Here is a 144,179-nt window from a genome sequence, read left to right on the forward strand (position 1 = left end):
GAGCACTCCAGTTGGCTCAAAAGCTAGTTTGGGATGCCTAAAAAAAAAAAAAAAAATGATAAAAATGATAATAACAATAATAATAATAATAATAAGTCATCATCATCATCATCATAAGAAGACCAACAGAAATAGTGAATAGCCCAGGAAGAGCATAACGCAGCACTGGACAAGACAAGACAGCAGAGCTCACCTGGCACATCAGCCGTGAACAGGACATCTGGATCCGGATCCGTAGTCTCCAATGAAAATAGCTCTAGGGATGCCAATGTCATTCTGTCAGTTGGACCATCACTATGGTGGAGACTGAAATATCTCAGTAACTATTGGATGGATTGTCATGAAATGTTGTACAGACTTTTTTTTAGTCCCCAGAGGATTAATCCTACTAACTCTGGTGGATCACCAAACCATCACTGATCCATCACCATTGATGGCTGACGTTTTGTTAGCATTGTCATTGCTAGCATGCTCACATTAGTATGCAGCTCAAAGCACACCGGCGCCTCTTAAATCTCATAGATGTGATAGTATGGACTTAGCCTTTGAACATTTTTGGTAAAAATTTCCATCCAAGTCACAACGACACTCAATACAAATCACAATAACTGCTCTGATTAGTTCTCACAATCTCCGTTTTATACCTATGGCACAGATATAAAATTCGGGACTACTGCTGAAGAGTAAGTGGAACCACAAACACTAAAACAGATTTAACTTTTGTGCTTTTATACTGAAGTCCTTAACATGAGACAAAGACTAGCAATCCTTGTTGCAAAAGATGCCGTTCAGCTGTACAAATTATATACACCAAGTACTTAGTTGTCGTGGTGAACACAAAAACTACCACTGCTGTTTGCTGGAAACAGATCTGTCTGTAAATGTAAGTGTTTGGCTTATGAACAAGGTCCATGGGCCTTTGGGTCATGAAACACAAATCTTTCCCAAGCAGCTTCCTGTAAATAAGCAGGTAGAATTTTAGTGTTTTGCTCAAGGGTATTTGGGGTTTAGCAGTTGGGAATATACACAATGCCAGCTGCAGAAATTGTACCTCTGATTTTATGCTTATGGAAAAAGGCGTGGGTTTATACTTTGTTTAGTCAACACGTCAACCGAGTCATCAAAGGAATATTTCACAGCATCCAAGAGAGACTGCAAATATACTACAAAAAAAAAAAAATCCAAAAATTCACAAGAACAGACTCAGAATTTTACACATTTTCATCTGACATGCGTGTGTGTGCGCAGGGCACACCTTCCTTCCATAAATGATGTGATTTGTCCTTTCACTTTGCCTTCAGCATTATCGATTGTTCCTCTCCAACAAGAACGGATTCACTGGTGCAGCTGACTGTTTCTTTCTTAGCTCTCATGTATTTTTGAAGGTTGGACATCAGGTGGATTGTTGCAGGTGTTCACAGAGGGGAATTTGGTCCACTTTGCTCTAATATATATCTCATTCTCTCTTATTCACTCTCATACTCTCCTTCACAGCCTCCCTACTGGTATTTGCCTCCTATCAAATTCTATTCTTTAGGGAGAAGGAGCGTTTCAGAGGAGACGTACAGAACAAACTGTGCTAAAATATTCTTAGAAATACGTTTTCTGACAAAACGTTTTATGTAAGTATCATATAAAATGTTGGAAATCAGGAAAAAACTTCTGTAGCAACAAACAGTTGTGCCTGACGTTTTTAATCTGAAAAACCGATCACTCCTCAAGCTCAGCAGGTCACCCTCATCCTCCAAAAGCACAACCACCAATCTACACATTTGCAAAACATTCCTTTATTATAAATAAATCTCCTTTTTGTATAAAAACTGGCATGCTTCAACCATGGCATTTTACAGGTTCACGACCCAAGGCTACAACCCGGTTAGCCAAGACAGCAGGAGGAAACACACTCATCTCATTATGCAAGGGCGATCCATCAGACAACGGTGAGACAAGAATGAAAAAATCGTCACAACCACAAAAATACTTACAAGTAGAGAATAACAACAAACATGTTTGAGTCTCATAGATTTTCTCTTACATTTCTCTTTTTAAATATCTTTTAAAATGTAATCTGTTAAATCTCTTTCCCGGCCCCACCATTGCCCTTTTAGATATAATGTCTACATGGTTTCTGAGTTTTTTTTTCTTGATATTTTTTTTTTCATTTTTATGTTTTTTTTTTTTTTTGGTAATTTTTGTAGTTTTTAATAGTTACACTGTCCACCACAGTGTCCTATGGTATGTCACTTTTTTCATGTCGTCTTTTTTTTTTTTTTTTTTTTTTAAAACAGGTAAGTTCATGGTAGGACCAATGAGCTGTGAGCAGCGGGAAAGCAGGCACACTGACTGGCTGTTTATGTGGTCCCAACTCTCTGTGGTTTGATGCGGAACAATACAAAATGTCTCATGCTTGGATTCCATTGGGGGCTCAGTCTGTCCGCCAGTTCTCCAGCCAATAGGCTTTGAATGACGGCTTCTTCTTTTGCTTGGCCCTGCCCCAAGACACGCCCCCTCTCCTGTCCAATCCCCTTCTCCGTCTTCAGTGGTCCCTTCAGATGGCATGATTGCTGTAGCTGACATATGTCGTCTTAGTTGATGAAGCTGTGTGAAGGGTGGAAAGGGTGGAAGATGGAGGGAGGAGTGGAGGTAGAAAAAAAGTATAAATGGGAGGAGTATTGATGAAGGAGGATGAAGATGATAAAAAGAGCATGAATGAGTGATAAAGTGAGGATAAGAAATGAGGAGTGGAGAGGAAATGAGTAAAAATGGATGAGATTGAAAAGATACAGTGAAAGAGAGAGATTGGAGGGATGAAGAGGGAAAAAAAGGGAAAGAAACAGAGAAGAAAGCAGTTGAGAGCAGATTTTTCTACAGACGGTCACGTAACAGTGTCACATCCATAGTCCACCTGAGTTGTCGGGGCTTTTTGTCAAACCCATTATGTCTTGTGTCCCCTCAAGCATTCCATGGTAAATGTCAATGTTTTTGCAGCAACTGCAGGCCTCTAACTGCGCTACTGTTATACCCTGATGCTTTCATACAACACTTTTATTATTATTTTTTATGTCTTTCACTTCTGTTTCACCATCACACTGCTGGAATAATGGAAAATCGGTACATGATGAAAAAAATATCTAAATATCAAAGAAATGAGTCTTAGTGCATGCAATTCTTTTCCATTTACTTCAGAAAAAAATGTTTATTGATATTTTCTGAAGAGCACTCTTAAGCAAAATGTCAGGGGATAAAAAAGTAGAGACTCTTAACCTTGCATTCTGTCCATCGCCACTGTATAAATAAACTGTTGCCTGGACCATATGGAACTTCTCATTTGCAAACTTCTTGCAAAGTATGTGAGGAGATGACTAAGCTGTTTAACTGTTGACTCAATAAAATAACTGCGACCTTCTTCCTTCACTGATCCTAATAAAGTGCCCCACAGATAAGCATGGTTTGTCTTCACAGGTCTGAAATCGATCATGCAACTGCATACAGTATCCACAGACTGCACAGAAGCACGTGTTAAGAATGGCTTAGACTGTAAGCATGCACATTTGATCACAGACGAGGATCGACTGGCACACATATTGTGCACACGCAACCAATGACAGAAACCGACACATGCACATCAAAGGACTAGACTGATATAGATTTATGGAGACGCGTAGAAAAGCAAGCATATGCACACACAGACACACACACACCCCTACACACACCCAGCTCATCACGCATGCACACACTGAGGCGCACATGCACATGCAGACACACAATGCTGTCATTTCATCTGCAGATTGCTGACACAGGAGAACAGGCTCAACATAAAATAGAGCTTTGAAGTGGATGTACCAGCGCTTCACTGTCAGAGCTCAGAGAAAACACACCATGCTATCCAAAAACTGTCACTGTGGCAGCTCTTTTGCCATGCTAAAAAAAGTCAGGCGTGAAATTAATTTTCACATTTAAACCAAACTTTTCCAAAATTAAAGCAAAACAAAAACTTTATGTGCAATGCGTATGTAAGCGTAAATGTACACAAGGGAAATTATTTGTTTGTTTTGTGTGTTTTTTGTGTGTGTGTTTGCATGGATCTATTTCAATGACAAGCAATTAAATTGAAAATATAAATGTATTACACACAGGAGGGATGAGAAAAATGATTTGACTGTGAGACTAAATAACCTCATTTGAACAGCTGCATCATAATCAAACCCACACAAATGCATCAGGAAGATGGCCCCCCGGGATCAACTGCTAACAGTGTGCCTCAGGCAGCAGAAGACAGAGGGAGGTGAGGGGGGGAGAGAAAATATCGTGGAAGACCAATGGGATGTATCATCAGCACACAGAAGAAGTGGCTGACATCAAGAAATCCTGCCAGTGGATTATAAAGGCCCGCCTGAAGGACAGCACAGAGGCTTTGATCGTGGCAGCACAAGAACATGACCCTGAGCACCAGATCCATAGAGGAAGGGGTCTCTCTCACAGCAGACAGGGCCCAAGGTGCAGGCTGTGCAAAGATGCCCCTGAGACAGCCCTGTACATAGATGCAAGCTGGGAAAGAGTAAATTAAGAGGCATAACCAAGTGGCTGGGATAGTGTACAGGAGCATCTGTGTATGTATTAGAGGTCCCCAAGTCCTGATGTGACACACCACTGCAAGTAGTTGAGAACAACAGAGCTAAGAACCTGTGCGACTTCAAATTCCAGACTGACAAACAGCAGCTGACCAACGAACCAGACATAGTGGTGGCTGACAAGGAGCAGAAGAGGGCAGTTGTGATAGATGTTGAAATCCCAGCTGACAGGAACATCCGAAAGAAGGAGCACAAGAGGATCAAGAATTACCAGGGGATGAAGGAACAGGAATTACCAGCTGTGACACCCAAAATGGCTCCAGCAGATTCCAGGTGCAACATCTGAGGTCTCTGTCCAGCACCAGGAAGAGCTAAGGTGCTGTGCAGAACCCTTAAACTCCCAGGAGTCTGGTAGAGGACCCGAGCTCCTGTTACATGCACATGCAGTTCAACTCTTTGAGTGATTATGAAGAAAGTTTGAAGTCACTAACTTTTGTGATATTGCTTTTTTTGGGTAATTGACAATTGCAAGTCATCACTGTCAGAGAAAATGGACAACATCAGCCTTTGAGCAGTCATCCACTACCTCGGCCTCAAGGGCTTCTCACCCAAGGTCTGATTTGGTCTGATCTGACACCCTCAGACTACTACATATTATATTTATATATGTGTATATATTTTCTATATGTGTGTGTGTGTGTGTGTCTGTGTCTGTGTATGTGTGTAAAAGCTAGTTAGTGAACCCTTGGGCCTAGATTGCTTTGTCACATTTCTGATGATTTTATTAGTTTATTATATGTATAATTATAAAACTTTGGTGTTCTCTTACTCACTGTTGGTCTCCATGCTCTCACACAGCTCAGTCTTCACCTCTCCGTTGGGCCGGTCTCCTCCTTTCTGGGTCAGTTTTCCCGACATGGTGGCAGCTGTCACGATTGCCTGTATAAAATATAATTCACAATGAGATGTCCATTTATTGTAAATGAAGACTATTAGTATGGTGGAGGTCCACACAAGTTCTGGCTTCCTTCTTAGTCTAATGTAGATCCATGCAACGTGTTTGTCAGATTTCTTCTTCACTAATTTCTTCAGTATAAATCATATTAAACATCAGCCAAAATATCAAATCAAACCAATTAAGATATGGAAAAGTTTATGGAAACTTAAGATATGAGATTAAAGTATTTTACTGTGCACACTGAGGCCTTCCTCACCTTGAAGCTGCGTTTTCGTTTGGGTACGTTCTGCTCAGGGTGGAAGAGGATGATGTAGACCTTGGGCATGTAGAGCATCCCCAGAGACACAGAGGCAGACAGGCTGAGGGAGATAGTCAGGGTGGTGGTTTGGATGTACATCTAGAATTAGAGAGAGAGAGAGACATGCACACAGAAAGAAAGAGAGACAGAGAGAGAAAGAGAGAGTCATTTATCACATTTCGAGTTGTCAGAGATAGTCTGTGTAATCGTCCAACTACAGGTTATGTCTGATGAGGGAAAGAGGAGGAGGACAGATGGGACGAGGGGGAAGAGAGGAAGTAAAGGATGGTCTAACAAGAGCGAAATTAGCAGAAAATTTGTGTAGTGACAGCTACAGTGACACACAGGCAGGTTGATCAAATGGTATATGAAATGATTGCAGCAATGAAGTTGCTTAATTGCCCGTGTGGCGCAGAGCTCATCTCTTTGTCTAAGAATGTGAAATTATTCTTAGAATTTTTTTGGCAGGCTGAAACAGGGTGTGGTTTGTTACAAGTAAGTTGATAATGACAAAAACTACAGCAAATTTACTTTCAGACCTGTTTGTCTGAAAGTTTGAGCATCTAGCAGATGAGGCTTGGTCGATATGAGACCCTACAGGGATAGAAAACTTGATTTTTTTGAGCTGTTGCTGAACTAGTTTTCCCCTAAAACTCAGTGTAGTTCTGTACTGCACTGTCAACCAGACAGACAGATGCTGTCCTGTATGGTGGACTATGTGGCAGGCACTAGTGAAAGGGAATAGTAAGTTGACTGAGGGACTGATACAATAGCATGTACTGTAGGTAGACAGTCAATGTTGTTATGTACACCCTACTGAATTAGACTATTTCATAGGACCCCATCGATTCTGCCAAGTAAGCTGGAACACAGTTATAATAAAACAAGAAGACAGTCGAGCAGACACACACACATAGATACGCACACTGCAGTGGACTGTGCACTATAGTCCTCAGGTCCTTAGTGAGTTTCAGAGAGTAGTTTGGAGGAGGACAGATGTAATGACAGGCTTCACCCACACCCCTGACAGAGCTGACAAGCTCTCAAGACATGGGGCTTATCAGGCGAGCACTGTCTACGGCATACGGAGAGAGAAAGGCAGAGGAAGGAGGGGTACAGGGAAAGTATGGTAAAAATGGAAGGAGAAAGCCAGGGAGGGAAAGTAATAAAGAGGTACGGGAAGAGAAGGTGGGGGGGAGAAGAAACATGAAATAAAAAATGAAGTTATGGGATGGGGGCAAGTGAGGAGAAGAGTAGAGGTAAATGACTCGTGGAGACACTGATCAAGTGAGGAGGAGACAGTGGAACAGATACTGGCCAACTCTACATTGTCAAGAAGTGCACAGGCACACTGACTGAGGCAGTGTTACAGCCTGACGAGAAGCAGAAAGTAGAACAGAGAGAAACTTCAGCTCCACTGATAACTCTGCAGTGGCTGCACACCTTTTCAGAAAACCACACTGTGGTGCAGTGTGATCGTCTAATCTGCCCACTGCTGACTTCACTTTCATTTATGTACAAGAACAGTTTCTGTACACTTCCATGGTACACGTGTGACATACAAGAAAGATAACTGACAAAGTAATAATGTATAGAAGCCCTGCTTCACATTAGTCTTGTTAAAACAAGAAGAACTAACTCCCTTTATATGAAGCTGCTCATGAGAAAGTTACCGAACCATGACATGAATCCTTTCATTAATAAAGAAACATACATGTGGTATCAACATATGCATACACATACATGAGATACCAACTGGATATCTGATACTAAGGAAACATCAGGAACTTTATTATACTAAGACTCAGACATTCAGTAAGGTAATGCAGGGAGCAGAGTCTTGGGCAGGATATGCTCAGTTTTTTCTTTTTTCTTTCATTTGGTAATTTAATTCAGAATTCATTGTAGGCTGTAAATGCTGTAAATATGCCTCTAGAAGGAGTTTCATTTTGAGAAGACATTTGGCCATTGGTGAAAAAAAATGGAATTCGGAAATGAACATTACAAAACAAATAAAGAGGATATGACTTCAGGATTCTCAATAATTAGCAACAGCCCTAAGCTGCCTTGTTATGAATGTGTTTAACCAGACTGAAAATGAATAGTTTTATGTTCTTCAAACGAAGAAAGGTCTGTCTGCAGTAATACGTCTTTTAGTGAACGGTGTCCAATTTCTCAACAAAAGCCTGACCAGACCCCATAACTCCTGCCTCGAAAAGAGCTCACCGGCAAATTGGATTTAGCATTCAACAGAGACAGAATAAAACTAACAAACTAATACTTTAAATAGATGAAAATACCTGAATTGCCCCTCTTGACTGTGTGATGGTGGGTAAGGTGGTGGTTGAAACATTTGTATTTCTGTACTTATGACGACCATCACTGACTTTAATCAAATCTAATCCCAATCTGCTTCACCTAAACCCAATCCTAAACCCAAAACCCAAAAACTCAACCTTCAAACAGATTTTTAAAGAATCCAAAGTGGCGTCACTTTCCCAAAACATCCTTGGTCTCAAAGTCTCAAACTCAAATTGGTCCTCTTATATATAGTGGAAAAAGAAAACACACACCTGCCTGAAGGTGTAAGTTGATAACACTGACAGTAGCCAAAGGCAAAGCAGAGTGCACAGCCAATAAACTGGATACGAATGGACACACACACACACATTTCAGCATGTGGGTGTGTTGCATTTATTAAATACAGGCCTTGCAATTAAATGCACAGAAGTGAATGCAGGGAGACCTGAATTCACATAAAAAGAATCTAATAATAACATGGAAAATCACACACACAGTCTCTTTTTTTATGGATGACATTCCTGTGGCAGAATCACAGAGTTTGTTGGCCAGAGGTAAAGAGCCCTGCCTGCAGCTTCCCTACAGGCTCTGATAGCAGTTTACACGCCACTCCCATCTGCTGACTTCCACCTCAGCCACAAGATAACACACACGCACACAACACAAAGCTCTAACACGGAACTGAACTTTACAGCTGTGCAAGACAGATCACCAATTAGGCAAAGGGGGGAAAATATAAGGGGTAATCTGCGGATTCATTGTGGATTTGTTTGTACTTGCCATATTGCTTGTCTTTCATATTTCCTGCCAACAATTTGCACTCAATTGAATTGTACTGATACAGGAGATCAGTGAGTGTCTATATCAGAGAGGAACAGATGGAGACACAAAAACATGTTTTCAGTGGAAGACGGGGGAATGAAACTGAGATAGAGAAAAAAGACAGAGAGAGAGTCAATGAAGAAAAGATTGAAAATGGAATAACCTACGGAAAAAAAAGGCAGAATGACAGTGAAAATGAGAGGAAAAGAGAGATTCCCCCAAGCAGTGAACTTGCTCTTATCAAAACAGCAGCGAGTCTGCTGATAGCCGCTTCCATTACATCTAGCCTTTGGTCCAAAGTTGTGGCTTCCAGCTGTTATTTACACAAAGACACACACACACACACACACACACACACACACACACACACACACACACACACACACACACATACATACATACACATGCACATACAAACTGAAGACTGTCCTCCTCTACCTTTCTGTCCTCAGCTGATAATAGCGAAAGCTGTGTGCATCGGAAGAGCGCTCTATTATCCCAAAAGTCACACTCAGAAAGTAGACGATCAGCTACGGATGGCTGCATACAATGTGTTCCCCTAAGATTTAAAACATTTACAGAAGCAGACTCTCTGGTCCGTGATAGGAAGAGATTCAGAGAAGAGGAACAGAGGGATGGAGTGATGGCTGATGTGCTTTTAACACCTGGGGAGAGGGGAGAGAGAATAAAAGGGGGGGGGGGCACACTAGTGTTGCTCTTACTTTCAGCCCTAAAGTTAAAGGAAGTGATGCCTTTGGTGAACTGCTGGTCAGTGTCAGTGAGTGATAATCATATTAAACACATTTGCAAAAGTAATGTTTCCCAGATTTTTTAAATTATTTTTTTTAAACAAACTGTATTGAAATGATTGCAAATATTGTTGCTCCTCTCACAATATTTGTGATCCCCCAAAAACGGCTGACTCTTCTCTGTCAAATTGTTTTTAATACAGATCGAGATTGAGCCACAGTGCAAAATTGCACAGTTGAAGCCACTTTGATGATTCCACACCACTCAGACAGAGGAGGCTGTTTTGGTCGGTTGCCAGGGTAATGGCAGCACATGGAGGATGAAAGCGAGCCATAGCCATGGTTCAGTTCATGCTTAGACAGGAGAGGAAGAGAGAAACTCAGTCTGTTACATCGGACTACATCTGGTTTGTTGGCCAGATGTATTCAGGTGTCAGTGAAGTGCTCTGAGCTACAGAGCGCTGAAACCAGTCACACATTTGGGTGAGTTTTGGACCATTGTCTTGACACAAAGCCTGAGGATACACCGCTATTATTAGATGATATCTATCACATTTTGACATTAAATACATGATTTATTTATATAATTATTTTCCCAAAAACAATCATAACTTGTGCTGCTTTTCAACATTAAACATATCAAGAACTGAGTGATAGGATGAGGCAGAAGAAATTCTAACAAATAAAATCACATTCATATCACAAATACATTTCCTGAGAGGAGAGGGAAAGAGTGTGTATCTGACCAGATACACACCAGACTAGGTGGAGCAGCAAAGAGATTAGCAGCAGCAGCTTTGACATACAGCTCAAGGAGGCAGTTAAGGTACTTCAAAACCCTTATGTCTGTGAAGATTCTCAGTTGTCCAGGTCATGCTTATCCAAGAAAAGTTGAATTGAGGGCAAGATACTTGAAAGTATCTACAACCAAGTCCAGCGGAGGGCCGGTGGGCCATCAAAAAATCCATAAAGTTTTTACCGGCCGTGTCTGTCTTTTAAATCCAAGAAGAGTTGAATCGAGGACAACTGGACTTGGTTGCAGATACTTTCAAGTCCACTTGCCCTCGATTCAACTCTCCTCTTTAAAATCATTAGTGTCCAATTGCTTCAATTTGTGCCAAAAATCAGACTCAATCTCTGAGTCATAACTCAGTTAATCCTGAGTTTACTTAATCACATTTGTTTGTCCTGTTTCAAACTCAAACTCACAGGCTGCCGTTAGTTTTTCTCCACAGCAATGAGGTGGTTGTTAGAAATCAGCTTTCTGGATGAAGCAGCATGGAAACACCAGGACCAATAAGCCTAAAGGCAAACACACTTCTCACGGGGCAATATGAACATCATCCATGCAGTGCAGTGAACATTACCACTGAATGTAAGTCGCTAATGCTGAACAGCTGTCCTAATCCTGATACTGAGAGACAGGCAGCTTGATGGTTAGGCCACCCATCAATTGGTTAAGTATATATATATATATAGAGAGAGAGAGAGACGCCTTCTTTTCACAGGACACCCATTTGATAGCTGAGGCATGACAGCTAATGTTGATAGATATTCTGGGTTGGCTTGGCTGCACCATAAATGACACTGAACTACAACGTACAGCTTATAAAGACTACATCAGAAACCAGTCAACTAAATTAGGCCTATCTTCTGCATACAGTGAAATTCGCTGGCCTTGATACATGCAGAGCGGTGACACAGGTGACATGTACAAATTAACTTAATCCCTTAAACACGTTGTGCAAAACGAAGACAGGTTTTGTCATGGAGTTTTTCCTCTACACATTCTGTGGACTGTCCCTCAACAACACCACTTGGCTTTCAGGGGCTCTGCTTTCAACGCCACTCACGGTGAGGTCATTCATACTAACATGTAGATTAATCACTGCTCTTGAAAGCAGGAGTGCTTGTGTCAGACTGAGGTATGATGCAGCAATATCTCCTACACGAGGTCTGAAGGGGTGTGTGCACACAGAAAAGCATGTATTCATACTAACATGACGCAGAACATACAATACATGGGTTATAAGAGAACACACAAACACAAATCTCAGCTTCTCATGCTTGATGAACCAAGACATCAAACATGCTGAGTCATTGCACTGCTTCTATGATTATTGCAACTCCTTTCATACGTACTACAGAGCGAGTAAAGGGTGGTGTAATCAAAGAGCTCTAGCCAGCAACATGGCAAACTTTGCCAAAAGCAGAGAGAGGGGGAGTTAGAAAGATACAGAAAAAGAGAGAGACACAGATGGTGTGAATATGAAAGACAGTACGAGTAAGTGGGAGAGAGACGAGAGGGAGGGAGTAAGAAAGGACGCAGGAGAACGACAAACGAGAAAAGAGGCATTTGGGAGAACAAGCAGCGGCTGACAGGAAGTGGAAGAAGATGGCGAAGAGAAAGAGAGGTGGAGAAATAAAGAGGAAAAAGTGTTGAAGAGAAAGATGGAGTGATGACAAATCAACTGAACTGAGGAACAAAGTACTGAAGCACTTTTAGCCATGGGCATGTTGTTTGTGGTAGAAAGAAACTGTTGCCCACAGGACACTCGCGCCAGGGTTTTGTTGCGTTGCCAAACAGTCAACTAGTTGCCCGATGTCCCTTGCTGGCATTGTTAAAAGCCTTCATTCACTGCAGATCATTTCACTGATCAAAATCATGTACATTGCAGTAACCCTCACTAGGAATCCCTGCAAGCTCTGAAAACCTTTTACTGATGTCCCTGAAGACAGACAGGACACGTCTTCGACCACAGAGAAAGACACTTCTGAAATCATATTTACCAACAGATTGCAATTGATTGGTGGAAACTGATAGTCAGTGGCAGAACATCTGTCCTTCACTTGGGCACCGTTGCACCAAATTGCTGCTCATTTGCATTAAGCTGAACTCGTGTTCAACTCTCTGTTGCCGAGGAGTCACTGAGATCTCTTGCCAAACGTCACTCCTCTCCCTTTTTGTCTCCCAGCTCTCGTTTGAAAAGAAATGGCTAGCGGTCGCTTTGCTTCATGTCCCGAGTCAGCTAATGGGCAGAGAGAAAGAGAGATTGGGAAAATAAAAACAGAGGGCCGAGAAAGCATTGTGCATGACATCTTTAATTCCCGACAATGTCTTGTATCTTTCCATCTCTCCTTTCTTTCCTTTTCACTCGCTCACTTCGGCCCACACTATCTCTCATGATTGACTGGTGCACTGCACTGCACCTCAAACTACTGTGAATCTTCCTCTGGAATGTTTTCCTCTGTCCTCACCTCTTAGTCTCTCCTCCTTCATCTTTCTGCCTTCTCAAACTCCATCCTGTGTTCTGTTTGTCTCGCGTATCTCCTCACCATCTTTATTTCTCTCCATCTCAGCTCTGCATCATTGAACATGCGGCTGTCTGCGCACCTTGATAATGAGTTTAGCGATGTCCTTGATAGGTCCCTGTCCTAACAAAACCTTTTTATGAGCAGAGTAACATTTCAGATCACCTGAGGGCCCCGTAACGAACTTCACACTGCCATTTAGTGTCAAACCCTCCCGGGTGTGTATTTGTGTGAGTGTCTCTCTGTGTGTCTAATTGACACCGCCTGTTTTTCTCCACTCACACCATGGGACCACTCATCATTTTAATCACCTGAGCCGCGGGAGGGTGAAGGGATTTTATTTTTATTTATTTATCCAAAAAAAACAAACAAACAGAGGCAGTCAGGACCGACTGTTTTTTCACTTGGCGAGCTTACTTCCCTCTTCAGTAAAACTCTTTCCTGAATGAAATGGATGATCCTGAGAATAAATGGACAGAACAGAGAAAATAAAAATAAAAACACATGAAGAGGTATTGTGACTGACTAGCACCTGCATGTTCCCTGTCAGCTGGCATCATAGCAGCTAATTTACCAGCTCCTTTGGCTCACCAAGTCGCCCTGTTAGCAGTCACTATGTTACCAAACTATGTTTCTCTCGGTGAGTCTGTTTATGTCTTCAAAGCTAGGTGGAGTTGTGTTTGATCATGTGCTCAGACCAGTCCACAAAGAAGGCTGCAGAGGTTTCAAACATAGCCCCAAGTTTTTGATCTGCAGCTCCTCACTCAAAATTAAATCAAACTTCAGAGGAAACTCTAAAAAGAAATACTTCCACTGCACTGAGAGAAAAAAAGCATCTAAGATTTCCAAATTTTGTATTTTATTTATTTATCTGCCTGCTGTGACCTAAGTTTCATTTTACGTTTCATTTACCTGATGCTCTTCTTCTGAGAAACTTTCAACAGGTAGTAAAATGCATTGCCCCTCATGGATCACCACAATTTTAAGCTTCTTAGCAATACAGCCATGTGGAGGACAACAAAAGACTGCAAAGAGCTGGCAATCTTTGCTTTTAGTCACGCCCGTTTCACAATCTCTTAATGTCTTAGTGATTACTCTCCCCTGAAAATAGTGAGATAAGACACTGTTTTTGTTTGGCAATTAAAAAAAAGCAAATACATCAAATGACAATTAATCAGGAGAGGACGACTCACAATTAAGGATCATTATAGTATTTAATTACAACTTTTTTTAATCCTTTGAAATATAGAAGTATTAAACTATCAGAGTTCTACTTTCAACATCACTGAAGGAAATGTATTAGCTTCAAAAACCAAGTTCAGTTCATATCGCACTGCAATTATGTAATCTATTCAACTCATATAATACAAATAAAGTTTCTTTTTACTGAATCCAGCAGGCTAAATAGATTTTTTTCCCAACAACACAAAAAAGCTGTCAGTGTAGGCTGTCTTAAAATAACCTCAAAACCATCAGTTCATAGCCACAGAGGAAACAACTAGATAGTTGTTACATCAATTACAGTGAAGTGTTCAATTCAAACCACCAGCCATATCAATTCAGAAGGATATTATTTAGGAACCCATTCTTTCTCAATAAAAAAAAATACTTAGAAGGTGAGAGGAGTGTTTTTTAAATTCTTGTGCGTGAAAGAGTTAAATCTGTAGCTTTTTTTTAGTCTCTCTTTCTCAAGATGCTTTTTTTATTCTGAGCTTGTTAAATCCCCAAGTTGCACTTCTCCACATACCCATCACACACATTTTTCAAACATGGTGCTTTGATGAAAAACTCTTTAAAAAAAAAAAAATAAAAAAAAAAAAAGCACTGACACAGGATTCTCCAACATAATATTTTAACTTTGTGTCAGTGCAGCTTAATTGGGCCCAAGCGTGGTCACTATTGTCCACAAGTGCCTCATTATCTTCTACAAAACAGCACTTAGGAGACATTTTTTCCTCCATCTAATCTATACTGGTCTAAGGTCTGTGTGAGTGTCATGAAAGAGAGCACAGGCTACTTCTTGAAATAATGTTACATCTGTGTTTGCTCTGCCACAGCTTGTTAGTGTAGCTCTTATTGACTTGCAGATCTGTACGAGGTTCGGCCAGTAGTCTCAAGTCAAACAGATTCTGAGTGCACAGAGGTTTCATTGTAATGCACACTGTGAGGGTGGCCCTGCTGTGAAACTCCCTCTCTCTCTCTCTCCTAACTGACATGATTGTGGCCCCACTGTGCACAGCTCCAGCCAATTAAACTACCCAGCGAGGACTTGCATGGAGCGTCATCAGTCAGCAGACTGCTGTCCAAATTGTAGGGGGAAAAAAAAAACTGTGTCACACCTTGAGCATATAAAAAGGGAGCAACTGTGTGTCTGCTCTTCTGTCACGGATGTTAAATGTGCCTGGTTCTGCAGATGAATGCAGCTGCAATCGTGACAGAAACTGAGCTGCAAAACAGTTTCCCACTGTAATACTGAGCCGCACTACACAGTCCCAACCCTCTTTTGTAATTCTAATGAACTTATTGCGAGAAAGAGAAGCCAAGGTAATAAAATCACTGCATTTCTGTAACTTTATTTAAGGGGACACACCTGTGGACTCACACTATTCTGCTTGTGTTAATTATGTTTTTGTTCAGAACAGTCCACTGACACCTCTAATTCAACCCTGCTTTGAAATTCTAACTCCTGATGAAGGAAATGTCACGAGTCCCCAATGCCTCACAAAGTTATCAAGATACTGTTGCCTTAATAGTTTCCTTAATGTTTTAATGATGTTGTGGCCATGTTGCCTAATTATTTCTAACTGTAGAGAAGAATGCTGTGGTAGTTTTAGCTGAGACAACTGATGTTAAGACTTAATCTGCAGCCAGCTAAGAAAAGCAAGTAAACAGTGGTCAATTGTTCTCTGACTCAAGAGATGCCTTAAGTGCTTGCTCTGGGGTCAGGCTCTGGGTCTCTGTAAAGCGCTTTGAGACAATTTTGATTGTGGAAGGCGCTATATAAATAAAATTGAATTGAATTGAATGTAATGGAGTTTCAGGTTTTATGAGTTGCTTGTGGTTTAGTAAAGTTTTGTTATGTGGATAAAGTTTATGAAATTACCATCTGAAATCAAATGTGCAGGCAACACTTTAACTGTGCTCTGCAGTGAAACTCAAAGATCTCTGACAAGTTGGGCTGGTAAATTAAATGCAAATTCCAACATATAACTAATTGCAAACTTCTCAGGTGTTTAACTTTTTCTACTAAGTTGTACTAATGCTAATCTCTTTCAGAACACACACAGTGTTGAAGCTGCTACTGTTATACACACACACATACACACAAATTACAAAAAGTTCTCCTTTCTAGTGGTCCACACTAAAAGGTGCACAACACTTAATAAGAGGGAACACGTTAAAACCCCAGCAGCATATATAATATACCTCACTTCATCTGGAAGCTCAGACCGGAATAAAAAAATTCAAACTTCACAACTCTCTGCTGACCAGACTTTTTATCCCTGATTCAGACCTGAATGCTGCCTGAAGCCTTGAGTCTGACAGAGCACCAAAATCCTAAAGCCAAGTATTTCCTATCTATCGCCAGCAACTGGATGCCAGGTTATTGCATCTGCACAGCAACAGCTTGAAAGGCAACAAAATTTGAATTTCTCTCGGGATCAATAGTACAGCACTAATTAAACTGGGGCATCAGAAATAGCTTAATTTAGCAATTTTTCAATGTTTGTAATTTTGCTTTAATTATCATCCTCATGGTTAATTAATGTGGTACGATTTACATAAAATAGAATGCATTTGCATTCACGTTTTACAGTTTGTTCTGTTAATTGGCTGTAAAAAATAATCAGAATTTATAAGAAGAAAAAGATTGTCAGCACAACTCGTTAATCAGCTACAGTGTCTGTGTCAAGGCTTTTTTGCTTTGTCATGCAGTCTGTTTTGACACAGTTCGACATACAGTGGCTTAACAATGTGTTCAGACCCCTTCACTTTTTAAACTTTATTGTGTTAATATATTGTTTTGTTGTATATTTAATTTTAAATGGAAAGAATTTTTGCCCTTTAATCTTCGCTCAATGTCCCATAATGGCAAAGTGGGAAGATCAAAAATTGAAATCTCTCATCTACAAAGGTATTCAGACTCTTTGCTGCAGCACTCCAAACTATGTTCAGGTGCATCATTTTTGCTTTAATCATCCTCAAGATGTGTCTAGAACTCAAATGGAGTCCACTTGTGGCAAACTGAATTGACTGGAACTCTCTGTAGACCTCCGCAATAAAACTGTGGCGAGGCATAGATCAGGGCAATCATTAAAAATAATTTCTAAAGTATTGAGTGTTCCCATGAGCGCAGTGGCCTCAATAATTGTGAAATGGAGTTTGGAACCAGGAGGACTCTTCCTGCGGTTGTCCTTGTGGGCAAGAAGGGCCTCGGTCAAGGAGGTGACCAAGAACCTCAAACAGAGATTCAGGAGTCCTTTGCAGAAATGAAAGAACCTGATGGAAGGTCGACCATAGAACATCTGTGGAGAGACCTGAAAATTACAGTTTGCAGACACTTCTCATCCAATCTGATGGAGCTTCTGAGGATCTGCCAGAATAAAATCGGATAAACTGCCCAAATCCAGGTGACGCAGCCAAGAAGACTCAAAGCTGTAACTACTGCCAAAGGGGCTTCAACAAAGTAAAGAATTAAGGGTCTGAATACTTTTGTAAATGAGAGATTTCAGTTTTTGACTTTTAATAGATTGGCAAAAATTTCTAAAAACATGTTTTCACTTTGCTGTTTGTTGTTGTTATTGAGTGTAGATTGATTTGCACATTTTTTCCATTTAAAATTTAATCTACAACAGAGAAGTGTGCAAAAAGTGAATGGGGTCTGAATACTCTCACTGTATGTAGAGATGAAATAACAACAGCTACAGTGGAGGTGTAAAACAACAGGATAAACAAGAGAACATCTGACATTTGGTATTTGAGCATTGTTACACAGATGTAAATGTGATGGAAATGACTGTTGCATTGGGATTAAAGGGGAATTTTGCTGGATTTATAGTGTTCCTTTCCTATCCCATTGCTCCCCAGAGGATAGCTTCTCTGTGTGTGTGTGTGCATGTTAGTGTACTTAGATGTATGTCTTTGTGAACGTGGAGCATGCACGTGTGTATGCATACAGTGCAGTGTGTCTGCGAGCGCAAGCATCACTGTGTGAGGTCCCCCTTGGGCGTCCCCCCCATCCTTCAACATCTCCCTGTTTGATGTCAGGATCTGACACTTGCTGTCTGTCTCTCCCCATTTCCAGCCAAACAACCAAATCCCACCAGAATCCTGCAAAAGATTGCAAAACCCATTCCTTCAAAAATGAATGAAAGGTTTTTTCTTTTTTTTTCCTTCTTTCCTCCACACAGCCTGTTGAAGATAATCACCCCAAGGATTGATAAAATTCTGTCAGAATAAAGACGACATGACGTATAAATCCAGCAAAGGAAAGAAACATTGTCTCAGAAGTGATCTGCACTCTGTACGTGTTCTGTTGATCCCCGTGCAGTGTCACTGTAGGAGTTATAAGCTTATGTGTCGGAATATCAGAATGTTTCCTAATATATTACCTTGCCTGTCAATATAAAGGTCTATACATGCTTTAAATTCCAATCCATACCAAGAAAGTTTGCATTTTTTATCCATAGTCTTAATATTGAGCGAGATTTTTATTGGTATAATCTAACACATGCTGGAGAAGAATTTCTCTGCCGTTTGCCATGTTAAAATCTTCACATAATCTTAACCACAGTGCAGGAGTATTGACATAACTTCTGTTCACTACATATTCATTACTGCTCGTATATACCTACTTTTCCCTCAAGCACCCGGCATACATACATGTTCCTATTTAAATGCTCACACTGCTTTCAGTGATGCTGTATATGGGGTTGATGCGTACTAGCTTTCAACTTGTGAATTTAATTGGAGGCTTAATGCAGTCCCTCCAAGAACTCACAATCTTGTGATCATAATAATTACAGTAACGCAAATTCACCTTTGGGTATCTGATTCTTGAAGGATTCAGACATTTCTCTGTTTCTCCTTTTCCTTTTCATCCTGCTTTCTGTCTCTTTGCATCTCTCTGTGTTTCAATATTACTCTTCTTTGATCACTCTCTCTTACTCTTTCTCTCTAATATTGGCTTGCCTCTCTTCCTCTCATCTTTAGCGTCTGATGGTTGTGTAAATCTCACCCTCCTTTGACTCGCTCTGTCTGCTATTAGTTGTTAATGTCGCTCTCACTCTGCCCTCCCACGCTCTCTGATTCACTCTTTCTTTGCTGCATTTTGCCAACTCCTTCTCCTTCCTTCATCCTCCATCTTCCTCTTTTTCAACATCGTTCTCACCCTCTCTCTCATTGTGCTGCTTTCATTCTGCCTCCCTGTCTCTCTCAACCCTCTTCAGATTACTGTAGATTGATTACCGACAGTTACTCCTCAGTAAGGATCTGGGCAGTCACTGGTTCTCCACCGGGACCACAGTCGCAGCCATAAATCTGTGTGAGGACAGTGAGGCGTGACACTGTGTGTATACATGTATGTGTGTGTGCGTGTGTCGTGAGGGGCAGAGATAGATTTGTGAGGCAGGTGGATAGATTGTGTGTGCTCTTTATATACCTCTGAAGACCAAACGCAATTGCAAAAGGGAGAGAGAAAAAAAATGAAGAATGTTAGTTAAAGTGAGGCCATTTGCCATTCTTCACTTTTTAAAGGGGCCATTTTGAGGTTAAGACTCGTGGGTCTTATTTTAGTAGGCAGCAGCATGTGTATGTGTGTGAGTGTGTGTGGGTGGATGGGTGTGTGTATGAGAGAGATAATGTGAATGGGAGGCCTTGAGAGACGGAGAGTGCAGAGGTGTGTATGAATAGCAGCTCCAGTGACTGAACAAGCAGATTCATACTGTTCAGAACCTGTGGCTGTGTCCCTCTATTACAACACTGCAGAATTCAGTCCGCTCCCAAGCTGGGTTTACGCTCTACTGCAAACCTGGTGTAAACCAAGGTGGCCATGTTCATTTGTAAGAACAGACGTCGGATTTTAGCAGAGAGTTTCCTCTGGATGGAGAGGACAGCTGATCCTCTATTTGCACAAAAGGCATTTTAACAGAGCATGATATAAAAAAATCTCTGTCCCTCAACAGTTCCAGCATCAATTTACAACTCAAATATTCCTCTGTCTGTGCAAGCAACTGGTGCACATACAATAATGACACAAGCACAAACATAGCAAAAACACGCATGCTGTGAAAAAAAGACACACGCCTGCACACACGCCTGCACACACGCCTGCACACACGCACACTCAGTCAGTGGGTTTGAGGGTAGCAGCAGGGTGGTTGCTTCTTCCTCTGTTGGAGGCAGGAGATAACAAGTTGACCATATTTAAGACATCTGGAGAACAGGTGAGGTGGCTCACAGGGAGGAAGAAAGAGAGATACAGATACAGAGAAAGAGAGAGAGGAGAGAAGATAAACAAGAGAGAAAGAAACAAAGAAAGAAAAAAGAAAGATGGTCTTCTGTCCGAGGAGTCAGGCAAAGGTATGATGAGGCAGACACAGAGAGACATAGCTGGGGAGAGGATGTACCCTGTGGTTACTGCTTTACAACAAGCAGAGAGAGGCAGAGGGAAGCACACATGCACACACACAACCTTCCCTGTTTCTGCAGGGTGCGGCAAAAGCTGTTGGAGCCAGCAGCCTCTGCATGGTAGCATGACCTATTTCAAAACAATACTTCCTGGCTGGTGATGGTTAAGAATCCCTCTCTCCCTCCCTTTCTTGATTTATCTCTCTCATTCTTATTCTGTGTCTCACTGTCCCCCTGCATGTCCCCATCTCTCGCTGTAACTTTCCCTTTCAATTTTTATCTCTCCCTCTTTGCGTTTCTCCTCCTCTGTCTTTTTTATTTTCCTCCTCTCTTTCTCTAGCCGCTGTGAGTCAGAGCCATGTTGAGTATTCAGAGGGGAGGAGTGCGAGGGGACAGGACACGAGCAACAGAGACGGATGAAAGGAGGGACGTTAAGTCAGGGGGAGAAGGCAGAAATACGAGATTAGATTAACATAAGAGAGCAGGTTGTGGTAGGTGCATGAGAGCGAACGAGAAGCATGTGACAGTGACTGGGTGAACAGAGAAGATGAGGACATGGCATAATCTCCATTTGTCAGCAAATGAACCACGTAAATTAATTCTAAGAGAGTACAGAAAGACAATTAGGTCTTACATACTGTATGCAGACCTTTTTATTAAACCCTGGAGCCAAGAGGGAATACTGTATTTCTTCAGAGCGATTGTAACCCTTGTTGTTTGAGCACAGACTGTACCCTCTCCTGGGCTCTATAGGCTTCACCACTCTTTTCTTCTCCACTGTGACTATACTGCTGATCTCACTGTACCACACAGAGAGATGCAGCCTTTCTCCTAGTCAGCACAGGCTTCTTTAACTTTTCAAACACTGACCTGGGGGACAGGAAAGTTGCTGTTCTTCCAATGACTCAAAAGCTAAAACCCCCCCCCCCACAAATAATGGTCTCATGAATATGGATGCTGCATGGCCCATGGGCAGGAGAAAGGAACGTGGCCCATCTACCAGAGCACGGACCTGGAGATGGATCCCAAAACATTGAACAGTTAGAAGCTGATAATGAGATGAAGAGAAGGAGAGGAACAAAGTTTATTCTTGACCTTGTAAACGATAGTTTGACAAAAAGCAAATCTTAACTGTAGGTCAACTTACTAGCTTTTTTCAGAGCTAAAGATTGAACCTCCCAAGAAGGAAAACCAGCTGCATATGACATTACATGCAACAACAGTAGGGACCACTACAATGGGGAAAGGGCCCTGGCTAAGACACTGAATGAACACCAGAAACAAGTGCTCAAGACGAGACCAAAACTGCTGAATTCTGCTTGTCTTGTGGGACCAGGAGTCAGGTGAAGGCTGGAGAAAGATGGACATTGAAGACATTCACATCTGAACCCAGAGATTACCTTTAAACTGAGACAGGGACTGGAAGTTCCTTCACCTATCTCCAAAAGCACTTTACAATCTGCCATTGACTCACGCATTCACACACATACACACACACACACACACACACACACACACAAACCATGCTAGCCATAACAGAAACTTAGTGTCTTGGTCACTGACAATACATAGACGCGTGGATGGGAGACGCAGAGGAACAGCAAGCCCTGCAATTAATGGAAGAGACATTCTACCTGCTGAGCGTCAGCCACCTCAATGACAGTAAGTAAGTGGACCTTGAAGTAAGAATTTTCCTTTGTCAAGGCAAAAGATTAAAATGCTCCCACAGAGATGTGTTCCATCACAGCTAGCCCGAAAAGACGCCTCGTCACAACCTCGCATCCATTAACAAATGAACAGTTGCTGCGAGTGGCCCCATCCTTTCACCCCGCCCCCCGCTTTCTCAAACCAAACCTATGCCCTTGATGTAGCTCTCCTCATTAAAGCCCCATCAGCGAGTCACATCATTACCTGTTTATTCCTTTCACTCCTCTCTCTCCTCCTTCTCTTCTTCCCTCTCTGCCAGCAAGCCAGCTGCCACACACTCCAGAGGATATTCCAATTAGAAACAACATACACAGACACACAAATGTGCACTTGTGGATATTCCAATTAAATACAACACACCAGACAAACACACTCAAATGCAAATACACATTAAGTCGCTGGTGGACAAATTAGCTGAACAAACACGGCACGGATGCTGCTCAGCCCATCCACTAAGACGGGACGCTTCAGCACATCAGAACACATTCACACACGCATGCATGCACACACAGACGCATCGACACACCCTAAAGGTGCCACCACACATCAGCATCTATGAATGGTCACAAGCACAGTACAAGGTCATGGACTCGCACAACATAAGCAGTTTCTCTATCCTACGTACACAGGAGCTAAAAGGTTAGAGAAGATGCCAGCAGTCCTAGGATAACCTGTGTGAAACCCACCGCTGGATTAGAGCTTCTGTCTGAGGAAAGCGATATAAAACTAACATTTGCCTTATGATTGTAATTATGCCAGCCATATCCTGTTGCTGGAATGGTGAAATGAAAAAGGTCAAGAAAGAACAAAAAAAAAAAAAAAAACCTCACTGACTCATTTAAAAGCTTCTAGCCTTGATAGCTAAAAGCTCCGCGACTTCTTCGAGGTAAAATAAAATGACAGCGAGCAAAAGAAATACACTATAAAACATCCAGCTAGAGTATGATTTTCCTGATGTGTGATTAGACTGTATCGCTTTGAAGCCAGCTTTTTGCCATGCGACAGAGGCGGGCACCCACCTTGAAAGGAAAAGGGGACAGAGACGCAGGGAAAGTGGGAAAATTATAAGAGCTGTTTCTTTTACTGAGGGGAGAGGAAAGGAAGACTTGAACCCTCAATGAACACATAGATATACAGTATGTATGTAGAAGGGGACGACACAGTGAGACAGGATATTGACATTTGAGATCGTGCTGATGACTATCTCAAGGACACTTTTTGTTTCCCCCTCAAATACTCACACAAAAAAGGCACACATACTATAGTATCAAGTCATCTATAGTAGCAAGTCATTTGGAGCTGTACATTAAATTGATTAATAACCTATGTTTTCTGAACAGCTTAAGGTTTATGATTTGTATCTCTATAGTGTTTTGTGCACACTATGCTATATTTGACAATATACCTGTGAAATACAAAGTCCTATCTATCTGTTCACAGTCATGCATATATGTCTGTTTACTGCTTATCTGCCTACTATGTGCACATTTACAGTATACAAAGGTACACGTGTGTAGCACTGTGGTGCACAGCCTGTGAAATCTACAATCAATCAACCTGCCCCGAATTCCAAAGAGGTTATGAAGTGTTTTATTGTTAAAAGCAGAATAGTCACACTATCAAGAAATGGAATCAATAAGCCACTGCTGCATTAGCTCCAGTAAATACAGTGGTTTACTATGTGTGTGTGTGTTATGAGTTAGAGTGTGTGGGTGTGCCCATGCTTGCTAAACCCTCTGTTTCTAAAGTGATAAGGTGAAAGGACACCTTCTATTAACGTGTCACACCATCACTCAATTGCTAACATACGTGTTTGTTGTTGCCATGAGAAATTAAAGTATGTTTGTCTTTCTATCATCGCCTCTGCATGTGCCCATTGGGACGTACACTCAACTTAAAATATTCAAATGACACAGTATATGTGCAACAGATGTGTTGCACATCCTTGGATGCACAGTAAAGACTGCTCATGAACATCCAGACACATGCCAGCACCAGTGAAAGTTCCATCTTATTCACATCGTATAGACATCAATAATTGACTAAAGGTAGGAGGAATAAGCTCTAAAAGCCTGGACCAGGGCATGGATCCAGTCAATCAGCCAGACAGAAAATCCTCTTGTACTCACAGGAAATTGTCAGGAGATTTTGGACTTCAAGCCAGCTACAGCTGTAAAACATATCTATCTCTCAATGCCACGAGACATTGTTTTGATCTCCAGAAAGTTTTCGGAGAGCGAGAGAAAGCGTAGCTATTGCCATAGCAATACATGCAAATTTATGAATTTATGAAAAAAAAAGTAATTCTAAAACTCAAAAATGCTGCAAAACGGGCTCAAGAGAGTTTAGTCATGCTCACGGAAAGCCCATAAAAACATACCATCACAGCCCACCTGTCAGGGAATCATGATCCTGTACAAGATTCTTCACAAACATATACATATTGTCACGCAAAAATCATCTAAATCCATTGCCTCTCTCTATGGAGTCAAATCATCCACACACACGGAGCAACACATTCAGCAATCATCTTTCCTGTAGACTGCAATGTCCCACAGAAAATTGCTTTAAATCCCAAACAGGTCATATACAGAGTAATCCAACAGTGAGATGAGTAGACTAGCAAACACACACCATGGTCTCATCCTCTTTGCAGACACAGAAATCCTAAAGACGATGGGGATGAAGTACAGACATCGACTATATACTCACGCTCTCTGTAGACTGTAGTTCACAAAGAAAATGTTAAAAACAGAAGTTTAAGTATGCAGGTTAGGTTGACATAAAAATCACACAAATCTGCACACACTCACCCTCTCTGCAGACTGCGACGTGCCAAAGAAGATGGGAATGAACGCCAGCCAGATGATACAAGTGGTGTACATGGTAAACCCGATGGGCTTGGCCTCGTTGAAGGTTTCGGGAACACCTCGCGTCTTGATGGCGTAAACTGTGCACGTCACCATCAGCAGGATGGAATAACCCAGGGAGCAGATAAGCGACAGGTCCGAGATGTCACACTTGAGGACGCCGCGCGCCGACATGGGGTCCTGGGTCCGCTGCTCGCCGTAGTCCACGACAGTGTGGGGAGGGTCCACCGCGAACCAGACGAAGACGCCCAGGAGCTGAACTGAGATCAGGGAGAAGGTGATGACGAGCTGGGAGGCAGGAGAGATGAACCTGGGAAGGAGAACATCACTAATATGAGGAGGTGGCGCAGCAAGGGAATAAGGCTGCTGGGGTTTCAATTCAAGTGGGGCAACCTACACTAGAAAGTTTGCTCTCACAGAAATATTATGGGATTTGAAACCATCACTGCATGAAAATTATCCTAATTTCAGTCATTTTATGTATAATTTTTATGTAAATTTCCAATTGTCAATAGTCTTGTACAAATACATTAAATATAACTCAAAAATCCAGATAATGAGGCTGCTTTTCATAGTACTTCAAAAGTCGATACAAGCCTTGCACTTGACAACAGCAATATATTATATTCCTTTACATGCAGCAATACACACCCACAAACCTACATTAAAAGGTGGAGGGAGATCAGGGAAAAGGTAAGGATGACATTTGAGGCAAGAAGAAAAAAGAAAACGAGGGCAGTGAGAGGCAGTCGCAGTAAAATACAGCAAGCAATAGATGGAAGAAATGTGATGATCACCTAGGGTGTCAGAGAGATAAAAAAAAAAATGGAGGCAAATAATATCCAATAATAAAAGCTCTGTTTTCACCCCCAACCTTAGTGAAGAAACAAACTGCTTCTTCAAACTCTCAGGCTCAAAGGATGCTCAATGTCTGACAACCTGGAGGCAAAACACACACTGGAACCTGAAAAAGAGCCTCAAGATCTTTTCTGTAGAAAGTCACTGATCTTAACTGCTTCATTTTGCATCTTACATCAACTGTGTTGCAGGTTTTATTCAATGTATATTTCAGTTATATGCTTGTTTACCTTCATACATAACGGTAAGAGTCACAACTAAAAAACACCTAAATAATTAGTCCTGGTTTTCCTGAAAAGCTGGCAAGAAATTTAAAAAAGAAATCTTTATATGTACGAGTTATAGCTGTACAATAACACTACCTCTTACAGCTGGGTGGCACTGAGGGAAAAACAGATGACCATCTGGGCATCAGGGACACGAACCTGAGCACTATTAAATCCTGCATTAACATTTTAGCCACTTAGTTGAGTACAAACAGTACAATAGGTGAGTGTGGGTTCATGACCGTCATACATAATGTATGAAACAAAAAAAAGATGAATAATGATTGTAAGCAGCTTAGTAAGGAAGACATAGAGGTTAAATCATCATGTGTATACACACACCTGAGTGCACAAAAATACCCAAGCCAAAAAAAACACACGTAGAGCGACCTTCTGTGCCACTTCACCCATCAAAATCTATGTGTACTGAGCACACATCCACACAGAGGGCAAACAGAGAGTGTGTATAATGACAGACAGGTGTTATCTTTACCTGGGTGCTGTTACAGACTTCTTCCCTTGTTCAAAGATGCGGTGTATCCTGTTGGTCTTGGTGAGCAGGGCCGCATAGCTGAAACACATGCCCAAGCCCAAGAAAATCCTCCTGAACGAACACACCCCCACGTCCGGCGTCGCAATCATCAGGAACGTGATGGCGTAACACAGAAAGATTCCCGTCAGCAGCACGTAGCTCATCTCCCGGCCTGACGCTCGTACGATGGGGGTGTCGTTGTAACGGACAAAGGTGACGATGACGAAAGAGGTGGCGATAATCCCCAGCATGGAGATGAAGACAGGGACGATGGCCCAAGGTGAGTGCCACTCCAGCTTGATGATCGGGATGGGAACACAGCCAGTGCGGTTGGCGTCAGGTCGCATCTCATATGGACACAGCTCACAGGTGAACTCTGAAGCCTGAGGGAGACAGGGTTTTGTTAATGTACATTAAATACTGTTTCTTTGAAACGATGTTAAACTGTGTTCTAATGTGTCAGTTAATCAAAATTTGTTTTTTAAATGATAGATAAGAGTTTTAACTTCTCCTTCCCTCTCAAAAAATCAATTAGAGCATGAACCATGAACCTGATACTGCAGTTCATTTTTAGCCGATAGAAGTTTCCAGTTTTCCTGATAAGTGCTTCTGAACTAAGGCTTTTCCAATAGGAATATACTGATTAGTAGTTATGGTTTTGATAACTCTGGATTCTAGGAAATGTCTGAACATTTTGAGACAGACTGATGAGCAGAAAAGGAAAAGAAGATATTGAAAACACATCAAATCAAATTTAGCTTAGGGCCAGCTATAGGTAAATCTGAGGGGAACCAAATTCAACCTTCTTTTAGTTCACAATAACTACCACCAAAGTACAGCTGAGTAAGGTTTTGAAACCAGTCTTAAAAAACCTGAGGTAAATCTGTGCATAACTCCCACATATGTAAATATACTGTAAATCCCTTATGCTGTCATCAAAAAAACATTTCAACAGCTGATTCATTTACCAAGTAGCTGAGGCTGAGCAACTGTGTTTTACCTACATCTGTAAAGTGACTCATTAATAAGAGAGAAAAGCAAACATTTTACACATTTTTGTACACTTGCTCTATAATTCCCTTACTTGTTTATGTCATGCTGCTGTACTATTTTCTACTATTTTCCATTCTGCTAAAATCCCAAATCTATAGTAAATGTGTCAACAGATTATTGATTTTACAGCAAATGCATGTATCTGCAAAATGAGTATTGATTGCTCACCCTGACAAGCATCGCCTGCTGTTCTTATGGCTGGTATTTTCTTTTTCCCTTATTGGTTCCTGAATGAGGAAATTCTTTGCACATATACTGGCTCGCTCATGGATTTTTCTAACTCAATAAGAAGGATGATGGGCTGCCAAATTGTCCCTGACCGTAATATAATTAACATGGGGGATGTATCTGTATAATGTGTGATCAGAGCCATTTCCCTCACCTCAAATTACATACTTTCATTTGCTATAATAGCATCTGTGGGGTTTTTCCAGCATATGTAAATCTAAAATGGGTTACCTTTTTTTTTTTGGTTACCTGAAATGAGTTGGGAAAAAAAAAAATCCTAATCACCACACAGGGGAACAGAAATGTACTGAAGAGCAAGACTGGCATGTTTATAATGGCAAAGTGATGTTACAACAAACACAGCTTGAAGCTGATTTATTGGAAAGTATGACTGATTGGCTTTAATCGCAAAGCAGAGGAAGGAGGTTCAACCAAGGTCAGACCCTTGGTCAAAATCTACATTTTTACCACATCTTTATTGACAGATGATTTTTCCACATATGAACTAGTTAGGCTGAGAGCTTCTGAAGGCCTTCCCAACTTTTACAACACAAACAGCCGAGGTAATATACAAGTCAGGGAAATAGCTTTTCTTGCTGTGACTTTGCACAAACAATATTAAGAGCTACAGCGAAGTCACTATCAGTTTATTTTCTACACAATCACCCTGCCGGCTTATCCCACTGTTTTGGATCAAATCCACAAGTCCTGACAGCTACTTCTCCAGAGGTTTACCTGATAGTGGTATCCCTCACAGCGCTCACAGTGCCAGCAACAGGGCACACCTTTCACCACTTTCTTCCTTTCGCCCGCACGGCACGGGATGCTGCACACAGATGCCGGGAGGGATGGGTCACCTGTTCTCCAACGCATGGCCTCCACCTAAACATGAAGACAATATGCATGAGATTTGTCCACATGGCAAACTGTTCGTTTTTGTCTGCAGTGCAACAGAATTAACCTGAAATTATATGTGTGTTCAGGTGGCAAAACAAAACCTCCCACTTTCTTGATGGATATTATACACAGCTCCAAGAGTGGCAGCCATCTGCTCAAGCTGACATTACTGTGTGTCAACAGTCCTTTCACACTCAAGTTTCCCCTGTACCTGCAGAAAGTGTGTCTTCAGGGCAACTTGGAGAGCAATTAGCACAAGCAGATCCTCTGATCGTTTTCTGGAGCGCTGCCGGGCACAAAACTAACACCAACTAGTGTGGAAGCCAGCAATCAGACCATAATCAGATCTGGCACAAAAAGGCCATCTGTATTTCCTTCTGTGTGTGTGTGTGTGTGTGTGCGTGCGTGCGTGCATATGTTCTTCCGTGTGTGGATTTTGTTTGTTTGTGCTTGTGTCATGCTGGCATTAAAATGAATCCCTGAGCTTTCCGTACGTCTGGTATGTGTGAGACTGTGCGTGCACGTGTGCGTTTTAATTTGTCGTTATGTGTGCAAGTGTTCGTAATAAACTCTGTCATTACACTGAGTCCCTGAGGTTCATCCGTTTGCAGAGGGTGCTGAGAAAAATGGAGCATTACTGTTTTAAGGCACACAATGTACCAGTCCAACAAAAACTAGTTAGGAGGAAAAACTCATCAGGGACAGAGGAAATGGACTTGATTTGATCATTGACACACATAGAAAGACACACACACCGCATTATTGGGTTACTGTGCTGCAAATACATCTGTCAGGAGAAATACACTAATGATAAAAAATGTGTGTGTGTGTGTGTGTGTGTGTGTGTGTGTGTGTGTGTGTGTGTGTGTGTGTGTGTGTGTGTGTGTGTGTGTGTGTGTGTGTGTGTGCAAGAGCACAAATTAGCATTGTTTGAAACTTTTAAAGTGTTTCTGTTGGATGCTGTTTTTCCCCTATTTATTGAGTATTTTTGTTCATTGTTTATTCATAGCCTTAGCAGAATCCTTACATACACACAGATACAGACACCTAATTTTGTTACGATTACCATGAATAATGCACCAACCAAAACTCCATAGGCCCAGTCATGAACCTCTCTTCTATTAATTACCTAGGTGACAAAATAATGGCACATAATAGGATTCTGCTTTAATTATAAACATCAACCTATCTGTATCTGTATCAGTGTCCAAATACTGTAAGGTCCAAGCTAACATTTACCACCGGCTTTACTTGCACTTGGCTGTCCTCTCTTCATACTGATGCACATTCAAACAGTTTGTTGATCATGAAAACTTTCACCTGCTGCCATCACTAACTCTGCTGGACTGGATTTTTAAACAGATCAAATACATCTGTTAATTTGTCAACTGTCCAAGTGTCCAATTGTGTGTGCTTTAACTATGTGTTGTCTGTTGTGTTACTGCAGTGTCTCTCTGTCTCCCCCTCTCTCTATCAGCCAGGTCATCCATCAACCAGAAAGTATTTCGTGCCTATTAGTCTTCTCATCTGTCATCTGGCCTTTCTAATGAAGTCCTAGGTGCATTTATAACACCAAGCGCTCCAGCATTGCTTGAGGAGTTTGTGTGCATTAAAAATATAAATGTCAGCGATTGCATTAAGTAATAAAGTTATAAAACATAATCACAGAGGAGTCATTATGGGCATGTACTGATCCTCTAATAAAATAAGAAGACAGGGCATTTTTAAACAAGGGGAAAGATGATCTAGGCCAAATATATATTCATATAATTGTATTGTTCTTCACAATATAATTAACATGGCATTTAAATGAGAGTTCACAGTCAAAGCCATAGTCAGGCCATGAGACCAGTATCTAGTCAAGCAGAGACTGATATGTAGGTGTAGCACCATTTGGCACATGTATTAACTGATTCTAAACCGGTGCAGTTTTCCAATTTTTTTTTTTTACTTTACTAGAAGATTTATCAATCCAATTCTTACTGAAGTCACAGCATTTATTAATTTAATTTCTGTAAGTAATAGAATTTATCGTAGAAATCATGCAGTTAAAGGACTCGGCAGGTGCAGAGGGAGATCTATAAATGTTTCCAAGAGATATGTACCTGTTCTCATGCAGGGTTACCTTTACAAAAATACCCTCAAAATGTAAAGGCTCCGCATCAGGGATAGTTCAGAAACCAGATTAGAGGCTACACCACCACCCCCCAGTGCCTCTGTCGACTCTGTATAAGACACAGTTTGTGAGTTTTCACTGTTTGATATTCTGTTGGTGAGCCAAGTTTCTGATAAAGTAATAGCATTAGGCTTGTGCTGCTCAACCCATACTAGAAATAAATCAGTTTTTGGTGGAAGACCTCTGATAATGAAATGAATTATTTTGAGTCCTCTAACACCATCCAGTTTGGCACTTTTTTTTAGAAGGATACCAGAGAAATAAGTTATGAGGTAAAAAAAAAAACAAACAAAAAAAAAAACAAATACTCACAGCGAGACACACAGACAGGACGAACAGACAAAATAAATCCAGCCCAGTCACTGGGGATTTTGAATTCACGGCAGCTGGTTACAGTGATGTTGAACTTTCACTTTGCAGGGGTATTTGGTCTATAATCCCTCAGAAGCTTCAATAAACCACTCAAATCAAAATGCATTTTGGACTGTTACCAACATTAAATGAGCTGGCAACACATCTACAACAATTTTTTTTCTTTGGCTATAATTTGGAAACATCTTAATCAGTGAAATAACTTTATATAATTACATTTTTTTTTGGCAAGCTCTTTAGATAATGCTTCAATTGCAATGATCCCTTTTAGTTGGCTCTCTCTAGATTTTGCTTTTACTCTTGTTCATTTTATCATAACTGTTTTGTCTTCATTGCACACACTTGGTAGTCATACTTGTTTCTATGATGCAGGTGTCAGATGTCCTCTGTGTGCCAATGCAATGTTTACATTTGTGTGTAAAAATCTTACTTTAAGGTGTAGTTTATTGGTCCAGGAGCCGATGACTCTGTACTCTGCGGTTGATCTGTTGGTGATCTGGTACTGGAAGATATCGTATCTTCCTGGAGCATCTCCATTCTCATTGAAAACCACTGGTGTACCGGCACTTCCTGGAACAAAGACAGTAGATTTTGGAGAGAGGGTCAACTTGGTCATTTAATATGATACTGTTACATTTTGATTTGTGCTCAAATGGCTCTGTTTGTTATCGATCGCTACAGGAACGACCACAACTCCTGTAAAGTTAAAAAGGACAAAAGTTAAATGATATTTGGTCAAATCTTTGATAAATTATGGGGAGATGTGTCCTCTTAGAGCTGCATTTCCTTCAAAGAAATAAAGACACAAAAATCAGACTGATCACCATGTTAACATGGTACCAATATATCAGTGGCCCTGATGATAACATTATGCCTCTGCAGAAACACCAACATATATGAGTTGGTGTTTACATATAAATTTAATGAAGTAATATTTTCTCAGGCAGTGTATTTAGTGGCTGTGATAACAAAGCCCCTGTCACCTTTATTCTTCAGTCTAGGCTGTTTTCTCTTGTACCTGCATATGCATGTGTGTGTGTATGGGTGAGAGCAGAAACGTAATGTGATTGAATATGCACACGCATGGATAAGTTTATGTGTCCTCTAAGGTTTAGTTTTCTCACCACCAATAAGGCTTAACACAAACTTTTTATCCCTCTCCCTCCCTGTCTTATTGGTCGTCTTTCTTTTGATGTAGCGATACAATCAAATCAAATCGCTGAATCTGGCGTAGCATAAAGGAAATCCAATTACAGAGCACATGTGGAGAAAGCACCGCATTATGGAAATTCTACCTGTGTACTATAAGTCATTGATATTGTGGGATGACGCTGAGGATATATATAAAAACGGTTACCAGTTTGAGGCAAGGCAAGAGGGAAACAGTGTGAAGACGAAGATTAGAAACCGATGAAGTGAATGAAAACAGACAGACAACAGAGAGCATGAGAGATACAAAGGAAGAAAGAATGCACTTAAGCTAAAAGGAGAAAACATCAACAGAAAGAAATTCAAAGCAACCGAAAGAACGTGTGAGATAAAAACAAAAAGCTAACTTGAGAAGGACACAAGTGGAGGGAAAAAAAAGAGTAAGAACATATATATATAGCACAGAAAGATGTCTCACAGTTAATATGTATGGTTGCTGTGTAGTAAACACACAGAATGATGCCACTGAAGTTTTCACACAATATACTCTAGCAACCACATTCACCCAACTGTCTCATATACCTCAGAAAACACTTGGTTATTACCATACAACAAAAACAAGAGACTCACCAAAGCAACCTTCCAAAATGCACTGTAAAGTTCTTGGCAACACCCTAGCAACTAGCTAGCCTCAAGGACAGCAGTGAAACCACCTCGTAACACGCTAACAACCTAACTGAACACCAAAACATCTAAAAGCAGCTTAGCAGCCACATAGCAACACGTTAACAACTAGCCTTGCATTGTCAGTCCTTCACAAACCACCTCCATCGACTCCCAGTGTCTCCATTCCCGTGTCACTTCCTCTCTCCCTAATTTTCTCCCTCTTGTCTCAGACCTAATTTTCTCTCCATTGTCTCCTCTGCCTCTTTCCCACCCTCTGTGCTAAATGAGTGCACATAAAACACGAATGGATTTTTCTGTTTACCTTATCCCAGTAAGAGGGAATTAGTCAGAGGAAATGTTCATGCCCATCAGACTGAGAACCACAACCACCAAATACGCTTTTCTTTCTCATTATCATTTTTCTCTTCTGTTTTCTTTCACCCATAGTGTCCATTTTCTTTTGGTGCTTTGGCCTACTTTATATCATCATCTCTTTCTTCATCTTTTTCCCTTTAATAATTGATAATAACTTTATTAATATAGCACTTTTCAAAGCCTGGCAATTATGCAGTGAAGATAACAGCTCATTCAGATGGTTTGCAGGATAAATACAGCTGAGCATAGAAATGAAATGAAATATTGTGCTGTTTGGTCCTACCGCCCTTCTTTCCTTACATCTACCACCCCTCACATGTTATTTGGTCCCACATGAATTGACTCCTTTCTTCCTTGTTTTATCAATCTATCTCAGTCTGCTTCTTTCTTCTCTTCTCCCTCCACCCCAAACCTCTTGCCTTCAATTTCCATCCATTAGTGTTTCATAAAATAAAATGAAATGAAATAAACAAATAAATATGGTTAAAAACATAAACAGGGCCAAATAAAAAGGGGGGCAATCAAGCAATTTACCAAATTCATCACAGAGTGTACAATGCAGGACTCACCAACAAGGCCCTGCCTGGGCTGACTGGTTTATTTGAGCTGCTTGATTGGCCATTCTGTAGCCAACATCGATAAATGAGTAAAAGAGAAAACAGTTTATTTCTCACCCAGTGATTGGCATGTCATCTTTTCCTCAGCGCTCTATTGGCTAGCTTTCCTCTAATTTTCCCTTTACATCATGCCTCTTTAGAGCTAGTTAGGGATGCAGCAACTAAAACAGTTGTCTGGAGCAGAGACATGCTGGCAGGTACTTTAAATTATGCAGAGAAAAAGCACACTGTTTGCTCTGAAAGCAGTAGTTATCTTGAGTAGAAAATGATTATTCAATCTCATAGTGTTTGTATCATTTGCTGGAAATTTCTGAGTAAGACGGATAAAAACGGCAACGTTTTAAAAGCAGCAGCAATTACTACAAACACACACACAATAGGCATGACAGGAACCGGCATTAACCAGCCACTGTGTTGTAAAAACAGGTAACTGACAACCCCTCATCAGTTCTGATTGTTTTGGTTTAAGAGATGCATGGACAGGCTTACTGGCCTAATGAATTTCCATTTGAGTTTTGCTTTGTTTATTCGTCATAAAATTTCTAGAAAAGTTGGCTCAGTGAATGTACGTGCAACAGGGGCCTATGGAAATTTAACGAGTTATTAAAAATGCATCTCAAATTATCTAACATAAAATAATAATGGACTGGTTTCATTTTAAGAACATTTAATCACAGTGAACTTATTTGTCTGCTGGGGGAGAAAAAGATAAACTAAATTAGTCCAACCAGGAAAGAGGAAAAACCCGTAAACATTAAACCTGTGAAAGTCTTAATGTGCTCTGGCTGCACTGTGAGTCATCAGTGTGGGAGCAGTGACATATCAACATGTAGATTTTCACAACTTCCGCTTTAGTTAGCATGACCCTGAAAAAATAAATGATCTACCTGTTGCCCTGGCAACACTCCTCCACCTCACCCTGTAGTGATAGCTATTATGTTCAGTTATTCAAAGGAAGATGCTGCACTGCAGAAAATTTTTTTGCCACAACCTGAAAGTTGGTTCTTAGTGTTTCACCATTAATTAACAAACAGCAGCAACATTGTCTTATACTTCAAAGTTCCTATTCTGTGGGGACAAAGCAAATTCTTGTGATGCTAATTTCTTCTTGGCCTTATCTGCATTCATTTTGCATAACCTAGAGCAAGCCGACAAGCTCCTGAATGACACAGAAAATGCTGGAAAGGCCAGAGGGCAGATGCATGTTAACAAAGTGCATTGTTTCACCTGCTCTGATTTATGGAAATAACAATGAAATCTCCGAGTTTGAGTTTCTTATTAGGCGGCGGTTGGATGCTGGGATTGGGCGGCTTGAGCGTGGTGAGAATGACTAATACTTCTACTTGAAGGTATGGGGAGTATGTGTCTGTGTACATGTCACAGAGTAAGGAAGCGTTTTCCTGGACTTATTTTATTAACTCTCCAGGTTTTCTCAAAGCAGCATCAGCAAGGCATCATAGGCTCTGCTGAAGTGTCCTCGAGCAAGATACAAGTTTCCCTGCCTGCCGGAGGCACCGCTCTGTAGCTTCCCTGCAGAGTCTGTGAATTTCCTTTTGGGGATCAACAATAGAATATCATAAGAAACCTATAGCTCTAGCAACTTTCCGCAAGATTTGCTAAGCAAGCTCACAGGTCATGACCTTTTGTTTCAATAATGTAAAAGGATATCCAATAATGAATGAACGTTTTCATGCAATGAAACCGAAGTGAATTTAAATTTAGCTGAAATTGACTTGCAGACAGAGACAAACTGACAGAAGGAGATTAAGGCTGACATGAAAGTGATACAGTAATAATAGTAGATGAAGAATTGATTTGCTTTGCCACTAAGTTCAACTATATTCAATGGCAGTCACACCCATTTGAATCATACTAACCCAGGAGAGAGATGAGCAGAAGAAAAGAGAAATTAGGGTGAAGAATATGACCGAAAAAAAAAGCAAGCAAGGCAGCAGAAACGATTCAACCCTTAGCTTGCTTAACAGCCACAGAAAGGAAGAAGAGGAGAGGGGGAAGAAAAGATGGAGGAAAAATGAGTGACAGAGGAAGACAGGAGTAAAATAGGACAGGGAGCAGGTCTGCAGGAAAGTATCAAACCCTGTCTTTCTGACAGACAGACGCAGAGACACATGGATCGACTTAAAAGCAAAAGAAGAGAGGGAAAATGGGGATGAACAAGGGAGAGCATGTGTGAATATCACATAACAAAACAGCTGAAAAGACTCCAAAGTTTCTTAGTTTGAAAGAGAAAGGGAGGAAAGAGAGATGGAGGGAAGGGGGGCGGGGGGGCATGGAGAGCAAAAAAAAAAAAAAAAAAAAGAACTACAGACTGTGTGAAAATATCAATTAGCATATGCCTCAAAACCTCCCCGGAAGACAGAGATAGAAACAGGCAGATGGAAGGAGAGGGGTATATGAATAGCCTTAGACCTCTCCCTGTTACTGGAACTACAGATACAGTGAGAGAAAAGAAGAGGAAAAAACAGAAGGATGGCTAGAGAAAGGAAAGAGATAGAGAGGAAGAAGCAGAAAGAGTTGTTAGAAAAGCCCTGAGCCTCACCTGGTTCGCTGTAGAAACACAACACTGAGGATGAACAGGAAGCTTTCATACCAGAAACTAAAAGTTTATAACAGGGAGATGTAAATACTATACTGCAGCATGCATTAATAAAACATTGGTCTGTATGTGTCTGCGTGTCTGTGTGTGTGTGTGGTCTGAGTTTTTGCGAACAGGCTCCCATCTTTGTGCGATGTATTGATATATAGCACTAATAGGGGAGAACAACAGACAAAGGCACAAACGGACAGTGAAACAAACACAAAGAGAGAATAAGAAATGACAGGAGGAAAGTAATAATGAAGCCTGAACTCATCCCACAAAAACGCTGTCACTGTGGTCTCCAGTGGAGGAGGTAACTCAAACTGAGCAGCTGGCTAACTCTAATCCTCATTTCTGTACTCTTTTCTCCTCCTTTCGGAATTTTCTGTCACATAAATAGACTCGCTCTGCAGTCTGTTCACAGCCTTTTCCCAGCCAGTTTTGACTGCTTGCTGTAAAACTATCCTCACGGCCAACCCTCCCTCCTTCCACAGCAGCTGTTCCTCCTTCCTCCCCTCTCCCGTTCAAAGCATATTTTGCCTCTCTGTCCCCTCCTCTGCCTCTTTACCTCCAAGCCTTGCTTCATCCTACTGCTCTCTATCTTTAAAACTACCCATTTTCTCCCTTCCTCTCCTCAGTGTATTTCTAAAGCACTCTAACTTTCTCTCTTTTCCCCCGTCTATCCATCTCTCCCTCTAACATCATCCCCTCTCCTCTCAGCAGCTCTGTTATCACTATGCCTTGTCTGAGCAGCTAAAAAAAAAAATGGGCAAGGAGATAGTTTGTCTGAGAGAAACAGAGCAGATAATGGAACAGGCAAAAGAAACAATACATGTTTGAAGAGGATCCAGATCTAAATGGTCCTCAGTGTGTGTAAGAATGAAACACTTTGGCTAAATACTGAAAGTGAGATAAAGACAGAGGGAGGGAGGGCCAGAACAAAGGAAAGATGGTCGTGAAAGGGTAAAAAGAGAGGATATTTAGTGAAAAGACACACACATGCATAGCACAAGACAGCTTTGTATGGCAATCTCCAGTAATTACAGAAAACTAACATTTGTATCATGATCTGCATTCGCCGCAGTCTCAGAAAAATGGGAAAGAGAGAGGAGTAAAAAAAAAGAAAGAAAGGCCATAAAAACAGAGGGAGAGGGCCTCTATTAAGTTGATCAAAGGAGACAAAACAGCCTGAACGGGGGATAGAAATACAATTTAGAGAGAATGAAAGCAAGAGAGAGGAGAAATAAACAAGACGAGAAACAAGGATTTACATTACCAAACTTGGCAGAGGAAAAGGGGGAGAATGAGGGTGAAAGAAAAAGGCAGAGTAGGACTGATAATGATATTACACTGGTTTCAGTCTCATGAAGAAGTCCACGAGCCAAAGTCCTATATGATAGTAACTATACAGTTACTGAATATAAGTGTATTTTTTCACTGTTTATGTGTGCAGAAAGCATGTCCTGGCTTTTTAAACTTATTTCTGCGTATTGATTGTCCTCTGAAAGGCAGTGGATGCAAACTAAATATCATGCATGTATGTGCAAACACACACACACACATTAAACACACAACAAGAGCAGCACCTATAGAAGTCGATACATCCATATTCTTACACTGTTTACTATTCATCCATCACTGCTAAGTCCTTCCGTCCCATTTCATTTGTCTTTGCATCCATCCTGAACATACAGTATGTTGTAGCAAAGCATAAACATAGAATCAGAATTACAAATGCGGAAGATATAGTATATGTGTGTGTTTGCCTGCACGCTGCTGTCTGTCACAAGATTTGGTGTGTTTGTATTTTTCTGTCTCTATAGCTGACAGACTCACATTGTATCCGGTCATATCTAATCTCCATCAACAGCACATTCTTGACAAAAAATATATATATTAGGTGTCAAAAAAAAAACAAAAAAACTGAACAGATGTGAGATTTAGTGGTGTCTTAGGATATGCAATAACAAATTATCATTCCTGTCTCTCATTTCCTCGAACTCAATTCACCTCCAGTTCGGGGTTTTGTTTCTGTGTGGACACATGTCTGCCTGTCTACTGCATTCATTTCAGCTTTCTGTCTGATTGCTTTTCTATCTGCCTATTCCTATTCTGTTTTCTTATCTAAAATTATATTCAGCAAATGATCCTGTGGCAGAAAATATCCTAGTGCAGTGGCAAAAGGTAATATGTAAAACTGAGAGCGTAATGGCAAAAAGAAAAGAGTAACAGCAGCTTTCTATACACTCAAAAAAAAATGAGCTGTCAGTTTACTGACAATATATGTGCTGACTTTCTACTATTATAATACGACTGTCTGTCTGTCTGTCACCACACTGAAATTATTCACCAGCCAACCAAGTATAGAGCTCCAGGTTTACGTGGAAATAAATTGCTTCATGTGAGGCATTCACTGTGAGGAAGCACTACCAGGGCAGACAAGATGATATCACCTGTGCAAGGTTGGACATTGTGTCAATAACCTTCCACTTAATACCTGCTGCTCACTTACAAGCAGTAGGTAGTAAGTAGGAAATTGTATGTGAGGAGTTGTGATCATGTTTGCTAAGTGCTAGAGGGGCAGATTTCTGACTTTCCACCTACTTTCAGTCTTTATGCTAAGCTAAGCTCATCACCTCCTCTCTCTAGCGCCGTACATAATGTACCCTGGAAAGAAAGAATATTCCTCAAATGCATGCAAATTTGTGTTTTCCTATTCTAAAATGCATTACAGTTTAGTAACCACATTTTCAAAGCTTATTTGACTGCTCCAGTCTGCAGCTGCAGTCCTAAGCTCATTGTCTTGGTTTGGTTGAGTCACTCAGACACCCCTCTTTCTACAGCCAAGGACTGTTCTTTTCACACAGGTGCTGTCACTAAGGGGGCTTTGTTTCTGTTCTGCTGTGCCTGCTGTCAGACAAGTGCACAACAATCGCAGAATGGTTTAATTGAGGGTTTTAAATGTTATATTCTAACCAAAACAATTATTTTTGAGCTGCTAAACTGAGACCTGCTAAACTGATCAAATAACTGTTTCATACCTGTGCTGTGTGATTGGCTCTACTGAGCACAAATTAAGAGAGAGAGAGACTTGGAAGCAACAAAAAACTGGCAAGTGACAGGACACCAGCCGCTATTGTGTGATTGTGCGTTTATTACATGACAATTGCAGCAAAAAAAACTTCTGACATCCAAACCACAGCATGAGACTTGCTATTTCCAAAATACTCCACTTCGTTCATCGACAACGACTACTTACAAAGGACTAAAGTCAAATAAATAAAAAAAAAACATATAAATATATATGTTTTCAAACATCCTGGCCTTCCTAATGTTGCCCTGACCCAGGAAAGTTTAGCATCTCAGAGTTCCCACTGTTTCACCATTTATTCCTCTATTTGCCTGTCTCCTCTGCTGTTTTTCTCTCACCATGGATACGCTCTGCCATCTCTTTCTTTCTAAGTCATACACTGCATAATATAAAATTCATCCTTTTCATTGTTTTCTTGTAGTTTCTTGCTTCTCAAGGTCATCGTGCTCTTGTAAAGTTTGATATATCCCCGTCAGCGCATCCTTTCTGTCTCTATCCATTTCTTTTCCTTCTTTTAAAGGTCATTTTACTCAGCTTGTCCTGAAGTATTACATCGCTCAATTTTTTACTCTTACCAAGCACCAAGTTTCCATTTCTCTGTCCTTGCCAAATGGATAGACACTGCAGATGACTCTTCCTTCTAATAAAGTTTCCTTCTAGCCAGCGCTGTTATTGGCCAAGCGAAGTTCATCTTTCTTTTATCTCTCTTCCCCCACATGCCGTTTCTCATTGTCTATAGCACTTGCTTTGTCTCTCTAGCCAACAAACTCTCTCTCCAAAGTCATAATGGTAAAAGAGAGTGTTTCCTGACCCTGCCTTCCATCTTTTTTCCCCATCTATGACCTCTGATTCCCTCTCAATTCCAACTGTATCCCTCCATTTTCTTTTCTCCATATGTTCATCCCTCAATCTTCCTCCAAGGTCATTTTGCCCAGGTAGATTGTCTACTCCCATAACCCTCTGTGTCTCCTTTGCTCCGTCCTCCTCTCTCTAAGATCATTAATGCCTGGTCAGGTTCATGTTCTCCAAAGAAGTTAAGGTCCTCTCTCCTTCTCTCTGAGGTCATTATGAGCAAGTGAGCTTAATCTTTCCCCAGGTTAGTCCTGCCTTCTCCTTCTCCCTTCACCGCAGTGCCTCCCCAGTGCCTCTCTTTCTCCCTGCGGTTGTTCAGCCAGGTATAGAGTTCATCATCTCAAAGTCAAGCTGCTCTAATTAGTGCAAGTCGGTTCCCATGGCGATGTCCATCTTGTCTGCTGGCAGGAGATATAACCTGGCAGTGCTAAGATGACAACGGGAGTTTTCTTGCATGACAAACACACACGCAAAAATGGGCTCCTGCCACCACTTTTTTTTTTCTTTCTTATTTTGCTTAGCAAAGTTTTCAAATCTAAACTGCTCAGTCTGAGGGAGGCCATTCAATATTATACCAGCAGAATCACACACTGTGTTATTACATGATACACAATACACATGGAAGTCTCTTCCTGTATTGGCCCTTAGAGGCATCTTAAACACAATCTGTATGCCTGTTGTTACTGTATTAGTAACTCAGAGCTGAACTAGCAAAGTGGCACAAAGATGGCAGCATGTGGCAAGGTCTTACTTCCAAAATAACTTAATCTTCTCATAAATTTAAAATCTAAACATGACACTTCACTCAAATCCTAAGAGGGTATAAAAAATGGAAAGGGCTTAAGAGAACAGGTGAAAACTGTAGTCTTCAGTTGATGAGTCAATGCCATTAGGGAGTAGGAGTGAGAACACAAGAGCAACTCAGAGTCTGACAGAAAGCTGAGGGGTGAGAAAGAGAAAGAGCAGGGAGAGGGTGAAAGGGAGACAATAGAGAAAGCAAGGGAGAAAAGGGAGGAGACAAGTGAAGGACAGAGACATGACAGGGGAAAAAAGAAACGTAAGCGAGAGAAGGAGAGATGAAGCAAGAAACATTAGCAAGGTGTACATTTGAAAAGCCACTGTGGGACTTACTTACAAACAATAAAGCCAAGAGATTTGGTAAGGTCCCAAAGTGTCTGTGTTATTTTAGTGTATTTTTTCAAATGGCCTCTCCTCTGCACTGTACTTTCAGGGTTTCTCTTTATTTTCGGTTCAGTTCCAGCTCAGTTTTCTGGGCTGTTCACTTTTTTTGTTTTGGGTCAAGAATGTCCTCATATCTTTGGAAGGCGGCTGTTAATCAAGCAGCTGATTCAACAGATAGAATCACATCATTCCATCTTTTTATGTACTTTGATTGCTGATTGCTCTGCCCACTGCAGCATGACGTTACACTCTGTCGGTTAGATCTCCTCCTCTCTCTCTTTCTCTCCCTCTTTAGTGACAATCCTACATAGACATGGATGGCTCAGACTTTTTCATTTGGTTAAAACTAATGTACAATGTCTTCAAATTTTCCACGTCAATACTCAGATGTTAATTTGCTGGTGACACATTCTAAATGAGCGAAATAAAGCAATTGTAAGCTTTGGAGAAAGCTTGAAAGTAGACCTTGAGTCAAGATTATGATGTCAAAAAATGAAATTACGTTTTTCATTTTTTCGTTTTCATTTCATTTTAGATACAACAACTCGTAATAACCTTGCTCTGTGAGTGTGTGCATGTGTGTAGCAGTAGCCTCTAAGTATTTCTGCATGCTTTTTATATGCAAGAATGCATGCGTTTGCCTGGATAAGCCAATAAACTTACCAACAAATAAAAGCTGGACAGCATGGTGTGTCAGTGCTGCTCCAGGGTTTGTTTCCTTATTGTTTGTCTTACTTGCTCTGCACTGCACCAGCCGCTGTTTGTGTGTGTGTGTGTCTGTGTGTGTGTGTGTCTATGTGTCTGTACAGTACTTCTGGGGTAATTCCAGTCGGTGGTTTTAAGGTAAGCTATTTATTTTTGAATATTTTCTCTGGATAATCTAAATATAAGACATTTGTTGAAACATCAATAAATATTTAAATATGATTTCAAACCACTGCTTGAATACATTATTTAATGCTAAATGATTTTCCTGTAGGGCAGAAGACTTTTTTATTGTCATGGGGGAATATTATTATTATTATTGTTGTTGTTATTATTTAACCTCTCTAAACAGGAGGGCAGCCTTCCAGTTGTGAAAAATTATATTTCAATGATTAATCAAAGTATTTGAGCTCAGTCAGAACATGGGGAAAAGTAAGTCTTGGGGATAACCATCTTATTTGAGGGGGTGTCCCCCACGAGGTCCAACAAGAGGACACTTCCTAATTAGCTTGTTGTCTCTTACTATGCTTTCTCATCTTGACGTTCTGCACCTCTCTTTCTTCTTCTGTCAGTCTTGCTTGTTAGTCTTCACTTTGTAAGTTAACTTGGCTTCCAACAGGAGAACAGTGCCCTACCAATCTGGAATGACCCCTTCCCTCTCACTCTGTCTTGTTGTCTTGTGTAGCTGCTCGAAAGGTGATTTGGTATGGATCCAGATAGAGCAGAGAGAAAAAGAATCCATGCTCCAACAACTTTAACTTATTCTCTCCCTCTCCATTTAAGTGCCACAAACACAGAGAGAGAGAAATAGAGCTAGCCTTTTTGCTGCTTTTCTTCTTTAGTGATCTCAATGTCCTGTCAAGTCTAAACAGATCAATAACAAAACTACTTTTAATTGGAAAACACAAATATAACCAGGCATTTACACATAAACACGCACAAAGTATCTAGCTTAAAAGCTTTAAATCTTGCAGGCTTCTTTCGATGTAAACAACCCAGCAAACCCCATCACTCTACTTTTGCCCTTCAGACAAATCCCGCAGAGACTCAGGCCTTTGAAACATTTAACAACAAAGACACAAAGTGTCCAAGAGAAGGTTTCTTATAAGATATTTCATCTGTCTTTGATAACTGCCATTAGAAAGATGACATATAGATGCCAATAATCGAGAAGCTTTTTGATGACATGGCCTAAATTTAAAAAGCCACTAAGGTTCATTTTTAGAAATTAATATAAATCATCACGTCAAAACTCTGCAGTGGAAAATAAAAATGATGAAGGTATTGAAGACCCATCTCTGTGACTTAAAAAATTACTGATAGGTATGAACACAGGATTCTGGAAAAATCAAGATAACGGGTACATATATTAGACTTTTCAAGATTTACTGTAAGTGCTGTTTAACTAGTATGAACCAGTGAACCTGCATCACAAACTGCATTTTTCAGTGACACATAAGTGAAAGAAATATGGTGATATGGTGATATATCAGTGATGAAGCAGTACACTCTCTGAATACTTTGTCAAATCACCACTCTCTGGGATGATTCATGGCCTCCACCTTCTCATTAATTCCTTAACTGTATATCAATGTTCAAGGCACAAGCCAGGGCTTCCCCATGTTTTAGCCAATTATTCTATCTTTATTCTCACGGATGATTGTGTGTGGAGTGTGCTATTATTTATTCATACCATATCTATTTTAAGACTTCATGTCTCTGATCAGTAAATTATACATTTAAGAGATCTGAAATTTGTGGATACGATGTAGACAGACACTGTGAAAGGCAAACAGCTACATAGGCAGTATGATACAGTTCAGGTCTTTACTGTTGGTGATGCTTTTATCAGGAACTTTACGCAGAGTAAATCTGAGGCAGGTGCCTGCTCAATAACTTACATGTCAGATAGGTATTCCCATATCATTTTAGCTTTATATAATCTAGTTTTCCATGTTCTTTCAAAATAGTCCCAGAGACGGCTGCAGCACATTTTGTGCAGTGCAACTTTCAGTAAGTGAGAAGGCTTTCATCTGGGTTTAAAGTTTGTGACCTTGTAGTTATGGGATGATTTCTCTACCCTCTAGGCCAGCAATAACAGAGAACCACACCTGAGCACAAACCTGCTGCTGCACTATGAAAGAGCAATCAGTGCCTGCCCGTGAATTGGTTTTCGACACTTCTTGCGATGGCAGAGAGAGATAGCGTGAGAAACAACAAACACTGACACAGATTTTTGAACACATTCCCGCACAGGCACATTGAAGCAATTACAGTGTTACCTCTGAAACTAAATCAGACAAGCATTTCTGTAATCCTCACAATACGACTCCCTTTTCTGTATTTCTTGCTTTTCTGCTCTCTAAGCCATCAGGCATTATGCATTCCACACAATACTTGACAGAGGAACACAGGAAATGAAAAGTCAGACTAGGAAGCAGGTACAGGAGCATCAAGGGGAAAAAACGATTAATGAGAGAATATTAAAATGAGGTGTCTGATTTTATTTAGGAGGAAATGAGTAAATGTTTTTCGCCCACTTAAATTTGTCAGCATTCGAGGAAGTGGTGGAGAGAGAGAGAGAGAGAGAGAGAGAGAGAGTGAGAGAGAGAGCGAGAGGGGAAATGAAAGACTGAGCACTGCAGGTTCAGAGTGATGAATGACCAAATCGCCATCTGCAATAAGCAAATACGACATCAGATGTTTGGGGGAAGCAGCGAGTTTAGCTGTTTGGGATTCGCCAAATTAGAGGAGGAGCTGGGTTTAGCATTGTTTAAGTAACTTACAATGGTTTTATTTCTTTCAGCCCTTTGCTCGGTCTAGACAGACTGATATCAATGGAAAGAAGGTGTGTGTCTGTGTAAGTCTGAATGCGTCCACAGTATCTTTCTATACATGATTGTCATGATTGTGCCAATATATCAACATTTGTATGTATTTACATACAAGATGTTCACAGCAAAACCAAATATGCTGCATTTCTATATCAAAAAGCAGCTCTTTTATACATCGAGGATGCATGGATAAAGAATCACTACAGAGTGAAATCAATATGTTGGCATCTAGTAAGTGCAGTGCAAGTCTCACCATTGAAGTTGACAGCACGGATGTGGCTGAGCAGCTCTTTGCCATCGATGTTATTGGCCATGCGTGGGCAGAGGCCCGGGTAGCCGTAGCAGAGTTCCCGGTGCATGCGGTGCAAAGCGTGGGCCATGGCGTACACAGCATCCATCACAAACTGAACCTTCCCCTCTTGTTCGTAACTGGAATCACGACCAACTTTTTCCAAACCTGAGAGAGGAAAAAAGAGGAAGCGGTTACAGGGGGGAAGGAAGGAAATATGAAAACCAAAATACATAGGACATTATTCCCACTGAAGCCATTTTGAATTCAAGTCACAATCAATGTAGGAGACTCCCATCCAGAGAGTCCAAACACAACCCAGTTATGTTTTAGTGCTGTGTACCATATGCATTATATAAGGGTCTGGAATCATGGAATGGAAATCATGCAGCAGAAATAAACGGATGAGTATAATAAAGAGAATAGAGAGGAAGGGACAATTCAGGTCGAGACCAATGAAACTCTAAGAAAGTAGGTAGAGTTTGGCTCAGGGTGAAGTGAGAAAAAGAAATAAAAGCAGTTCAACGAGAAAAAAATAAAATAGAAAAATTGGGCTTTAGCAAATAAAAGAAGAGGGAAAGAGTTAGCTGGCAATGCTGAAAAAGAACTTTGTGCGAGACAGGATGACCATCAGACAGGTGGCAGAGCACTCAGTCTGACAATGACAAATAACTCCTCCCAATCCATTCTCGCCCTGGTAGCAAAGTTACAGAAGAAAGAACAACATGTTCCTTCTCTACATCTTCTGAAGCACTGATAATGGCATTTTCTTGTATGAGGGAAAGGTAAGAAAGTGTTCAGAGCAGACAAAATAGATTTATCCTCCTCCTGACTCATGTCACACGGCTGTGTGTTGAGGGCTATTGGTCTTATGCAGTTATCCTCTGTAATTTGACCACATAGTACAATGTTAATTTTGTCACTTGTCATAGAAAAAAATTTAGATGCTCTCTGGTGTGTCTCTCTCATCTCTATGTGGCTTATCTTATAACTGCAGCGTAATTAATTGCTGCAGAGCAATATTTAAGTTCGGCAAGTGGCGATGAAACAAAAACGGGTGGTGTATTTGCACTTGCCCTTCATGTGTGTGCGTGGTACACATACATGCATACACACACGAAGTCCTGCTCCCTGTCTTCCTCTAACACGCACATGCACCCCAAAACAGACACAAGCACGCAAATAACTTCCCAAATGCAATTTATTGAGAGGGTAACGACTCATTAGCATAATGACCTAATGAAAAAAGAACAGAGTGAAACTAAAGCCTCCTTGATGCATTAAGATGGAAATCAGCAATTGATTACGACATTCATTTTCTCTGTTTTTCATCAAAAAGTTCAAGGAGTGGAACCACATAAGAAGTCTTAACATCCTAAATTCATTACCTTTCTTTCCCCTCCCTATATTTCTTTAACTACCTCCTTCCTTTTGTAATATATTCTATGTTTTAGTGGTATCCTTATCTTTTATGTTTTCCCCTCCATGTGTTTCCCTCTCGTTCACCATCTCCTCTCCTCTCTTCATCTTCTCTTTATCCCTCATTCTCTCATGTGCCCACTCTCTGTCTCGTTCCCCTCCCTGCTGCTGCTCCCTTGGCTTTATTCACCCATTTCTTACAAGTAACAGTCACCTTCAGGCAACACAAACTGAATCAAAACCCATCTGGGCTGAGTTGAATTAACAAGACCAGAGGCCTCCTCAATCAATATGAGCATCCATAAGGAATTAATGGGATCCTGAGAATGAAACCCAATCCACGGTTATAGAAGGCTCTTAGGTGCTTTGTATGCATGCCTGTATTTGTGTGTTTGTTGGTGATATGTGTGTGTGTGTCTGTGTGTCTGTGAGCCCCAGCAGGAGGTGAGTCAGCATTGTCTTCATGCCATAAGGTCCAAACAAGCAGCTGATCACTATGTTGGACTAATAATGGAACTCATCTCCTTTCAATCCCTGGATAACAGAGCAGTACCTATATTTACGTGTGTGAATGAGGGGACAGAAAACAGAGACAGACAATGTTATGTGTGTGTATGTGTGGCAGAGAGAGAAAGAGGGACAGAGAAGAAGTACAACTCTCTCAATGGTGGACTCTTATTCAACCTCACGCCACGGTATGGTAGGATTTCTCTGTCCGTGTGTGTGTGTGTTTTCCCCGACTATGTGTTTTGAGCCTAACACAGCAATTCAACAATTCTGCTGCAGCGCAGTGTTTCTCAATCCTGTTTGCACACTCTCCTCCTTACTGATGCCCAGTACAAGCCACATTCTTCAGTGCCAAAGGGCAGCTCTTCCCAGCCCGTCAAGATGTATATGGGAAAAACTTAATGCATATGGGAAAAAGTTACCTGCTTGCTAAGGCAACAGGCAGAGGGTCTACAATCTATTGAGTTGTTTCCTAGCAACAAGCATGAAAATTACAACTTGTTGCTCATCAGAGTTGGCCAACATGCTGTTTGGTGTATCACTGCTTTTAATTTGACATTTCATTAGCAAACCAGGTGCACAAATGACAGTAACCTTTATCTATCCAGAGAGGCATGCACCTTTTGGCCAACAACCTGCTCAACATTCATAAACACACACACACTCACACTTCAGCAGTCACTGAGAGAGGATAGTGCTTTTCTCATTAGCTTCTGAAAAACTGGCAACAAGCCCAGTTTTCTAACCTCACAGCCAAATCTATATTTAATTGTCTTTATTTCCTGCCAGTTACCAACAAACTGCATAATGTAAAATAACCTTTACTTTTTTTTTTTTTAGGTGAACATGAATCTTCTTTTTTTAATCTAATTTTGAAATGAAGTGTGCTACTGTTTTCTTGTTTCGCTCGTATTTTAAGTATCAGGCTAATACGTGTCTAACAATACTACTGAGGCCTAAAAGTTTTTCAGAGGTTTAAAAGTCTTATCATGCCCTGGGGTTACTCTGGTAGCAGCCTCAGTAATGTGATTGATGCTACTAAGCCCCGTCAAAACCCTGTGTGCAGCAGGGTGAAGTGCACACTCTACTGGACCAACCGCTGTGTCGGGTGGAAACAGAAACCAATACAAAAGTGCAGCAAGGTGAAGCTAATGCAACTAACTGACTGGCTAACTGCCTTGATGGATCCAATTGGGAGTCAATTTACTGCTCTTGCCACTAATCTTTAAGCAACCGACACCCAATACAATGAACGTAGATTTAACATTAAACAAAGAGACACTCTGACGTGTTCCAGTACTTTAATCTATGTGGAGCACCAATTAAAATAGTAACAGATCAACCATTTAAGCTATAGGCTGAAATAACTGAGTGCTTCATGTGGATTAAAGCTCTTAAACATACTTTTATCCCTCTCAGTGTGAAATTCCTTTATTCACTGCAAGCAAGTTGTAAGACGAAAGTATTTTTGGGAATTTAACAATAGCCTCTTTTAACTCTGTCTCTTGTGTGATGTCCGATCTCTGCGGCATGTTATGTTGCAGACGCAGTTTTCAAGTTTATCTCCTTGTAATATACAGAAGATTTTAGCTCAGGGCTATGGTTTCGTTTGGCTTTGTAGCTCAAAGAACCAACCTGGGCAACATTCACAGAGCAACAAAAAGAGTACTATCTTTGGAAAGAAGCTGCTTGATGCATAACCTCCACTGGCTCCACTGGAGCGGCTTCACAGGAGCCATTCCAGGTTTACGGGTGCCTCAGTGGTAGTCTAAAAAGTTAAAACTGGACCACGCAAATTTTCATTACTGTTCAGACTTTACTGTGCAGATTTAAAAGGTTTACATTTATCCTCAGCTTTAGAATAAATCCTTGTCCTGTTTGTGCCTTGTGTTCACCTTATCTTTGTTGACCTTCAGTGGTCAAAATTCTGACCTTGCTGCTGTGATGTCACTGTTGGGGGCGTTGCTACAGGTGCATCGGGGTCCGTGGGTGAAACCAGAGGGAACAGTCAAACTCTGCTATTCAGTCGTTAAGTGTCTATTTAAATGTTTGAATTTACTCATTGAATTTATTCAAGAAGGGCAAACAAAGAAAACAGAAAACTAAGAATTTTAATGTACAGTACCACTTGTTCTCTGCTCATACAGCAATAAGACACTTGACCTTTGAGTGGTTATATTTGCACTGAGATTTAAATGAATATGCTTGGTGTGCTCAACCAGGTAGAAACTTTATCTATCTATCTCATAAACACCTCTTTGCACAGTATCAGTTGTTTTGCCAGAAGTCAGATCACATGTGCTCTGCCTTCTCCAGTGGGACTCTTCATCTTCTAATGAGAACACTCACACAGAGACCAAGTGACTTTCCAGTGAACATGGCAAACATGCAAGTACATAAACACAGACATCTATGTATGCATGCTCACTCACATCCACACTGGCTGATTAAGTGTGTCATCTACTGCATTGATCCCAGTGCATCAGAGGACAGTGCAGCCTGTGGTTAATACTTATATCGCACTGCATCAGAGGAATGTAGCAGAGCAAAGTGAAAAACAGGAATTTAAGTACCAGAGAACTGGTTGTTTGTGCCACACAAGCCATAAACCAATACATATTAGTGTATGAGAACAGAGCATTCTGAAATATCTCTATACAGACTGACTCATCAACAAAAGGCCCTTGAGCTGACTGCCTAATGTCCTACCATAATCACAGACCTAATTATGCTAATAGTCCATAAATAAAGCTAAACAAGACATTAATTAGTAAATGCTTTCACAGCAACGTACCTTTACACAACACATGGGTGGCATTAATGTGATGCTGCACCCTGAATAAATCTGTTTTAGATTAAATAGATCTTTTAAGGCTGTTACACATAGCTATATTTGCAGACATTTATTGCATTACACAGCAGTAGACAGACGTCACAAAGCTGTGTATTTAGCCTTATTTAGTAATAAAATGTAAAATGAATATTTGGAGCATAATGATCAAGTAAATGGACAAAGGTGAAGCTGATACAGGAGGGGCTTAATACATTTCTATTCTTAATATCTTGACCCAGTGCCAGTTAAGTGTTGCTTTAAAATGGTACTTGAGTTAGCTAGGAAATGCTGAGTTAATGAAGGTAACAAGCTGCTGAGGTTTCAATGCACTCAACTTGCATATTCAACTTAGAAAAACACACCACAACTGAGGTGTTAAATTAAGGAAAACTCATAACTGAACTGAAACACAAAGAATTCTCTTTTTGTAGGGAGAAACCTGAAGAGGGAAAATATGCTTTCCAAATGGATAGAATGAGGACATCAATAGAAGAATATTGATAGAAGTATTTGTCTTGACCTTTTAAAACTGACCTATAAATATCAGAGTACTGATTGCAGTCATTACGTGAGACCAGATTTGTGATTACGCAGAGCAGAAGTGTACTGCTTGTGTTTCCGCACAATCTTTTTTTTCCTCCGATGCATACATATGGGTGCACACTAGTCTGCATTCAGCACGAGCCCCACGTTTCCATTCAGAGAAAAAGTACAACAAAGCGCTATACTTTGAGCCATAGATCAACATGTCATGAGATAATGAGAATTTCTCTCTGCTGTTCTTATGAGATGTGAAACGACATGATGCATCATTAATCAGCATATCGCAAGAAAATGCAATCCTGCCTTGAGACAGTTAAACGACCGGTGCTGTTATGAGTGGTGCTAACTGGGAAAACACTACTGTCTCTGTTTCCCGGGATTGCGTCAGGTGTTGTAACCAGAGCAAGGGGTGTGTGTGTGTGTGTGAGTCTGAGTGTGTGAGGAGTACAATACAGCTTTTATTGGATCTGTCAGCCCATTGTCTGCAGCCAGTAACAGCTTGTTACATCAATGAAGGGGTCGCAAATCCATTCAATTCATCTCTGCACATAATGTGAGCAGGTGCAAAATAAAAGTCTTTAACCGAGTCTTTAATACCTGAAGATAATATTCACTGTTCATTACAACACAGTCTTGATTTTGTGTATGTGTGTGTGTGTGTGTCTGAGTGAAAACGGGAGAAAAGTGGAAACAATAAAAAGGATAAAGGTGAAGATGGAGGCAGAGACGGAGACACAGAGATGCGCAGAGACGGAGACACAGAGATGCACAGAGGTGGATGGACAAAATGTTTGCGTATTAATATGCACCCTGTCTGTGTTATATGTATTACACTCTATCCCATTTTCCAGCCAGCAGCTCCTAAATTAAATTCAGCCTTTCTGCTCACTGTTAATGATCCTAAAGACCACAGGCAGCTTGGTTGGTTGGCTGCTTGGTAAGGGACAATTTGCAGTGAAAAAGATTTGAAAAACTCTGAGAGGCAGAAGTACAGATAAAAAGTAACTTTCATGTCTCATAAAAGATCAGCAAACCGAAAACTGCATGAGGTTGCAATCATCTCCCTATCTGCCTCCAAGTCATTTTCATATTTTTTTGGTTGATTATTTGGTCTTTTTGCACAGGCGTGCAGGCCGGGCGCTGTGATCGGTTTCTAGATCCGTACAAATGAGTTACTCATCTCGGCTCAGTTTAATAAAAGCAACAGGCATAGCAGAAACTTTGTTCAAAAACGATTTCATGATGAAAGTTTTGTTTGAAATTGAGATAATCTGCTGTTTGTAGGTCCTGACACCTGCTATTACAAACTTAATGCAGGCAGGAAATGTCAGCTTTAAAGCCTTTGGTTAACAAAAGGTAAGGGTGTTACAGCCGGGGCCCAGTCCTTTAAAGAGGCCTTTGAAGATTAAGACATGGGGGTATTTTTCATCAGTATCATTATTCAAAACTGATACTGCATTTTGTAATAGACCTCTTCAAATATCTCTTTAACGACATGACAGCCCACTTGAATCGTCTAACCTGGCACTTCAACATCAATGCAGGGGTGGTGGTACAGTACTGTGACTCACACTACTAAGAACATCAGGATTAGAGGAGACAGCAGCAATCCAAATATAACCTGAAGAGAAGAAGTGAAGAGCTGAAATGTAACTTTGCCTAACAAGCTAAAGTCTGGGAGAAAAACTTGAATTCTTTTGACCTTTTGATACATGAAACTATATTAAATGGCCATTCTTTGTCATTGTTTGGTTTCTGAAGCAAACAATGCGTGGTACTGATTTGAAGAATTGTTGCAAATATACACAATACAGTATGTAGCAGTAACAATGTGATTAACTTGGACTGCAAATTTCTGCAATTTGCCTTTTCAGCTCTAAGTATAACAACTTTATATTACCCAGTTACTTCCCATTATGTATTAATATAAAATCCTAAGGTTTCCAAAATGGTCGGCTGTAACGTTCAGAATTGTAATTACTATGTAAAACCACCATTAGGGTCCTATTACAACCAGTCTGCTGGTGTGAGCCACTGTAAGTTAAGTGCCTTGCTCAAGGGTAGTGCAGTCAAATTTCTGCAGTGTTACAGACTTCATTAAACATGCCACATATCCAGTAAGTTCTGCTTTACTCTGATTGAGAAATACTGTTCCATTACAGGGGGATGTGTCTTCGATCTTCCCACCATTGTGATATTAGGTCAAACTAACATTTGTTAAGCCCCAACACCGTCATGCCCCATGTATCATCTATCATTTGCCAAGAGGCTCTGCAATGAGATTAAGGGCAGAGCACCCACTACAACAAATGCGTCACTGCCTTGCTAGTGAAGCCAAAGCTGTGTCTAATACAGAAACACAAACCCATACATTAAGGCAGTGAGGTGAGGCTAATGCAAGAATGCTGACTGGCTAAGTGCCTTGATTGATGCCTTCATGGACCAGTGTGCCAGCCAGGTTTTACACAGAGAGTGATTGATGGTACCACGGATGACAGACAGACTAATGATTTGGACAAGCTCCTTAATTAAACATCAATTAGGAACACATATTCAGTTCCCTCCTTCTCCACTCCTGTCGCCTAAAAGGAGATTTTTTTCTTTTTTTTTTTGTAGACGGGCGCATACATTCATACACCAATCAGCCCTAACATTAAGACCAGTTAATGGGTTTGTGATGAAAGGTATGATACCTATATGTATATTTATATGTACATATATGCATATTTATTTTTCTTTTTAAGATGCAGATGAGACAAATTGAGGAATAATTAAATCAGGAAATTCTTTTTTTTAATCTCAGAATAATGCAAACTCAATTCAGATAGAGATGAATACATTTACATAAAGGTTGTGTAATTAGCTTTTATCTCATTTATCAGACATGTCTGAAAGGCGTCAGGGAGATGACAGAATAGGAAGATGCTGCCCACATACACATCATAAGTCATATACATTATAAATCATTGCCGTAATAATACAGACAAATGCACCTATTTTGCTTAAATGTGTTTTTTGCTTTACATGTCATAACATGAAACATGGAAAGGGAAAACACTACCCACAAGGACCCACACATAGACAAAACACACACAGATCTCTTGTTATAACCATACTTGTCTGACTCTGCACTAGCTTCAGGGCTAATCTGCCAAGAAAGAAATGAATAATCAATAGGAAAGAATAGGAAATGAGCATCAGACAGAGATTCTGCTCTACATGATTTGACAAGAGAGCACTGAAGCCAAGGGTTATGTCAATACACTGCTGCACAAATACCAACCATTAGATTAAAGTGTGTGTGTGTGTAAGTATGGGTCTGTGTTTATATAATTGGTGCCTAAATTTGTGTGTATGTGTGTAGAATCAGAGATCAATGTCAAATATCATTTTAATATCATTCAACTGGAGAGTATGTATATGTGTGTGTGGAGCCAACAGTCAGGTCAATAAAATAAAAGCCTGGGAAAAAAAAAATCTGACAAGAAGTCAAGCGTCAATTCTTCAAAATGTTGCTGCAATAAATCAGATTCCAGTTTTTGACAAGAAAATATAGAAACACTGGGTGAAAGGAGTTGGTTAATAGGCTGGTTTGATGACAGAACAACTGATTGGACAAGTTTCCAAAAAAGGAAATCCCAGTTCATAACAGCTTGGGTCATATTTTTGTAGATGCAACTATGATTTTTATCATAATAACATTACCATTTCTGAGATATGGGAAAAAAATCATACTGGGATTAGTTATCGTGTTTTAGATTATGTAAGCACTGAATTAGGATTTTGCTCTGTAACAGCTAGATGTGTAAAGTCTTAGCTTTAGTTATTGCAGGTTTAAAGACCAACTTAACACCACCTTGTTTGGGCCAACGTCCTGTTGTAGTGGTGATGTAGAAGTGTACTTTGGGGTGTGTAAGTGCACCTTGACATCACTGTTGTGAATGAGTGCAGTGGCACCCCACTTTTCAGCCCGGTGTTAAGTTACTCTCTAAAACCTTTATGATCATCCAATTGCCCCATTTAGGAATGCTGTTGTGTCCAAAGAGCTCAGTGATCACCTTGATGGTAACACTGTTACTATTACTGATAGAAAATGCAGGTAAAACTACAAAAATAAGCCCAAAGTTCTATTGAACCAGAATTTCATTTTAATGGCAGGAGTGCTATCTAACTCTCTTGCTGACGGCCTGTTGGGGTTATTTACTGACGGAACAGATCTCTCTTTGAGCCGGCTTCTGCCTTCTTTTCTTCCTCTTTTATCTACGTTCCCTTCTCTCCTCAGACCTCCCATCAGACTGCAGCGAGACTGTTTTTGCTTCATAAAGAGCAATTTGCCACAGAACACCACTTTTCATGACTAATGTGATGCCACTGACATATGTGGCTAATATATATTACATCTCTACATTATTATGGGTATATATTTCTACTGATAGTACACACAGTTGATATAAATTATTCATTAGTCATTATTCATATTATGCTGAATCACTGTCCCGGCACAACTTGGTTATGCTCACTAGCGCTCTCTCTCGCTGCCTTCATCTTTTTTAATTTCCTTTTGTCACTCCGTTCTTCTCGTAATCTCTCTCCTGCACAGCTTTCATATGAACAAACAGACAAGAAATCTCATTTGTGTCACTGAAGGAATGTGTGTTTTATGTCAGCAGGCCTCCTGTCTTCCCACTCTCGAACGAGCACATATACCTACACACCCTGACGCACACAAAAAGGAGGGAGAGAGGGGGAACGGAAAGAGACACGAGTGAAGGTAGAGAAAGTGCACGATAACAATAGTCAGAGGAGAGGGGGAGAAAATTGGATCAAACAAGACAGAAGGATGGAAAAAAAAGAAACCTCAATAGAAGTAGGAATGAAAGATGATAAAGAGAAGGTAGTTTCATGGAAGGAAGGTTGAGAAAAATAAGAGAAACAAAAGAAGCGACAGAATCAGAGAGAAACGACAAGAAGAAAACAGGTATTGTTACAGAGAGGCTGAACCGTAAAATCACATTAGTAGAGCAGCATTTGTTCTCTCTAACCTGCAACAAGCCCTCGCAGTCGTGTGTGTATTTGCACGTCCACTCACAGAGGCATGTGGTAACAGAAATGCACAAATATGCACACACGCCTGCTGTCGTGTTACACATTATTATTTGAATATTCATACGTTTTATTCTTGCACGACCGGGGACAAGAAAGATGGAAGTAAGCACGGTAATAAATTTGGATCTGATCATAATACTGTCAACTGCATGGGATTTTTTAAAAAGTCATTAGGCCAGAAAGCCATCATCCCTTCAATCACCCTTTATGTAATGTTAAAAATACTCTACATCTAAGAAATTAAATGTGAAAAAACAAAGCAGCGTTTAAAACCTTGGTCACAATTCGTAGTTTGGGCAACCATTCATATCAGTTGTGGTAGCATTTTACTCCCTCGGTTCTCCTTCTGACACTGACTGTTATGGAATTCCTTACAACACGCCAAACAATTCCAGCGGGTGTGGCCACTCAGATACCGATCTCCTACACCAAAGAGACAATGCTGTCACTCCACTCCCCTGGATTTACTCCCATCACAGACTGGCCCGAAGCTGTGGAAGTGCAGCCTAAACAATGCAGGAGTCAGCAGAAAAAAGGCAGATGGTTTATTGGGGAGCTAAGACAGCACCTCAGACGACGGACAAACAGACCTCCATGGCCCTCCATGATATTGTGCAATATAAGGTCACACAGTAGCAAAATGGGGGATCTCTGCATCAATTGTGATGTTCCTTATAGGACACCTGGCTCAACTAAGATATTTCCAACTCCCAGGTTGACGTTGTGAGTTTCTCTCTCATCTGTGCGGCCATAAAAGAATCGTCAGGAAAGGACAGAGGTGGAGGCTTTTGTGCATTTGTGAGTAACAACTGATGTAAACAATGCACAGTTAGAGGAACCATCTGTAACCCTGACATTGAACTTGTTTGTCTAAGTACAAGACCGTTTCTTCCCCCCCATGGGAGTTTGGGAATATTATCATCTGTGCGGTCTATGTTCCACCCAATGGGAATGCAGCGACAGCTGCAGCTCGCACAGCAGACTGTGTTCACCATCAGCTGCAGCGTGCACATCTGGGGCCCACATTTTCATTCACTACTGCAAACTCGATATGTAACACGTGACAACAAGATCTTAAACAAATGTTATGGCAAACTCTGAGCACAACACAGTGCAGATAATACAAACATACAAGACTCTGTGCTTAAACACAGCAAATGACAAGTGAAAACAGTGACTGTGGAGTCCGATGATAAACAGACGATGAAAGGATGCTTCCTGTGAAATGACTGGAATATTTTCCCTACACAAATGTAGATGAGGCTGCTCACCAAAAAGTCCAAAAGTTGTTGTAACCCATGCGGATGTAAACAGGTTAGTAACAGGAAATAAACCTTAACACACAATAGTCTGAGTGCATAACCTCAAATACATGTACATCCAAATAATTACTGTGTATGATCTGCCTATTGACTTGTATGTGTTTATTTACATTTGTGTGCTGCAGTGGTTTTCTGTCTGTATCCATTTCCAGGTGCAGGCTGTGGGTGTGTATCCGCGACAAAGCAGTGTGTGTGACAGCGGTGGTGTGAGCAGAGGGTTCCCTAGAGCTGCTGAAGATGAATTACCCTATGTGTGGGTCTGTGAGTTTACAGTGACAGATGGGCAGTGAGATGCATTCAACTACACAGGGCTGCCTATGATGGCAACAGGCAGCCTCACATGCATATCCACACACAGACGAAAGTTTCTATGTGTAAGAACACCAGTACATTAAATACATCTCAGCAATCAGTCATACACACACACACACATTTACACAAAGAGTCATCCATGAGAACCGTTAGATAACCGCAAGAAGATGAAAAAGGATCATTTCACTGCAGCTAAATGCCAATTCATCTCACCTACTGAAAACTTATGCTGCACAGAGTCATAAAATACTGCCGACCTGTTGCTGACTGTGTCTCACAGTCTGCAATCTGTCTGTCTGGGCCTGTCTGTCTCTAATTGTCCATCAAGCTCTCCATCTATGTTTGTCTCCATCTTTTAGTCTGTTCTGCCCTGAAGCCTTTTCACAGGGGAGGGAACAGTTTATCCAACCTGCAAGCCTAATAACTCTCCTTCCCCATCGACCTCGTTAGGATATGGTCTATTTGCAGCCAGTGAACATGTGTTTGTGCACAAGGGTAAATGTGTGTATGCTGGGCTAAGTCGGGATCTAATTAACTCCTGGAATGGCATCTCACACTGAGAGATCCATGCACACATTGCTAGTGTTGGATGAAGACTTTGCATCTTCAAAAGCACAATTTCTTTTTTTTTTTTACTAAGTAAGAAAAGCATCCTTGTGTTCAGAAAGCAAGGGCATCAAACTGTTGCCTAGTATATACCCTTTAGAAGATAATTTTCTCATTAATAACACTCTGTAAAGTATTAATTATTTATGTTGAACTTGGGAAATGTAAAGCTTCATGTGGGCGCGTGTGTGTAAGCATTTGATAATCTTCTATGTTTACCAATTAAGGCGGAAGTTACAACCTTCTGTAGGCAGCTGCAAAAGGAACTACAGGCTCATCCTAATCTAATCAGGGAAAGTAGACCAGAGAGCTAAAACTATTATGGGAGGATTTTCACTCACAGAGTTTACTGCTCTTTACACAAGTATCCCTCATACTTTTCTTAAAGGTCTGACCTCAAGTTAAACAAAAAGTATGGTCATTTGCTGAAGCATCACAATGTTTGTGAACCAATACCAATTTTTAACTGAGCACATATTGTGTAATAGTGTACTGTGTATCATATCTACACCAACATGCCCCTTTCAGCGTTACACCCTCTATTAATTTGGTTTGCTATTCACTGCCTGTGTCTGCACCATGTGCTTCCCCTCATTCAGTAGTTAGGGAAGGAGTGTTACTGGACCCATTAATCCCAGAATGCAACACTAGATTCATCCCTAATAAGTAATGCAAGTGCAAACCACACAGCTGCATGAAATATACATTATTACAAATAGCTTTGCAAATAGCTCTTCTAAGAGAGCTCGCCCATCATGTCTATTTGAATGTAAACACCGATGTAAGTCTACCTCGTTTATAGAGCTAACTTACTTTTATTTGCCACATTTTTGGAGAAATATAACAAAATGTTAGAGCACATTAGTTTCTGTGACCATGTGAACAATCTGAGCTTTGACTAAGAACAAACAGTGGAAGACTGAGAACTAGTATCTGTAAGAATATCAATACAATCAATACAATTATGCCAATAAAGGCCTTAAAAGTGGAATCTGACTAAAACAAAAAAGCAGACAGGTAAAGAATCAAGAGAGAAGTTGAGAAAATGCTAGGCAGAGTTGACTAAAATTGACAGCCAACAAAGAAATGAAAGATCACCAAACCAAGAAAAAGAGGGATAAAATACTGGTTTCATTTCTTTGACACACAACCCACACATGAGAAAAGACAAAGAAAAACACAACAGCCAACAGTGTAACAACCTTCTTTCCTGCTCGCACTGCACTTCAGTTCCTCTGTGTGTACCCGAGCCTTATAGCTCCTGTCACAACCAATGCTATTCACTGCAGGAATGGATACATCGATGAGCCCACGTGGAAAAGCGTGAGTGGATGCGCTTGCATGTCTGTTTTGCCCCTTGTTTCTGTACTGTATATTTCAGCCAATCATTGTACTACAGAAGTAAAACCCTGAAGTCCAGTTTAATAAAACAGAATTAATATTTTATTCCACTGACAATTCTGTGTTGTAGCTCAGGTTAGTGGGTCTATTTAACAAAGCTCGTGAGGAGTAGATAAACCTGTATCTTTATTTTAAAAAAAAAGCTAGAGAGACGTGAGGATCGGATGTCAAAGTACCACATTAATTAACACACAGCTTGTGCACTCATTCATGATTTTATCTGGAGCCACTGCAGGGCTTGTCAGTGTTTGCGAGCATGTAAGTGCGTATGTAGGCTTATCTGCAATCTGGTGTCTGCTTCAGTCAGCTTCTCCTCTGGCATCAGTTTTACCTGACTGCACACTTTCAACAGAGCAGAGTTTTATTCTGGTGTCTGAGTTGTCCTGGCTGATGTGCTTACGAGCATATCAGCCTGAAAAAGGGGGCTTTTTACTTCAGTCAGAAGCCTGAGTGCCTTGGATTTCCCTTTTCTTTTGTGCTTAGTATTCTCTTGATGAAAGATGAAATGATGAGAGATGAAAGTTATGGCAATGTACTCTAAATAAATCATTAAAATGAATTTACTGGACTAGAAAACAGATGTCTGGCACCGATGGTAGTAGCTGTACTAAGCTTAAAAAAAAACACAAATACACCACCGAAAGATATCATGCAACAACCACATTACTGTATCTGAATACTGGGCACATTTCTATGAAATATGTATTAGCTTCATGTAACTCATTCTGCATTCACACAAGAATCAGTTTAAAAGAATATCTTGCAGGTAGGAATGAAAGACAGAAGCAAAAGAGTTTTGTTTTTGTTTTTGTTAAGACGGTGATGCATCAGTCGTGGTGAAAGAAAACTGATGATGAAACACTGGTTTCCTCTGATGCAGCATCAGAGGAAGCCAAACAATTGTTTGGAACTGAAAAACAGGATTCAAAACAAGTCTGAAGTTTTCCCAGACATTCAGGAAACCGTTTTCTTTGTCTTTTAATGGTCACCTATTAGAGTTAAACTAATTTAAGCAACACATTTTTGCACTGCATGCAAGAGTGCCACCGGTGTGCTAACAATGTCTGAGCAGAAATACGTGTTCAGTGTATGATGAATATATAATGTTACTCTATGTTATTCTTTTTCAAACTGTGCAACACGACAGGAGACATCTATAATGAGAGAAGAGTTGTTTTGGACTGTACATTTAGTCAAGTACTTCACTCATTTACAAATCTGAGATACTTACACAATACTTTACATGAGTATCTCCATATCATGCTAGTATATACTTATACTCCATCATGGTTCAGAGGGAAATATTGCACTTTTTTCTCTGCTGCATCCACTTGACAGCTTGAATCACTAGTTACTTTACAGATACTACATTAAATAAAGATCAGCTTATAAAATATGACACATTGTGATAGAATAAACTACCCAGTGGAATATAAAATAGCTAAAACTATCTCCATCATGGCCAACTGCAGCAGTAAAATGCTACTTACACCTTAACCCTACTATTATGTTAAAAAAATTACATCCATTATGTCATGGGTCAAACTGACCTGCAACATAATAGGAGGGTTAAAGCAGCGTATATAATAATGTAACACTGATGGGACATTCTTCTGAATAATGAACACTTTTATTTTTGACACTTGAAGTAGGTTTTTCTAATAATACTTGATACTGAATGCAATGTTTTCATGTTGCAGTATAGTCTTGACTATTTTTATTTAAGAGGCTTTTCCACAGCTCTGGTATCAATGACAGACTCCTGCTGTTCATATTTGTTGTTGGTAGTGACGCGTTTAAAGATGACAGAGCGTGGCGTCTTGCACAAACACGCCGAGAGACTGGGCTAAGGTTATGTTTGGGCCAAGTTTACTCACACTCGGAAGGAACTGACTTTACTCTTATTTCCTTCTCCTGGTCTCAATCATACTGCGACTTGTTGGTTTATCCTGTCTCATTTGCTGCTTTTCCTCCATTATTCATGTATTTTATTATTATTTTTGTGTGTCTGTTTCTAATTTGTGCATCCACACGTTATTTTGCGATCTTTCTTGCTGTTAATTTTCTTATTTTCACTTGTTAACGCCATCTCACTTTCTATTTGTCTCTTCCTCTCATTCCAATCACATGCAATAATCACACCCATTTCCACATCCTCCCATCAGCTGTGTCACCACAGCGACCTTGAGCAGCGGGCTGCTGATTGGCTTTTGTGTTGATGATTTAGAGGTCGCGAACCTCAGCACTTGGAATTAATGGACTCTGTCGCACGACTACAAGGCCCTCGACACAAACACGCCCACATGCACAGATGCCACGGCTAGTAATAGACGGTCAATGGGAGTCACAGCCTTTACAAACCTAATTATGTGAACTAATGGCGGTCATCAGCCAGGGAATACTCACAGTGTCACACACACACACACACACACACATAAACATACAGACTCAATCACAGCAGCATAAGGTCGCACAGAACCTAAAATTGGAAGGGTTTTATAACTTGTGATCAAGGACGTGAATACGGGTAATATCCAATGGCATCACTAACTCTGCTGTAAGTGTGACACCTTTTGTGTTTCCAGTGACAAGTATCGGTACTGTAAAAGTGCACACACAGCCCTGTCTAGATCATGTACGCACACAAAGCACAAAGCACAAGGCGCACACAGGTTACACATCAGTTGCGGTGTTTGTGTAACAAGCTGTAGACATTTTGATGCGACAGCAAAAATGAGGCTCCAACCAAATATCATGCGCACACAGTGACACACACAAGCAGGAGACTCAATTACCGTATTCACGAGCACAGACTCAACAGCAATTATTTCATTTCTCTTTTAGTTCTGACTACACAAACAGCTGCTCTTGGTGAGTTGAATTGCTCCTTGCTGCCTAACAGTTAGTGTGATCTGTGCTTTAATGGTACTTATTGAAGGCAGCAGTGCACTCTACAATATATACACTAATTAAACCTCTGGGCTTGTCCCTGTTGACAAATTTTCAGAGCCAGGATGCTCCAGTGAAGCCTTAAGACAATCCCCAATGATGTGGTATATCTGTACAGATCTTTGTGGGCTGGACTAATTGGAAAAGCCCAGAAACACAGGTGGCTTTTAGGGTGAACTAGTTTCACTGGTGACTGCAACTGTGAGGAAAGCTGAGGCTGTTGAGAAATCTCAGAGAGAGATGAAAGAACCCAGACAGTTCTTGGATTTCTCAAGCTGGAGTCTGGGCATTGTTAAGCATTTTAGCTAATCCTTGTTTTGAAATTAAAAAGAAAAAAAAAAAAAAGATGAATGACACTGCACAAAGAAGCAAGAATCTTGTTGATGTGGTGCAGGGATGAGAGGCGACCAATTATAACTGACCACCTGCCGCATTTCTTGGAAGGTAAAACTTACAAACACCTGTAGAACATCTGTGGAATTAAAACACCTCCTCTGAAATTGGCAAAGTGATTTGTTACAGCCTCTGTTACAAGAATAAAACCCCACTCTAACTAGGAGGATTTCTATCGCTTTTTGTACGATGGAGCAATCCAAACAAAATCCACCTAATTACAGACTGCATGTTGTTTGCCAAATCCAAAGAGAAGGTGCAGCCTGTTTTGTCTATCGTCCTTTGTGAGGTTCTTTGTTTTTCCAAATGGTGGAAGCCCTATGGTTGACAGAAAATCATTATATAAGAAGTCAAGGTGTAAAGTGTCTTACCTGTGCATTTTTTCAGGCTACCGGGTCGTTTACCGTGCATCCCCAGCTTACAGTTAAAGTTTTCCTCCCAGAATTCAGCAAACCAAACATTTCTTCTGTTGTTGGACAGCGAGCGGCTACGGAAATACCGGTCGAATGCTGTAAATGAAGACAGAGAGGGCACAGGATAAAAAACACTGGGTGAAAAGAGATTTCTATTTTCCCTTTTCAAAACAGAGCTGAAAAAAATTGACCTGCAGTCAAATTGACCTGCAAAGTGATGCAGCATCTTTTTTTTTTTTTTTTTTAATGTCCTGCAGAAGTCACCAGCTTCCTTTCCACAGATGCTGTCTGTACTAAAAAAAAAAAAATTGGGTGTTGTTTTTGGTTTGGAATTAATTTTGCCTATATCATGAAAAGTCTATCGATCCAAAGTATGACTGAAAAGCCATTTCTATGGAGCCAACCAGTATTAGCAGCTCCTATCAAGTACTGAAACAAGCACAGCAAACATTTTAAACTGAGCTTTCACAATATGTTGGCTACTTGTCCGGTTTAATAAATAGAGATGAGAAGAGAAGCAGGGAAAAACACATTCCTCCACTCAAAGGAATGGAAGTAGCCTACCAGATGCTGGCAGGCTAAGATGAAGAAAGAAAAAGAGAAACAAGACAGACAAAAACATGCCTTGTACTTATTTGTTTCTTATCAGAATTAATTGGGAAAACAGCTTTTTGCTTTGTTGTCTACGAGAAAAAATGGCAAAAGACTTCTTCTATGGCCACATTGCTAAATTCCCCACCTTAAAATCATGAGTGGTGTGTTTGCGACTTGAAAACGAGGGAGAGCTATTTATTGTTCCTGTGGACCTCAGGTATACCCTGAGAAGACTGAAAAAAAAAAAAAAAAAGCATTTACACTTCACTATTAAAAAGAAGGTGTCATTTCCAATACTGCTGGGACTGTAGTTCACGAGAACATAGTGCATGTGAAACAGTGGAGAGTGGGGAAATCAGTGGGGACTATCAGACTGACTTGGACAGTCTGAGCCGTGCCTGACTTGCTGTAAAAGCCGACAGCAGCTGCCTTGATTAATCTCCTCTGCTGTCAGGGAAATTGGTGCTGTGTGCACCTGTGTAGCTCAATTGATAGTTAGACTGCTGGGAACAGTGGGTTTACTCCCTGTGTAGCTCCGCGTGTAGCATGTGTCATCTGGGATCACATATTTCCCATTGTGATCACAGATGTGATGCTTATAAAAATAAAAATATAAGCAAGTGTCTCACATTAGGTAAGAAAATTTGTACCAAGTGGGCAATTATGTGGAGACACTGGGCCCTCAGCGGCACCAAAGTTCCCGTGGTTATCTGGTTAAAGCAATAGCTTGACATTTTGGGAAATATGATAAAATTGCTTTCTTGCTGAGAGTTAGATGACAAGATTGATACCAAGCTCTGTGGTACACTGTGTGCTAAATATGAAGCTGGAGCCAGAGGACGGTTAGTTTAGCTTAGCACAAAGACTGGAAGAAAGAAAAACAGTCAAATGACTCTTTACAAAAGGTAAAAATGAGAAGGTCCTGTTTTATGTGTTGTGATTCATGTGTCGTAATTTTCTTCGCCGGGAGCAGTGACAGTTGCCTGGCAACATCACAATTATGACAGAACTTCAGTAAGTTTTTTTAGGACTAGCTGTTTCTTCCTGTTTCCGGTTTTTAAGCCAAAAGTCCTCTGATTCCAGCATTTACAAAAACACATAAATAGGGTGGACAAAAAATTAGAAACACCTCTCCTGATAACGGGCTAACTAGGTGCCTTGAAAATGACCTTAGAGTTGAGTCAATACCTCTCTGACATCGTCAACAAAAACTGAACACTTTAAGCTTCACAAAGGAAGGATCTATGGCAGCAACTGTAACGTGTACCTAATAAATTGGTAACTCAGCGTATGCACTCTTCATTAATCCTCCTCTGGTTCCATCTCGCTGGCAACTTTTCTGTCTGTTCTGAAGACCCCATAGTGCGTTTCCTCACGCCGAACAGCCAAAGCTGACTTTGATTCATTTTAACTTCGACATAAGCTCTCTCTCTCTCTCTCTCAGTTTATATCTTGTCGCTTTTGTGTCCCTCCAGGAGTCAATTATCTAATAGGGAGCTCTGACGGAGAGCAAATGAGGATATCTTCCCTGGCCTAATGGCAAAAACTTGTTGCCCGCTGGGATCAAGAGAAAGGGAACACGAGTGTATTTCACTTTCTGTTTCTGGCCTTTCCCCCTTTCCCCTTAAAGTGATGTGTTAGACTTTGAGCGCACACACACACAAATACACACACAACTTCTGCTTCCTTTCATTTATCACACAGACCAAGTGCAAGGAACAAGTTACAGTGCAGATGAAAACTTACTTTAAGGGATTATCCCTAATTCACAGCCCAGTTATTGACTGCATATGTGATGACAGCGTAACATCAAGCCAGTGCGTATGTGTGTGTGTGTGTGTGTGTGTGTGTGTGTGTGTGTGTGTGTGTGTGTGTGTGTGTGTGTGTGTGTGTCTTTACACACACTCTTACCATCCACAGAAGCTCGTTTGGGGAGAATTGTGATGGCTCCCTCAGCGACTCTCTCCTGGCCAATCACAGGAGAGATTTTGGACCCCCAGCTGTCTGAACCCACCCACAGGAAGTGACCAGTCTGGTTGTTCCTTTTAGCTGCATCCAGAACGCGTCTGTTTGGAAAAACAGAAAAGAAAAACTGAGAATTAAAACATTTGTGAAGCCCAGGAAAGTCAGCTGACAGCTACAACTGACTAACTGGCAAAAGGTCAATTCAGCAGAAGTGTTTTTTCAGTACAACCTTATACACCCGTAGGTTAACATCTATGACATTATAATCTTGTAGTTACAGTCGCATGGCCATTATTTTTTTTAACGTTTTTTTCTTTCATTCAATCAAGCAGAAATGCCACAGAATGTGTTACTACACTCAACGTAAAACTGTAGGCAGCAGAAAAATTGTGGTCAGTGGCAGTGGGGCACTTGTTTAAGTGCACAGCACGTACCGTATGTCGTCCTCATTAGCGAACATGATGATAGCCCTGGCATTGGAGGTCTCCAGCAGGCGTCTGATGATCTTGTCAAACTCCCCCGGCCTGGGCTCCCTAGGGATCTTCAAGGACTGGGCAATACACACACCCCCTGAGAAAGAAAGGGAGGAAGAGAAAGAGGGACAGAATTTATTATCTGTTTTTCAGTCACAAATTTGCATTTTTTTTTTTAAATTTCATATTCATCACTCATTTTCAGTCGCTCTCCCTCGATTTGGCCTCTGCCCGGTTCCAAACTGTTTCAAACACTTAAAGCCAAGACCTCTGGTGCATGAAAGCGATGTGATTTTACACTTCCTGCAGCCTTAGTCCTTCTAGATGAATAAAGTGATAAATGGATAATTGACCTGAGTAGAATATCCAAGAAAATCCAGGGAAGGATGAAACAGAAGACGAAACAGTTCTGAGAAAGTGATTTTGGGGAATGTCAAAACACCACAGCAGCAAGCAATAGGCGTGAAAAGCAAAGTTTTAAAAATATCAGGATCAGTGACTGCCATGTTAAACATTCATGGCACAAAAGACAGATTATGAAACAAAGATTTGGAGAGTCGGGTGAGAGGAGACGAGGTATGAAAGAAGTAGAAAAAAATAAGGTACAAGATTGGAGCAGGGAAACAAGAATTAAAAGCTGGAAGAGAAAGGAGCAGGGATGATGTCCCAGTGGACTTCCTTACAAAAAGGAAGGGAGGGAAGAGAGAGGGAGAGGAAGAGGAGGAAAAGCATAGTGGGGAGAAAAGATGAAGGCAGAAAGAGTTGAGAAGCAGCAAAGGAGGACAGGAAGGAAAAGAAGGAAGAGACAGAGACTGTGCTGAAAGGAAAAGATGGTAGAGGTGGGAGGTGTTAACTGCAACAGAGAAAATGGAGAAAAACAAGGGGCAGAGATGAATGACGACACTGAGCACAGTGTGAGTGACAGAAAACATCCTAGGTACCCAGTTCACACTCCTTCATTTCTTTTTGTTCAGGGTGAAAGAAAAAGCAGCCACAGCAATAATAGTTATTTACTCACACTATGTGATAATGAGGAAGATTTCAGATAGCTCGTTCTCTCTCTCTCTCTGTCTACCTTGCTAACACACGCACACGCGCACGCGCACGCGCACACGCACACGCACACACACACACACACACACAAATCATTCATGTTCAACCTTGGAAACATGGGGACAAAAAAAAACATACATAAACACACTCAAAAGACTCTATTTTAAACAAACATCTCTTTCTCACACATAAACACTAACACACACACTAACACACAGAATCCACCATGCCATCCTGTTTTACACTAATCCAGACATCTTAAACTACTCTTTAGCCTACTGTTAATTAGCTCTTTATAATATCATTAGCTTACCTCCAGGTGTAAAGGTATGTGTGTGTAAGTATGCAGGATTATGTCATTTTTATACATTACAGCTAGAATATCTTTAACCAGTGCACAATATATGTGTGACTGTGTGTATCCACACATTTTATGTGTGAGTCTACGTGTTCATTTTGTCATTTTTCAGAGTGCATTTGTGTGTGCGTGGTGTGTGAGGGAGTGTGAATGATGTCCCCTTTCCTCCCTGCCTGTTCCAGCCCATTTATTGAACATCTGTACAGTCTGTCGCTTTCGCTATATCACACCCCTTAATCACACACACACACACACACACACACACACACACGCATTCGTACCCACGCAGATGCACACACACCAGCGTGCATGACTGCTAAAACAAATAGTCATTAGCCTCAAATTAAAAGCCTCTCAAGGATAATCACTAAAGTGACAAAATCTGCACAGGCACCCGTCTCTACCCCTCACAAACACACACACAGACAGACACATACTTAGAAGTTTAGAGCACTTTCTCAAGGATAATCATCAACTTGACATGCACTTTTGTATACGTACACACAAGTAGTAAATTATGAGGAAACAAGGCGTACAGTATGTACACGCACACATGCACAAGCGCTGATGTCTGCATTCTCTCTCTCCACTGTCCTTGGAGCAGTATAAAAGTGATTAAATCATCGTTTGCTTCATAGCCTCACCCCCATCATCAATAACTGTCCCCGAGGAGAACAGACTTCCCAGATAAAGACAATATCAAGTTATGTCTGTGCGTCTATGTGTAAGTGTTTATGTACGCACACACACGCGCACACACACACCTGACTGTCGATGTCTCCGCCCAATTTACAGCTACTCCGAAAACACTTTGGTCTTTGATGTGCCAAAAAAGCAGCTTGTTAAAAGCGAGCATTAGTTATTAGTGCGCACCTTCGCTGGCCTGTTGAAAGGAAAGCTGTGAGGTTAGGTCAGGACGAAACAAATCAGCATCTTTTTTTTTTGTTTAATAATCATTCACGGGGCGTCTAGTTGAAAGCAGCAGTTGTTAAATAAAAAGGGGGCTTCGGAAGAGGAAGATTCAACATCAAAACCCTTGAACATCACGATCCATGGTAGAGGATTTGCTTCTTTTTGCAAAGTTAGAGACAAAAAAAAAAGTGTTATAAAAAAGATGACGAAAATCTTATAATACTTATAATAATCTTAATCTCTTCTAAGCTGTTTTTGAGGCCCAAACTTCAGCCTTGTGTGTTGAGGCTGAGTGGAAAGCTCCTTGTACGATTAAAGGAGTTTGGTCAGATGTGGAAAAAGGGTTGCTCTGAACTTCAGGCCCCAGTATTGATTTTAGTGAAGATGTGGGTTAAAAACCTGCATTTCAGGTGCCTGACATGGCGTGAAAGCTTTCTGCCAGCCAAGTCAAATAACTATCCTGCTGCCAACTCTCTTCTAAGAAAAGAGAGGGAACCGTGATCGCTGACATCAGAAAGTCCTTATCATATGAATAAACAGAGCAGTAAACAGTGATTTGGCAGTCAACATGTCAATAATGTCCCCTATTGTCGGACAAAGTCTAAATTAGTTACTGTATTTAGAGGAATCAAAGTGTAAAAAGCTGTTGAATCATTTTCAACTTTCAACCGTTTCACTTCTGTCCGACCCCCAAACACACACGCAGGCTCATAATTTGGTTGATTGTATTAAAAAAAAAAACTTGGATAATTAGTTATTTAGAGACACATCACACGCCGCGCATGCTAATGTAACACCAGTCAGAAATTCTCTTTATTCATTTCAGATAAAAGAATGGCCTCAGCCGCACTGGATCACAGTAACAGTCGGTTTATTACATAATTCACCAATTGTAGCACGTTCATCTATAACTGGCAAACTGAATTATGGGAACTACATCCGCTGAGCAGCAACACAATGAGCTCTCAATTTATCTCTAATAACCTGATTATTGAGGCTTCAATGTGGAACAGAATGTAAGTGAATCCTAATTCCTCGTGCCTCTTTGTGTGTGCTTGTGTGCCTAGTTTGTTTACTTCCCTGTGCATGTGTGTCAGCTCATGAGCTGGACTGCATGAATATAAGAGCAGATGACAGGGATGGGGAACTGATAAGATTGTATTGATACTAGTGCCATCATAGATCTGCTAATAGTCTGATTCTTTATTGATTCCCTTAACGATTCCTGATCAATTTTCTGTGTGGAAAAAAAGGGGGGCTTACAGCATTAATGCAACTGTTTCCTTGTTGTTGTTGTTGTTTTTTAATCTCTGAGTGTTAGCACAGGCTGTAGCCAAAGAGCTGGCTGTAGCAACGGTCTGTCTGCCACGATCTAAAATGGATGAAACGAGAGAATATTTGTACAGCGTTCGCTTTCATTTTGGTTTTCTTAGGCAAAAGAAAAAATCTGCTAAACCTGACTGTGTGGTGCTAATGTTATTACAACACAGTATATTTACCCTCGGTGATGAACGGTTGGGAAGCAGTGATACTTGTGCACAGAGTGTCAATTACATGGTATTCCAGGAATTTAAGCCCATATTGTGTGGAAAGATGTTTCCGCATATTGCTGCAAACATCTTACTGACACTGCAGTGTTTCTCACAGCTTGAGAATTTACCTGTGGTGGTGTGAAGCGCAGCGTGTGATCGATATGCATGCAGAGAGTCATGCAGTTTAGAGAAGGAGAGTGTAACCCCGGTTATTTTCTGTGGCTACAATTTACAGATGTCCCCGTAACGCCTCACTTGCAGACTACCTGGGCGAGCCGCCCGAGTAGAGCCTATGTATGGGAAACGCTGCGGTACAACTAGCACAGCTGTCATCGCTCTTTGTGAAATGAAGCCAGGCTTTGGACCGAGCAGCAACACAGACACATACGTTTAAAGTCAGAAAAACACGTCAGAATCGATAAAAGGAATGGATAAGCTCAGAGGCACACGACTGCAGTGCTTCAGACAGTTTGGAACCAAGCACATTAGCATGCATTTTTGTGTGTGTACGTGAATGTGCACTGGCTTCTGACAATCCCCTATACAGCTGTTTAAAAAAACAGAAGTAGTGATGATAAATTCGATGTTAAGCGCGTCCAGCGCTTCTCCGAATGAAACCCTTACAGTCGTAATTAACTCCATTCTGTTTTGAGATTAGATTCATTCTGTTTCAGGACGGGAAACACCACTGTCTCACCGTTTAATTAACAATCTGCTTCCCTCCCACACGCTCCCCTCTCTGCACCATTTCATCTATTAACCAAAAGAGACATGAACAGGGAGCAAAATAAAAAAAACAAAAAACGAGGAATTACTGTCACTGTGTGTATCTTCGCTCTATCATTTTCTCTTCAACTTCTTTCAGCAAGTACATCTCCAGAGTTTCTAAACAATGTGAGTAAAGAACAAAATCACTGTGCGCTATTTCCTGGGAAATGTAACTATCAGTTTTACAATACATTTATTAAAGGGGTGTACAATAACAGCACCAAACTGGCTCAGTCACAAAGTGACAAAATCTTTAAAAGCACTGAAACAAACTAGTGGTTGCATTTATAACGAGTGACAGCCCCATGGAGGCTCGGAGGTTCTCCTCACTACTACAATTATATGCATGCAACAGACAATAATAGCACCTGACACCTGTAGGAAGTTTTCTTCTTTCTGTTCTTTACAAATCCTTTTCTCTTTCCCTTCTTTCTTTCCTTTTTGCTCCTTATTCCCCACTTCATCTTCAATTAGCACACAAAGGTCTCTTTTACCATTGGCTTCATCTTACAGCACACTTGTTTGAAGAGCTGTGTCCAGCAGCGCTCATTTGCATCAGCTTACAACACCCTGCACACCCTGAACATTCACACACACACTCTCTGACTGATACACTCATGCGTCTTGTAATGTATTTATATCGCCATTACAGCTTGGAAACACACAGACATTAATGTGATTTCTTGCTAAGCATGATGAGCAATAAAGTGTGTTTCTATGCCCTCATGCATATTTCTGTGTTAGATGTGAGTGTGTAACGAAATGAAAGGAAGGTAGTGAAATCAAAGAAGTTCCCTTTAATGATTCTTCTATGAGGATATAGCTGTGTCATCCTCACTGTCTTTCTCCACACACACACACACACACACACACACACACACACACACACACACACACACACACACACACACGCTGTAGTTACTATTAGCACAACATTCAGTAGTTACTATTAGCACAACATTCAATATGCTTGGACCAAACATGAGGTTCTGTGTGCCCGACAAATCCACACAGGAAGAAATTAATTTCTTTCTCCAGCTTAGCACTCGTTTCTTTGATAAAAACCACCCACCATATTCACCCCCACACAAATACCTGCCAGTGAACTGTTACTATGACAGAATTCTCACACAAATATGCAAGCGCGCACAAACACACACAGATTTTGACACACTTTCTTTCTCTCCAAAGCTCATTAGCACTGCTTTAAAATTAAAAGTTGCCCTCTGCTTCTCTATGCTTTGTTCATGGCTTGGGGCACTGCAGCATGGGCCTTTGAAGTCACTGATTTATGTGTGTGTGTGTGTGTGTGTGTGTGTGTGTCTGAATGTGTGCGCGTGCATGTGTGTATGTGTTGCTTCTCACACATGCTTGTGTGAGCTCGTCTATGCCAACCAATGAACGTTTGCTTTCGCATGCATTTGTGTGCACTACAGTAGCTGTGTGCAAAACACCCATGCTGTTTTTTAAAAATTTTTTCCCCCCTTTCCTTTGCTTGGGCATGGAATAAGTGGTGCGGTAAATATTGGGTTCTGCATTTTTTCGCTCCGAGATGAAACTTCTCCCCAGGCTTGCTAATGAATCATTGACAACACCCACGGAACCGCTGTCCCAGGAAATTTACATCCTCCCATTAAAATATGCCTTTAAGGACACAGGCCTTAGAGCCTCAAATGGGCTTCAAAATTTAAGACGGTCCTAACCCGAACCCAAAAAGATGCTGCTCAGACCTGAGCTAAGCCTGAGGTGGAGAAGCCTTTGTGAGTCCGTGACGGCCTACAGCCTGAAATTGCTTAAAACTTGCTGATAATGAAACACTGATAAGGGTATGGGAAAGGTGGCCAAAGTTGTTTCAGTTTACAGAAACTGAATTACTTCTGGTAAATATTTGCTCACTTAGCACGGTGTGAATGCACACTGAGATAAAAAATTATGAGTGATGTCTCCACAGCGCGGTGAGTTGAATTGAGGTGGCAGTTTGCAACAGTGAAAAGATATTGGATATTTGTAATGATCTACTGTGCACATAATAAAATGTTTCAAGTGGTGCTCAGACAAAATACAATAATTTGTGGTGTCTATCTCAAAAGCTAATTCACAGCCTAGCCTCGGTATATTATAGCAGAATTTAATAATACGGTGACAGCCGCTGGAGTTAACCTTCAGGCTGCGACGACTAACTCAAATTATTATAATTGTAGACATCACAGGAATACTCCTTTCCTGGATTATGTATTAGTACTGCAGTGATACCTACTGTAGTAGAGTAAATGTTCCATAGTTACATTCAACTAGCAAAGCAGGGCAGATCACACAAGATAAAACACGAGTGGCCAGGATCCACTTTTTTCCCATTTGGACAACACTAACTGTAGTTGTACTAATGTATCTTAACTGTAAAAGTTGCAACTGCTGACAAATCCTTGACATTAAAAACTTGATGCAAAGGCGCTGATTCACAACGTTTTTGCAGATTGGTGTCCTAACAAGCTAAGGACAATGATGCATTACTCTGCATCTTGCCCTGTGTTGCACAAACTTTATCCTGTAATGTACGAGTAACTCCACAACATGGACCAGTTCGAGGATTTACTTGCGTAAAAAAGCTGTGGGGTATATATAAATTATATTAACAATTTTTTAATACTTCATGGAGAGAAAGATGTGGTCCAAAACTGGGGTTATGTATCTGTATACAGAATTAATGAGTGTTGGGTTTATTTAACTATTTAGCCTCCATTTATTTCAAGTATGTGACATCTCCTATCCTTCATTATATTAATATTGCAGCAGTAACCACAGTGAATGCCTCTTCTCATCCATCTACCCTTCACTAGTGTTATATAAAGTAATAGCCATGACAACCATTGTAGAAACTCCCCCTTTCTTCTAGTACATCTGCACTGTTTATCAAATTAGGAGCCACTGTGGGCATCCTACATAATGTCTCTGCCTTGTATTAGTAGTGGGTTCACCAGCAGCAGGGTGCAGTTATTTCACTGAGGTTGATGAGAATCAGTATTTTGTGTTGTCACTCTGACAGCTGAAAATAGGACTAAATTTGAATGTCAATATAATTTACCCATATGGGGTAAAGTTGCAGGTCAGCAGCTCTGCAGACGGATTGAACTAAAAAGCAGGACTTTTCCTCCCTATTTAGAGGACAGACTGTGCTGCTTCCCAGTACACAGATATCTAAACTTGCACAGGGAGAACAGATTAGACGTTGCACAGACATAGACATCTTTCATTATGCCTGTGTGTGTGTGTGTGTGTGTGTGTGTGTGTGTGCAGCAGGGAGACAGAGGTACGGGGAGAGAATTTGGAGGTTCGAGAAAGAAGAGAAACGCAAAAGGGAGACAAAGAGTGAGTGAGCTAGAGAGAAAAAGAGACAGAGGGAGAAAGAAGATGGCCTTGGCCTTTTAACATCTCACTTCCCCCAGCACCCCATACAAAATGGGTATATATATATATATATGTGTGTGTGCGTGTGTGTGTGTGTGTGTGTGTGTGTGTGTGTGTGTGTGTGCGTGTGTGTGCACGTGTGTGCGGCAGCAGGGCTGTCTTCACCACAGGAGTTGAGCAGTCCTGCTGAAGTCAGCACTTGCTCAGGTCTGAGAGGAGACAAGTGGACACCTACTGTGAGGAGAATTGTGTGTGTCAAGTGTGTGTGCAGGAGAGAAAGAAGGGGAACCTGTTCAAATGTGTGTGTGTGTGTGTGTGTGGCTGTGTGAATATGTGCAGTCTTCTTGAAACCAGTCTCTTCTGTTGTGCAACCACTCTGGCATGTCATACATTCAACTAGTATTGGTTTGTCGTCCTCAGACAGCAAGGACAGAGGCAGCGCAGTGGCCTGTCAAAGGAACTGTTTACTATTAGGACTGAGGTGAGGGTTTAGAAGTACAACTGAAGACCAGTTCTGAGAGTCTTTAGGCAGGAGACAAGTCAGTTAATGTCTCCATTGAGTCGTCTGACCTTCTGCCACCTGTCACGCATCACCAATACTTCCAATCAATCAGATTAATCCCGCTGGCTTTCTGCTGGATGGCGGGAGACCGAAGGTGGAATCGGGCGAGACAGACATCGATGAGGAGGAGCCCGGAGGAACGGAAGGAATGAAGGACAGAAGGGAGAGAGGCAGGACAGATATGAAAAGACAGCGATGAAGGAAAAAGGAACGGAATCATAAGGTGGCGGAGGAAGAAATGGAAACAGGAAGGAAAGATGTGGAGAATAAGGCGAGGGAGGAGGGAGATAAGCGAGGGATGATTGGATGTCAGACCACAGATAAAAAGCACAAGGTCAACGTTAAGCTCAGAGATCACAAAGAGAGGACATGTCCACTTCTGTGTCTGGTACTATCTATTCCCCTGTCTCTCTCTCTCCCTCTCTGTGACTTCTGAGTGTTGATTTCTCTTTCTTCTTCTCTACTGTTGCCAACTCTGTCTATCTTTGCCTGAGAGAAGAATTTTCTTTCATTTTTCTGGCATTTTTTCTCCCTCTCTCTCTCTCTCGCTCTCTCTGTCCTACACACACTATCTGACAGTAATCAGACATCCAATTACAGCAGTACCCTCAGACGAGGGCTGTGTGTGTATGTGAATGTGAATGTGTGGGTATATGTGTTGCAGCTTTGCTTTTTTTTTCTGAACACACACACACACACACACACACACACACACACACACACACACACACACACCAATAGAGCGTCAGATCCCTGCTGATGCCTGTTACTCCCCAAAGCCGGGATGCCCCGCTGTCCACCAGCCCATGTCTTATCTGGGGATGAAGGCTCTCACACACACACACAAACACACACATACACACTCACACAGATATATTGCAAACACACAAGAATATTACATATATGTCATCAAACAGAAAAAAACATGTACGAAGACATGTACACATGTGCATCTGTGAACATATTGGAGCACAGATGCACAGATGTTGACTCACAAACATACAAGAACAGGATTGCACACTTTAGCACACACACACACACAGAGGTTCAAACACACTTAAATACACAAGGTGTAGAAGAACAAGGATCTTATTAAGGATATGCTGTTCAGTCTTCCCTGCTGTATATCCTGCTGTGGCATCACACGCCTAATATATGATGATAAAGTGATCTCAAAAGTTATATTTTGTTATAACAAAAGTGATGATTCTAACACATTCCCACAAACACTCACACATGACACAATCATTGCCACAATAAGCTGGGATCCACCAATCATTCATCTGGCTAGAACACAAAAAAAACACCAGTTGTGTTTGAGTACATGCCCAAGCACACACACATTTTGTTTAACAGTTTATCAGTTTATCTCCGCCAAATCAACAGAATCAGTCACCCAGCAGCACACAACGAGCCGACTGTCAGATGGAAATTGTGCATCAGCAAGTTAATGCAGTCGTTCGTAAGTGACAATTACAGTGTTAAACTAAAAGCACACCCACACATACGTACATTAAATATTCAATAGGAACTTCATCAGTCAAGTCAACACAGCGCGCACACAGCCGGCCAATCAGCCAGCCCATAGAAACTTCAGCCAGTAATTTGTTCCTATTAGAATCTGCCAATGAACAGAATATATGGGAGACATTATGTTTTTTTTTTGAATAGCAATGACCAGACAGGCTTATTGCTGCTGATAGCATCTGTGTGGGCAAACATGACGCCTGAATGGCAATGAAAAGAAAAAGCTTGGCTGTCTGTGAATACATTATGGGCTGTGTATATGTGTGTGTTCGTATACGTGTTTGTGCATGTCTGTGTGTGTTTACTGCAGAAGGCCGTCACACCTGACACTGGCACGGGCTATTGTGTGCTATGCTAATGAACTTCCACAGTTAGATGGGTGGGATGGTAACGCTGTGTGAGCTTTTTCAAATACCAGCATGTCTCCCTCCTTCTCTCCATTTTCCTAACAACAATGAATATATGGATGTGAGCGGGGGGCTTGAAAACATATATCTAGATTGTGTTGTTTTTGATATGCATCTACAATGAATTCATATACTGGTGTATCAGGCTTTACTGTGACTCCATATAGTGGTGGAGTCAAATTCATGTAACAAATTAGTGTAACAGGCAGTTAGAAGAATGCAGATGACTGTACCTTGAGGATTGTGAACAATTTTTTTTTCCTCAGCAGTTATTGACATCTGAAGAAATGCTTCCCTTTAAGTAAGTCAGTGGTTGTCTACCCAAAGCCGAAATCCTGAACCTTACAATTTATGCAATACTGCCAATGGTAGAAAACCTTCTACCTACTCCAACTTAAAATATTGCAGAAGCAGGGAACCTTCTTGATAAATCTGGGCAGAGCAGCACTGGAAGAATTCCATATAAAATTTGACTGACGTTTACAGTCAAGAGGCAAAGCTTACCTCAATGAAAAATTTAATAAGAACAGAAAAAAATGAATGTGTCAATGTGTTACCAAGCTGAAATACATGGGGGGCTAAACCTGTCTGTTAAGCACTTGCATTGAATTGATCCAGATTCTTCGATGATACTGAAATCATTTTAAAATATCAGCCTCAGTAGCATTCTGTGACTCTCATTCAGATGGGTCCAATCCAATACAGTGTGCTGTTTTCTTCACTATGAATATAAAGAATGCCTTATTCTTTGGCCAGGTGCTGTGAATGCACTATTGCTTTGGCCAACGCTGCCTCATGCATAGATTTCACCAGATCAATATGTCTTGCACATGAAGTATTCTTCAGGTATTGACGTGCACTCTGTTGGCCTAGGGCTCTCCTTCTTGCAGCATCAATGGACAGAGCGCTTACTGCCAAAAGCTTAGACGACAAGATGAAAAAAAAAAAAAAAAAAGCTAAAGCAGTGCTGCGTAGACAAACATGAGTCAGAGGGCTCTATTTTCATGATGGAGCATGGAGGGGCTTTGCGGTGGAGAAGTGACATTTCCGACAGACACATAAAGGTTGTTCTCCTGTCTGCAAGCGTTTGATATTTCTGTGACTTGCCCTGAACTTGACTGCACTTAAGTAGGTGGAGAGGTGCAGCAGGGTGGGGGGGTGTTAGAGGCGATAATGCAGCAGCAGAGCGATTTTAGTGTTAAGGATTATGGTGATTTGAACTTGCAAGGTATACCTGCTCAGACCACGTCATAAGCAAGTCTGCAAATAGTTCAATACCAGGAACAGTAATTATTATAAATGAACTGCAAACAGCGTGCAATAACAGTGTACAATAAGAGTGAACAATAATGCAGCACATTTACAAGGCACTGTAACAGTCAGGTAACTCTAATATGTATGTATGAATGTGAAGTCTAGTGTCTCCCTGATATGTCCTACACAGGATAAATATATACAGTTAGTGTCAATCAGCAGGCATAAACCACTAGGCACTACTGTGTGAAGGTGTCTTAGGTTTACTCACTTGTTTGTTGTTTGCCTTCCACCCATGTGGCGAATAGCAACACCCTGCCTACCATTCATACAGCTTCATCCATCCACATCAATTTAACATAAGGCAGCTTATGTTGGTCAAACACACCTTTCTCTTTCCACTGCCCCTTTGATTGTCTCCTTAACTGTGTCATCATTTCTTTCCCTTTGTTTTGCCCCCCATTCCTGTCTAGCTTCTCCTACTTGACTCCCAGGGATGAATCAATAGCATGTTGCATCCCTCCTCTATCTTCGGTCTCCATCCATCCCTCCATCTCCCCATTCTACCATGTAATCGGTATCACACAGTGCATACATACATACATCATTCCCACCATCCTGCCAAGCAGTCAGCACATGATCCATGTGTCTGTCTATCCATGCTCTGACTTTGTCTGTCTACTCTTTGCTCTCAGCAGTTGGCTTTGTTGCGCGCCTCCTCTATCTTTTGCCCTTCCTCCGATCCATCCCTCCCTCCGTGCTCCCAGTGAGTGATATCAGTAGCATGTGGCTTGTCTTTACTCCATCTCAATTACGCTTCCCACTACAAAAGTCAACAGTGAGCATGTGTTAGAGAGAAAGAGAGCGAGAAAGGCTCAAATAGACACTGTCTGGTTGATCCATCTAACCATGGCGTGGAACCAGAAATCAGCGCATGCACTGGAAAACATGTTGTCCATTAGGGTACGACTGAGGGAGCAGTGTTCCAGTGCACTGAGATAATATTGGTAATTTTTGAGAAGCTAAATAACTTATCAGCGCTAGTTTGGTATGGCAAATGCCTGAAAAACAGGAAAAGAGACAAAAAGATAGATACACACATATAAATGCACACATACGGGCTTAGATTCACACACAGAACTGGCAAACAAAACATTCACTGACGGCCTGTGAGGTGAGTGAGGCCTGTAGAAAAAGGGTAGAGAGACAGAGCAGAGTCTATTGGCATTTACTAAGGACTTAATAAGGTGAGTGTGTCACAGACAAACAGGGATAGAGGACAGACATATACCCTGGGTGAATAACCATGCACAAACATGCACAAGAAATATCTCATGCCCGACAGATGTCCCAAACACAAAAGTATTTACACAAAAACAGACGCACACAAGCATCCATAAACACACAGGAACACACACATTCACACCTGCATGCTCAATTGCAGCCAGTTGAGCATGTAAGTTGAAGAAAAAGGGGTCAGTGGTGATGTTTTTACAGATCAGATAGGCGAGAACTTAAAACAGTTTAACTGAACCCTGACTAAAGATTATTGAGGGATCAGTGCATGGAGGGGAGGAAAGGAAAACAGTGAAAAGGAAAACAAAGAGGAGAGGAGGAGGAGGATTATTATCACCACTCAGATGGATTCATTCTTCTCATAAACTGAATAATGTCGTGTTGGAAGTGAACACTCCAATTATGTGCTTGTAAAAACTTACTCTTGTTATTTGAGGATATTGAGCCAACATTTATAAAAGGTTCCACCAGCTGGTGGTTCCCTTGGAGACCGTAAAAAAAAAAAAAGAATCCCTAAAAAACACTGCTGTACCTGCAGATTTCAAACACATGCACACCTGCACACAAAGACGCACACCTGCACACAAAGACACACACTCCCACACACATACCCACCACACTAATAGATTTCCTTCTAGAGAAACAGCAGATCAATCTGGCTTTTCTCCTGGGTTACTGGAAATCTCTAGGATCGTTCTATCGGTCTGTCTGACTCGCTCTGTCTGTAAGATACAGAAATGATTTTATACATGACACACAAATAACAGGTCAGACCAGAGGGACATTAACAAACAATACACAAAAGCATAGTGTGTGTTTGTGGGTGTGGGAGGAAATTGCCACTGGTGTCGGGAATAAGAAGCAGTGTCTGCTCTGTGCTGTGTCAGATATGATAAAGTACATTATGAGTGACTTTGTCCATCCAGATGATGGTTCAGAGACTGTTGAAGAGACATATGGTGATTAGCTCAGACCGACCAGTGTTAGAATTAAGTCCAACTGGTCTTCACTGGTCATTATCTGCTGGAGTCTGAACTAATAAAAGGGCAGAGAATATTGAAGAGTATGAGAACAGCTTCCCCACTGTCAATCAGATTTTCCTGGCTCCAGTTTAAAAAGTCAAACTTGGGCAACGTGCCTGAGCTGAGGTCAGCGGACAGAGACGACTGGCAACACCCTGTGGTCGCAAAATTATGCCCGTCTTAAAAGTTCAATGCCTTGAAAGTAAAACAAAGAAAATTTAATTAACCTCTAACCTGTGTAGTGACACAGAATTTTGAGGGTGTAGCATTTTTTCACTATTTCTCCTTGAAAAAGGACTGAAACAACTCATGGATTATCAAGTTTCCAATGTCTTTCCTCTCAACAGAGTGATTGATTGATTAACTAACTGTTTAAGCTCTCATCAGATTTGTAACCAAGCAAATGCTAATAGTTTACCCCTTACATGTCCTTGTTGAAACATTATCTGTCAGTTCTGTAAAAGCTGTTTTCTTGCTTTCAGCACTAACTATTCTGACAGTGACTTTGGTCTAACTCCTGTTTACGGTATCTGTTTTTTTTTCTGATTTGTAAACACCATCTTTGAATTTGTTGTGTTTTAACAATGTTCACAGTTTCACAGTTGTGTGCCAGCTGTTGTTTTCAGCCTTTATTAGAAGTGTGATTAGCTCACTGTGTAATTGTGCTCCTACATGCATAGTGAGAGCAGACGAGCTGGGCTACGTTTAAAGGAATAGTTGTCATTCATCCCTAACTGTATACATGTTTATGTATATGTTTGATGCCATTTAATCGGTGTGTGTGTGGTTCTAACTCTCTGTCTTTCACTCAGTGAGAGTCCATACATACTGTGAGTTTGAGCACTGTATATGAGATGTGAGGGTTAAGGTGTTTTCTTTTCCCTCTGTTTCCATTAAAGAACATCAAAAGTGATCTGTCTCTCTGCTGGGTGCCCTTTGACCCTGTAATCCAGAAAGTGTGAGACTGATCTGCTCCTCTGCGGGCCCCCATGCTGCTTGGGGCCAATCAAGTGGCCACATTACACCATTATTTCAGCCTTCCCCTGTGCGGGGGTGTCAGTACCCGTCCATCGATCCCCTCCCTTCTTTAATCCTTCTCTCTATATTCATCTCTTCTCTCTCACTGTCTACCCCCTGGCCGTTTCGTTCGCTCACCCCTCCCTCTCTGTTTCACTTTCTCCTGCTATCAACTTTGCCCATCCCCATTCTCTCTACCTCCACCCTGTCCTCCTTCCATCCTGATCTCACCAGCCCTCCTCTTTCTAGAAAGTCCACATCCATCTATCCCTTCCTCAAAGGCCCTTGCGGCCAGGGCTCCATAATGAAATCTCAGCAAGCCTTATTGTGTTGATTAAAGCTGTCAGAAAGGAACTAAGAGAGGAAAAATACAGCCGGCAACAGGGGAGAACAAGGGCTCAATGGTGCGTTGCCAATGCCCTTGTTTCAGCTACTGTTTAGCCTTCCTTCATTTCTGTGTTTCTTCCTTTCTCTCCCTCTCTCTCTTCCTTTGTTTCTTTCAGTTTATATACGCACACACACACACACACACCCACCCCCTACCTCTCTACTGGTCTCTCCTTCTTTCCGTCCTCCATGCCTCAGCCTCTCTCCCTCAATCCATTTCAGTGTAAAGCAGCACCTTCTCGAGGTATGTTCAATAACCTCCTGACCTTAACTTAATGTAGTTCTGTCAAACCACATCTGCCTCTCAAGCCGCTCTCCTCCACCCACTTCTCATACACCTCACCGCAGAATATTGTTTAGGTGTTATTGGTCTGCAACTAAATAGACACAAGATGGTTCATTTGCCCTTAAACAAACATAGCAGGAACTGTGCTGCGTGGAAATAATGTGGTTTGCACCGTCTTTCCTTGGCTTACCAGTACATACCCTCTATTGCCATTTTGCATTAACAGAAAGCAATTTATTTGAGTGACTAATAAAGGCAGAGTTTCTTGCATTCAGCATTGTATAATGGAGGCGATCTACCTCAATGAAGAGTGCATCTGCTAACAGCAGGAGAAATTCTGACATTGCAATGAAAATAATATTCTGCTTATTAAGCCTCAGAAATATGCCCACAGCAAAGTGTGTGCATTTAATGAGTGAAGTGGAGATTTATAATAAATACGATGATAACAAGATAAGATGCATCAGGACCTGTCTGATTAACTGATCAATTAATCACATCACTTTCACTTTGTAGGAATTATTTAGAGCAGGGTGTGACATTGTTGGAAAAAAACAGAAAACCAAGTTAAGAAAAGTAGAGACAAACACCCCCAATCAGTCACCATCAGGTGCTGATGTGTGAGGGGGGGAAAAAATGGTGCTTAACACCTCTGCGCAAAATACGAAGCAATAAACGTGATGTCCAGCAAATGGCTCTAAAAAAAACCCAATTATGATCCCAAACAGGTGTGAGAAAATTTCTACGGAAAGACACAACGGAAACTAAACTAAGGAAGGACATCGGAAGTAATTTTCAACTTGAAGATAACAGCATAAAGAAAGTAGGGGAGGAAGACACAGAGGGGAATCAATTCAGAGGGGAGAGCAAGTTGCCTGAATTCAGCCGTGCAGTCTCAAATAAATAAGCTAGCTAACACAATTTACACCATTTCAGAACCACAGCTCTGATGTATTGAGCTGTTTCAATACATCACAATATTCCTCTGTGTGCACCACACACACAGGAATATTGACATTTGAAATTGTTTACAAATTGGGGATTTGCACCATTTGTCAATATACAAGCTGTAAATCTAGTTACTAAAATATCATAAAAAGCTTTAGTATTGAGCTAGGATGTCCATCTCCCAGTAATACACACACGCACACACACTATAATGCAAAAAGCAAACAGGGCAGAGCACACAAGCCTCATCCATGAATACACTCGGTAAACACAGGGAAACTATAAGGTAAACACACACACTCATAAGCAGACATACATGTCTGTGCACACACCAAATGCCACACACCCAAAGGATCAAGCATTATCATTACCAGGCAGACCTGGAAGGTATTTCCTCCAGAGGTTAACCTTCTATTAACATTACATTAACAGAGAGACAGGCGTATGACAGCTCGACATGGCTGCATATCAACTGTTTCTCTTTCAATTACGAAGATGACAGAGAAACCGCAGGCAATCTAGCCGGACATCCACAAGGGGTCCGTTGAGGAGGCCTTGGAAGCAAACTGACTTTATGCCCATGACAGATCAGCCCAGCAGTCTGTTCAGATGGGTGTAAAATATGAGTTTGAATTCTCCCAGGTCGTTTAATGAGGACAGCTCAAAACAATCAGCGATTCTGTCACTTTGTCGTAGATTAAAAAGTGCTGCAAAGGCTGAAAGTTAGACGATAAAGTCTTATTAAATGCTCTCCAATGGGAAACGTACAGTGTGTCCTAATGCCAGTGAACATTTCATTAAATTTAATGGTATCACTTTTTTTTAAATTTAACACAACAGAATTAGAAACTAATTCGGCAGTTGCAGTTACACAAAGTCACTACAGATGAGGCTCAGCAAAAAAACAAATTGGACACTGTTCCAAGTATAATAGCTGCGGGACAGAGATGGATGAGTAAAATACTGTGTGGGCAAAATATGAAAAAGAAAATTATAATTCTGTCCACCAAACTGAAGCGGATCCTGCAAATTCAGAAACAGGTTTAAATTGACAGGGAAAGGATCAGCATAATGGACAAAAGGTACAATGTTCCACTTTCTGATCCTCTTTTCTTTTCTCTGATCCTCATTTACATTCACAGACGATCAGTTGTTACTCTTACACAGAGCGACTGACCGTGACTGCAACAACAGTACAACAGTAAGCTTCAGCTTCAAGAGTGACAACAATGGTTAGTCGTTCTTTATGTTCAATACAACAGAGGAAATAACTTTAGTTTCCTTATTAATGATTATCAAATAGAGAAGTGTTAAGAAAACAAATAAGAGAATGTTTTATTTCTGCAACAAGACCGGAGCAAAAACAGAAGCAAGGGAAAGGTACGACCTCGTCCAGTCTCCAAACTACATGCCCTGAATATCTGTCTGTCCTCTATTTACTGAACCAGTTCAAGAGTGTTCTAATAAAGTAGTTTAATGTTTCTAACAGAAGCACAAGTTTAACACACCACAACCCTGTTTTCGACAAAGACTAACAGGGATTGATTTGGTGGAATATGGCCTTGATAAAAACACTCTTCTTTGAACAAAGCGTTTCAGGAACTTATCAACTGAGAATTATTATCAAAGAGTAAATGACTGTATTTCATTTCATTTCATTTAGGAAGGCCATTTTTTATGTTACACTATTTAAGGGCTGCAACTATTTTCATTACCATTTAACTTGTTGATTATTTTTCCAATTGATCATTTTGATAAAACTTCATATTAAAAGGTTTTAATATGTTGTCTTGTTTTAAAGAATTTAGTGATTCTACCTTAATGCAGTTGCAGCAGGCCACCAATAGATGGAGGTTAGACACCTGATACATGCTGGGAGGAGGCTTGGATGCCTATATCTCTGGTCTCATTACATGAGGGTGGTCCGACCATTCGCTCAAGTGATTCTGCCACAAAATGAATCAATAACTTGATCAGAAAGTAATTTTGAGGGTTATTGGTGGTCTGGGTAAAAGGTTGTTTGTCAGAAGTCTGAGGTACAGGAAAACACATGACCCGGCCATTTCTGCAACAGCCTGAATCAATGGGAGGATGATCAGGGAAGATATTGGCAACATGAGAGCAGGATGAGCAATACTCTCCTCAGCACAAAACAATTGATAGGCAATCTATCTCAGCTACAGCAAGGAGAAACACACACAGACTGTCAAGACACAAAAAAAAGAAGGCTTTTACACATACACACACTGACACATGCGGTCAGGTTAACGTTAAACAGTGAGAAGATCGGGTGTACACAGAGTGCATCTGCAGTGAAATTAAAACCAGTGTTCCCTTATATTTGAGAAGCTGTCCACAATCAGCTGGCTTGTCACGTAAAGTACTGTATGTCCCAGAAATGTGTGCTGTGACAGAAGCCGTTAACACACCCTCGACTACATAATCAATCATTAAAAAAGAACAAAAAAAAAACAAGGGAAATCGTTCCCCCTCTTTCCCTCTGGTGTCCCCTGGGTAGCTCTTATTCCTTCTTACCAACTGGATGGCTCCTGACTAGTAAATAAAGCAAAAGAGAAGAGGTGAAAGAGTGGAAGACAGGTAGAAGAGTGGTGGAAGGAAGGGAGGGGAGAGAGAGGTGGATAGGGCAGAGATAGGTGAGGGTGGAGGCTTGTAAAAGACGTAAGATTCATTAGTCATTCACACCGTGCACTGGAGAGCCCTGATGCCTTGCAGTAAAAGAGTGAGAGGGGATTAGAGTTGGGGGTGGGGAGGAGGCAGAGAAGAGGTGGAGGCAGGGTGAGGCAAATAATGAGGGGGAGGAAGGGGGGAGAAAAACGAGGGAGGAAAAGAGAGAGAGAAAGAGAGAGAGAGAGAGAAGCAAAGGGTAAGATGGTAATGGTAAAGAAGCCGCGTGAGACGAGAGGAAAATCTGGGCAAGACAGCAAAAGACAGACGGGGAGACAGAAAGAGACAGGCTCTAAGACATCAAATGGGGAGACGGGGAGTGGGAGGGAGGGCAGATGTGAGCAGAAAAGAGAGAAAAAGAGGAGAAGAACAGAATAGATGAAAGCTGTGGTGCAGGGAATTGAAGGGGAGAAAGAGCAGTGGAGAGAAAGAGTGAGACAGCAAAAAATAAAAAAAGAAAAAAGAGAGAGAGACGGGACAAGAAGCCATGAGGAGTGTTGGAGTGTTGCGGTGCCATAAAATGCCAGCTGTATGCCACTGCAGTCTCTCCCCTCTCACCACAGTGCTGTCTGAGTTATCTCTGTGTCTGCTACCTGACACACACACACACACACGCACAGACACACACACGATCCTCCTCCCAGTTTACAGCATGTTCACTGATTACTTGGATCTCCTCTCCAGGTCTTTATGAGCTGAGGGGCTACTAGCGACAGCTACATTTACTGGTCACTTGTGTGCATGACAGTGTGTCTGTGTGTGCGTGCAAATCATCACAATTCCTTATTTTTGTGTATGTAATGTGTATGCTTGAACGTGTGCATACTAAACAGTCTTGCCAGGTTCCCTATAAAGCAAAGTTGTTTCTATGAATTTCACCCTGCAGCCCGATAAAATCCCCCATCTGGATGGACGGATAGACACAGACAGATGGATCGATACACAGACACACACACACAATCCTCCATGAAAACATCATGTTACATGGTGGCATAGGCCAAGGTCAGACATGAAACGCTCTATTATGGTAAAAATGAAAGATTAAAAAAAAAAAAGAAATCAAACAGGAAACGGTATAACTCATACAGAGCTCTAAGGATTACACGACCGCATCATTAGTTTCACATGAAATATAAAATATGTACATTTCAAATTACTGCTGACCATTTTCCCCTAAACTTTTTAGATTGAATTCATGTCTTCCGGGCAGCCATTGCTTCACTTCATTCCAGTACGCTACGGAAATCAACTTGCAGAGACTTAAATCTTGCTTGAAATAGGTAATCCATCACAGCCAGCAGTTCATTGCCTTTATTTTTGTTGTCTGAGATACATTGTCACTGTGTAATAATGCGGCTGTGAGTGGGAACGGATTCGAAAGCGGGTGCATTCAGGGACGATCTGACCTCTCAGCTCTAGGAATCGACAGTGTAGAGAAACATTTTTAAATCATGACACGGCTGAATTGACAATGTTCTTTCCAACGTGGTCATGTCAGGTGCCTCGCTTGACAATGCTGTTTGGCAGCCTATTATCAATTTTCAGATGTCTGTGCCTCCTAGTCTGCAGCACCAAGGAGAGTTTAAGAGAAATGCTGACAACTTAATAGCCTTTAAGCTACCGGTGTGGTTCTTCGAGCTGTGTAACTTGTTTCTAGATCATTTACTTATATGGAAAGAAAGAAAACTCCATTCTTTTTCTGTGTACTTCACCACCACATATCTCATCTCAGAAGTTAGTTTATTACACTCTTCCTTCCTGGGGAGCCCAGGTATGAGTGAGGTATAATTTGGCTCAGACAAAACCTATATTTCCCTACAGACTCCAGATTCGGTGCATAATTACTTGAGGAAGGGCTTTGATCGTTTAGTCATCCTCACCAGGACAGTGGCTTTTTAAGTACCTGAGCTTTAGCCCAGTGGGCCAATGAGGAACCCCACGAAGAAAATCACGAGTCCACTTAGCCGCTAATCTCTGGTTTCCTTCATACTGAGTGAGAAGGCAATATAAGGACTGATCAAGTGTGATAATACATGCGCGCACATGCCTCGCCGACGCACAAACACATGCGCATGCATGTACATAAATGTACATGCAGTGACTGACACTGTTTGGTCTTATCTGCGGTTCCCACAGGCTTTAGGCCTGTCTCATTCGTACTTATCTTAATAAGGTTGGTCTTAACTCTAATGTGATGGACTGCACCTCTCTGGTAATGGATTCACAATGACACACACAAACACATATGCATACACCAGCTATCCTTTGTGCTTGCTCATACACTTAAACACACACAAACTCTGTTCATAGGTATACATACACATTCTTCCTGCTGTCTTGCAAGCACAGCTGCTTTCTCTCTTTCTTTCTTACACACTTATACATACACACACACACACACACACACACACACTCATCTTAAAGTGGCTGGTGGTGCTGTCAGCCTTGTCTAACAGAGTCTTTCTCTAATCTCCTTTGTACAATCTCACCACCCACATCACACTTAAGGTGGTGAATTACAAGGTTAAGTCAAGACTTGAACATGCTGAGGACTCGTTCAGTTCTCTGGCACAGCAACAGCAAAGCACCACCACAGCCTAATGAAACAGAGCGTGCCCATTCACAAATGTAAAGTTCATGTCTTCAACATAACATTTAATTAATTCCATTTAAATGCAAATTGAAATTTCATGCCAATAATTTTAAAAAGTTTCTGTCTTTCCATCACAGCATGTCATAATGTTACAGTGTTTGTCACCTTGATTCTCACCGAGGGGTCTAGATTATTCTGCATGAAAAATCCTCCGGATGACTGATTTATTGATTTGGATTTTATTTTGATCACTTAGTGATTTATTTTTTAGGTTAAGAAGAGCCTTGATTCAGAGAGTGGTTACAGGACTGTGATTCTTTGGGCGTACATTTTTCAGAGGAATAATTCTGAGGTGCTAAGTGAGCAGAGTGGTAGTTTAAATCATAATTTGATTTAATGAGATGTGGTTACGAGGAAAAACGCCCTGTTCTATTTGTCTCCATCACTGTCTCTGGGACGATCTGACAAAATTCTGTGGGCCCTTCAAATCAATTTACAGCTCTGCTGATTCTTCTCCCTCCACTCGTCTATCACACACACACCCCCACTCATTCACTCTTTCCTTCCTTCAATCCCTGGACCACCATCTGTTCACTTTTATCTTTCTGTCCATCTTTTCCTTGCTTTTCCTTCCTCTACCTTTCTCACCACTATCCCTCTTTCACCACATCTGACTGTTATTTTTCCCTCCCTCCTTTTATCTACCTCCTATGTATCCTTTATTTCTCTCCACCTCTCTGTGCCTCTCTTCCTTCATTTCTCCTCCATCTCTGTTGCCACCTGAAGGGTCACTGACGCATCACTGATGTTGCTTCCTTCTTTCTGTTCCACTCTCTGCCACCTTCCATCTGAATGGTTCCTCCCTCTGTCATCCCTCCATCTTTCTTTCATTCTGTCTGCCTTCCTCGTTTACTCTCCGGGTGAAGTGGATCGCAACTGGTTCCTCCCAATCACTTCACAGGCGAGCCCAGGGACGAAAACGGCTCCAGTAAAAGATTATGAGGCAGATCCATAACAGCTATCAAAGCTAACAAGGGGGAGCACTGGATCACACACACACATAGTTACACACACACAAATTGGTACACTGATATCCATGTACATATACACACAGGTACAGAGAGACACACAAATGAGCTCACGAAAACATAGCTATATATCAATACAAACACATATACTGCGCACACCGATACACAAGAGCTACCGCATTTATACACACACATAGTCAAACACACTCACACATACTTAATTCATTCTAACTCTAATTATGGCCTGCTCTTAAATATCAGATAATTAAAACAGTGTCAGCATTAGCGATGTACGAGAGGACACAGAGCAGTTCAGCTAAAAGAGAACAGGCGAAAAACAGAGGAGGGAAACTATGAAGGGAAAGATGAAAGGTAGAGCTGAGACGGAAGAGATGGATGGATAATTAGCTTGACAGAGGAGGGACATGTGAGAGGTCACTAATATCAACTGATAGTTCAATTGCAATTGGAATTTTAAACATGAAATTACAGTTTTTTAATGTGTTATTAAAGTTGGATTATATCATTGTCCACTGTAACAATGTGTATTATGCTTTGAAGAATCCCTGTCTCTGATTGGCTGGCAGGTGGCCCTCAAACTTGCACAACTACACATCTAAAATCCAGTAACCTAAAGCTTCACTATCCACCCCCCCCCCCCACCCCCTTTTCCAGCTCCTCCATCTTCCCTCTCTGACCTCCATGTACCTTTGTTTTTCTGCTCTCTTCTCCTGCATCGCATTTTCCTCTCTGCCTTTCATGTGACCAAAGAAAGAATACAAATCAGCGCTGCACTGAGCCAAAGTCAAAGAAAGACAGAAAGGACAGGAGAAAGAAGAAGATTTAAAACATTAAGAGGGAAACAGAGAGAGAGAGAGAGAGAGAGAGAAGGGAAGGGAAGGGATTCACATGACTGTCAATAACACGGCTGCTTCAGGCACTATGAATATGAATACGACTTCAAGTGACAGGGGAATATACTGTAGAAAAGTGCTTGGAATAATTTCCATCACATGACATCTACTCTCCCTCCCTTTCTCTTTCAGTGATTCAATCTCTTTCTCCCTCCCTCTTTCCTTCCCTTGTCATTCTCGTTCATCCCTCCCTCGGCCGTGACAGAAAATGCAGAGAGGTCTCAGCTCTCCCCCGCCGGGGATTTTCCTCCCTCGGGATTCTATGATCTCTCTCCCTCTCTTTCAATTTCAATTTCAATGCCCTCCATTGGCATCACAGTTGAACAATATTGGCAGAGCATCAAAAGCCTCCCTCTCTCTCTCCCTCTATCCCCCTCTTTTTCTCTGCCCTTCACCCTCTCCTCTGAATATCTTTACCTTTCAACTTTTGAAATTTCGATTTCAGTTTCAATGAGCTTAACTGGCATCAGAGCTGCATATCTGTCTCTCTTACACACACACTCTGACCCTTCCTCACCTCCGGTTTTTCAGTTCTCAATACCAGTATCAGTCGAAGTTCCTGTGGTCCTCCTCTCAATTCTTTTTTTTTTTATTTACTTAAGACATAGTGAAATCTTCTTTCTCTCAGGCTTGTTCTGTACTCTCTGTCTCTTTCGGTCTCTCAGTTTTCAATCTCAATGCTCTTCCGAGTCAGTGAATCAGATTTGCAGTGAAGTAACAGGTTTGCAGTGTGTACGCCTCAAGCGGCCCAACCAGCCCTCCTAGGCAAACAGAAGGTAATTTACATTGCCTCAATCCAAACTCATACATCGCTAGGTTTGTTTTTTATTACCAATTCATAGTCTGGATCCACCATCCTCACGACTACTTCCCTGAATTCATCATCACCTGAACTAGAAACATCACCCTATAATGTTCCCCACCAATCACAGCAGCTCAGGATTTCGTTACTCATCTGGTGGGCATTTAAGAAATTAGTGTCTCCTCTGCCACGAGCCTTAGTCAGTGAATTAGTCAGCGATTTGTTCTTTGCCTGAGACACAAGCTGTTCTGATATGAGTGAAAGAATATTATCTGTTATGTAATTAATTATCTTGGCAAAGTAATGTTCCTGTCAGGATGGCGTCACGATGAGTCACACCTGTCTATCTCTGGTTACCTTTTAAAGTACATCGTGTTTTAGCACAGATCTCATTGGATAAATATAGAATTACTGACTGTTGCTGTAATTGCTCATGCTAACTGTGGAGACCCCCCTGGGGTCTGGGTTATTTTCATTCAATCATATAAAGTCTATGTTAACAAATAAAGTAGTTTGTGTTTGGACGGTTCAATGCATCACATGTAAACACCAAGCAGTGAGGTCTAATCAGTGTGTTCAATACCAAAAACTGGATTTGCCCCCCCCCCCCCCCCCCCCCCCTACAGAAAAAGGAAAACCATCGCTTGTGAATAATGGTACCATCATGCTAAATTGAAATTGTTTTGTGAATTATTGAGAGTGAAAGAGACTTCTGGACGGGACCGAGTACATTTTTCAACTTCCCAGAAGTAAAGCCCTTGGAAAACATTACTTACCAGCATTTATCATCTGTATAAAATATGCATAAACTGTGTGGAATGAATGGACATCAGTTTTTAGGTGTAAGAACTGAGCACACAGAGAGAGATTAAAAGACAGACAGAGAAGGAATAATGTATTTCATGAGGACCCTTACTTTAGTGTCCTTTGTTTGTTTACAGCTTTTATTGTTTCCTGTCAGACCACTTGCCTCAATAACAATAAGTAAAACTTATGTAAACGGAGAATAAATGGGAAGGTGGGGAAAAAAAGACAAACAAGATCACGTGTCAGAGTCACTTAACCGACATGAGAGCCTGAACACGAGTCCCATGACCTTTCCGATGAACAGTCAGCGAGGACATCAAATAAAGCTTGCGGGTCGTCGAGAGCTTCAATTAGCCAAAGCAGCGATACCTGGGCTTCAAATTAATTCCATCTCTCTATCTCTCTTCCTGTCCCTCTTTTTCAAAGCCTAGTTAGCACTATCTGAGCTTCAAATTAATCACTCTTTCATCTCTATCTCTTTTATGCCACCTCTCATCCTCGCACTGTCTCTTTCGCTCTCCTCCGCGGCGGCGGGGCTAAATTAGTTGTTCTCTCTCATCTTCATCACTTTTCTTTCTCCCTCTCAAAATTTTCGTCTGTCACCTAATCGTTCTCCAAAGGCCGTCATCCTCTGTCCGAAATCCACGCTCTGGCTCATCTTACATCTCATTCTTAACTTGTCCGTCACTGCCCTCGTCTTCTAAAAGCCATCGAGCTTTCCAATTCTCCTCCCTCTTTATTACCCCACACATAAATGCCTCACCCTGTTCTGATCACTCCGTCTCTCACCTTCTCCCCTCTCTATTTTCCACAGGCCATCAACCTCAGTCTCTCTCCCTCTTCCCCAAATCTCTCTGTCTCGTTTTACATTTCACTGAATCAGAGAAAACAGAGAGGTGTTTTGTCCTTGCATTTATGTTTGTCCTTCTCCAAAATGCCCAGGGTGGCAATAAAGTGGTGTGAAAACAATAAGCTGTGATCATTTCATATCAGGCACACGGGCACAACGGTTGCACAACGACCAGGTCGATAATCAAGATTAAAGAAAATGTCAAAGCAGTAGATGAATCAAGAGTGCATTTCAAAAAGTCCACATTTCCACAGTGGGGGAAGCACATCATTATTACCAAAATAAGAGGTATACAGACACCCACATCTGTGGTAAAGAGTTTACTATTTAGCATTTTAATTAAATTAACTTTAATGAAAAAATGGCCACATTTGTATAATTACTTTAAACAAATCAGAGCAAAGAAAAAAACTGTCAGCTTTTCAGCTTTGTGAGGATAAAAAGGTTGAGACATGTGGAGACAGACAAGCATGACACAAAGCGATCAATAAGGGATACACAATAACACCATTATACACCAAAGTATACACAAAACAGTACAATCATAAATACATACTCAGACTTAAAAGAGGTGACCTACAACTCACTGCAGTCTAAGAGGCACAATCTCATAGGAGAAGCCCAACACACACACACACATCCACACCAAACTGCAATTCCCATAGAAAATACCACAAAGACAGCAACACAAATACACTCGCACACACATACAGAGGGCCCAGAGGGTGTTGTTGCTCTTTCTATGGTAATTGCGTGATCAGGTATTCTGGTTAAGCACTCTCAGGAGAAATGCCTGACGCTATGTTAAACAGTCCATTCTGTTATAGCTGTCACTGTAGCTCTGTTTTTGTGTTTATATGTGTGTGTGTGTGTGCGTGAGTGAGTGTGTGCGTGTGTTGCTTTCCACTCACAATCTCTTGTCCTTCTTCCCTACAGGTATGTGTTTCTCTTCTCTTTTTTACCCCCTTTTCATTGTCTTCATCATTTACATAAACAATCCTTGACAGGTACATATGTGACAGGAGCAACAGTGGCAAAGTGCAACATGGGAATTCATTATGGAAAAGTTAACACCTGGCATACTGATGAGTGTGTATGCGCGGAACATCTGCATATAAGGATCAACAAAAGCCCTCTTTAATTTGGAGCCAGATCTCTGTGTATTTTGCACCTGCATTAACAAAAGACTATGCAGGAAGGCCAGACATATAAGCTAAACACTTTTTAGCTTTTTCTCTCTCACACACACACACATAAACATATATAAGTGCACAACCCACACAGAGATCCCTGGTTGTTAATTAATGCCATGAAAGGACAGTGTAAGCTGTGACTGGCTGAAAGAGAACCAGGGTAGCCAGACTGTACTCACAATGGGCTTAAACTGACAATACAAGCAGACTGGTAATTAATGAAAGCACACACACACACACACACACACACACACACCAAACAGAATACACACACAATGCACACCACTGAAGCACACATGCAAGAGAAAATATTTAACACAAATGAAGGCGCTGGTGTATACAAGCCGCAACATACACACCACACATACACACACTAGAGCTTAACCAATATATTGGTCAGCCAATTTTGTCGACCTATCACAGAAATATCTGAAATATCTCAGACACACACACAGACAATACTGAAGCGTTGTGAGGCAGTGAATGGCTCGGATCCGATTTAGATTGTGTCTTTCAAGAATGCCTGAAAAACTCTTTAAGAAATTATGACTTCACTGACTTTCCTATGGGCCTTCATTCGCTATCTGTCACTGCCTCTACCTCACACAGAAAAACACAAGCACACACAACCAATTTTAACCCTGCAAGGCAATTACAGAGGCTGGAACTCTCGTAAACAGTAAACTCTTGAGGCAATTAGATATTTATTAACAGGCAGACCCTCAGGTCTCGAAAGATGAAACATATATAGGCATTTATACACACACACACACACACACACACACACACACACACACACACACACACACACACACACACACACACACACACACACACACACACAAAGAGTCTCAGTAGCAGGAGAATTGACTACAACTATACAATCTATTTCACAGCAAACTATCTCTTTCAAAACATCCTTGACTCAGTTGTCAATCCACTGATGGTAAAGAGGCAGCAAGAGACTGGAAACATCCCGCTCAGTAGCAGGTGGTGCAACTTAGCATGAATTTGCAGTGCAGAACTTCCAACTCCCTTGGGCTGTGAGAGGAAACCTACACCCAGGGAGATCAAAATTTCTGTTTTAAAAACACCCACCCTAGCGTCAGTTTCAATAGATTCCAGTGGGTGATACATTTTCATAGCAGGAGTCAACCCACTCCTGGGGTGTGTTCATCTCTCTCGCCACTGGCTTCCAATGAACCTGACATGAATTCAAGCTGACAACAGTCGCTGTTTTCTGTCAAGGAGCAAACTTTTCACAGCCACCTTTCAAGTCTACAGCGGAAGAGTGTATCACCATCAAAAGACGGAGTTTAGGTGGAGTATCACTTGAAAAGCCAGCAATGTGGAATAACTAAATAATTATGCAGTTTTTTTCACAGCTGAGGAGGAAAACACACATCAAATCATTCAAAGATGCCGTTGTGCTTTGGAGATGTGTTGATCACACAGTCAAAGCAATCAATCAAAAGCATAATCTAATCTTATTATCGTCATTCCAACAAAAACAGTTTCAGAGTTAATCACTCATACCTTATTAATTATCCACTGCAATGCCATCTGATGGATGCTTTTATCCAAAGCATCTCGTCAGTGAAATGGATTTAGAGATTTCTTTCCTCTTTTACTGTAACATGAAGCAGCCAGGAATTAAACCCTAAAGCACAGTAAATCAACTGGCTAAAGGAAGGTTTAGTATAATAACTATGAATATACATGAGCAGAACAAAAGTATTTACAACGCTAAACCACAGCAGCTGAAATTAAGCCGTGATGTCATGTTTGAGTGACAGAAAGGTCCAACAGTCAGTGGCAGCTGTCGACCTTCTGTGTGTGCGTGTGTATGGTATACAGTACATATATAGTGCGAAGGTGAAAAAACCGACGCATGTTGCGATTTGGCTCAGTGCACCACAGACAGCCTGCAGGTACAGGACTGGTGTTACAACTGTTTATGTGCCCTGTCAAATCAAATGTCCTGCGGTGGCACCATTGTTTATGTAGCCTGTCAAAACTAGAGAACCGTGGAATCGCATTCACATTGCAATAAAGACTGAGACCTCCATGCGACCCTACACGCCACCCTGAGGGGACTGACATCTCTCCTGTTGTATAGATAAACACTTCCTCGGCTACCTGATGATTTCTTTATCCGGGATGCTCTCCAACCATCTGTCTATGTTCTACCTGTCTCTTTGTTTTAGTGCCCACCTGCCTGCTTCTCTTTTGAGGCTAAAGGTGCAGGTAACAAAGACAGCGGCGCAGAAATATCTGTGTGACTGCTTTCTGTTCAAAACTCAATAGGCTGATAAAATTCAGCTGATAATGCAGCTGGTTACTATCTCGCTTGGTGCCTTCACACAAAATAGGGGCAGTGTTTGTAACAAATAACCAATCACATGCAACATGGAGAGATGCAGAGAAGCCTATTTGAGAAGAGATGAGACTTTATTGATTGATTTGAAGAAAGGAGGTCATCTCAGTATAAGAAACCATACAGTGTCAAAGGCACTGGAATATAAACAAACTACTAGCATTAAATCTAAGCATTAAAGGGAAGAGTTATTAAGTTATAATGGTGGTTTTGTGGCGACATAATGTGATTCAAATCCAAAGTATTAAGTATGAAAAATAAACTGTATTTGTACCTAGAAAAGAACAATTACACCAGAAACATGAGCAAAAAAACAGAAAACAACGGTGGCAACAAAGTCAGTTGCCGCTGCCAAGGACAGACAGAGTTACAGGAGGAAATCTGCAGACAGTACTGTGCAAAAATATAAGTAAACAGTTTTATCACTGCCCCGTCATGAGGCCGCAGTGGGCATACTTCTCTCTGATGCATTACTGTCGTCAAACTGAGGCCGTGAAATGATTTTCTATGATTCACAAAGCGTGCATCATACTCCCCCATGGCTGCTGTGTTGAGGCATATGGGGACATCTACCACTCATGGGACTATTTGAAAGAATTTCCAATGCATGTAAATATGAAACTGTTCATGTTATTCCTTATTCATAAACTACAGTCAAACTTAATCACTTGTTCTGTTTATTTCTATTTCCTCTCTTATGCTATTGTGTCTGTCACATATTGCATTACCTTAATTCAAGGCTTTGGCTGACGCAAAATACACGCCGGTGGTGTATGACAAGCGTCAAAACACCCGCACACATTGCTTTAAATATTTTATAACATCTGCTCCCTGGATGGGCACAGTTTGGCTGCCATACCTTGTCTACTTCCTCTGTCTGTATGACGCATCTGATGTGTGCTACCGGTATAAACTGACATGCATCAAATGGTGCCAAGCGGCTGTTGTGTGTGTTGCACTTAAGGACAAACTAACACCAACAGAGCACTTCTTTTCAGTGACACCTCTGCAGTACCATAACATCAGTGTCACTGCAGAGGGCTCTAGCACAATAAAAAAAAAAATAAAACAGAGTTCTCTAGACAATAAGTTGTCTCTATTTAATGTCATCTGGCAACGTGTTTTATCAGCCAATTAAATACATACACATACACCTAGCAGGTAGATTACCTTGATATGTCATGTACCTTGCCAGCATCAAGAGGAGTAGAGGAAAACTAATGTTACTATGACAACCATCCTGAGGTTTACAACCCTACCGTGAAGGTACATAAACCATCAATGTCTTGGAGTTTGATTAAACCTTCAAACTAGACTTCCTGGTTCATATTTTATCTTCTGTCTGTGGCTGGTAGCAGTACGCCCACACCAATGCTTTAGGTTGTTGTGCTGTTGCCTGAATGTGGCCACAAAATTCTTTATTCATGCGTTTTTTTATAATGACATTACATCCAGGGTTTTATCCTGTTTGGTTTAGAAATTCTGACACTTGTCAATGTAGCTGGGGTGCATTCACAGTGCTGTGGGAATCTCCAGCTTCCAAGACTTGATTCCTTAAACTAATTAAACAACAAGGGCTCCCAAAGTAACATCATACATGATGTGTGGCTACTGAAATCAACATATAGTTGCTTGTTTTCAAACATTACACAATAATAATCAAAAAAGCTTTTCTACTTTTCATTCAGAATTTCCAAATCTAATCTGTCTTTCCACTGACAGAATGTTTTTATTGTCTATAAGACCAGCTTGCTCTTCTCTGTTGACCCCATCAGGAAATTTATAGGTTGTGTGAAGTGTCGATGTTATGACTTCACGCCGCCTGGCATACCTGCTGACCCGTTGAGACATACTGGCATTTTAATAAAGTGTACAACCTGGCACTTGGCTCTCCGCTGCCCCGGAGGTCTATTGCACTGCCTCGAGTTCAGCATTACACCGCTGGCACGAGTTAGGGCAGCAAATTTTATAAGGGTCACTGAGGTTGAGAGAGCAAGCGACAGCGAGGCCGAGAAGAAGAAAAAAGAGACTAGAATTACCACCTCGCAGTTACATGCCTCCGACAACCAGTCAAAATGCAGTTTAAATCCATGTCTGTCCAGACTCATAAAATGTGTAGTGAAGAGTTAAGGTATTGACTAATGGTCAGAAAAGTGATTTTGCAGTACACTGTGAAGTCATAGTGAAGCTGACCTTTGACCTTTTGGATATAAAACATCAACACTACAGAATTTTGTCCCATTAGACATTTGTGTGAAATTTTTATCATAATTACCGTATAAATTCTTTGTAATGGCCAAAAATGTAATTTCTGACTCTTATCAGTTCATCCTAAGAGTCCAGGTGAACAGTTGTGCCAAATTTGAAGGCGTTTCTGAGATGTCGCCACAGCTGCCGCCGGCACGGAGGCACAAAAAGTCACTAAGAGAAAATGAGACCGAGAGTACAAAAAGAGATATCAGGATGGGTTGTAACAAAGAGGCGAGCACTTAAGGAGACTCCACTGAAGAACACAGCTGAGCAGGCACTGATGTCATCACATGATGTTGTGCTTTCTCACTGTTGATGAGAACAGCAAGTCTGCACCAATACAGTTTCAGGGCCGATTCACACCTGTAGTGCACCAGACAGCAGGAGGAAGGCAAAGATGAGTCATCACACTCCTCTGGGATCATAAAAAGACTGTGCTAATTCTAAGGACGTCTTCTTTGTGCTAAGTTGAAAAACCTTGTGGAATTCACATCTCAGCTGTCTCAAGACTAAAAAAATCCCTCTTTAGCTTTCTTGCTTCTCCTGTCTCCATCTCTGTGTTTTAAATAAATTCAATAAGTGATATCAATCAGGGATAATTGCTTTTACCTAGATTCATCTCTTGAGTGTACTTTAAGTGTCCACAGTGTTTAGGAGATTCACTATATCATAGAGCATGTCCAACCACAGGCAGTTAAAGTGTAAATTAGTGAGGAAAGGCTGCAGTGCTGTAGATCAATAGGACAAAGCTAATCTTGCTGTCAGTCAAGGACGAAGCTAATTCCACTGACAGTCTACAGTGAAGGCCTAATTTCACTGAAAGACAAAGAGGAAGGGCTCATTCTGTTGGAAGTCAATAGCTCAGCACCGGTTTCATGCAAAAGAAGCAAGACAAAGCTATTCAACTTTTTTTAAACAGAGGGAAAGGCAACGGAACTCAGCATTTGCTAAGATAGCTTACATTGTGGGGTTACAGGTTACATTACAGGAAGGGAAAAAATGCGTTTTTGCGTAGCTGCTGTTGAAGCTCTTCAACAAGAACTATTCTTGCATCTAGTCCAGAGAGTTTATTGTCGACTGAAAGCAAAATATCACTGACCTCAGTACAGCATGATTTGTCTGGGGACTATGGATGGAATGGGATTGCCAGAATCTCTCGTTGGCTGGTGTGGAGGAGACTTTGTTCAGGTCTCTGCTTTTTCTTTTTGCATAGCTCATGGTGCAGCACGGATTGATATCGAGAATTTGTGTTATTCCAACTTACTTTAGTTTTTTTCCAAGTCAGTGTCAATTTAGGTGAACGCTTACTTTCTGACTAAAAGGGAATATACCTGGTCCATTAGAGGCCAATGAGACGAGCCTGCTCTCCCTTCAGACACAAGTTGAGTCTAGAAGTCTGGAAGCAAAACTTTATTGTTTGAGGGGTGTTCAAATTATTACTGAAATTGAATTTCATTGGTATTCTCCTGGAAGGGGAACATTACATCCTTGCACCATTTATAGTCTGACTACCACCTGCGATTGACTGTAGGGCAAGTCTGCCTCCACCGCTCGTAAAACCGAGAGAGAAAGTGAGGAGTAGAGGGACTGATGAGATTCCTATTCCCTTCCCCACACTGCTCATCCTTCTCACTGTACATCTGTCTTTCTTTTTCTGATTTCCTACTCTCTGTTCCTCTCTCTTCCACTCATGCCTGCTTCTCTTTTTCTGGTTTGCAGGTGTGGGTTTAGTAAGACAAAATGCAGCAGAAGCCCACAGGAGGTGTTTGAAACCGAACGCCTACCACATCCCACTGCTCCCGGTGATAGATCAGACCGTACGCCAGGGCTGCTCTGGTGATTAATTGGGCTGGGGGCGCGGACCATGTGCTCGCTGTATTCTGGATTCAAGTCTGGTTTGTGTTATTTACCGTCAGATGAAACTTCGAGGATCCTTACAGAGGAACTGGGTCATTACAGCAGCTATTTAAATGCAGATACTGGATTTTTGTGTGCTTTTCCTGCACAGACACACAAGAATAAGGGGAGAGTACATATAATAGAAGGATCTGCCTGCTTATTTTAAATAAAACTAGGAAAATAAACACACAGCACTCTGGCCCTGCTGTTTAAATGACACAGAAATCATTTATTCCAAGAAGGACTCAATGGGAGTTAAAGGTAACATCAGATAGATGGTACCACATTCCTAGGCAACATTTGTCTTTATGAATTTTCAAAAAGCTAAGATTAAATACCCACCAAAGACTGACAGCCTTCTGTGTGAGACTGCTGAACAGTAATATACTGGAGTGGGATAATGATCCTCTGCTTTACATCCCTATGGCTTCCAGTCAGAGTGATTATATAGTTGTCTGTGCCTGGCAGTTGGACAGACAGCTGCACTACCAATTAAGCCCATTCAAAAGCAGGCAGTTTAATTAGTTGAAGGATAGTTGTTGAAGGGGGCTCATTCTGAAACATCCATTGTGAAAAACAATAATTACCTACAGTAATGTTAATTGCTCAATATTTCTCTCATTACATCCTATAAAAAGTGTGATATTTTGTAAACCGAAATTATCTAAAAGAATTTCCACATTAATAACTCGTCTCTTGCCTCAGTAGTATGAACTGATCATCAGAATTACATCCACACCACATTTCGTTTGGAAAGGAAAGCTGTTTTTTGAACAGTGGATATTTTATTTTGAAAAAGCCAGTGGAAGCTCCTGGGTGAAAATGCGTCTCGCTCGAACGTCCACAGTTTACAATCCTTCCACCACAGCCTGCTAGCAGCCCCTCTCCCTGCTTGAACAGACACATGCACACACTGGGAAATAACACGTCGCGGGGTGGCGTGGAACACGCATACGCACGTGGCGTGCATGCAAACTAACACTGACACACACACCCACAAGTGTAGCCACATGAAGACATATGGCCATTCCCACCATAGGGGAGGAAGTATAATACAATAAGCCAGAAAAGCTTTGGCAGGGTCTACATGTTATTCGTGTGTGTGTGTGTGTGTGTGTGTGTGTGTGTGTGTGTGTGTGTGTGTGTGTGTGTGTGTGTCTGTGTGTGTGTGTCTGTGTGTGTGTGTGTGTTAGCAGCAGAATCATCGGCCCTTCCATTCCGTGAGGAGGCCATTTTGCCTTTACGCCTCAGTGAACCTATGACTGCCAACCAGTGAAACAGACAGAGTGAGCAGAGTGAAAGGAAAAGGGGTGGTGGGTTGGAGGGGGTAAACATGGAGAAATAGCATCTTTGGACTAATAGAGGAGAGGAGAGGAGAGGAGAGGAGAGGAGAGGAGAGGAGAGGAGGGGGGAGGAGAGGAGAGCTGCTGCAGAGACCCAGGTGTGTGGAAGATGCAGCAAAGGAGAAAGTGACATAGTAGATATGGCAGTATGAAAGCCTGTGTGTGTGTGTGCGTGTGTGTGTGTGCGGGGTGTGTGTGTGTGTGTGTAGGCAGGTATAAGTGTGTGTCATTTGCCTAAGCCTCTGGATTTGTCTCTTCTGAGCGATTCAGAGGGAACATAGGGCTTAAGGCCATCACACTGTGGGGATTTATTACACAAATGCAGTATGTGCACACCAGCGCTCACACATATTGACATATAAGGTACAGAGAAAACTGACAAAGAAAGACACACACATATAGGGTGATAAAGCAGAGTGAGCGTACATCTCAGTGTGCAGCAGTTTGTTGGCGACCGTACTGCTCACTTTCTGCATTCCTTCAATAAAAGCTAATCCTTTAAATTTCACCTAGAGTCAAGTATCATTTATTTCCTTGAGGCTACTGCAGACCTCCGTCTGCTTCTGTGGTCAATCTGCTTTTTCAATTACACGACTTTATGAAAAAGATATGGACCCTATTAGACTGAATATCTGCCTGTTAGCCAGTAGGTATCTGCAAGTATGAACTTATGATCTCAAGAACTTAGGATCTGCAAAAAAAAACATCTGGTTGGAAATTAGCAAAATAGTGAATTTCAAATTGAGCACGTTGAAAAAAAGAAAAAAAAATCTAGACTGGACATGCAAAACTTTGAACCTTGCCTCAGTTACTCCTCAAATTAGTTTTGTGCTCACGTAATAGTTTGGTGGACATTAAGCAGCTTTGTAATATTTTTCAAATAGCTCTATCACTCTTTCTCTGCTTCTTTACACTGTCTCCTTCACACTGTCCTAAAGTTGATGAGTAGGACAAGGGGATAACTGTTTGTGTGTTTTTCTGACAGAGCCAGACTTTGAGCGGATTAATGTGATCTAAATATAAACACTGCTAATCAGGACATCAAAACAGGCACAGGGAGACAGAGATATATACACATTCAGACACCCTTTCATGTTTGCCACACATACACACAGACACACAAACTTTTCCTCCGCACAAATATGCATGACCACGGTGTTGCCTTGTATCTGTCTCATTTTGTCATTTTCATCTGTTTCATCTTTCAGGCTCAGAAAACAAGTCTGAGAAGAAAAAAATCAAGGGTTTCAAAACAAGCAAAGCATCCAAACCCTGCGGTTCATAACACGATCACAAGTTCAACACCGAACACAAACTCACAAAGCTGCGTCCTTAGGTGTGATCTATAGAGAAACCAACAAAGGAGAGAACACTAACATGGTTTCAGGCTCTTGGTTTGACATTAAAACATGAAATCCTTAATTGTTAAGGACAACATGTATTTACAGACATATAAATACATGTGCACGAGTACCGGCAGAACAACATACACACAGCACTCTACAGAAAAGAGATAATAATGTGTCCTGCTGAGATGAGATCTCACCATTTCTCATAATAGCAGCCATCATTTGATTAAGATGTATGTATTGGAGAGCTCAAGAGACTGACAGAGCAGCTGCAGACTTCCTGCAGCAGAGACAAAGAACAACTTCAGCCGGGCTGAAACAAGAAGTTAGACTGCAGGGAGACAAAGCCATGTATTTTTCGATGTCATTGAAAGCTTCCTGCATTTTGCTGTGCTGTAAGAACAGCCGGAGGCATGTGCGTTGAGAGTCCAGCTTCGACCGCAACAAACAAACACACATATACACGCGTGCACACACACTTGGAGGTAACACAAGCAGAAAAACACTGCTTGCTGAGCAGCACATTTCCTTGTATTTTCAACCTCATGAATTTAGAATAGGGTCGGAGCCTCCTGCAGGAACAGGTGCACACCATTTTTTTTGTTTTTTCATGTTAGTTTTCTATGCTTGTGAGGATTTTTTTTTTCTATAGATACTTAGGGCACCAAAACTGCAATGTAACCAAAACCCTTACACAAACCTTTTAATTCAATTTAATTCAAATACTGGCCTGAGATACAACTCTAATACAAAACAAAACTTCCAAAGTGTCTCTCCTCTGTGGGTCTAACTCTGAAACTGGGCATATGCACTCACACACACACACACAGACCACGTTGCCAGCATGATTCTGTGAGTGGGAAGTAAAATAAGAGGAAACCCCCCCTTGGAAGCGGCGAGGAATTCTCTGTTGGAGACCAAATCTGACGACATAAACTTTCTCCTCCGCAAGCAGGAACTCCACCCCATCTCTGCCTCCCTGCCTGCATTCCTCCACCTCTCCCTCTCTGCTGCTATAGCAACACAGCAGCCACATCCAAAACACACACACTCAAGTAATAAATTCAGCCAAACGACTAAATAAATAATTTGTGAGGAATGGATTAAAAAAAAAAAAAAATCAATGCATGAGCAATGCTAACCTCTTTCCTTTTAACTAGATTTTTTACTGGATGTCTGTTTGTGTTTAGGTGCTTTAGCTGCCCATCTGTTCAATTAAAAAAAAAAAAAAAAAAAACCTGATCTATACCAGAAAATAAATCTATCCGCAGCTTAAATGAGAAGGCCCCTGCAGTCACAGCATCCACACCACCTCTTGTATCTGCGCATAAAATTACATAGAAAAAACATGAAAAAACATGAATCATGTATTTCTTCAATTAACTGCTGCATAAATTAAAATATTAACCTAAAAATCTCACATCAAAGGACGGCAATTTTCTACGTGTGAGAGCGAGGAGAGGAAGAGAGAGCATTAGAGACAGAGAACAAGAGGAATCCTCACATAAATAAGAAATAAAAGGTTTAATACAAAAAGAATGAAAGGAAAGTTTGCACAGAAGAAAAACTGTTCCGCCCACATCTTTTCTCAACATACAGAATATTCAATACTTGTGTGTTCTCTGTCCCACCTTCATTTTTCATTTAAATTAGGGCGTAAAAAAAACAAAAATACAAAAACAAAACACATCTCCACTTCTCCTGCTATGGCAGAAAAGACAACGAGATGCTGAAAGGCAGAGCAAATAGATGCATCCACATGCACCGGTGCCTCTGCTGCTTCTGTCTCCTGTCCCCTGCAAATAAGTGGTAAATAAGCCAGAACTTGCTTCCACTGGCTGCTGAAATCTAACTCCCCGTTTAAGGAAAAGGTCTAAATTCTTGTTATCAGAATCGCCATGGCAACAAGACAGCAGTTTGCTGCTGGTATCGACTGACGTCCCACAATGTTGACCAAAATCACAGTGGTGCGTCATATCAGCTGCCACTAATTCATGTTAATTCAGCCCGTAACCTGATGATGGACGTACGTTAAACTCAGCTCCTGTCCATTTACATGCTGTCTGCACGTCACTGTCAGTGCTTGTCAAAGATAGTTTGTGAGGGAAGAACCTCCACTCTGTAACACCACTGTACAACCACGAGTGAACTGAGAGTTTTCTGCGGTTCCAACAAATCCAGCAGAGTGAGACGTCTTCTGTGTAGTGGATCTCGTTTCATCACTGTCACGTCTGGCTCTCAGCTGAACTTTCATTCATATCATATCAATAATTTAAGCTGACAGACTTTATATATTTGAACCATGGCCTTTCAGTATTAGGATCAAGAAGCACATGAAAGATAAGGTGTGTGAGATTAAGGAGGCCAGTCTGCACCTGTGTCATTTCAGTGTGACAGATACATAGGCTATTTAATCAAAATCTAAACAAATGGCCTAAACATAAGTATTGGATAGGACTCAGTATTGGCAGATATCTAATATTAAAGGACTTAGACCTTAAACTTGATCTTTTTGTATTCAGATAAAATAATTTTGCATTAAATGTCTTGTATCCCTTTATTTAAAAAAAAAACGCATTATTTGATAAATTTCTTTATGCATTCCTAATTTTTTCACCTGAGAAGCACTTGCGGCGACCCTTAGAAAAAAGCTAAGCGTAGAGCCCTGACAGAGCTAGTTAAAACCATTTCATAGCCACCTTTTAAGCCTACACAAGGTGTGTGCATCAAAGGATTTAGTAGTAGACTATTGCTTTAAATTACTTGAAGCTACAGGATGCCAGTGTTTGTTTATCATTTGTCTCCCGGGGTTGGCATCCAGCATGGAAGTCCCAGATGTTTGGAACTTCCCATCGGCTTGTGAACACAATGAGAGTAGCCGAATGAACCATTTTAATTGGGATTGTGTTGCCAGGAAAGAATTGAGGTCCAACTTTTACTTCCTGTCAGCTGTTAACAAATGCTGCAACCTGGACCCATTTAGAATGTTAATGACTGAAAATGCGTCTGTCGCTTTGCTCTCTCCTTTAAATACAGTAGTTATTTTGCATTCGGGCCATTTTCGGACTTGTTACAAATTTGTTGGCACTCTTCTTCCTTCACGTCCACCTAACAGGGTTAGTAAGTAAATGCCTTCAACAGGAATATACTTTTACATGTACATCTGGCATGAGTTTCAGAGGGTCTGAAGGCTTAATATGATGAGGAGAGAAGGGGGATGGTTTCCGTATAGGCCTACAATATTTATGCTCACCTCTACTTCACCTCTCCTTGAATTTAAAACAATATTTAAATAGTTAAAGTAGTGTATATGTAAAGCTGTGAGAGAGGTACTGTACAATGCAATCATGTAAAAGTGAGCTGACATTTCCATGACCTCTAAGTAACAACGCTGAATACTGGCAATGAAATAGTAAATGTGGCACAGAAAGACCATAAGACATGAGTGTATGTTTACGCATGGGTTGCACACGTCGGTGTGTGGAGAAGCTGTGCACTTCTGTGAGTGAACAAGCGAAAAATGTAGCCCTGTCCTTCTTTCATCTTTTTATGTTCTCCTCTTTCAGTTTATCCTCTCAAAGCATTCACCTCATTTTCAGACTGTCCTCACCTTACCAAAAAAAAATAAATAAATAATTGTTCGACCACTTAAAATGACCCATCGATACCTATCTGACATCTTGTTGCCATGTGAATTATGGCCATTGTCATGAGACACTGTTTTAGTGCCACAAAACCTCTTAGGGAGGGTGTCAGATTGGATGGCTCACCCCAATCATGGCTTCATGGCACTGAGCCTTATAATTCCTTTAAAAATATTAACCCTAGTTAGAGGAACAGAACTGGCCTGCCAGTGTGGGTCTTCTGACCTAACCAGAATCCTGAAGGTGATGTACTGGGTCCCCTTCTCATCAGATCCACTCACACTGTCACCTCCTGTAAACCCAGTCTTTAAGAACAGTTTTACAGAATGGCTTTCCTTAGTACTTTTATTGTGGAATAGCTTTTATACAGCTAATTTCTATGCTTGTGTATTTTTTGTAATACTTTTATTGTGGATTCATACCTCTTTTATATTTTTTAACAACACTGCACACTTGTTTGCTGCTTTTATCTCATGCAGTTCTCTTAAATGCTGCTCATGTCCTGCCATTACCTTTTAGCTTCTCAAATCTGGAAAGCACTCTATGCCTTGTGCTTGAAAATGCTTGAAAAATAAACGATTATTAATTAAATTTTGCTTTGAGAATGACTGAGAATCAGCCCTTTATTATTGTCTGGCTATGGTCGCGATCTGGAATAAAGAAAAGAAAATTATAATTACTAAAGGAAAGCAATTGAGCCTGGCTGGTTGTGGGCTGTTTGGGGATTGCCTCACAACTGATCCCAAAACGCTTGCTTAATTCTGAAAGGAAGTGATATCCGGTTATGTCATTTATATTTAAAGACTTCCTGCTCTTTTCCTTTGCTACTATCTCCATTCATCTTCACTCCCCCTTGCTTCATTCATCTGATTTCTTCTTCTCTCAAACTCTTTCATCTCTTATCCTTCCCTGTCCATCTTGTCGAGGCTCTTTTCTTACTTATTTTTTTAACCCCCTTTGCTTCATCATATCTCTCTCTCATCACATAAAACACTGACAGTATTCTAAGTTTGCAGCTGTGAATGTATCACTGACATGTTCACACTCAAATCAAGTGTTAACATTGTTGGATTTTCAGTCTTTTCCGCATGAATGTCTCTCCCCTTCCGATTACAAACATGCCAGCGGGTATGTTTTCAGGTGCCACCACCAGCTGCAAAAGCTCAACACCATTTCTCAACAACAGTGGAAAGTCACTGCACAAGTCACAAGTGGGAACATGCTCTAAAGAAAGATGCAATGATATCGCTGCATATGGTTTTCATTTCAACTATGTTAACATTCATCAAAGAGAGAGCAGTAGATAATTTTAGATGTCGGTATGACAAGAAACAGGAAGTGAAATTCAAGCGTCTACACAGTTGAACAACTTGAGCGAGCAATTTCTGAGGAACACATCTCTTTAAAGTACCTCACCGGTTCGAAGACTGCCAAACTTCAAAATATTTTGTAAGAAATGTATGTATTTCTTATCTTAAAATTCTGGTTTATCGTTCAATGAACCTGTCTTCCTTATGAAAAAGTAAATGTGCATTAAACCAATGCCAGTGTCTATCACTTGATTTAAAAGATCAACACAGTTATTTTTCCCACATTCATGGCGTCTGAAAAGAAAAACAAGAAAACAGAGAGAGAAAGGAAACGCAGAAACAGTCAGGCAGTGCTTCACACAAGACAAATTAAACACACACGCTACAGAAGCAGGGAAAAGACGCACATATAATGAAAAACACAAAACCAGCAAACAGGGGAAAAAGAAGAAAGGCGAGGGTAAGAAGAAAAAGTAAGTGAAGATGTAAGGCCATGTCTAAGCCTGCATAAATTCCCATTTCTCTTTTGAATAATAACAGTTTCATTCTAGAGTGAAAAATGGGGAAGGCTTCGGTAAGTGGTGAAACTTTTAAATCCGTGGTTCCGTGCTGGCGGAGTAGGAATAAATTACTCTGTCAGAGTCAAACTATGGAGACACAGCTAGGTTGGTTAAAGCAGGGAGTGTCGGAAATGCCTCCAACCCTCAGCAATTACCCATCATTTGTCAGGTTCTGTTGTATAATTGGGTCTGCACTACCTCTGTCACCATCAACAGTCATTTAGATGTAAATATGAGGGCAGGAAATGTAAGACAGGCACAGGACTTTGATAGGTGCGACTTTTCTTTTCAACTGAGATTGTGTTAAGACTTAAAGCACTAAAGAGTATGAGATTGTATGGTGTTTGACACGGGGTTCAGACAAGGGGATTGCATCAGATGAGGAGAGCGCAGTTTTCCTTGAGGAAATTGTGGGAAAATGTATGTCAGTGCACTTCACTCATCTGTCTCTCTGTGTCTGTGATTCTGCGTTCAAACAGCAGACTGTATGTCTCTCCTTCTGCTTTAACTTTCAGATTGCTCTGTTGTTTTCTTTTTGTTTTTTTTTTATAGCTTTACATCTTCCTGCATTCATTATTCCATCCGGGCCACGCTTCATCCTCACACTCGATTCTTGAAGACTTCTGAATAGAAAACCAAAGCTGAACTTTGAGGAGCAAACAAAAAAAGTTTTCAAAGATGCAAACAAGGGCTGGAGGCCAACAGGGGAAACGTATACCATCTGCTCTCGCTCAGTGTGTTATCATTAACTTCTTCCATTTCTTCTCTTTGTGTTCTCCAAAAAAAAAGCTGAAATGTTTTAGAGCCAAAAAGAAAAACATCAATGGCAAAATTAAAATCCGATGTCAGTTTACAAGAGTTGTGTGAAAACCTGGGGAATGTCTAGAATATCTTTACTGTGATTAAGGCAACAACTGACCCAATAAGCTACTTGTGCCACCGCAGGAAAAGGATAGTGAAATGGATGGAGGATGGCAGGACAATAAGGAAGAAAGTGTGTGAAGAAAGAGACAAGAAAAGTCAGAGAAACAAAAAAAGAAAGAATCAGAAAGACTCTGACCAGTGTGAGAGGAATAAACAGACAAAGAAGCAGATGGGGAGCACCGATTACTGACATGGATCGCTGTCGAAGCAACCGCCGAGCCGGAAGAGTGGTAATTCCGCCCCATTCACTCCCAGCTAATCAGCCTCTGCCAGCTCAGCAGCCATCAGCCTGTTGGGTGATGTGTGCGTGGAGGAAAACAGAGAGGACAGAGTGGATGTCCACACACATGCACGTGCAGGTATCCAAGTTTGATTTATTAGCAGCAGGGCGGAGAGTAACGAAAGACGTCCACAGCAAGTTCATCAGCCAGCACTCAATTTCCAGTCCTGCCAGGTGGAAGACAGAAGGACTCATTTGTCTGTGTGCGAGAGGCTTTCTGCATTAGGCCTCGTCTGGTCCAGCTCAAGAACCATGGCTCAGAAATGTTCTACCAGAAAACAGAAAGAACACCTCAAAGTCACACACAGAGACCTCAAACAACAAATATATTCCAACCATTGGTCTGAATCTCTCTCATTCTTATTCTGTACAGCTGCAACTGCAAATCATCCAGCAACTGCTTGGCCGATTTGTCACACGAAGTTGAGAACAATTAGTTGTAGTAAATTCAGGTTTGCATGGATTTTGCAAATAGGACGCACCCAAAACTGTCCTGTTTCAATCCTACCAAAAAATCTGCATGCGAAATGAAACACAGACCTGAATAAAGACAGTCCAGAGAGACCCACTGGACCGGGCTTACAATGACCTTAAGATAATTGGACCAATGCAAAACAAGCGAGGTCTAGAGGTTCCACTGGACCTAAGGTTAGAAAATGCAATTTATCATGTTCCATTTATAATAATTCTATTATCTGTCTCCATTTTTTGAAAGCCAATGTAGAGCACCTGGGCACTTAAAATCAGCATAATGTCCTAAAACATTCTTATAGCATTGCAGTAATTGTTGTTACCATTACAACAACATTAAAATCTTTTTTTTTCCACAGCGACTGCACCTAAATACTGATATTTAATTTACTTAATGGGATTAAATGAGGCTTAAATGACCTGAGAGAAGGTAAAGGATAAAAGAAAAACAAGTACATTTTGTGGGATTCAGGTGAAGTATCTACCCCAGATAATAATAAGAGGTTATGGTTGCTTACCTGCCAGATTTCCTGCCCTGCAGGCATCTTTCTAGCTCACCAGTTTTTGGCTCACTGTGTCACAGATTTTCGTAGCTCTCAAATCCAGTCAGTTCCCGGGTTTGAGTTTCTGTGTGACATCCTTCTGTTCAAATTTGGATTAAGGATTAGAACCTTCATGAGGCACAATTATCCAAGACCGATTTCCAATCAGGTTTTATTTCCTTTTACGTCTAGAATCGCACAAAAAGAATAACAGCATCAATCACAGTACGCCCAGCATGCCAGTATGTTTCAAAAGTAATCCAACTGTCAACATGACAGTATCTCCCTTTTCCCTGTTTGTAGTGTTCTTGATCTTTGCTATTACATTTGGTTTCGTGGCTTGTGATCATCTACCTCCTCCGTTTGCTGAGTAGAAATAAGGAGTCTCATTTTCTCCACAGTCTTGCATCAACATACGATGTTTTGGATGTGATCACGAGAGGCTGACGACATCAAAGTTAAATTCCGCTTTGATCGCTGACTGTAAATCTAATTTTCTACAAATGACACTCCGAGCTTAAAGCCACTAAGCTACGCTAAGCCTTTTCCCAAAATCATCAAAGTGACAGTTTGTAAAATGGTGTATATTTTTTTTCCCACCAGAAGCAATGGAAAAGGATTGTCTTTAAAAACCTGCTCCTTTATACGTATGTACTGTAGGTATGTGTTTGTGTACATACTTTTCTTTATCTGTATGTGATTCACACTAAAATATTTGGGAAAGTCTACTTTCTACAGTGGAAAAGAACTTCCTTTATTAAGGAAAATTATTTAACCCTTTGGTTGGTTGTCCACACTATCCTTTTTTACAGGAAGAGGTTTTTTTTTTCGGGTTGGAGCTCTTTAGGACAGAACTCTCAAAGCATCTTGAACTTTTAAAGTCAAAAAAGTAGTAATTTTTTTGCAGTGTTCCAATAAATATAGAAATATCTTGTCATTTATTTTACCTGTGACCCCAGAGCCTTTCTGCAAACAGAGATGAAAAATGAAAAATGAAAAAAACATATACAAGGAAGGAAAGAGGAAAAAAAAAAACCTCAAGTTACTGGAGCAGAACGGTGAAGAGGCTTGAAAGTGCTTTTAAGTTGTGCAGGCAGATTCCTACTCTCAGAACACAAAACACACACTCACATCAAAACAGCACACAGGCACAAAACACACACCGACACACATACCTTCTCGCATAAACACACATAACGTCACTTGTATATACACATAAACAAACATGCAGCCATGAAATCACAGTGAAAACACACATGCGCCTTGCCGACATAAGCTCCGCAAACACTCACACGCAAGCACAAACACACAAACAAACACACACCTATGTGTACCAACTGGTGCAGTAATATTGCTGAAATTACTTTTGGGGCTTAGCAGCAACTGGCTGAGTTTTTTTCTCTTCCCAATCTGTTAGTGGTCGAAGAGGCCAGAAAGGGACAGAGAACAGAGGGCGTGCATGCACACACACACATGCACACACACACACGCGCACACACACACACACACACACATACCATACACCCATAACCCATTTCTCTCGCTCTATCTGTACGTCTCTGTCCAGCATCCTCTCTTGCTCCATCACAAGGGAATATGAGGAGTCCTCACCTCTGTCAAGAAAACCAGTGGAGCTGAAGTGGACACAATTTAGCTAATTGATATCACAGAGCAACACACAAACAGCACAGGCACAAAAGCACATTTCAACATGGCTAACACCATACAAAAGCATATACAGTATGTGCTGAACTGTCCCTTGCCTTCCGGTGTACTCTAAAACTTCAACTTGACGATATGACTCTGCTTGAACAAGAGAAATTTATGTTTCTAGCTACAGGGCCTTAAAATCTGTAACATACTGCATGTCAGCAAAACTGCTTTGGAGGAGGCAAATCTAATTATTCCTTCATTTCCCAGCCACTAGCAATCACTGAGAGGTGGCTGAAAATACTGGGGTGGTTTGAAAAAGCATCGGAGGCAAACCCCAGAGTTTTCTGGGAATCAGTGGGTAATTTCTGTTGGACTTTATATCGGGGCAGCAGGGGAAAATTGCTAAAAATGGCCGTTTCAGCTGGATGAGATGAAATTCACAGAGCTGCTCAGGTAATAATTACCATCTTTAGATGTCCTCTGGCAATACTAATGCCATCCGCAGAGAGCTGTTAACTCCTAATAGATATTGTCAATTCCACCCAGGTGAGAGATTGGCAACATAAGGCTAACATCAGACGGACTATAATAGAATCTGGAGACTTAGAAAGATGTTAATGAGCTCTTCAAGACCATTTAAATTCTCTGGTAAAATCACACAATCTATTTTCAACAGGACAATGAAAGCAAACACTGTATTATACATGTTTCATCCTAAGCAACAATGATGCATGGGCCCACTTAAACCAGAAATCAATTTTACAAAGATGAGCAGACCACAAACCAACAGCATAAACAAGACTACAAGCAACTGAGAGTTTGGGGCCTTTCATGAAGACAACAAAGACAGCTTCACCTTGAGATGAAAACCAAGGCTGGTGTAATTAGTTACAAATGGATGGGTTGATGTTTGCGCTCCCTGTGTGTGTCTGTGTGTGTGGTGATGAATAGTATCAGTCTTATGTTGTGAGGGGAGTGTAATCAAGGACAAGAAACAGAGAGCTAAATCGACCCGAGGGACATACACATAGAGAGAGTGGGTTTGTGTGCTTTGTGCTGCTGCTTCTTCTTCTTGAGCATTTATCAGTGTTTCCGTGGGTGTCTGTGTGTGTGTGTGTGTGTGTGTGTGTGTGTGTGTGTGTGTGTGTGTGTGTGTGGGTGTTAGAACTCTGAGTTCAATATAATCACTGTAATCACCGTGATACGTTTGAGAATTCGTACATGTAAAATACATCCTTCTCTTTGTGTCACACTACATTATATATCATTATATTTATAACACTGGTGCAATGTAGTATAATCAAATTCATTTCCTAAGATCATTATAGTGTAAGAGTTGTTCTCCTACTGTGTAGAAGACTTACTAATTCATTCCAGTATCCTCATGAATAAAAATATATGCTATAATTTCTGAGCTAAGTGATTTTCCTACAGGAGGGTGGTCTAAAAATACTGCACACATGCTTATAAACAGACATTAATATGTGTAATATGCATCACAATATATTTCAATTAAAGTATGATTCCTCTTCCCTGAATAATACAACATAAGCCAGTAACAAGATTTGGATAATGACAAGAACGGCCTCCATTGTTGAGGGCAAGGAGTGGACTGAAAGCGAACTAAAGAGGCAAAGCTAAGCAAAAAGGCAGAAGATTAGTTTAGAGCCAGAGAACTAATTAAATGAATCTGGAGATAACCGTTTAATTATTTTCTCTCAGGCCCTTTCTCCTGCTCATTTTCTTCCTTTCTTCATTACCGCCTTCCAGAGCTTCTGCCGAGCGGCCAGTGTCAGGGGGAGAGGTGACTGTTCTGAGCCACTGAATTCACACACACTAACACACAGATTCACCCGCAGCCTATCTCATTGACACGAAGTCCCTCTCAGTCTCGCGCACAAGTACGCACACATGCTCTCTCACTCTGTCTGCAGAATGAATGTAGATGTGGGGTACTTTTAATCCCAGATGTATTCCATGGGGAAGTAAGGAAGGGTACTGTGAAGGAGAAAGGACCGTGACTCGATTTAAAAAATGTCTTGTGTCTTCGGTAAGTACACTCCCACGTCTTGCTGTATAGAACAGCGATCCATATGCTCCAAACACAACTCTGTATAGGGGGATGTAGTCTCTCGGCGTGGCAAGATTCAGCACCATATGCTGCTATTTCCACAGCGAGGGTCAACAGCAGGGTGGCAAGGTGCACAGAGAGACCGCCCTTTGAGCACCTGTTTTGTTGAGCTTCCACTAACTGAGCAATAAAATGAAGCGCTTCCAGGTCTAGACGCACCGGTCTGCTGCTGATTTTGGTCTCTTTGGTGAGAAAAAAAGGAAAATTAAAAAAATAAAAACCCATCCTCTTCATGGAATCAACGGGGTGTCAGATAAAAGCAAAGATTTCTCATTGCTTCTGGTCTCTTTGATGTAAACTATGACATGATGCACATTTTACCACCAGAAATGGATCACTACCCTCCTGTATGCCCTTTGAAGCCACTCCCTGATAAATCTCCCCCAAGCTGACCTTTGTATTATTTGTTCATTAACCTTTGATCACTGGGCTACGGTGGCTTATTGTGTACAAAAGCCAAAAAGCATGTGCATTATGCAGCCAGTCTGCGAACAGTTACTAATGATGAGTAAACACATTTGGTCCATGTTCACTGAGCTGTGTCTTCTACTAGTTCTGCATGGCTGGTAAACCATTGATGGAGGTGACACCACACTGGCTGCATATGCTGGAAAAGTCATGGTGAGTGTATTTCAGGGTGTGGGCCATAGTAGAGCAAACTGCACAAAATCTTCGGTTGATTATATGCAAGATGATGAGATGTGTCCTTCAAGGCACGACATTAGTGGAACAACATCACATCACCAATTGATTTAATGTATATAGACAGAAATAAGTTGAGGTAAGAAAGCCATGTTTGTGGCATCTCATCTGAAGTGCATGCGAAGGATTTCACTTTCCTGTAGCACCTGATGTATGCTGAAATATTACAAAAACCCCACTGACACAACAATTATTTGTCATCCAGATGTGTAAACTAGGCAGCCATGCTAACGGTTCTGTGAGGCTGTACCTGAAAATCACCATGAAAATAACCATAAAACAACAATGAACTGGAATATAATGCAAAATCCACGAGGCTCCGCTCTATGGAATTAGTTTATTTTAAATCATCTTCATAAACCCTCATGCTTCGTCTAACACCATACTCTTTCTATATATTTCCTGCCACAAAGAGGAGAATTCCAATTTTACATTTTCACACTTAAAGAGCAAGCAATAATGGATTTCAAATTTGTTGAGTTGTAATCACAAGCCAGTAAATTCGTAGAGCATTGCCAGCCGTGGCTTAATTGCTACTCGAGTCTGGACAAAACTGGTAACATTCATGTAAATGCTTCTTCCGAGGCTTCTATCATAATCAATGTCAGGGTAATGTTATGAGACTGACTAACATCAACATTTACACAGGCTACTCTCATTCAGAGCAATAGCCTGCAGATCAGTCAATACTGGGACATCATTTTACGGCGATTAGTTTATGTTGAATGCCAATATCCAGTTCTAACGCTGAGTGTAGTGCGACGATCATTTATGTGGACGTGTGAGCGTCTTCAACACCAGCATCTAGAGTTTGCATCCAAAAGTTATTTCAAGTTTCCCCTGACGCCTTTTGAAACAAAAAGATTTTGCTGACTGCCGCACAGACTTGGCTGAAAAATTAGTTGTGCAGAATCTTCTACATAATTCCTCCTGGGAGTGGAGCATTACAGCATATGTGGAGCAAACGAAAAGCAAACAAAAGCAGGACATATTCAGTTTCAAAGACTGTATTGGAGGAGTAAATATTTAACTTTCTCAGTGTGTTAAATAAGAAAATGCACAAGACAAGTACAGAGAGGCATGACTGGGCAGAATTAAACAGCCTCTTTAAACTAGCCATTGCACCCTTGCACTCACACTCTGTAACCCCTGACTCGCGCTAACAAGACTTGGGCGCCAATTGTGAAACTTTCTGGTGATTAATATGCATGCGCACACTCCCGCGCGCACACACACAGATTGTCAAGAATCATCGGTGAATGATTACACACCAATTAATATGGATGTTTGGTATCAGTATGCAGAGTGCCTTGTAAGCTGCAATCATTACACTGCAATCACAAAATAATCACCTAGAAACTGCCCGCAGCTCTGTGTGTGAGCGCGTGTGTGTAAGTGTGTCTAAAGATGTCCACCTGTGTTACTATATATATATATATATATATATATATATATATATATATATATATATATATATATATATATATATATATATATATATATATATATATGTGTGTGTGCATGTGTATGTGTGTGAGTGCATGTGAATATCTCTGTGTGTGTGTTTTTGCAGAGGCAGGGAGTGCTGTGCATCTATATGAGGACCCATATCATTATTCTGTTGTTGTTCCCACTTCCTTGTCCCATTCTTCTGCTATTCTCTGTCTCTCCCTATCGCTTTCTTCCACCCTACAGATTGATTCACAAGTATTGCGCGCACGCATGCACGCACGCACTGTGGACTCTCCCTTTTCGGTCACTTTTTCCCTCTCCCCTCCTCAGCCCTCCTCGCCCACATTTTTTTCTGCTCTCCCATCCCTTTTCATCTTCTTGGTCCTGTTCACATCTGCAGAGCCGCAGAGTAAACAAGTGACTGACTGCTGTCACAGCATGTAGCCCTATGCACACACCCCACACACACACAAACACTCAGAGGGTAAGAGAGTGCACTATCTGCTGACTCCCAGAACACCAAAAAACACACAATGCTGAGGACTGCTTTACCCTTTACAGTGGCACACATGCACACCCAGTCACACGCACTGATCTGAAACCACAGTAAACATCTATGTGCTGACTGCCGCAGCTTACAGCCCTGGGCGAGCCGGATCCAAACACGCACAGAGACAGAGATGGACGGATAGACAGCGGCACAGACACAGACAAAGCTGTCATCTCCGCATCAGCACACAAACAATGCCGGAAAAGCAACAGAGGGAAAGACTGGAGTGGAGGATCAACAGAGAGCGATAAAAATAGAAAGATCTCCGCTGATACTCTCTCAAATGGATTCTTTACATGTCTTTAGCCCTGTCAGTCTGTAAATATTTGTCAACATCCAACGTGACGTGTTTTCAATAAACATTTAAGACACAAACAGGGAAACCAACAGCATTTTCATCTGTCAACATCACTTTCGTAAACTGATTTGAGGCTGCATTCACCCAAACTTGCTGCTCTCAGGACCACAGGGACCGCGCTTTTAAGTCGTACATCAAAACAGACAAGCGATCCATCTCTGAGCGTCTCTCTCCTTCTCTGTGTTTCTGTCACTCTCATTTACTCTAGTGCAATTTACCCTCATCTCGCCTGCCACCCCGCCTCCTAATGAAGGAGTGATAGTCGAGCATCTACTCTTTTGACCAGGTGACAAATTAAAGGAAAACTCTGTATGAATGAGTGAAGGAACATAACGAATGCAGATGCTTTCATACAGTTTGTAGTTTAGATTCGGTGTAACTGCTTGCTCCTTCAGATATCAGCCTTAATTTTAAGTTTAACTGATTTCAGCTGTGTCAGAACTGGGTTCACATTACTGTGGATGCAAACTGAACATTTCCTGCTGCTTCATATTAAAAGTTTTCCACAGCTGTTTTCCACCGAGTCAGTTGAGCTTCTTTAGCTGTGCAATATGAAACAGCATCAGACAGCTCCTCTCAACCGCCATCATCAAAACACCAAATGAGGAAATATATTTTGGAAATTGGTGTTCGTCCCTCAAGCAGAGTTCACAGACTTCGAGAGTCTATGCCGCAGCGCATTAGCAGCTGATGTGGAGACTTGTGGTGGCTCAACACTTCACATTGTTCTTCAATTTGTCAGTTATCTGTGTGTCTCTAATCTATACTTGCCTGCACTCACTAATGTTTCTTTTTTGAATTTACATCTGAAATAGGTCGTGATTTAGAGCTTGTTTCGACAATTCCATCAACTTGATGCTTATACAATCTACAGCCTGCGATTTACCCATAGAGTGAATTTTCCCCTGGAGTTTCCCTTGAGAGTTTCCACTCTGTTCTTCCTATAGTTCTCAAATTACAGACTAAACCCAGTGATCATGTACCATCCCCCAAAGTGCACTATGAACATCATATCATAGTTATTGTATCCTAACAGCAGAAAACAAGCGGCAAACTTGCCTCCTTATAGTTTTACTCCTTACAGCAACGTAGCCTTCAGCTCTGCTCTCACTGAAATTACAACTTGCACTAAAGTGACAGATCAGTAAATGCTTTCTGAAAACGTAGCACACAACAGAAAGGAGAGTTTTAAACTTTGCTTCAAAAACTTTTAAAGGGGAACTGGAAGAAGAAGTTCACTATAGTTTAAACACACACCACAAAGTACCAAAAACACTTAATATGATATAGAAACACCGATGCAGATTTTGGCACAAGGGCTGAGCTATGGAAAGATTTGCAGATGACAAAATATTTAAGAGTCATACGTAAAAGATATCATACGCACAACAGTGACTTTTAAGTATTCCTAATTTTAGGATTTCCCAGTTGCCCCATCATGGACTCCCAAGAGTCCCTGGACCACACTTCATGATTAAACCACCCAACATCCACATATCACAAGAGTCACAAAGGCTTCATCTAAGTGAAAGAAACAAAAGAAGAGGAAGCTCATACCAGTTTCTCTGGAGATCTGTATGAAGGCCTCCACGCCGCTCTCTCCGTAGTTGCCCTCTGAAGCAAGCGTGGACACGTAGTTCCACTCCATCGCCGTGACGATGTCCATCATGGCCTGGGCTTGGTAGGAGTCCGGCGGTACCACGCGGGAGAAGAAGTCGTAGCGAGTGTTGTCGCTCAGTTCTGGGGCAGTGGAGGCGTAGCTGATCTGGGGGATCTGGACACGGAAAGGGAAGAGTAAAGAGAGGACACTGAGGAAAGGATTTTGTTTGGCATGATTATGCTGGCTGTGTTACATTCTACATATTTAAAATTGTAAGCTATGACGTAAGCTATGAAATTAATCACTTCACATTAGTCATTTTCATCATGACAATCAATTTATTCACCTACTGAAAGAAAAAATAGGTGAGTAATGCTGTGATTATTCTCTCATCTATATTACATTTTGATGCATATTTTGCTGGGTATCCGTAGGAAACAGTTATAAACGCTGCTCACTCCCTGTGAGATCACTGTGATTAATAATTCTGCGGGGTGTGAGGGGAAGTTGTCATCACCAATACTGAAATTCAACCGTAGACTCATTGTTGCTTCAGAGATGTGAAGGAAGCAAACAAACAATTCGAGGGTAAGCTGGTGAATGATTGGGAATCTGAATGTTGGATGACACAGAGAGAGGTAAAAGAAAGGTAAACTGGTGATGCAAAGAGTAATTCATCCTTCAACACTGACATCATGGCCGACAGATTAAGGGCAGACAGAAGAAGATTTGACGCTCCAAGATGTAACACAAAAGAGACAGCGGGGACCAGACAGGGGGGACAGACAGACAAAAAGCACAACAGGCAGACAGGAGGATGGAGAGACAAAGAGGTTGACAGGATGACAGGAGACACATACACGCACGCATACACATACCCACACACACAGGTATTGCTAGTGATAGGTAGCGTAACAGGCCGAAGGTGTTAGATGGCTGACAGGCAGATTGATTTTTCGCCTGACAGAGAGGGACATCAAGGGAAGACCCTGCACTTTCCAACACACACACGCACAGATGCTGGACAGACATCTCATTGGCATTCATTGGAAGTAAGACTTAACTGCCAATCTAAACCAAAACATAAGGTGTGTCAGCTGTCCGGCTCTTCCACACAACCACACACTTACGCTCACACAAATATAAACGTCTGCAATTGCTGAGCAAAGCAAAACCGGTCAGCACTGCATGACGAGATTTAAGAAGGACAGTGTATGTGTGTGCGTCTGCGTGTGTGACTGGAATACTTCTAAAGCCCATCACTCACTGTCCCCCTTCTCTGAGCATCATCTGAAGTCCCCGCCACCCTGCATCTACACTTGTCTTTGCCATTTTAAAAGGTCAGGGATCTATTGCAGGTTTTGCAGGATTTTTAAGTGGTTCTTCTTTGGTGGAGCTGAAACACCTCACATGAAGCACATTCTCGCTTCAGGAGTCTATTTTCAAAAAAACGAATTCTTAACCTGAGCGGTATTCATTCACCTCCTCGAGCAAAGAGTATTGAAAGAGCAAACAGCTAATATGTTTTACTTCCACAAAAGAGATCAATGCACACCACAAAGTGGATATTTTTCTCTCCCTTTTTTTTTTTAGAAGTTGTATATTTAATTTTGGAACAAAACTATTTTGTTCTTTTGTTTTCTGTTGTTTAATAACTTTACATTTCTCTCAGTGAACTTTGTTTGAGTGCATGTTTGGGACACGAGTACAGTTATTGGTCTCCTCTGCCAGGGGAATACAGCTGAAAACTTTCATAAACTTCAGGCTGTGTATGTTTAATTCATAGAGGATGGAGATACGCAAATAAAAATAAAGAGAAAGAAAAAAAAATCAAAGTCGGGCCAGCTAAGGAAAACACATGGTGAAACAACTTGTGTGCATGTGTTTGTGGTGCTTGTGGCTCTGCATTGTATATATGTGTCGATGTACGTGTATTTTCAGTTGTGTTTGTGTGTGCGACTGCACTGTTTCACTTGTCCTTTTAATCTCTGTGTGCATTTAAATAGGTGAATATCCATTTCAAAGAAAAATGAATGCACGGCTGCAGGAATATGAGATATTTGTCTGTTTACAACGGCAATGGGAAAGTAACCCTGTGACCTGAGCAAACCTGGTTCTTTGATCTTTTGTTATTTCGCTCTACAGCTGGGAAACTGAGACATATGCAGAGACAAATACACACTTGTGCACACCGCACACTCATCCTCTTGTCATATTTCCCGAATCATTACTGAGTAAGAAGAGGAAAAACAGAGAGAAAATGAAAACAGTGAGGGACAGAGAGCCACATACAGATTCAGTGATATCCAATATTGTCTGCTGCAGCCACAGATCCAATAGTTTCTTCCACGACCACACCTGTGCTTTCATAAAATTAATATTTCCACGTACATTTCTATACAGATCCCCCAGACACACGTGTGTAGGCACAGAACCCTACTTAGACTGAGCATGTCTAATGGCATGTGACATTTGAGCGCTGTAAATCATTCATGTGCTGCGAGTTGTGAGTGACTCCAGCCTTTTTCAAAGTATGTAGGGCTGGAGTTGTAGTTTCAGGCGGGAAATTAACGGCTTGGTTCCCCCACATCGCAGTGGAAGAAGATTATGCCTCCAATCCCCCTAATTCCATTTGCTCTAATGAACATGTGTGTGAGAGAGAGAGAAGAAAAGTGTGTGGTGGTGGGGGGGGGTGCATGTGTGTGATAAAAAGGGAAAGCTTATGTGTGTGCTGTCGAATGTGCAGTCTCAATTAGCACTAGAAACACTTCCTCTGCCTCACACACACACATTTATCAGTGGGATAATGTATCATTTGAGTGTACGTTGCACTAGCCACCTTACTCAATACTAACATTTTTATTTCCAGACTGAAATATCTCAAAAACTGTTGGAAGGACTGTCAGGATATTTTGTACAGATGCTCATGTTCTCCAGAGGATATATTGAGATGACTCTGGTGATCCTCCCAAAATTCTGCTACGCACGAAGAGTTAAAATCTTACAGCACTGCAACGCTCATCCTCCTCCAGTCGCTGTTCTTAGCAGAGTCAGAAGGCCTCTGAACCAGCACTTAGTCCCTGCACCTCTCAACTAAACCTTATTAGAAGCCTAAACCCTCCTCTGGAACAAACATTAATCTACTTCATGTTGTGTGGCTGCCATTGAACAGCAATTTGGCCAATCCTGAAATGATATTAAATCTCAGTTCTTTTGCATAAGTAGAGAATTGATCACAATGAAAACAGAGTAGACCTCCGTCGGCTATAAAAATAACAGAGATTAATTCTTAATTGAACTGTGTTCCCCTCCAAGCACATTGTATTGAGAGAGCACAGACTAATATGTTTTTCTTCCATGACAACAATCAATGCACACCAGTAGGTTGATGATATCTCATTTTTCTGTGGCACCTTTTTGAATGAAACCTAAGAATACTCTTAATAAACACTCAAGTTTCTCAACAGTGTGTCCTGAGTGAACTCTGGGAGAGTGAGACCAATATAAGCCAATATCCTGCGCCGCCTGCCACCTACAGACAGTCAGGTCTGCCCCGTCTCTTCCTTAATGACTTTGGCGATAGCAGGGAACAGTTTCATCCTTCACTATAGATCATGCTGAGTCCCACTGGGGAGCTGAACAGATAGCTAACAGCTAGATTTGGACCTTAGCAGATCTAATGATCCGGGCCACTGGCTTTCCTGTATGTGACTTTCCAGCTGGGAACCAAAAAGCAAGGAGATTCAACACATTGAGTTGTACTCGTTCTTACAGCAGGACCTAGAAAAACACATTAAATTATCAAACAAATAATGCTATTTATGTATTAGAAATGGATCTAGTGAAACTGCTCCGTGCTGAGGAATGTTATATCGTTAGAAACCTGCGCTCTTCTTTCAAGCTGAATAAAGCTATGGACGGAAAAAAGTGACCTTTAGAAATGCCACTTAGAAGATCTAAAGGAAACTATAGATATCTGAGGCAGAATAAAAAAGTCTAACCACTCCCTAAAAAAGATCAGAGCTACAATGATCAGTCAAAATCATCAATTAGTCGATCAGCAAATATTTCTACTGATAATAGATTAACCATTTCTGTCACTCCAGCAAAGAAAGCCATTCAGCTGGTTTCAGCTTCTTTAATGTGAGTATTTACAAAAGAAAAAATGACCAATCAATCAAGCACTAATTGTAGCTCTATAAAAGATATATCTTAACATTCCTCTTGTCACGTGGAGACCTCACAGAAGTGTATTTATGACCTAAACAGGCCCTTAAACCACAGCTTGACAAACCTGAAGCTAATCTAGAGCTTATCTGAGAGGCTGATTATGTGTTAATAACAACTCACGGTCGTGTGAAAAACAAAGTTACGCATCTGATATATAATAGTGTGTGTGAACAACATGAGCGTATGCATGCATCATGACTGTGTGTGTGTGTGTGTGTCTCTGGCAGTAATGGAGCTGTCGGGGCAAGAATCTGAGCATTAGGTTGATAGATGACAGTGGTCTGAAGCTAATTAACCCCACTGCATTACACACATACACAGCCTTTCTGTTTGTTACACACACACACAACCAGACACAAAGCAGTGTCAGAGTGAGGACTGAATATGTTGTAGAGTTTAAACACATACACAAGCACACACACACACGCACAGATAAACAAGATGGAAAACCATTAAATGCACTTATCTGTTTAACCTTTTCTAAATTAGTCCGCATTTTTTATATTTAGACCTGTGTATAGATAAATATTGTCAGATATGAACTCGTTGTAGTTTTGTAGTTACAATAACAAATCTTGGTCCAAATTATATTTTTGCCAGACCGAGCAGGAACAATTTTGACTGAGCTATCAGAGCATGGAAACCGAGAGAAGGAAGGCACACATACTGTAAATTGATCTGGTCGTCTGGAGACCTGGTTTCGAGTCAGCCTGGAGAGTTGTTTACTTGCTCAAAATTTGACTCAGCCCTCTAACAGCCAGCCATGGTCTGTGTCTAATGAGGAGAGGACTGGCACAGTGAGACCTCACCAAGTTAATTTACCAGGGATGAGGACTGTTGGGGCTGAGAGTTGGGTGTCTCTCGCTCTGTCTAACCCCATAGACTACGTCTGGGGCCATCTGTCTTTCTTTTTTCTTCTCACTCTTTGGCCCTTTGCCGCTATGTCTGTCTTTTCATCTTTCTTGTTTCAGATTCACTTTTTTTTTCTTTTTGGAGATGTTTACTAGTCCAACCACCACACAAACTTGTCATTACTACCTCACAGACTGGGAATGATAAACTGGAACGGCACTTCATTCCAAAGTTAAAAATGGTATTGTTTAATAATTACTGAATAATTTGGGGAAATGCCTACCAGTATTATATTGATTATAAGCTTGCAGTCAGTGCAAAGAAGAAGAAATCCATAGAGAAATGATAGCATAGAGAGACAAAGAGAAAGAAAACATATTACCTCACTCTATCTCAGATCACCGTTTCCCTCTCTCTGGATCAGAAAAGCAACTTTAATTGCCACTAAACCACAGGCATATTCTCTTTACTGCCTTGGTTTTACCGTGTGCAAATGTCCTACATCACAGAAAGTTCAGAATAGAATAGCAGCCTGTAATTTGTTTGTTGACAAGCAAACTCAGACATGTAGACAAGATGAAAGAAAGGCAGCGAGGGAAAGTAGGTAAAAAGGAGCCCCTTCGAGAGAGCATGGAGACAGGGGGGAAAAAAAGGCTCAGAGGGAAGAGAACCAACAGAAAAGGCAGGAGGGGGGGGAGCAATGAGCATGACAGGGCGAGAGAAAAGATGACAGAGGAACATTTAATGGGAGCAAAGAGAATGAAGAAGAGAAGTGAGAAACAATGAGAGGGGGAGATGAGAGAGATGATGAGAGGGGATGTTTAGCAGAAGCATAAGAGATTAAAAAGCATAGAATGGAAAGGGAAAGGAAATAAAAGAGCACAGATGAGAGAAAAACTGTGAGGATACATGAACAAGAGAGGGAGGCAGAGGAGAGAAAGACATAAAGAAGATGAATGAAGGAAACAGAGATAATTGATGGAAAACAACAAATGGAGGAAGGAGGCAAAGCGATGCAGATTCCAAGAGAAAGGCACAAGAAGTGAGATCTGAGCAGAGCAGGAAGCAGGAAAGAGGAGAAATGAGAAATGTTTAAAAATCCAACAGGTTGAGAAAAGAGAGGGAGAGAGATAACACTGATAGAAGGTGAAAAACAAAGGGAGAGAGAAAGACACTATTATGCAGAATGCTAATGAATAGGACCGAAGTGACAAAGATGAGATTGATATAGGCGAGCACAAAGGAAAAGAGAAAGAGGAAAATAATCACAAAGAAGATAAAAATGACAGAACAAGACAAGCAGACATGGGGTCTGTTTTAAAATGCATAACACGGCTCCATTTAACCTCTTCATGTCCACATTTGTCGTTCCATACTTCAATAATTCACAGAAACTGGATTGTTCTATGCATTAATCAAGGAAATATAAGCATCCACCTGCATCAAAGTCACAAAAACTTAAACCTCCAATACATGGGAAGAGCTGAATCATTGATTCTCTACGCTTTCCACAGTCATTGAGTTTATCTGGGAGTTCCAAGTATAAGCGAGGCACTGAGCGAGCTACGTAATTAATGGCCCAGTAAGCCATTTATTCCCTGGAGCTTTTCAGCAGGCCTGTGCAGATTGTAGCAGAGAAGGTGTTCGCCGGCCGCTGCCTCAACACCGATGCGGTGGAACTCGCTCAGCTAGACCACTTCACTCCCGCCCACTTTGTTTCAGACAGCTATTGGCTCTGCAGCAGCACTCTGCCGGCTGCACATGCATCATGTAGCGTTTAGCATCAATAACCAGTCAGAGCTTTGCCAAAGTTAGTGACCTTTTGTCCTCTATGAATGTCTGTACAAAATTACAATACAATTCATCCGATAGTTGCTGAGATTTTTCAATCTGGACCAAAGTGGTGGACAAACAGACAGAAAAACTTTGCCTTTCCTAGAGTAATGCCATTAGCATGGTAAAAATGGATCAATACATATAAATATATAAACATGTTTTGGGTTATTTTCTCTCTAAACAAATGGTGGACAACTCAGAAAAAATGGATTTATCCTCGCTGCATAAAAAAATGGGGCATTTCAGGGCCATAACAAAGCACAGAGAAACATCACAGGCATATGTTCACGTCTCAGGGAACAGATGTTGTAATTCCACGTTGGAAAGATGTGTTCTCACAGACCCAATAAATAAATCAAATTAAATCAACCAAAAATCCCAGACCCCGTGTATGACACACGCAAACACTTTGGATTCTTTATTAATTAAAATTCTCTGTACAATTTTTAACATGAGTTAACAGGATAATTACAGGCTAAGTTAAGGATAACATGAAGAATGTTAAAACTAATAATTAGTTTAATGCTGAACAACTGCACTGAAGTCTGGATGTGTGCGGGGGACTGAGTGAAGGGAAGCATGGCTTGGAGTAATCAAGTCGAGAGAAGATGAAGGCCTGGATTACAAGGTTGATAGTATTGATTGATTATAGATCCATTTCAGGGCTGCTTAACCCTCTTAATTTGTTGATCTCAACTTGGTTTGCTGTCAACAAGCCCACTTAGAAAACAGGCTTATTTATTCTTTTAGTAAGGTTCGTTTCTTAATAATATTACCATTAATCTGTGGATATGTACTAGATAACTGAGCAGCCAAGCAGTCATGGATGGTGTCACAGCTGTGCAGGTAGCTGGTTCCCACATAAGACGTACAGTACTTACATCAATGAGTCGGACACTCTGTTCACAGTGTTACCAAGAGGGAACATGAACATGGAAAGTACAAGATGGAACGTAAAATTGAACCCTTCATACCCCTGCAGGTATTACATGATCAGGGTGACAATGAATTAACCATGGCGACACAGAGAGCTCCGGTGGAGAGGCAGGGGCTGTAATACCGACCCACCGCCTCAGTCAATTTAAATTTCAAGAGGAACCTTATTAAAGGCTGAGCTTCGGTCGCAAAAGATTTACAATTGTAGCGATGAATCTGCACATGCTGCTGGGAGAAGGTCATGGGGTTGGCTGAAGGACCGGGCATGACAGGTGATTGAGGTGTGGAGGTGCCAGTATCAGCATGGTTACTTACACATACACACACACACCTACACACAACCACTGCCAATATGAGAGAAGTGAGGATGGCCAGAGGGCTGGAGGGCAGAGGCTACAGCCTTTAATATAACTCTGTCAATACAGTATCACTTTCTCACTCTCAATAGCGCACACACACACACACACACGTCTCTATTGCCCTGCATCACACATCTTGGAGCCAACAAAAGCTTTATCACACACAAAACAAATGCCCATCTGTCCGCACCTGCCTTTGAATGTCCTGAACACAGATCTAGTAATAACACACAACAAACACAGAAGCACACACGCATGCACAAAGAGCGGGAAAACAACTTTCATCTTTCTCTTATCTTTAATTATAGCTTATAACAAACACTCTGCTGAGAGGACACTTTGACAGGTAAAGCAGGACTGAGTGCGTCCTCTTTTCGTCGCAGACACTTTGACAGGACAAAGTCGGGACAAACTGGAAGCTTTCCAACCCGATGTCGAGTTACTCTTCAAAGCCCGGAAACATTCACAAAATAAAGCTGTACAAATGAGATGCCAGGCAATGTACAAAGCCTGATGTGTAGTAGGTTCAGTCCAACAAATGGACATCAACAGAAGGACAAAGACCTCAAGCATGTGAATTAATACTGGTATTATTTATGACAGTTAAGAAGAAAGCCTCCTTTATCCCCTAATTAGCTGGTATCAGTTATTAGTCCAGAGAATGAAATCAGAATGGAGGAGTCATTGATTTTTGATTTTTTCTTTTTTTTTTGCGGGGGGGGGTCTTCTCTGATGAGAGGAAAACAGCTATTCCAATTTAAGACCGACTGGATGACTCACATCCTCTGACACATCCAAACAATCAACTGCATGACTGGTTTTAACTAGAGACTGATTGAAATAAATAAATAAATAAGTAAAAACCATTACTTTTATAGCCACAGACCCACTCTCGATGCTTTCCCTCACTTCTTTACTGTCTCCACCTCCATCCTTATCTCTTCAGCTCTCCCTTTTCTCTCCCAATATGCATATCAGGCCCAAAATACCTGTAAGGTTTCCCGTTTTGCATTTCCTTTTTCTCAAAATGCCCCACTCAACTCTCTCTCGCACATTTCCCTCTGTTTATGTACTGTATGTTATTTGAATAATATATTCCTCTGCACTGCACATGAGATTTAGGCTGCCGAAGTGATGCAGCTGTCACACACATGCACACCCCCACACAAACACACAGGAGGACGGCAGCAGACTACTTGATCCAAGCCAGCCACCTGCAGCTTCTCCTCTCTGTTTTCTCTCTCCCTGCAGTTACACAAAAGTGCTATCCAACAGCGCTTCACTGTGAGTTTTTGTACTTGTACTGTATATATGTGTGTGTGTGTGTGTGTGTCAACACGAGCGCTTGACACCTGCCAGCATTCAGACTCTGTGTTCCTGTATGCATTCCTGCGTCCCACTGCGCAACTGTAGCTGCAAATGTCACAAATTCCTCAAAACACACATGCGAAGTCAAACTTACATTTCAGTCTTTGTGAATTCACAAATATAGCCAAAGGACAGACATACACACAGAGGAAAATACAGTATACACACCTGCCAGTGTTGCAGAACTGTATGTCTGAGAAAGTCATGAGTTTCAAACAGGTATTCCCCTGCATCAGACCCATTAGGCATACAGTATATTCCCACTGTTACACTTGTAAATGAGCCTCATACATCATGCAATATGCCAGCAGACCTGCACGGAAAGCATTTTAAATCTGTTTAATGAAAAACAACTTAGCAGCAAATTAAAGGCTAGAAAGTCTTTAAAAACCATTTGAGCATGCATGTTTTGGTTATGTAACACGTTTTGGTTAAGTGTTTGGGACGAGGACATATTTTTGAGACAAATTTCCCCGGGGGGAGACAAAATCGGCGAGTACCCACACGTGGCTCAAGTTCACACAGCTATCATCGTGACTTTAAGGAGTGTGTCTGTGTGTGTCTGTGTGTTTTCTCGGATTGTGTGTGGGACTCCTCAGCGCTCCTCAATTGCCATGGTGTGCGTGGGTGTGCATGTGTGTGTTTTGATTTATTTCTCTGTATGAGTTTGAAACCCCCTCACAAGGGATCCATCATCAGCACAGCAGGCGACCACTTCAAATCGGTCATGTTTTGCATATTACATTATGTATCAGCGTCAGAAGGTGTGTGCGTGTGTGTGAGAGTGAATCACTGAAATCATTCAACACCTGAGCTGATATCATAACTGCACCATTGGGTCTTTCAACACGAGAAGTGACGCACTACACACACACAAATTCGCATTACATTATGGACGTTTACATCCACGTTTACAAGTTAATTTGTTGTTAACCCACACACAGCATGCGGTTTGAGGATGAATAAGGGATTTCCGATTCCGATTTTTTTTTCTCCCATCTTCTGAATAACCAGAGGTAGGTTTGTTATCTTGTCTCCCTGAAAATAGCATTTTCATTCCCTGTTCCCCTGCATCAGTTGCTTTTTACTATGTTTAATGTGCAAATAAATACACAAAAAAACATTAAAAACTAGACAATAATACACAGACTTGTATTGGACTGGTTTACATTATATAATAACTACAAGAAATGGTCTCACAAGTTACAAAAGTTGAGTCAATACCTCACTGACATAATTTCAATAGAATTCATTTTTTTTAATGAATCTACAGAATCCATGCAGGTTAGGCAGATCATAGTTCCCAGAGCTTACATGGACTTTTTTTTTGTTTTTTTGCTGATGAGGTGTTGTTTTCTTTAACATGAGCGCCAAAAAGTGTAATGACTCGTTGATGAATATGAGCTGTCAAAGTCAGTCAATATGGGAGTTTGGGGATGTGACCTGCAGTTGAAATTTGTGTTTTTGTTTTAAGTAGGAGACTTAACAGCTTGATTTATCTGTTCACAATACTGTGTTCCATCATTGTTAAAGACTGGGCTTCTCATCCCAGCCACTGTAATAGGCAACAGGGCTGAAAGGGCACATCCCTGGAGGGTTCCTTTGCTCTGGGTTAGAGGGTAGGATGTAATGTTATCAGGCTTTACCTCTTGTTGTCTGTTCAAGTAAAAAGCTACTAATATAGTGACCGATTCAAGGGTTAACTTGCAGGTGATTGTAATTTGTGTCCACCTCCTATACACAGATGCACATTTATACTGTGCACAGGCCCTGTAAATGCAAGTGACACATTACCCATTTTCTTGTATCATACATGCCAGTAGCTGCTTTTTCACTCCATGTTGTAAAACCACCTCTGCACCGGGGGTGTTAAACTCCTGAATGTTTATTGCACTGCTGATTAAAGTAATTCTAATTCTGAGACTCAAACAGCTTGCTGCCACAGTCGTCCCTGTGCCTTCACGAGGCAGGAAAGAGCACAAATGTATTCTGACATTTCAACAATTGTTCCAGGGTTGAAACAACAGTGCAGCAGATGGTGAGGCATTACACTCATCTATTTCTTGTGCTCCCGAGCATCACTAAATGGCCATTTATGCAAGCCCACCGACAGGGTAACGCAGTCGAACAGAAAGTGACTAGTTCAAATAGCAACTGTGCTGTTGATATAGGAGGTGACTGAGCTTAAATGACAGAAAAGCGACTGTAAGTAAATGAAGAGTAATTGCAGGGAAACACATCCAGTGTTTTTGGTCAAACAAGTCATTGCCACTAAAGATTAGGAAGAAAAAAATTAGACCTTGAGTCAGCTAAGCTGCTCGGTGTAGATTTCCTGGCTAAGAAGTGATTTTAATCAAATCAAAGATTAAGCCCCATAGCAGGTGCTTGAAGTTATAGCAAATTCTAATAAAAGAGGAGGTGACTGTATTAATGCTATTGGATACCTAAATTGCACAGGAAGTTGGTCAGCAGTCATTCATTTGGTGCAAAGCCACTTGAAACCCAGAAGGTAATTGTTCTCAGATGGTGACTGTGCATGCACAGAGTCCCAGGTGTAACCACTGAAAACAGCTGCAGCATTATAGTTCAATAATCCACCTGCTTGTGCCATTAAAGACAAGGTGAAGAGACAGGGATATAATATTTCCCCACTTCAAAGTTTGCCATCGATAACTTCACGCCATTAATAGAAAACTCTCAACGTGGGCCGTTCATTCAGCCCGCTGGGGAAAGCACAGGCACGGATGTTGGAGGACCAGCTCCTTATCGGTACCATATGGTCTCCAGGGAAGTGGTATCATTTTATTTTTAGGGGAAGAACGCACCCTCGCTCGCACATGCGAACACCTGCTGAGAGGAAGCAATTCCATTTCCGAATACCCCCCGCGTCTTCCAATCCACGTCCCCTCAATACACTTTTACACACATACTGCCCCCACAAGTCTTAACATGTGCACACACATTAGCCCCTCACATTCACAAACAAGGACAAAATGTTGTCACTTTAACAACCTGTACTGCTGAAAAGAATGTGACTCATCAGTTGCTGCATTAGCATGCATGTAATGTACTGGACTGACTCAGTGAATGTTAATTCTTAAAGTTTCCATTAGTGCATTCATTTAATTTCAGTTTTGTGTGCATCTGTGGAAGATGCATGCATTTAAGCATGTGGGTGCAAGAATGTGAGTCTCACAACATCATTAGCTTCTGTGGGTCATAATGCACTGCATCTGTGTGTGTGTGCGCACACATACCTACACATGAGAGCGTATGAATACAGATAGCAGTCAGCCATTATGCTGTTAACGTATCCGACTGAGTAACAGGCGCACAGTGTACACACAGACTTAATGAACTAATGCAGTGTTGGTTAATAGAAAGAGCTACTGCTGAAATCACATACTCTCAACAGCCTATTAATATAATGGGATGGGTGGGAGGAGGGAAGGAAGAGGGAAGGAGGGGAGGAGAAGAATAACAGGGGGGAGGGAGGGAGAAGGAGAAAGAGGGTTAGAGGGGTGATCCTGATATAATCTGTGGGTGGGAGCAGACTGAGGCAAGAAGGAGAGGAAGGAGGAAAGATGGTAGATAAAAATGAGGGGTGGTGGAAGTGAGGCAGTGATTGAATTTGAGGGAGGATGAATGGCTACAGTGCAGAGAGGTAATACTGAGATCAACATAAAATATCTGTAATGGGATGCTAAGAAGTGAAAGGAGAGGAAGAGAGAAAGGAGAAGAACAGGACAGATAAGCCTGAAAGATGTTTAAAATCACAATTTATGAAAGAAATGAATGACATGATGAAAAAAAAAGTCTGGGGACAGATGTGACAGATACGATAGATATGACAGATATGAAAAGTTAGTAAAACCATCCTTGGCCAAGTGGTTGCTGAGGGGAAAAAAATGGTCCAACTCTGTTTGGCAAGCACACACTTCAGTAAACAAAATCATCGTTGAATCCAAAGAAAAATGATAATGAAAAAGAGTGAAAAATGAGAGTTTAAAGCCAAACGGTGGCTCATTAGTTACAGATCCACACTCACTATAAGTAGAAAGCTAACTCAAAACCATGGGCCTCATTAACAATCAAACCATGCAAGTGTTTTTTTGAAACTTTTAGAAAAACATCACCATTGCAAATTAGACCACACTGTATAAGAATTATATCAGATGTGACACTGATTCCAGCTCTTACTCTGCTTCCCCTGAGGAGATGTCTGATTAAAAGGCAGAGCAAAAATAGACTGGAAGACAGAGACTTTTTGGGAAGTTGACAATGTGACCAACTCTTCGTTAAAGACTTTCCATGAGCCTAACTGCTCAGCACCGGCCCATATTCACTCCACCAGAGTTCTGTCATCAGAAAAGCACTTTCAGCCAACCACCAATTAACTTCTTGTGTTCAGCTTCATCTTTCTTTTGTCCATCCTTGCTGCTTTTCTCTGTTTTCTATCTGTGTGTCTTTAAAGCACTCTCTATAGACACTGTATAATTTAGTTTTTTTCTCTCTCCACACACACCCTCTCTCTATCTCAGCTCATAACGTCCCCCTAACTCTTCTCAACTTTTTCTCTCACCCTCTGAAATTCACTTTTCTCTTCTTAAGTCCTGTCCTCTTTGGGTTCCCCAATCCCCACTATCCTTTTATGCTTTCATATATCTCTTATCTATCCATAAGAGGAAAGACAAAGGTATACTATCTTTTTATGTCTTCTCTGCCTTTCTTTCACTTAATTATTCCCACATTTTCCTCTCATCTGTCTTTGAAAAATGCCATGTGCTTCGTTAAGGTCATCTGATTTGTGCTGCCGACAACAAGTGTTTAATTAATAATCACTGACATTTTCATTTACTATACATGAATGCTAGTTTTGCCAAGGGACACAGTATCATACAGTGCTGATTCAACCCGTGCCCAGTTCACTAAAGCTGTTATATCTGCTGTTGTCTTTCACAGGAAATTCCTAAAGAAGTAGAAGAGCTGGGTAGTCAGATCTGAGCTTGATGGCGCTCATGACTGAAAAGACAAAAAAAAAAAAAAAAATTCACACACCAAAACCTTATGTTCCAATAAAAAAGGTGTCATATTTGGTTAACTGCAAGTGCAGAAACAGAGATACTTGAGTCCAAATACTTCATGTTGCCAATTAAAAGGAACATAAAAAAGCCCTTAAACTCAAGTGGCACATGCCCACATTTCTTTCTCTCTCCCTGCAATCAAAGGTGACCACATCCTCCTCTGCTGCCTCTGTATCATACACCGACCTCATTGCCCTTCCTCCTTTTCATCTCCACTCTCTCGCTCCCCCGTCGTCTCTTTCCCCACCTCGAGTCTTCTCTTCGCTTATTTACACCTCTGTCCTAACACCCTCGTAGGAGTCCCGTCCTGTCTCTCCTCAAAGCCCCAAACCCCGCCGTCTGCACACGTCTCCTCCGTTCAGACAGGCTGCCCAGGACCTTGATCGCTTGACACAAAGACAAACAAAATTGAAAGCAGCCAGGGTTGCCGGTTGCAGTCGTGTAAAAAAAATGATTAGTAAGTCATTATAATTAAATGTTTTGGTTGACATTTTTATGAACATCAAACAACTCATGGACACAGCACAAAAGCTTTTCATCCTTTTTTCGAAAAAATAGATGGAGCCCAAAACACCTAATTTGTCTAAATTAGTGCCACCTAGAGAAACTACCTCACTTTGTTTACCTACAATACTACAACTATACACATACACATACTTGCAGCTCACATTTGAATGGAGGGTTTCAATACCACAGTCTGCCTTAGTCTGGTTTGTTTCAGTTGGATTCTCCAGAAAGAGCAACTGAGCTATGTTTGTGGCATTTTGTGTAACTCAAAGACAGTTGTCGTCACCACTTCACATGCCAGTGGTCCACCTCACTGTCTCCCCCTCTCTCTCTCCCACCCTCCACCTCCCATCATGATGATATCCCATTTTCCCCATGTCATTCTCACCAATTCTCATCCTCTCTCCTCTATTCACATCTCCCTTAACAATCTCCCATGCTCTTTCACACATTTCCGTAGCTCTGTTCCACTGTGCCTCACTCACTCACTCACTCACTCACTCTCTCACTCTCTCACTCTCTCACTCTCTCACTCTCTCACTCTCTCTCACTCTCTCACTCTCTCTCTCTCTCTACAACACTGCTTTTATAAGTCTGTATTTCTCACTCGAGTTGAAGCCAAGAGGAAAAGTGGGGTAAGTCGTGCTCTGTTCACCTCATTTTATGAACAATTAATTTTTAAGTGAAATCTTGTTTTTCTGCCTTTTAGTTTAGAGTGAAGTGTGTAGATGATATAGATGCCAAAGGGGCAGAGTACTGCTGGTCTGACTCCACTCCCTCTCAGTTACTCATATTCATGCCCTAACACTTGTCACATATCTTGACGAGCTGTCTACCTTGAATCGACATGTAACCTAACACTGAAGTAATTGCCTGAAGAAGCAGATGGTGAAAGCCAACATGCATTAGTAAGGTACCAGCGCTCATGTTTACTGTCAGCTGCACAGCTTAACTGTATTTTTATTTCACACTGTTAGTTACTTCTTACTGTTGTCATCTGACGTCCCTGCACTTTGACTGGAAGGATCCTAGATTGGCTCACAGCTCGCCACGTAAACCAAACACAGAGGATCTATATTTAGGAGCCTTCCCAACATTACTGCTCATGGTTAGTATCTGTGATATGATGATCCCCGGATGTAGACATTAAAGCTGCTTTAATCGATCATTTTGAATTAAAAATAGGTCAAATTTCTCCATGTACTGTCAGGTTAAAGGGGTCATTCATAGTGGCAAAGCCGCTGAGAATTACCACCCAACTCTACACATCACAACCCGACTCTACTCTCTCACAACTTCAAATGAATGCTAATGTTTTCCCATATTTTCTGGATGTGTAAAAGGTTTGCTAACACATTCGCTGTGTGTCCTTTCAGATCTTGCTGTCTTAATGTTGACAGTAATGAAAGGTGATGGAGCTGCTGTCACACACTTGCACATACTTTCCTTAAGTAGGCAGAAAACTGTGGTTAGACACACTTTGAGAGTCCAGCTCACACAGCATATTGTTTGGATCACATAAAGACAGAACTGCAGACAGGAATATTGGGTATTTCTCCAACTCAGCAATGGTAGGTGGAGTCATAATTGGAGCTTTGGCCCACAAACAAAATCTGAGGTGTTTACTGAGTCAACTTCAGCCATCCCAACCGGCTCAGACTTATCTGAATCACCACAGAGTGTCTCGGATATTTGGAGTTTACAGTGAGGTGAGGCAGAGGGAGTTCAGTGTGGCAGTCAGTTCCTGTAAGCTTTGACTTTCTTAAGTCAGTGTCATTTCAAGTGTCAGCGGGCAAATCACAGTTGCTGCATGCTGTCAAGCGTGACGTCCTGCTCGTGTCTTAATCATCTCACGTGAGCAAATAAACCACTGAGAGATTAAGAAAGTGGCAGAATTGTGCTGTGTATTTGGTACAGACAAGATTGATTTTAGGCTCAAGGAAAACAAACACAAACACAACAAACATTTTCAGCAGAGAAATGTTGAAGAAAAAAAAAACACTTGTCTCCTAAAGCATCTTATAACCCTCCACTGCTTCGTCATTCTTCCTCTTCTCTCTAATCTTGCCCCGGGACTGATGACTTGGTTTCTTTTCTGTTTTTTCCGGCTGTTTGTCTCAGTCTATCTGTCAGTCTCTTTCTGAGAGGGACAGTAATATGATTTCTACAACAGGACACGGCACTTTTCAACCGAATACAGGTTTTGTCTATCTGTCACCCTGTCTCTTCTGATGAGGAGGACAGAAACATAATATTATCCTAGGACACAAAAGCCCTCCTACCTGCCTGACTGTCTCTCTCTGTGTCTCTGTCCACTAGTCATGGGACCCATTAAAACTGAGGGCCTTCAGTGTGGCAGTTGTTTTTTGAAGGATAATCAAAATGCTATTTGTCATTTTGACAGACAGGGGATAATTGCTGCCCTTTAACACAGTTACTTGCATAACTGAATCATTGTCAACAGCACAATCAGCAGCATTAATTTAGGGAAAGCAGCTGCTTCGCTGAGCACACGAGCCACCGAGTAACATCCTTAGGAAATTTAAACCGGCCAGCTTGACGTTGATTGGAAGGAGGCACTGAGCAACCAATCACGGGCTGGAGAAACCCTGCAGGTATTCAATCATGTAAGTGGATCAGCACACAGCTGGCCATTTTACACGAGTGGTATGTAAACTTTCTGGAGAGCCTCTGCCTCTGCTCTTTCTTTCTTTCTTGCTCTCTCTCTGTTCACACCCTGCACTGTCTGACAGCAGATGATTTGGTCTCTAAAGGTACGGCTCGGCTGACAACTTCTGGCACAACAACTGGCACACTGTACGAGCAAATCACAGCGTCTGGTTTTGCTGTACACACACAGCTAACATACTGTACATGTCTGTAGTGCAGAAACAATCATGGATCTTAACATCACTACAAGTAATAGTGTGACATTCTGAGAAATACATGACCTTCTTTGCAGAAATGTAGCTTATGTTTATTGGTGAAGACATTCATGAGGCACCTGCAAAGATCCCATACCAACTATGTCAAGCAGGAAAATGTATGTAACAGCTGTTTTAAAACATGCATCCCATAACATGACGCTTCACCCTTTGATGCACTGAAAAACATGAAACTAGAAAAGGATGATAGTGCTCTGATTCAGTCACTGAAACATCGTGGCAACTGATGTGCAGCATAGATCAGGGTAGACAGTTGTTGCTGTCTGTCTCCGTGTCCGTCAGTCTACCTGCCAACTTGTAGGCATGTCTTTTTTTTTTTCTTTCTCTGCTTCTCTGTTCTTTCTGCGCACTGCCGGCCTGTCCAGTTGTCTGTCTATCTGCCTGTAAGCCTGTTGAGAGACGCAGCTCGCAGCTATCACACATTATCCCGTGACACAGAAGTTTTCCTCCGGACTGTTACTGAAAAACACCAAAGTGGCTGAAAAGAGATGCACGACTCTGACCCTCTCACAATGACACAGACTCAAGGGACAAAAAAAAAAAAAAAAAAAAAAAAAAAGACGATATGCAGAATGACATTGCTCTTCACTTCACATCAATTCTTTCAATTCTCTCTCCTTCTGGTACTTTTGTCTACTGCTTTCCTCTTGTCTGGTTCTGCTCTGCTCTGGTGTAGTTTATCTTGAGTTCAAACCCACTCTACTCTGTATCAGTCTACCCTGTTGTACTCCACTTACACTGACGACAGTCTATACATATAAATAAATAAAACTTTTACATTTTGGTTGTTTGGTTGCAGCACGCCACAGAATCCAGAAAGAAAAATCAGAATAGGAAAGTACTAATTATACAAACAAATTCTCAAAGCTCTAACATGCAAAGGCCAGAAATGTAGATGCTGAAATCTCACTGACTGCAGTAATTGCATGTCTATTCTTTTGTATTCTCTTCCTCTTACGGGATGTATCAAAAGATCAGAGGAAAGACAGCATCTGTTTGTGTGTGTGTGTGTGTGCACGAGGACTTTGAAGCTCCTTGTTGGCATCCTGCTACTGCATCCACACACATCCACAACACATATGTGCAAATAAACAAATTCCAGGTACACGTATGATGCCATGCACAAAGCAGACTTGTGCGCAGGCGCCTGCAGATACACCTACAGGACTAATTACCACACACACAAACACATTTCTATCTGCATCAGTCACACATGAACACATTTAGGGTTGAAGAGGTTGAAGTGGGTTTTACACGGAGGTTTAAAACATTTCTCCTCTTCCTCATTACAAATGTTGGAGCTTTTTTTCCCCCCATTCTAGTTATATATTTCTGTCTCTTCAGATTCTTTGATCAGTTTGTCTTTCATCTTTCCCCGTGTCTCTCTCACTCTCTCTCTCTCTCTCTCTCAATTTCTATCATCTTTACCATCAATGCTGCCAATGATCCCTCACTTCTTCTCTCAGTACAAAAGAAGTTGAGAGCATTGACAGACATTAGTTCGCACATTTTAATCACAACCTAACAATATATTGGGTTTGAGTTTAAGAACGTGATAGAAAAAGACTGAACATGGAAAAGAGATTTTCATTTCAGGTGAAGTATACTGAAAAAAAGGGGGAAGGGACAGGAAAAAAGGATAAAGGTTCACTGGCTCGTTGATTTGAAGAGAGGAAGTGGGAAAGGGAGGGGGAAAGAGGTAGAGATATATAATTTATTCCCTCACCATTTCATTAAATATATATGGGCATTAGAGCAGGGAGAGATCATCCTGCCTTTAGCACAATGGATCTACTGAGCTCTCTCCCCCTCTCTCTGATATGCAAACAGGGACACACCCATGCACGCACCGTCGCACAGAAAGACCTCGACAAACTCTCTCACGCTCACACTCTCCCTAAAACACACACACACACACACACACACACACTTCCTTGGCAGGGGAATCAACTATTACAGTGTCTGTCGGTCATTACGCCTTATTCCCCCAGTGATGGATGTAACACTTTGTGGCGCTGCAAAATGTGTTTTGGAAATGTGTTTGGAATTGCTTTGTGGCACTGCTGAATGCCTTTGGAATGAGATCATAACAGGCTGAGAGCCACTGTAATACCATTGTGGAGCAAGTGGCGGGGAGCCGCTTCAATGTAAGTGACTGATTGGTGTGTGCGTGTGTGTGTATGTGTGCGCGCTGTTTAAGGTGAATTTCTTATAGCTGACAGCTGCATATGTGCGTAATATACTGGATTGATGATTGAGCATGTGTGTTTATGTGTGTGTCACAGAGAGTGAATTCACATATGTATTTATGTGTGACACTGACAATTTGATGTGTGCTTGCCGACACTGACAACTGCAATTCTGCGCTAAGTGGGAGTGTTAGATGTTTTGTCACCTGCGCTATGCCGTCAGCTGGAAACCTCGCATCTCAGAAAAACCTGATTTTCTCGGTGTATGCCGTTAAGAAGGAAGAGATTTAAAGCCATGTCGTTCAGGCCAGTTTAGAGCATTCGTGGGCATCCTCGCAATCTTAGAGAATCTGGAAGTGTGTGGGTTTTACAGATTCACTTTTAAACACCCCTGAGTGATCTGAGCTGCACCGATAACGTCAAACATTTTTGATATTTACAACTTGACATTTACAGAGGTCCTGAACAATTCTGCAGTGTACAAGCTTCCCTGATTTAAAGCCACATGGAGGTCACAATGAAGCGTATACACAACTCTGGTGTTGTTTTCACTGGTGTCACAGTGCAGGTTAAAATGATATCTCTGAATTCAGCAGGACAATAAGATATTTTGTTAAGCGTGTGATAGTCTATCTGTGCCTTAAAGGGTCCATTAGCACTGAAGCACGAATAGCTGACACACAATCTTAACAAACAGAACTGTCAAGTAGTAGGAGCTGCTGTAATCCCTGCCTGAACCTCACAGGTCCCCAGGTCATCCAGGATTAATCAATGGGCCTCAGCCTCATCGATCCAGGACATGGATGCCAGCCATGCATGGATTAGGACAGAGACATCCTTTGCCCTGTGGCACAAGTTTGCGACTTGAAACTTTACACTGACACACAATCATACACAGACACACAACAGCTCAGCTCAAACTTAACAGAAGCAGATCATTTGGAGAGTTGGATTCTTGCTCAGGGAACATTTACTTTGATAGTGGTTTTAAGAGCATTTTTTTTTTTTAATTAGAAATTAGAAAACTCTTGGGTCATTTTTCTTCCTCCTGTGTTTCAAAGTCAGAGCTGACACTCTGACTTTGACATATGTTAGCCAACAGCGATTGTAGTTACCCTGTCATACACTGAACAAAGGTAAAAGGAGAGATTTGAAGGTATGCACAAATAATTAATGACTTCTGATAGCTGGAAAAGCTTATTTTTCTATGTCCAAAAGCCAGTGATGCCACATGGGATGTGGTTGCAAACCAACTACATATGTTCTACCCAAGTCTTACTCGCAATGCAATCTGAATTGAGCATGTTTAATTCAGGTTAGAATTCAATACTGACACAGAGGAGAAATACATACAAGAAACACACAAGGGGGTGTGTTTTAAAATGAATTCATCATATACAGTCTAAAGTGGGCTGAGCTGAAAGCTTAGAGAAGCCCTGAACTGATCGAAGTGCACTGATGATCCTTGCACAAACTGAAAATCAGACTTTAAAATGCAATTTAGATCAATATATGTATACAGTGGATGACGAATTTGTGTATGTGTGTGTGTCAGTCCTGTGTGTTTCTATGTGCTGCAGTGACAGCTATTATTTTTTTAATACCATGTGAGCAACAACGCCTGTATCCCTAGCATGCACAGACACACACACACACACACACAATAGCCAGGGGTCACACAAACATGACACCTGGAAGAAGATGCCCTTGGTTGAGCATGATTTCAGCCGGACTACCACCTTCGACATGTCAGAGAGACAAATGTGTGCGCATGTTTGTATTTCCCCAAAGATAACATCTTCCAGCGAAAAACCACAAACGTTCACTTGAAGGCAAAGGAAATCTGTTTCAGTTAAGTGTTTTCAAGGATTTGTGTGTGTGTGTGTGTGTGTTCACTGTATACATGAACACGCTCATGTTAGTAGCATGTAATAGGCAGTTTTTGTAGCTGTCAGCATGATCTCAGTGTAAAGCCTGCTCCAGACGCAATTCATTACTGTCATACATCACTGTCCCATTTTAATTTAATGTCAAGGCTTCTGCAAACAACATAATGACATTTAATCATATCAATTCACTTACATTAAAAATAAACTAGGAGAGTACAAAATGGCACAGCTCCTGCTCTGATTGAAAAGACATCTATTCATACATTTTAGTCCATTTTACTGGCCTTCATCAGAATACTTCACATATTTGAGTGGGTTTAAATCTTTTAGGGAATAAAGCTACTGAGCAGGCGAGGCTAAGGTTACTTCCTGACACAGGGAGCCCTTGAAATTCCCTGAACTCATTTATCACTCAAATGTTCTCCTTATTCATACCTGTGGGTAAGTAGGCAAGATATGTATCCATTATGCTTTTCTAAACTGTTCAATTCCAAATGAAAATACCTCAATTTCTCCAGCTGTTATTTAAATATACATAACTCTGTGTCTTATTCTATACATACACTTATGTTTCTGAAATTAAATCATAGAACAAATTAACAGTTGAAGATTTTAAAAACCAGGAATCTTCTTGTTGAACTAAATTTAATCAAAATGTTTGACTCATCCAGCAGGTGAACACACTGATGATCTTTTTACAATGGAAAGTTCACCATTTTCTTCATCCCTGAAAAAGGTCTGTTTTCTAAGAAATTCAGAAAATTTTTAAGTTCTCATTTTTTAGTTTTTGGTGACTAATTTTTCTCTTTTTTTTTTTCCTTGGGCAGTTTACCACTTACCTTTGTACCATTTAAGGCTATTCACTGCACTTGAACTGTTTACATTTCAATAAAAAGTGGAAACTGGGGATATTCTAAACTTATGAATATTGGTGTACATCAAATTAACCTGTACTACTATGTCAAACGACATTACTGCAGACAGTTCATCTTCACAGAATGGTATAAATTGATTCTATTCGAAATGATTAATTTCATGCCAAATGATTAATGGTAGCAACCCATGTCACCGGTGGGATATGTACGGCAGGCAGGTCATCACCGCAAAATGAGATGCTTCAGAACGATCAAGACCTTTCTCAATTGCCGTGATGATCAGTTTGCTGCAGTGTACTTAAAGATTAATCACCCAGATTTTTTATACCGCGACAGACAATATGTGCTCAGCCACCATTTAAGAGCGGTTTAGTGTAAGGGAACACTTGATTATTTGATTATCATAACAAATAAATATGCATTTAAAAACTGTATTTCCTTTCAATACAATAGCGTGAGTAACCTTTTTTGAAAGCAGTAACACCCCCGATGGTGTTGTGCTAATGCGCTAATAAGTGAGTTTCAACCCATGAGAGAAAAAGAATTATGTTTCTAAGAATTTTAGCCCTGCAAAATTGTACAGCATCATGCATGTGTACATAAACGTGTCTGTTAGAATCAAGTGCAAGTCAGGCTGTTATTAAGATGTTTGTGAAAATGACACCTATATTGTAGATTAAAGATTAATGGATGTAAACACTCACAAATACGAAGATGTGTTCAACACGTGCTCAACAGATATACACTGCATCCATGGGCCTACAGTATGTGTTAAAGGAGGAAGGTAGGCCATGCATATAAGCAGACAAGCACACCATGTACACACAAGGTGACCTCTTGAGGTTTGTGATAGGTTAAGAAAGCCTTAGACGTACTCTATGCTCTCTCATGGCCCCTGTGTTGTGTGTTGTGCATGTCTATGTGTGCGTATGAATGGTTTTAAGAGTGAGACGTACACAATCGGAGGAGGACAAATTGTGTATGTGCACATTTCTTAGTTCATTCTCATTGTGTACATGTATACAGCAGTGAATGCTTGTGTACATCTGAGTGTTTATAGATGTTCCAGTGTGTTTGTGGCGACAAGATGGAGAGTGCTGCTAAATGGGGATGAGTCACCTGTGTCAATGGACTTTAACCACACACAAACACACACACAGACAAACACACACAGACAAATACACACACACACACGTAATGGTGGGTGTAACATTCTCTGACTGCTTTTCCGCTCTAAGTGTGTGGTCAGGAGAGAGAAGGTCAGAGACAGAAAGTATGTGTTCTGTCCGATTTTCTTTTGTCGTGTGTGCATTC

At 41.2% G+C, this 144,179-nt stretch overlaps 1 protein-coding gene across 1 annotated transcript; it reads right to left on the reverse strand.

Moving 5' to 3' along the window:
• Positions 1–2,548: 2,548 nt before the first annotated feature.
• On the reverse strand, positions 2,549–119,879 carry grm8a (glutamate receptor, metabotropic 8a). Its single transcript, XM_041029981.1, is given in 12 exon segments — positions 2,549–2,598; positions 5,405–5,510; positions 5,786–5,926; positions 25,161–25,527; positions 26,835–27,256; positions 28,890–29,036; positions 32,030–32,169; positions 45,923–46,126; positions 63,721–63,858; positions 66,268–66,422; positions 66,600–66,891; positions 119,753–119,879. Coding segments are annotated over 12 exon segments (2,274 nt in total). The 5' UTR covers positions 119,865–119,879.
• Between the last annotated feature and the right edge of the window lie 24,300 nt (positions 119,880–144,179).

This window comes from Toxotes jaculatrix, chromosome 22 (assembly GCF_017976425.1).
Source record: "Toxotes jaculatrix isolate fToxJac2 chromosome 22, fToxJac2.pri, whole genome shotgun sequence".
Classification (NCBI taxonomy): Eukaryota; Metazoa; Chordata; class Actinopteri; family Toxotidae; genus Toxotes; species Toxotes jaculatrix.